Source organism: Canis lupus, chromosome 15 (assembly GCF_048164855.1).
Source record: "Canis lupus baileyi chromosome 15, mCanLup2.hap1, whole genome shotgun sequence".
Taxonomy (NCBI): Eukaryota; Metazoa; Chordata; class Mammalia; order Carnivora; family Canidae; genus Canis; species Canis lupus.
The window spans coordinates 48,469,817-48,578,581 of record NC_132852.1 but is presented as its reverse complement, the minus strand read 5'-3'; the positions used below and the strand labels follow the sequence as shown (position 1 = coordinate 48,578,581).

At 50.3% G+C, this 108,765-nt stretch overlaps 3 protein-coding genes, 1 long non-coding RNA gene and 3 pseudogenes across 5 annotated transcripts; 4 read left to right on the top strand and 3 right to left on the bottom strand.

Annotated features, from left to right (window-relative positions):
• The first annotated feature begins 3,975 nt into the window (after positions 1–3,975).
• Positions 3,976–11,439, top strand: LOC140605145 (integrator complex subunit 4 pseudogene; annotated as a pseudogene).
• A 1,220-nt stretch (positions 11,440–12,659) lies between these two features.
• Positions 12,660–20,196, top strand: LOC140605150 (uncharacterized). 2 transcript variants are annotated; one of them, XR_012007881.1, is made up of 3 exons: positions 12,660–12,939; positions 14,655–14,675; positions 17,053–17,126. It is a non-coding gene; the product is annotated as an uncharacterized lncRNA (long non-coding RNA). The 2 variants fall into 2 exon arrangements; XR_012007880.1 differs by lacking the exons at positions 12,660–12,939; positions 17,053–17,126 and adding exons at positions 13,758–14,546; positions 18,028–20,196.
• Positions 20,197–26,452: 6,256 nt separating this feature from the next.
• On the bottom strand, positions 26,453–31,799 carry LOC140605148 (uncharacterized). The gene is made up of 6 exons (XM_072777244.1): positions 31,600–31,799; positions 31,078–31,194; positions 29,337–29,530; positions 28,693–28,749; positions 27,785–27,978; positions 26,453–27,551 (listed from the first exon to the last, which is right to left on the bottom strand). The coding sequence occupies exons 1-6, from the start codon at positions 31,729–31,731 to the stop codon at positions 27,181–27,183; spliced, it is 1,065 nt and encodes a 354-aa protein (XP_072633345.1). The 5' UTR covers positions 31,732–31,799; the 3' UTR covers positions 26,453–27,180.
• Positions 30,992–61,037, top strand: LOC140604518 (adenylate cyclase type 1-like). Its single transcript, XM_072775752.1, is given in 15 exon segments — positions 30,992–33,270; positions 33,682–33,809; positions 36,991–37,149; positions 37,523–37,664; positions 39,144–39,299; positions 46,709–46,897; positions 47,038–47,141; positions 48,962–49,061; positions 49,304–49,344; positions 50,734–50,863; positions 50,865–50,888; positions 51,749–51,815; positions 51,818–51,995; positions 52,231–52,364; positions 60,856–61,037. Coding segments are annotated over 15 exon segments (1,845 nt in total). The 5' UTR covers positions 30,992–33,147; the 3' UTR covers positions 61,026–61,037.
• On the top strand, positions 52,299–71,280 carry LOC140605144 (integrator complex subunit 4 pseudogene; annotated as a pseudogene).
• A 418-nt stretch (positions 71,281–71,698) lies between these two features.
• On the bottom strand, positions 71,699–74,909 carry LOC140604517 (sal-like protein 4; annotated as a pseudogene).
• A 9,143-nt stretch (positions 74,910–84,052) lies between these two features.
• On the bottom strand, positions 84,053–94,664 carry LOC140605149 (ral guanine nucleotide dissociation stimulator-like). The gene is made up of 5 exons (XM_072777245.1): positions 94,443–94,664; positions 89,781–89,803; positions 86,547–86,740; positions 85,893–85,952; positions 84,053–84,984 (listed from the first exon to the last, which is right to left on the bottom strand). Exons 2-5 carry the CDS (start codon positions 89,781–89,783, stop codon positions 84,633–84,635), a joined length of 609 nt encoding a protein of 202 aa, XP_072633346.1. The 5' UTR covers positions 89,784–89,803; positions 94,443–94,664; the 3' UTR covers positions 84,053–84,632.
• Positions 94,665–108,765: the final 14,101 nt, after the last annotated feature.

Genomic DNA, 108,765 nt, shown 5'->3' with positions numbered 1-108,765 from the left:
GACCGCTTTTGCCGTGTCCTAAAGATTTTGGACGGTTGGTTGTTATCTTCATTCTCATTGGTTTCCGTGAATCTTTCTAAGTCTTCTGTCATTTCCTGGTTGACCCTTTGAACTTTTATCAGGATGGTCGTTAACCTGCACGTGTTTGAAATCCTCCCAGACTTCTTCTTGTGGTTGAGTGGTTGAGTTCTAGTTTCAAAACATCGTGGTCCAAAAATATGCAGGGGTCGATCCCAGTCTTTTGGTATAGGTCACGACCTGATTTGTGGCCCAGGATGTGGTCTGTTCTGGAGAAGGTTCCGTGTGCACTTGAGAAGAATGTGAATTCAGTTGCATTTGGATGTAAAGTTCTGTAAATATCTGTGAGATCCTTGTGGTACACTGCATCCTTTCATGCGCTTGTTTCTTTGGAGATGTTGTGTCTGGAAGATCTATCCATTGTAGAAAGCGCCGTATTCGAGTCTCCAAGTCAAAGTGTCTTATTACTACCTAAGTATGTCTTAACTTTGGTTACTAATTACTTGATATCCTTGGCAGCTCCCACATTTGGGGCATAGATATCCATGATTGTTAGGTCGTCTTGTTGGACAGATCCTTTAAGTACGATCTAGTGACTCTTTCAGGTTTCCCACATGGAGTGTCATGTCCTCTGTGAAAGGTGAGAGTTTGACTTCTTGGCTGATCGGGATGCCTTTTCTCTCTGTTTCGGAATCTCACTACGAAAGCTGGGACCGCTACTACTGACACCCTGTCGTGTTCCTGACCGTAAGGTAAAAGCTCCAGGATTTTCCCAATGAAGAGGACGTTCCCCCTGGGTCTTTGGTAGATGGCTTTTATGATAATTGAGGTTTGTTCCCGGTATCCATGCCTGGCGGAAGGTTTTTATCATGAAAGGACGTTCCATTTCGTCAAATGCTTTTTCTGCGTCTATTGAGAGAATGCTCCGGCCCCTGTCCTTTCTTTCATTAATGTGGAGAGGGAAGGAGAGAAAGAGAGACACAGGCAGGGGGACACAGACAGGGAGGGAGAGATCGGGATGGGGGAGAGACAGCGAGGGAGAGACATAGAGATGGCGAGGGAGAGACCGAGACGAGGAGGGAGACCGAGGGAGGGATTGAAGGAGGGAAGGAGGGAAGGAGGGAGGGAGGGAGGGACAGACACGGAAGTAGAGTCCAAGAGACAGGGAGGGAGAGACAGAGACAGTGAGGGAGACCCCTAGAGACAGGGAGGGACACACCGAGAGACAGTGAGGAAGGTAGAGACAGTGAGACCCAGAGACGGGAAGGGAGACCGAGACACAGTGAGGGAGACACAGAGAATGGATGGAGAGAGAACGAGATAGGGAGGGAGAGACCGAAGGACAGGGAGTGAGAGACACGGAGGGAGACACAGAGAGACTGGCAGAGAGATAGAGATGGGGAGAGAGACAGAGACACACACTGGGGAGAGCCAGCGAGACAGGGAGCGAGACTCAGAGAGAGGGAGGGACAGAGCCAGACAGGGAGGAGAGACCAAGATGGGGTGGCGGGGAGAGACAGACACAGACACAGGAAAGAGAGTCAGAGAGACAGAGGGGATGGAGAGAGAGAGAGACCGTGAGGCAGAGACAGAAAGACAGGGAAACAGGTAGGGAGATGCGGGGAGACTGGGAGGGAGAGACCAAGACACAGAGAGGGAGACACAGAGACAAGGAGGGTGAGATCTAGACAGCGTGGGAGAGATAGGGAGGGAGACCCAGAGATAGGGAGGGAGAGACATAAAGGGAGGGACAAACCCAGAGACAGGGAGGGAGAGACCGAGAGACAAAGGGCTGCGCGGGGGAGGAGTGGTGGGACCTGTTCGCGGAGGGGGCTGGCGGTGTGGCCTCCTACGGGTCAGGTCTCCTCCGGGTGGCTCAGAGAGGATGCGAGGCCCCTCCACCGGGGCTCAGGGAGGGTGCCGAGCCCATCCGCGTACGCTCAGAGGGGTTTGGATGCAGGCACCGTCCAGCGTCAGGGCACGGCTTTGGGGCGGTGGCTTGAGGGCCTGGGTGTCTGGGCTCAAGCAGCGCCCCCAAGGCCCTTGGCTCTTCCTCCTCCCCGCTGCTCCCCTTTCCCCCTCCACCCCTGACCCCCTTCCCCCTCCCCCCTTCAGCCCCTTCCCCACTTCTCCCCTTCCCCCATTCTCAAGCTCCCCAGGCTCGCCAGGAGCACGCCCGCCCCGCCCCCCCCTTGGTCCCTATCAGGTGAGTATGGCAATTTCTGAAACTTTTGAATTTTGAAAGCATTCCCCTTTCTCCACATCCTCTCCAACATATGTTGTGTCCTGTCTGGTTCTTGTTCCCCATTCTCACCGGTGTGAGGTGGTATCTCATTGTGCTTTTGCTCTGTATTTCCCTGCCGGCCGGCGATGCAGAGCATCGTCTCGTGTGCTTGTTGGCCACGTCTGTGTCTTCCTGTGTGACGTTTCTGTTCATGTCTTTTGCCCATTTCAGGGTGGCACTCTTGGTTTCTTTGCTGTTGAGTTGAATAAGTTCTTTAGAGATCTTGGATAACTGGCCCTTTATCGGACGGGTCATTTGCACATATCTTCTTCCATTCTGGAGGTTTGTCTTTTAGTTTTCTTGAGCGTTTCTTTTGCTCTGTGGAAGCTTCTCATATTGACGAAGTCCCAGTGATTCGTTTTGGCTCTGTTTCCCTGGCCTTCATGGATGTATCTTGCAAGAAGTTGCTGTGGCCCACTTCAAGGAGGGTGTTGTTGCCTGTGTTCTCCCCTAGGAGTTTGATGGAATCTTGTCTCCCATTTAGATCTTTCATCCATTTTGAGTTTCTCTTTGTGTCCGGTGGTGTGAGAGAATGGTCCTGTTTCATTCCTCTGCGTGTGGCTGTCCAACGTGCCCAGCAGCCTTTAGTGAAGAGACTGTCTTTTTTTCAGCGGATGGTCTTTCCTGCTTGGTCGAATGTACGGTCTTGACGGTTGAGTTGAGGGTCCACTTCTGGATTTGTCTCTTCTGTCCCATTGATCTGTGTGTCTGTTTTTGTGCCAGTACCACACCGTCTTGATGAGCACAGCTTTGTAGCACGACCTGAAGTCCGGCATTGTGATGCCGCCAGCTGTGGTTTTCTTTTCTCATATTGCCCTGGGCATTCGGGGTCTTTTCTGATGATTCCACACGAATCTTCCGATGATTTGTTCCAGCTCTCTGAAGAGAGCCCGTGGTATTTCTGATGATAGGGATCGCGTTCGATGTGTAAATTGCCCTGGGTCACGTGGACATTTTCCCAAATATATATGAATTCTTCCAATCCAGGAGCACAGAATGGTTTTCCATCTCTTTGTGTCTTCCTCAATTTCTTTCAGACGTGTTCCGTGGTTTGTCGGGTAGAGATCCTTTATCTCTCTGGTTAGGTGTATTGCTAGGTATCTCATGCTTTTGGGTGCAATTGTCACTGGGACCGACTCCTTCATTTCTCTTTCTTCAGTCTCATCGTTGGCGTATAGAGAGGCCAGTGATTTCTGGGCATTGATTGGGTATCCTGCCACGCTGCCAAATTTGCTGTATGATTTCTGGCAATCTTGGGGTGGAGTCTTTTGGGTTTTCCAGGTACTCTATCATGTCATTGGAAGAGGGAGAGTTTGACTACTTCTTTGCCGATGTGAATGCCTTTTATTTCTTTCTGTCGCTTGATTGCTGAGGCCATGCCGTGGGTTTTCCTTTCCATCGATGGCTCTGGAGATGCTGGGGAACGTTCCCTCTTTGCCTGTACTCTGAAGCATTTGGATCAGGAATGGATGCCGTATTTTGTCAAATGCTTTCTCTGCATCTGTTGAGAGGATCTTCTGGTTCTTGTTTTTTCTCTTGCAGATCTGATCAGTCACACGGAGTGTTTGCCGAGTGTTGAACCAGTCTTGCGTCCCGGGGATAAATGCCACCTGGTCACGGCGAGTAACTTTTCAATGTACCATTGGATGCTATTCACTCGTATCTTGTTGAGAACGTTTGCATCCGTGTTCATCGGGGACATCGGTCTATAACACTCCTTTTTGGTGGGGTGGGGTCTTTGTCTGCTTCTGGACTTCAGGTGATGCTGGCCTCATAGAACGAGTTTGGAAGTATTCCATCTCCAGAAGCTTCAGGTGGCCTCACTGTAGTCTTTGTGGCGGGCTCTTGTTTTGGTTCAGGATGTAGCTCAGTGGCCAGAGACGTTCGCTCCACTGAGGCAGGTGGCTGCTCCGGCATGTGCGGGAACCCGATAGCATGCACCTGGGCGTGCTCTTCCTCCAGGGTGACCTTGGGTACAGGTAGCTCTTGCATGTCGGAACAGTGAGTCAGAGGTGTTACCACCACGTGCATTGGTTTGGTCTCAGCAGCTGGCTTCTCGGCTCGAGCCGTGACCAGCTCGATCACCTCTGGCTCTGAAGTTTTAGCAGTCCCCAAGGTAGGAGCTGGGGCCGGTTGTTGAGGTGGTTCAGGATACTGCACAGGGGCAGACACTAGTTGCTCCCCTGAGCTGGGTGGCCGCTCCGGCATGTGGCGGACCCTGATAGCATGCGCCGGGACATGATGTCCACAAGGGTGGCCAAGATTGCAGGTGGGTCCTCCTTGTCGGGAGAGTGAATCAGAGGCGTGACCACCTGGTGCATTGGCTTGGCCTCAGCAGCTCCATCTGCGCTCTGGCCAAGCACTCAGCACCGACAAACCTGCCCAGCTCGATCACCGCAGGCCCAGAAGCTTCATCAGGCCCCACCTATGGAGCTGGGGTGGGCTGCTGCCGTGGTTCATGATGTTGCTCAGGGGCCGAAGCTGGTTGCTGCACTGAGGCAGGTGACTCCTTTGGCATGGCATGCCGGGGACATTGATAGTGGGTGCCCGGGGGAGCTCTTCTTGCAGGGTGGCCAAGTGTGCAGGTGGCTCCTCCAGGTCGGGACAGTGAATCAGACGTGTGACTGCCCTGTAAATTGGCTTGGCCTCAGCAGCTGGCGTCTCGGCTCGGGCCAAGGACTCAGCACCAACTGCCATGCCCGGCTCGAACTGCTCAGGCCCATAAGCTTCAGCTCGCCCCAGTGTAGTAGCTCTGGCGGGCTCTTGATTTCATTTAGGATGTTGCTCAGTGCCCGAAGTCGGTTGCTCCACTGAGGCAGGTGGCTGCTCCGTCATGTGGGGGATCCCGATAGCATGCCCCTTGGCGTGCTCTTCTTCCAGGGTGGCCGTGGGTACAGGTACTTTTTCACATTTGAAATACCTTATTGCCTATTTGCTTATGTTAAAAAAATAACTGTGTCCAAGACTTAAAGATTCTTATTTACTGATGCATTTAAATCTTTCTCATAATGATCTACGGCATTTAATGTAGTAGGGAAATTGTTCATATCGGTGCCTCCGGCAGCTTTTCCTTCTGTACTTGTGGTGTTCCTGTTTCTATCATTCGGATATCTTTTGAAAAACAAAGACATTCTTTAGAAGCCTGAAGATTTACCTGGTGTTTTTTTTTTTTTTTTTTAGTGTCATACATTTCCATTTATTGGACCTACTGAATACATCAGTTAAATGTTTGCTTATTTTACATAAAGGGCCCGTTTTCTTTTTCTTGAATTTTTAATTTTTTATTGGAGTTCAGTTTGTCCACATATAGCGCAACACCCAGTGCTCATCCCGCCAAGAGCCCCCCTCATTGCCCATCACCCAGTCACCCCACCCCCTCCACCCACTTCCCCTTCCACTACCCCTTGTTTGTTTCCCAGAGTTAGGTGTCTCCTGTTTTGTCACCCTCACTGATACTTTCACTCATTTTCTCTGCTTTGCCTTTATTCCCTTTACTAATTTTTATATCTCCCAAATGAATGAGACCATATAATGTCTGTCCTTTTCCGATTGACTGTTTTCACTCAGCATAATAGCCGCGACAGCTGCACCCCAATGTTTCTAGCAGCAATGTCCACAATAGGCAAACTGTGGAAGGAGTCTTGGTCTCCATCGAAAGATGATGGATCAAGAAGCTGTGGTGTGGCGGGCAGTCATGGCGGCTCACCTAAAGAAACGAGTGTGCGAGGAATTCACTAAGGTGGTCCAGCAACAACAGGAGGATATTGCAACCAAGAAACTGTGATTGACAAAACCAAGTAAATCTGCAGCACTCCACGTAGATCGCTGTAAAGCTCCCTCCCCAGCGGATGCTTTGCAGTATCTACTCCAGTTTGCCAGAAAGCCTTTTGAAGCAGAAAGTGAGGAAGGAGTAGTCAGGATTCTCTTGGAACATTGTTACAAGGAGAGTGATCCATCTGTGAGACTGAAAATTGCCTCATTGTTGGGTTTATTATCAAAGACTGCAGGGTTTTCACCAGACTGCATTATGGATGATGCCATTAACATCCTGCAGAATGAAAAGTTTCATCACGTCCTTGCTCAACTGTTGGACACCTTGCTTGCAATTGGCACCAAACTCCCAGAGAATCAAGCTATCCACATGGGATTAGTTGATGTAGCCTGCAAGCACCTCACAGATACATCTCCTGGTGTAAGAAATAAGTGCCTGCAATTACTTGGCAATCTTGGCTCTTTGGAGACAAGTGTCACAAAAGATGGAGAAGGCCTAGCTCTCAGAGATGTCCAGAAGATTATAGGGGATTACTTCAGTGACCAAGACCCATGTGTCAGAAGAGCGGCTATAAAAGCCATGTTGCAGCTTCATGAAAGAGGACTGAAATTACACCAAGCAATTTATAATCAGGCCTCTAAAATGTTGTCGGATGACTGTGAACAAGTGCGCGGTGCTGCAGTCCAACTTACCTGGGCTATCAGTCAGCTCTATCCTGAAAGCACTGTCCCCATTCCTTCTTCTAATGAAGAAATTCGCTTAGTTGATGATGCATTTGGAGCAATTTGTCCCATGGTCAGTGATGGCTCCTGGGTGGTTCGAGTTCAGGCTGCAAAGCTATTGGGCTCGATGGAACAAGTCAGTTTTCACTTCTTGGAGCAGACGCTCGACAAGAAGCTCATGTCAGATCTCAGGAGAAAACGCACTACACATGATCGTGCCGAGGAACTTTACAGGTCAGGAGAGTTAACCAGTGGCTGAATGTGGGGAGGTGATGCTCCCAAAGAAGAAATAGATACAGGAGCTGTGAACTTGATGGAGTCAGGAGCTTGTGGAGCCTTTGTTCCTGGATTGGAAGATGAGATGTATGAGGTCCGCATTGCTACTTTGGAGGCTCTCTGCATGCTGGCCCAATCTTCACCTTCTTTTGTGGAGAAGTGCCGCCCTGATTTCCTGGTGGACATGTTTAATGATGAAATTGAGGAAGTACGTCTGCAGTCCATACACAGCATGAGAAAAATTTCTAAAAACATCACCCTCCGAGAGGATCAGCTTGGCAGTGTCCTGGCTGTGTTAGAGGATCGTCCAGAGATATTCGAGAGGCTGGCTCTTCACGAACTTTTATGCTGTACTAATGTTTCGACTAAAGAAGGGATTCATCTCGCACTGGCGGAGCTGCTGAAAAATTTAACCAAGTACTCTACTGATAGGGACTCTATATGGAAGTGCTTGAAGTTTCTGGGAAGTCGGCATCCAACCCTGGTGCTTCCCTTGGTGCCAGAGCGCCTGAGCACCCATCCATTTTTTGACCCAGCTGAACCAGACATGGATGACCCAGCTTACATTGCAGTTTTGGTTCTTATTTTTAATGCTGCTACAACCTGTCCCACAATGCCAGCACTATTCTCAGATCATACCTTCAGGCATTATGCCTACCTCCGAGACAGTCTTTCTCATCTTGTTCCTGCCTTAAGGTTACCAGGTAGAGAACTAGTGTCATCGGCCGTTTCTCCCGGTATTGCGCCCCATGAAGACCCGTCCCATCAGTTCCTGCAGCAGAGCCCTGAAAGGGTGTACAGTCTCCAGAGCACCGGGACCCTCAGGGAACCCAGAAGCTGCTGGAGTTCACCATCCGGGATCTGCAAAGACTTAGAGAACTTCAGTCTGAACTAGCAGGAGTTGCTGACTTCTCGGCTACCTATCTTTGGTGTCAGCTTCTTCTCATCAAGGCCTTGCAAGGAAAGCTGTGGAATGTGGCTGCCCCTTTATATTTGAAGCAGAGTGACTTGGCCTCCGCAGCAGCAAAACAGATCATGGAAGAGACCTACAAAATGGAGTTCATGTACAGTGGTGTGGAGGAGAAACAGGTGGTGATTATACATCCCATGAGGCTGCAGGCCAAAGCCTTGCAACTTACAGTAACAGCACGGACTACTCGAGGAGTTGACCCCTTATTTGGGATGTGTGAAAACTTTTTACAGGAAGTGGACTTTTTTCAGAGGTGTTTTATTGCTGATTTGCCCCCACCTACAGGACAGCTTTGTGGACAAACTTCTTGACCTTATGCCCCGACTCATGACATCCAAGCCTGTGGAAGTGGTCAAAATTCGACAGACCATGCTGAGGCAGAGTACCTCCTTGCACCTCCCCCTTCCAGAGCAGATCCACATACTTCAGCCATCATTGAGCCAGCAGGCGAGTCAGGCAACCCTTTGCGGTTTACGTCTGGATTGGTTGTGGCCCTGGATGTCGATGCGACCCTGGAACATGTGCAGGACCCTGAGAGTGCTGTGAAGGTCCAGGTCTTCTATCCAGATGGCCAGGCTCAGATGATTCATCCTAAGCCGGCAGACTTGAGGAATCCTGGCCCACCCAGGGCGCCACCGGCTTATCACTCAGGTGTACCTCTCCCATACTGCCTGGATAGAACCATGCCAGGTGGAAGTGAGGCTGCTACTGGCCTACAACTCCAATTCCCGCATTTCAAAATCCCCCTGGATTGAAGGTGGCGACGTGTTCCCCCAGGTGGAAACCAGCATGGAGGGCACCGTTCCCTTCAGCAAGTCTGTGAACGTTTACATAATGCCCAAACCCGCAAGGTGCTGAGTCACAGCATTGTGTAGAGCTGAAGCTGAGAAAGACCTTCTTAGGTAGCAGAGTGAGCCCGAAGCCTAGAGCACTTCACCTGGAGCCGGCGTATGGGCATGAGCACCATCACCCTTCTCGTCTCATCTGGAATCATACACAAAATAAATTAATTTGCATTAAAAAATCAAAAACCTTCAAGTCCACACCTCTTCCTTCCCTGACTCCCCCTACCACCTCTATAAAGTTGATAAAACAACAACAACAACAACAACAGAAGAAGGTGTGGTCTTACAGCTTACAATGGAATATTAGTCAGCCATTAGAAACGACAAACGCCGTGAAAGGAGAGTGACGTTTGGTTGTACTTGTTGGGTTCATGTTGTCGTACGTTTGTGTGCAGCCATTCAGCAGTGCTCGGTATGTACCAGATCATCTACTAAGGAGGGTCTTTTACTCAAAACCAGGAAAGAGGAGAGAGAAAGAACTAGTTTCGAGAGCTTTTTGATTGGGAAAAAGCATTCCAAAAATCACGATTTTCATTATACAGTAAGGGAGTAGCTTCCTTTCTGTGTTCATTCTCGTGAGGATTAACGATAGAGGGTGTCCTGTGAAATGAAGACCACTTTGTATTCCAATTTACTTCCTGGAATTTCTTAATTGTTTCCGTTTTTGAGTTTTAGCTGACATTCAAAAACTGAAAAACTTCTGGCTCATAACTTTGTTGCATTTCTAGGTCCCTGCAGCAAGAAAAGGAAATCGTCCTTAGGACTAGAAGTCTAAGTGAGTCCTAAAGTATTGGAAGAAAATTCTAAAATATACATTGAGGTTCTACCAGGAAAAGATTGAGTTTAAACAAAAGAGCCTGAGCTAATTCTTCCAGAAGGTTTGTTACCTTGAATTCAGAGCCCTTTTACGAGTATATTAGAAAAATAAGTAGTCCCACAGTGTCAGTCGATTCATGTATTAATGAGATGAGAGCTAACATTAATGAAACTAACTCTAAAGTAGTTGACTGCCAAGCTGATTGTTAAATTGGTTATTATGGAAACAGGAGAACCAACTCACACACTTAGAAATGAGGTCCCAGACTGGAAGCACTGGGAAATGTAGCTGCTCATAATCTAAGTTAAATAATTCCTTGACAATCTGAGTAGATCTATATCAACGTGGCTGTCTTATATGTAATGTAGGGTGTTTAGTAGGAAATTATCGAATGGACTTCATGATTCCCTAGAGCTTATTTTTGAGAGGTGCTAGTGAATCAGGAGGGGAAAAAATGAATGCTCAAAAAAGTCCTATTTCCATCTTACACATTTGGGGAAACTGTAAGAATATGTCCAAAGAATCTTGGTCTTCAATAGTTTTATATACAGTAATAACTAACACCATAAAATAGCACTTATTTAGATAGAATTGATGGTAGACATGGCAGTACTACATCCTTTTTTACAATGTCTGAGCGTTTGTAGTACTTCAGACCTTTCCATCAGGCATCAACATTAAATATTGAATACCTCTAGAGAGTGTGAAAATAATTTTGTCTTTGGAAGTAGTTAACGTGAAGTTTTTCCGTGTGTCCCATTGGACTTTTCTAGTGATGATCCTCCTAGGATGCTTTATCAGTAGGTGTCTGGATTTTATGGACTAAAAAACTGATATTTTTTTTTACAGTTGAAATCTGTAAATCATCTTTATACTTAATTTTCTATGTCCTTTCATAGCAAAAAGTAAGCAAAATATGCCAAGACAAACCTTGAGCATAACCGTTGAGGAACAAGAACTGTCGGAGATCTATGTGTGTGTATCTGTAGGTACATCCATGCATACATGGCAAGATTTAACAGAAATCATAATCCCGACATCATCTGTGGTTAATGTCACAGCTCTTTTCTGTCGTCAGCCTCTGTTTTTCTCTTTGGGCGTTCGTTGAAAAATACTCGGCCTCATGTCTTTAGCTCTGAGCCTTTAACTGTAATCCTTGAATTCTTAATTTCAGTTCAGAAACCCTAGTCTTAGAACTCATGAGTCTCCAGATTTCCATGACTGTCACCAAAAGTTGAAAATCCTATAGGTTTGCCCGTTTTTTTCTTTTTTAAACTAAAGACTTCAAAGAAAGAAAAGAAAAAAAAAAATGCTTCTTTCTGTCTTGACAAACATGAGGAAGAAACTGCAATCAGGAATACAGGTGGAAGCAACTCCTTCCGTAGCCTCCCCTTGTACCTTTAAAAGAGCTTTGTCATGTGGTTAATGATGGAGAAAGTTGACAACATGCATTGTATATGTCTGCTGTCCGCAGAGTGTATTGTGTGACCGTATTTTTTTCCCAGTCATTGAAAGGATTCTCCCAGTGTGATACTCTTAATTTAAAAAGTGTTTTTTTTCTCCTTTAAAATAGTCATCATTTGGAACTGGAGGGTATGACGCTGAGTGAAGTACGTCATTCGGAGAAGGACAAACATTGTAATGTCTCATTCATTTGGGGCATATAAAAATAGTGAAAAGGAAGAAAGGGGAAAGGAGAAAAAATGAGCGGGAAATATCAGAAAGGGAGACAGAACGTGAGAGACTCCTTACTCTGGAAAACGAACAAGGGGTGGAAGAAAAGGAGATGGGGTGGGGGTGTGGGGTGACTGGGTGACGAGCATTGAGCGGGGGGCACTTGATGGGATGAGCGCTGGGTGTTATGCTATATGTTGGCAAACTGAACTCCAATAAAAAAAATCATCATTATTTTATGACATTTATAAAATGCAGTAAATATAAGGAAACCATCCTGAGAGGCAGGATGCCTCTCTCATTTGGCCATCTTTTTAACATGTTCTACTTATTTTCCTCCCTTATTATTTAAGGCTTTTTTGTATGTATGCACTGACTTTTTTTATCAGCTATAGTTTTGAGGCATAAGCTCTTCAATTTATAGGTGCTGTATCTTTTATAGTCATAAGTTCATTGGTTTCTAGAAAATCACATTTGCTTCCATGTATCCATTAGAGTGCAACAATACTGAACTCCTATGGGATTTTTCACTGATGAAAGTTGTTTTTATACTTACCTGTTGTATTGAAGCAGGTCTGAAGGCCAGGAAGAAAGCTGATTGGTGATCTGAATTGCAAAATGTTGAGAACTGACCAGGGGGTTGTCATGGTGCCTGATGACTCTTTGTGTGTGCGCGCGCCTAATGACTCTTAAGTACAAAGGAAGTAGAGGGGGAGGTAGGAGGGTAGCAGGACTTAACCTAGGAGAAGCTGATAGATAGATGTCAGGATTTTCGAGGAAGAGGAGCTGGGCAGGAAGGGATTCTAAGGAAGGAGTGTGAGGAGGAGAACCCATCCAGGCTGCAAGAGAGGAGTGGGGCGGTCCGTGGATAGAGGAGGTGCCATCGGTTCCCATCCCCGCTACTGGGGAGGGGAAGCTGGCTCCCGAGTAGGAAGGCACAATGGAGTCGGTCGCCCCCGTGTCCAACAGGAAAGAGATGGGCTTCCCCGCTCCCTGGAGCAGGACCCTGGGCTTGGCCTGGGTTAGGGGGTGTCCGAGTCTGGGCCCCGTCAGTCATCGTCCAGTCCGAGTAGTTGAAAGGCTGGACTTCCCGGCTCAGGGTTTCCTCCGTGTGGAGGCGCCGAGGATCCCCCGAGTCCCGGGCAGGCGGATTTCCAGGGGCCCATCGTTGGACATTGAGGGCATTGCCGCGTTGGCTCCTTGGGATTGGGACATCGACGGGCTCATTGTCCCTCGGTGCCGCATCTGAAGCAGGCCCCAGGCGGGGTTCGGTCGGTTCCCCCTTTCTGCGGGCTCGCGGAGCCCGCCGGCCGCAGGGCTGCCACCGAGGCTTGGGTCTGGAGTTGGACCTTCTGCTGGAGCCTGGCCTGCCTCTGAAGTTCAGCCACTTCCTCTCGGGTGTTAAGGACTTTAAATGCCATTTTCACCAGGTGGGGCATGGGAGTTTGAGGACCCTCCTCGGTCTTCTTTAGTTTTCTGCGGATATCGGAGGAGGACTGATACACCACTGCCGTGGTAATCCACGTTAGCGCATCTGTAACGACCAGTAGGGGGGATCAAGGTGAGACTGTGGAACAGTCTGCTTGGGTAAAACATGACTCATGATGCTGGGAGTGGCATGCACACGAAGATTTTCTTACCCTTTAAGTTTCGTGGCAGAAGTCTCTCTTTTTATTCGGGTCTGATTCATAAAACACAAACCAGTACGTAAATTTATCATGAGAAACTTTCCATGAAATGGTATAAGGAAAGAGGTCTTACAGGTGTTTCTTCCGCAAGTTCTGAAGTTCTGCGTTTTCAAGTGTGACCTTTGGTGGTTGATTTTTCTTCTGTTTTCCTTATGAGGAGAACATTTTTGAAGGAGACTGCATGATTCAGAGCTGTTTTATGAAAGTTCCTTAAGAACGACAAAATGAAAAGAAGGACACCATTTCCTGTAGCTTCCCTCTGAGGGACACAACCCCTCTGTCTCTGGCTTGTGCCGCTTCCACGGCGCACTCCTGCAAGGATGGGAGCTTGCTGTCTTGTCGCTGGTCTGGGGTGGGATTAGGGATGACCCACGGGTGAAGGTGACAGCGGGAAAGCTCCCGTAAGGTCTGGTTTTAATCTGCTTCTGAGTTCAACTGTGGAGTCGTGCCGGAACCCAGGTTTTGTTCTCAGCTTTGTTCTAGGGGTTCACTAGCTCATGACAGAGTTCAGGAACTGGTTGAGTAGTAAGGAAGCCGTCTCTGTTGGAAGAAAAGCGTCTTTATGATCTCCTATCTATGGGCTCATTTTCTAACTTAGGAAGCACCGTCAGGGAGTCTTGTGGGCTCTCAACCTTAATTCCGTTTTCATCTAAGAACGACTTTTGCTCTGAAGAGCAGAAGAATGACAGGACGTTTGGAATTTCTGTTTAGATTTACATAGTGTTGCTGCTTTAAAAGCAATTTTTAGTCCTTTACTCGGCCTAATGGTTTTCTTTCATATGGAAATGAATTAAAATCTAGGAATGCAGTTGACATCCAATCATAATGATCATTTGTTAATTAATTCAGTCTATAACACTTGGATCCCTAGGAATTTAGCTGTGGTTTTATGAGTTTTCCCGTATGATTGCCCACAAATGTTTATGTTGACTAAAATTGTAAGTGGTTTAAACTGTTCAAACAAATTACTTAGCAGTTAAACCTCCAGCAAAATTGTAATTCATTTTAAATTTAGCACAGAGGTTTGATGCTCTTTCTGAGCAAAACAACGGGACATAACGGTGAAATACGGAAATTCGGTATTTTGCCTGAACTGTTTCCGACAGGACAAAAACATTCCCAGCACTGGACGTAGCAAAGCCTTCCACTAATGTGAATTAATTTTGTAGCGAAGGATCACTTGGGAGGATTCCTGCTTTTGAGTTTTATCCAGGTTTCATTCTTGAAGCACCCTTTCCATAAATTTGTGTTTTATTCCTAATTTGTCGTACTTCACCTTTTGATATTTAAACAACTCACATGCAGCTAACGGAAGTCATGATAGTATTCGCTTCTCTATCAGGTTATCTCCTGCGATGTTGAGAATTGCAAAGCCAGAGCACATTACAAAGAGTCAGTTGGACTTTGATACCAAAATTGCATTTACGAGGTTCACACTCCTTTGTATTTCACCAGATAGAGACAGCAACAGTGTTCTCAGGTAATGTGTGCTTCAGCCTCCGTGCCAGAATTTATAGTGTCTGGATTTTAATATGTAGTGTTGATCTGTTAACCAAAGTTGTTTAGTTTTGTTTTGTTTTGTCCACAGAGGCATGGACACCTGCCCCTGGTGAGTCTTTACGCTGAGTATACATACTCAGTTGTCGGTATGTATGTATGTATGTCACTTTGAGGTTCTCTCTCGCCAGTGTTACCATTCTTGACAAAAAAAAGTCTTTGTGTTTGATGTCCTTTCTCGTTTGTTAGCCAGGGTCTACCAAAACCATTACTTTTTGATGACACTTCAGTTTTGGCCCAGAATGTCACAGTCTGTATTGAATCCGTCATTTCATCGATCCCTCGTGGCTTTTAATTAACTTTAGCAGCATTCGCAGATTTTCTTGCACTAAGGGGAGTCAGAGGAATCAGTCTTTCTCTACATTTTTTAAGTCATTCCATAAAAATATTCCTGTGACGTAACCTGAACTCAAAACGCATTTTGTCAAAAGGGAGAATTAATCCAGTTTGATGAGCAAGTTTTGAATTCGATATCCTTTGTTTGATACTTGGTCCCGATGCTACATCCCGTCTTTATGTTGTAGTTTTGTGTTCCCGTGCTGGTTTTGCATACGTCCTTGCTCAGAGGTCTGGGGATTAGACTGCATTCTATCCCTGTTTTATGTCAGCTGGTATTTTCATTATTTTCATCTTGCCTGCTTTCAGATTTTCCCCTCCTTCCCCAACTTTTCCAATTGTTGAGGTCTTTTGTCTTTTTTTCTTGCCTGCTTTCTGGGAGTTTTGTTTAGGGGAAATGAACCTCTTGCTTCTTACAATTTATGTTTTCCTAGCCATTACTTAATTTTTTTAGGAAGATGAGCAGTTCAAAAAAAAAAAAAAAAAAAACAACATGAATATATGTTTTTGTTACTGTGATAGGGGAACATCTTTATCATTTCTTGTCGAAAGCATTCTTCAACCCCGAGCATTTTACATACTAAAATGAATCTGTTGCCTATACGGAATGGAAGCCTAGCGTAGCAGTAAATGTTTCCCTCACAAATTCAGTTTTTTATTGATTGCTAGCCATTTTGATTTCATTTATTAATGACTTTGTCACTGATCAGAAAACTCTGAGGTAGTATTTCTGTTTACTACTTCGGGAAAAGACTAATTAGGACCATTATTTGTAACTCCAACACAGCTTGTTGATTTTCAAGTTCATCGTACCAGAATATGCGCATGCGTGTGTGTTTGCAATCGTATTGATGTTTCAGTGTCTTCCTAAAAATTTACAATGTCTGTAGATAGCTATTTCAACATTTTGTGAGGTCTTATTTTTCTTTGTTCTTTTATTAAAATAACAGCAAGTAAATAGCCCATACTTTTGGTTATGTCCTATAAGAATTTCTGCTTGGAATACTTGGAAAGAATAATGCTAGTGTTATATGAATTTTGTCTTAATCATCAATTATCAACTATTTTTTAAACTATTTTTATCTTGAGTATGATAAATGATCATGTAGTCAAAGACTGTGTAGTTTAAACATATACTGTTCTTCGGTCGATAGTTTATGAGATTCATTTCATAGAACTGTCTTTATGTTTCCATTTTGTGCTCAGTGTCCTTTTGTAGAAATCCAGATTGACTACTTTACACTGTGCATATATTTAGAGCATCACAAATGTGGGCCATCAAAATGATAATTTCATGGTATCGGTGAAACTCTGGATAGAATTTTCTGTCCTATCATCTGTCAGAGCTTTAATTTGTTAACTTTATATTTCCTAAGTGTACTCAGTTATATCCTGACCCGGAAAGGTCGTTGAATATATGACACCTATAAGTACATACCTATCGAAAGTGTAATTAAGATGCACTTTGCCATTTTGACCAAAATGTCATAACAGCAGAGGCACGCCTAAGTCTCTTAGTGGGTTTGTGCTTGATGTATTGAGAGCAGTGTGGTCGAGAGTAACCCACTACTGGTCCCTGAGCCTCCCATGAAAACACATTCTGTACCAGAAGGTGGAGTACCTTTCACTTCTTCTTGACACCTCTTATTTTTTTTAAGATTTTTATTTATTTATCCATAGAGAGACACACACACACACACACACACACACACACACACACACACACACACAGAGGCAGAGACACAGGCAGAGGGAGAAGCAGGCTCCATGCAGAGAGCCCGACCTGGGACTCGATCCAGGATCTCCAGGATCACACCCTGGGCTGCAGGCGGCGCTAAAATGCTGTGCCACCGGGGCTGCCCTCGCTACCTCTTATATGGTGCTACTCACTGCAGAAATGACAGAATGAGCATGGGACTACTCTGTAGGCACAGTGAACATTTCCCAAAGTCTTCAAAGTGCACAGTCCCTTCAGGGTAGTAGACTAGCTGTGTTGTGTTACCTTGGGCCTGTATGTGTCAGTCGGCGGTAAATGACCGAGATCATGTGGTTTTCATCAATATTAACACTTACTGGGGCACCGTTTCTAAAAGGTCAGGAATGACGGAGCGAAACATTTTCCCGAGAATGCTTTATAAGACGCCTTGAAAACATGAAGCAATTTAACCCACTTGATAGAAAGTCTGTGGCTGCTGAGGTAAGGCTGCATGTCCAGAGCGCAGGGCATTGGCAGGAACACGGAGCAGTGGGGCCGCAGTGTGCACAAGCCCCTTTCGGGGCTGGGGGGCTGGGGTGCCGGGGGCCGGGGGGCCGGGGCCGGCTGAGGATGCGGCTCGGCCTGCATCGCACACCTTCCATCGTGGTCCTCCTTTCTCTTTTGTGGAGAACACTTCTTTGCACACTCGAGTTATTCGTCAGTCATCACACATGTGTAGACTGGTCTAGCGATTTTCTGGTAGGAGCTTGTTTTCATATTTAGGCCCTCGGTTTTTATTGAGTCACCATCAGCAGTGATTCGAAAAAATCCTCTCCGTATTTGCAGGGTTGGAGATTTGTTTGAAACCTGACCATCCAATAAGTCGTTCTCTGCATGCCGTGTGACAAATGTGTAGCGTTACCAGCAAAGATCATATTAATTCCTTTAATTAACATGTGACTCGAGAAGTCTCAGATTAATCAGCACATGACTCGTGGTTATTCGTACCCTCGTGGGAGTTTTTTGCCACCAAATGCAAATACCAGGCTAAAAATACTGCTTTGTTTGTACATGGAGCGACTATTCATCGCAATAGTCCTGTACATCTAAGAGAACAGAAAGTAATTAAAATGTTGATCACTATAGTAAATCTCCGCAACGGCCGCTTGTTTGTATTTCATATGTGCTCACGTTTCTGAGAAGTTAGCTCTTGCACAACCACCTACCATGATTATCTGATATCCTCCAGAAGGTTAGCTGGGTGGTTTCCTATGTTACTTAGGAAAAACTTTCTTTTCGCAATTGACAATGTCAGCATCAATTTAAAGTGTAACACTAAGCACGTGCTTGCTCTCTGAATATCGCCCTCCAGCCACCCTGCCGAGGATCTGGCCGTGACACTTTGAGGAGATCATCGATCCTCACTGTTCACGGCACTTTGCCTGCACACCCGGGCTGCCGGGGCACCTCTGGATCCAGCTGCCGTTGTTTCTGTGACCCAAGGTGCGCTGACCGTAGCAATTTACATTATGTGTGCAAATTAAAAGTTACCTTGCAACAGCAGTTTACTTTAAAAAATGACCTCGTTTTCCCCCATGTTAAAGTTCTGTTATGTTATAGGAGTTGCATTTTTGTATGATGCAAGGATCTTTTTGTAGGACATAGTCACCCGCCATGATGAGGATAGGTTTCTTTTTTCTTTTCATTTGGGCTTAGGTCGGAATCTCCATAAGGAAAATTATCTTATCTTTCATCATCTTGTGCTCTATCGGAATATATATATGTGCTATTTGATTGCATGTTTTCAATTTAATTACATTTTTTTTACCAGATTTAAGTCTAAAATAATTGAACTTGTCATATATTGCTGAAAATCTTTTTCTTTCTGCTCCTAAATTCTCCACTTGAACTGTCACAGTGGTCTGATTTATCCTGTCCTGTTTATAGTTGTAGTGATAGAGAGAAATACCTACTTAACATTTTCAATGCAAATTGTTTTAGTTGCAGACTGCAACATGAGCATACTGTTAAATCTAGCATTATCCGAGTTTTGGATACCATTAGTATCTTTTGTTTTCCTCACAACTTTTTATGTCTGCGATGAGGGAAGGAAAATAGAAAACTTCCAATCATTAACATTTTATGATCCTCTAGGATAGAGACCTGACTTTGGCTGTTCAACCAAAGTTTTGCTGTTCGGGTTTGAACAGTATCAATTGGGAAATGGCCACCCCATTAAAGAGTGTTCCCCCCAGTATTGGTAGAGACAAAGTAAAGTCAGATACACGCTGTATCTGTCATTTTTGTTGCAACTTACTATTGTTCTTCAGTTTCTGATTGTTCATTATTTTAAGGCACATGTGAGCCTTGTGCAAGTACATTGAAGTGTCGTGCTCTTTTGGTGAGAAAATCTTTTGTATTTATCAGAGAGCACATGGATACATACGGTATATAAGATTTTTCTGTTTCTGACGCACTTTTTTTTCTTCCCCTAGAGATGTAGAGCTTTGGGGATCATGAACAGTTTTCATCCTGATTTGTAATGATCTGTTTGTCCGTAGATAGGAAAATGTTATGAAATAATACTAAATATTCCTAAGTAAGATTATACCTTGTAGAGATCAAAGCCCAACATGCATGCAGTTAGATTTTGGTCATCTTCCGGAGCAGTGAGTATGCGTGGTGTACGGTGGCCATAAGCACATGTATTCCGTGTCGGCTGTCTCTTACCTCGGTCTACTTATGTTTTCAGTAGCATGGCTAATGTTCATTATAAAATCTTGATCTTATCCGTGAAAGTCTGTAGTAAATGTATACTTTCAAGTGTTTGACAGCGGCACGATCCGCCAGGCTGGAAAGCTCATTTGACTAATAGGTCGTTGGCCTACTCTTAATTCAGCCTTTTGTCCATCCAGCTGCCTGACCTTGTGTGCATTCCTTTAAATCTCTGTGTCTCATCTGTGCACGCGTGGGATTCCGGGGGAGCTGGAGCTGGGGTCGCAGCCCCGAGTTCCCTGTGTTCCACAGCAGCTGTACTTGCTTGAACAAACCTCCTTGACTCTCCGAGCCTGGTTTCGTGCTCTGAACCCTTGATGTGATCAGATGCAGACTGTCGTGAGGATCAATTGAGGCAATAAATGGAAAGCCCTGTGAGGGGCTTGTGGCGAGGAAAGCTCTGTGTAGGCTTATTAATCTCTAGTACCTGACTTTGAACAACACCATTACTTCCTGATGAAGTACTTCATCAGTACTTCCTAATGGCCGACCTGATGCAGCATCGGCCAAGTTATTTAACCTCTTAAGCTCCATTCACTCAACTACAAATATGGAGAATTACTCTTTCTTCCAGAATTCTTATAAGGAGTGAACTACATGAGGTTAAGTACGTAACATATCACAGCAGAGTGACATCAGGTCTTCCTGTCCTGTCACTGGGTATCACCTCTGCCTCGTGCATTTTCATCTAGTGAAAGCTTCCTGAGGCCCAGCCTCATTTTAAGTTCTGGGGGAGAGTGATGAGCAAGACAGGGACTCTGTATTTCTGGAGCTGACTTCCTTGTGGGGTCTCAGGAAATAGAGGAGTGAGCCAATCAGAAATTTCAGAAAGCAGTGGGTAGTGTGGAGGAATGATGTTGGGTGACAGGCAAGGAAGTGACGAGGGGTAGGGGGAGTCATGGCAGAGGTTAGTGGTTGCAGATAGATCTGTTGCAGAAGGCAGCCCCAGAGCGTTTTGTAAAGACTTTTCTTTGAGATAGGGGTTGAAATGGCAGGGGTCCGGAGCACCCTGGGTGATGGAGGACCCCAGAGCTGTGTGGGGCCCCGCCTGGCCCCTCTCCCGCAGCCCTGTGGCTGCTTCTGCAGCAGAGCTCCTCTTCGCTGGGGACCCGCCGGTCTGGGGTCTCCTGTCCCGGGCCCCCCTGACCACCGGACAGCTGACAGGTGGCCCCCGGGACTCCTATGCCTTTGAGCTCGAGCACGAGCTCCTGCTTGGCAGCCCCTCCGTGGCACCTGCCAACCCAGACCCTCTGCGGGCCAGGCACATGGTGGAGGGCTCCTAGGCCCCTGCTACGGGCTGCCAGGAGACCCCACACAGGCCATGCGATGGCCTCGACCTGGGCAGCTTCGCAACCACCTGCCCTGCAGGAGAGCCTGTCCCAGACCGCCAGCCTCCCCACCGCTATACCCACACCAGGACCCCTCCTCGGGGAGAAGAACCTGGGCTGTTGGGGATCGGTCGGCAAAAGACGCCAGGGGCCTACCCCCTGACCTGCAGAGCGTCTGCCGGTACCAAGCCTGTGCCACATGGATGGCAGAGGCAGGGAGGCCCCACTGGAGCAGCATGCGGGGGGGGGGGGGGTCGGGGAGGTCCAACACCAGCCTCAGGGTCATGCCTTCCTCTGTCGCCCTCACACCATGTTTGCATCAAAACGTCCCCGAGTGCATCCGGCTCTGGCTAAACAGCGTGGGAAGCAGCATGACGGAGAAGGCGGGAGGCCCGGCCTGGTTTCGTCCTCCATGCTAGCCAGACAGGAGACCACCCAGCCGGGACAGCCCCGCCAGGCTGCTGTACCTGCCGACCTGGTAGGGTGACACTCACCACGTGCCTCCCAGCGTGGGCTCCAGTGTCCATGCGCCTGGTCCCCTCTGGGCAAGGGGAACACACAAGGCCATACCCAGGTCCGGGCTCAGCAGCAGAGGGCAGGCCAGGGCAGCTGTCAGGCTGCACGCAAGCTGACCTCTGGAGGCCATCCAGCCCTCAAGAATCACATCCAGGAAAGGAACTAGGCGGGGTAAGGGGAGGTGTGCGGGGGGTGGGGGTGATGGGGTGCCGGGCACTGATGGGGGCACTTGATGGGGTGAGCACTGGGTGTTATTCTATACGTTGGCAAATTGAACACCAATAAAAAGTCAATTACAAAGGAAAAAAAAAGGAACTGACACATGTTTCCTAACTGATGGGAATGCTAAATCCCAGTTAGATATTAGCAAAAATTAGAGATATAACATTTTTCCCATCGATGTTCCAAGAAAAAAAAAAAAAAAGAATCACACCCAGGGAGAGCACCAGGGGCTTGATCAGACTGCTGAGCAGGGAGCGGCGCGTGAAATGACGGTGTTACCCCCCCACACCCACCGAGGCTGGGACAGGTGCCAGCGGGAGGCCCACGGGAGCGCCGCCTGCCTGTGGGGCAGACCCGGGTGGCTGTGGGTCTGTCCTCAGGTGGGCAGTCCTGGGCTCACTCCTCTCCACACCGCAACTGCCGCCTCCCAGACATTCCTTTCTACGTAGAACATGGATACTGTTCTCCCTCCCACACGTTTTGGGGCAAACTGTTGAAAGATGGGGCCTCTCCTCCCTGGCAGATAATCTCTGGTCCTGGGCACTTGTGCGCTAATGCCACCACGCATCCTCCATTGACTCGAGAAGCGTCGCCAGAGCCTGCCCAGAAGCACGGTCCCCGGGACTGGAGTGTGGCCGACGTGCTGTGCCCGGGAGGGTGCAGGCAGATGGGTGAGCCCAGCACCGCAGGGCGAGACTCGCTCCACGGGGTGCCGGCGGGGGGGGGGCGGTGTCCTCTGGCTGAAGCTTCGGGATCCTGTGCTCACTTCAGCTTTTCAGAACCTGCTGGAGACCCATGTCAGCTCTGCAACGAAAATCCTTTTTTCTTGAAAGCTCATCAGATTTCTGAAAACCACAGGTTAGAGCAGACACAGTTCAGAAGACACTGAGGAACCCCTACGGTGGCATCTGCTTTGTCCGTGAGCCAGGGACCTCGTGGCTGGAGTTCCGGAAACGCACACACGCAGAGAAGAGTCTCAGAAGCAAGTGACACACACAGACGCCGAAGTGCTTAAATACAGATTTATTGCAAACCGACACTGGAGAGGGGGCTTCGCGGGCGGGCACCCTGGTCTCCGCGGACCTCGGCTGACGGAGCTCAGTGGCCAATCTGCGGTGGCCGGTCTGGAGAGACAAAACACGCAGGCTGCACCGGCTCCAGGGCCCAGGCCAGCAGCAATGGGCAGAGGACACCCACGAGGACGGCCCGCCATCGGCCGCATGGCCCCGTGCCCCAGCCCGCCACTCTGACGCTGGTGAGCCGCTGCCACGGCAGGCGGGGTGGGCCGAAACGCAACACTGAAAACGACGTCAGATAGAGAAGACGACAGACCATGGAGTCCATGGCTCTCCAGTCTCCCGAGTAGCTGGGGTACGGTGCACGTCCCACGTCGTCACACCAGAGACCCCGACGAGACCATCGAGGCCAGTTCTCACGCACGTGCGTGCCATAAGAACCCTGGGATGTGGGACAGGTGTGCAAATTCTGGGGACCTTGAGGATGGGCCTCAGCAGCTCCAGCAACAGGCTGCGGCCCAACTATGGGGGCAGAGCTCTGCGCCCCCTTGGCGACGCTCCTCCCAGCCATCTGGTGTCTGCAGCTCCTTCGAAGGCACGAGAGCCACCCGATGCTTCCCAGGGGCTGCTTCGGACATACTCAGGAATCCCCACGCGTTTCTGGCCACCGGGAGCCACAAACCTGCCCCCACACGACGGACGAGTCAGCTCCCGCCTACTCAAGCCGTTTGAAGGGGGCCGTTTCTGGAGGAACCATCACCTAGAAAGGAGTCCTCCGCAGCCCCCAGGACAGCCCCGGAGGGAAGGTCCCAGGAAACCTGCCAGCTGACAGCCCCACAGAGCAGCGGGCACGCGGCCTGCGGGCCTGGGGTAGCTCAGGCCCCACGGGCAGAGCAGAGGCAGGAGCAAAGACCGCGGCTGTGTCTCCCGAGGACACCCGGTGGGCTCCCCGAAAGGACCAGGCCCCACAGACGATGTGGGAGGACAGTTCCTGCTGCGTCTGTGGCCTACTCGGGAAGGTGTCCCCACATCCGGCAGCGCCGACCAAGAGCCCCAGTCTGGTCTCCCCGACGGGGCTGAGCAGCCGGCGGACGCACACACACCAAGAGAGCGCAAGCATGAGTGTGCAAGAGAGATGAAGGCGAGGGCCCCCCGCGCCCCCCTCGGCAGCAGCCGGCCCATTACCCGCTCCCCGGGCCCAGCACGAGGAAAGGAAGCAGAGCCCACGCAGCAGCAGCAGGAGGAGAGCGGGTGGCCGGCGTCTCGCTCGCCCCACGCTGCTCCCGACAGGGTGGAGACGCAGGGCCGGGCGCCGCGGGTTCACCCTTCTTTTTAAAACGATTTTTTTTTATTGGAGTTCGGTTTGCCGTCATGTAGCATAACACCCAGCGCTCATCCCACCAAGTGCCCCCCTCAGTTCCAATCACCCAGTCACCCCAACCCCCCACCCACTTCCCCTTCCACTACCCCTTGTTCTTTTCCCAGAGTTAGGTGTCTCTCACGTTTTGTCACCCTCACTGATATTTTCACTCATTGTCTCTCCTTTCCCTTTATTCCCTGTCACTAATTTTTATATTCCCCAAAAGAATGAGACCATATAATGTTTGGCCTTCTCACATTGACTTATTTCACTCAACATAATACCCTCTAGGTCCCTCCACGTCGAAGCAAATAGGGGGTATTTGTCATTTCTCTTGGCTGAGGAATACTCCATTACATAGGTAGAACACATCTTTATGCATTCGTCTGTCCATGGGCACCGAGGCTCCTTCCACAGTGTGGCTATTGTGGACATTGCCGCTATAATCATTGGGGTGCAGGGGTCCCGGCATTTCACTGCATCCGTATCTTTGGGGTAAATCCCCAGCAGTGGGATTGCTGGCTCTCCCCGCAGCTCTATTTTGAACTCTTTGAGGATGCTCCACACAGTTTTCCAGAGTGGCTGCCCCAGTTCACATTCCCACCAACAGTGCAGGAGGGTCCCCCTTTCTCCACATCGTCTCCAACATTTGTTGTTTCCTGTCTTCTTAACGTTCACCATTCTCACTGGTGTGAGGTGGTATCTCATTGTGGTTTTGCGTTGTGTTTCCCTGATGGCCAGTGATGCGGAGCATTGTCTCATGTGCTTGGTGGCCACGTCTGTGTCTTCCTCTGTGGCATTTCTGTTCATGTCTTTTGCCCATTTCATGATTGGATTGTTGGTTTCTTTGCTGTAGAGTTGAATGAGTTCTCTAGAGATCTTGGACACTGGCCCTTTATCTGACGGGTCATTTACAAATATGTTCTCCCATTCTGTGGGTTGTCTTTTAGTTTTGTTGAGCGTTTCTTTTGCTGTCCGGAAGCTCCTCATCTTGATGAAGTCCCAGTGATTCATTTTTGCTTTTGTTTCTCTGGCCTTCACGGATGTATCTTGCAAGAAGTTACTGTGGCCAAGTTCAAGAAGGGTGTTGCCTGTGTTCTCCTCTAGGATTTTGATGGCTTCTTGTCTCACATTTAGATCTTTCATCCATTTTGAGTTTCTCTTTGTGTGCGGTGGTGTGAGAGAATGGTCCAGTTTCATTCCTCTGCGTGTGGCTGTCCAACGTGCCCAGCAGCCTTTAGTGAAGAGACTGTCTTTGTTCCAGTGGATGGTGTTTCTTGCTTTCTCGAATATTAGTTGACCATAGAGTTGAGGGTCCACTTCTGGATTCTCTGTTCTGTTCCGTTGATCTGTGTGTCTGTTTTTGTGCCAGTACCACACTGTCTTGATGAGCACAGCTTTGTCGCACAGCTTGACATCCAGCATTGTGATGCTCCGGCTCTGGTTTTCTTTTTTCATATTCCCCTGCTACTTGGGGTCTTTTCTGATTCCACACTAATCTTCAGATGATTTGTTCCAACTCTCTGAAGAAAGTCCATGGTATTTCGATAGGGATTGCCTTCCATGTGTAAATTGCCCTGGGTCACGTGGACGTTTTCCCAATATATGAATTCTTCCAATCCAGGAGCACAGAATAGTTTTCCATCTCTCTGTGTCTTCCTCAGTTTCTTTCAGACGTGTTCTGTAGTTTTTCGGGTAGGGATCCTTTACCGCTCTGGTTAGGTGTATTCCTAGGTATCTCATGCTTTTGGGTGCAATTGTCAATGGGACCGACTGCTTCATTTCTCTTTCTTCAGTCTCATTGTTAGTGTATCGAAATGCCACTGATTTCTGGGCATTGATTTGGTATCCTGCCACGCCGCCGAATTTCCCGTATGAGTTCTAGCAATCTTGGGGTGGAGTCTTTTGGTTTTCTAGGTACAGTATCATGTCATCGGCGAAGAGGGAGAGTTTGATCTCTTCTTTGTCAATTTGAATGCCTTTTATTTCTTTTTGCTGCCTGATTGCTGAAGCTAGGACTTGTAGTAGTATGTTGAGTAGCCGTGGTGGGAGTGTACGTCCCTGTCGTGTTCCTGATCTTAGGGGAGAGGCTCCCAGTGTTTCCCCATCGGGAATGATATTTGCTATGGTCTTTTCGTAGATGGCTTTGAAGATGCTGAGGAATGTTCCGTCTATCACTACAGTCTCAAGAGTTTTGATCAGGAATGGATGCTGTATTTTGTCAAATGCTTTCTCTGCATCTATTGAGAGGATCATCTGGTTCTTGTTTTTTCTCTTGTTGATGTGATCCATCCCGTTGACTGCTTTACGAGTGTTGAACAAGCCTTGCATCCCGGGAATCCATCCCACTTGGTCATGGCGAGTAATCTTCTTTATGTACTGTTGGGTCCTGTTGGCTCATATCTTGTTGAGAATGTTTGCATCCGTGTTCATCGGGGATATGGGACTATAATTTTCTCCTTTTTGGTGGGGTCTTTGTCTGGTTTTGGAATTAAGGTGATGCTGGCCTCATAGAACGAGCTTGGAAGTATGAATGGACCTAAAGCACCACGATGTATAGTTTAAAAGCATCAGAGTCAATTTTGTACAAGGTTAACTTATCCTTTATTACAAATAAAATTCATGAAGCAATTATGAAAAACACAAAATACAGAAACAGCACAACGAAAGGGGAGGGGAAGGCTTCAACTGTGCTGCAGCCTTCACGAACTGCTGCTCGGGGGCCGAGGCTGGTGGCTCCACTGAGGCAGGTGGCAGCTCTGGCCCTTCGATGACCTCGAGAGCTAGCGCTGGGACCTGCTCCTCCTTCTGGGGTGGCCAAGAAGCAGGTGGCTCCTCCAGGTCGGGGAAGTGAATCTGAGGTATGACCACCAGATACCTTGGCTTGACCTCAGCAGCCGGCATCTCGGCTGAGGCCTAGCTCTCAGCACCAGCAGCCGGGACCGGCTCGATCACCTCAGGCCCAGGAGCTTCAGCAGGCCCCACAGTCGGCCTCGGGTGGGCTCTTGCTGCGGTGGTTCCTGGTGTTGCTCGGGGTCCGAAGCTGGTTGCTCCCCTGAGTGAGGCGGCTGCTCCGGCACATCGATGACCTCGATAACCGGTGGTGGGGCCCGTTCGGCCTCCAGCGCTCCCAAGGGTGCAGGTGGTTCTTCCGGGTCAGGACAGGGATGGAGAGGTCTGACCATCACGTGTCTTACCTTGTAAGCGGCAGCTGGCATCAGGGCTGGGGCCGAGCCCTCAGCTTCAGCAGCCGGGACCAGCTCCATCCCCTGAGACCCTGAAGGTGTAGCAGGCCCCACAGTTGGGGCTCAGGCGGGCTCTTGCGGTGGTTCAGGGTGTTGCTCGGTGTCCGAAGCCGGTTGCTCCCCTGAGTGAGGCGGCTGCTCCGGCCCATCGATGACCTCGATAACCGGTGGTGGGGCCCGTTCGGCCTCCAGCGCTCCCAAGGTTACAGGTGGTTCTTCCGGGTCAGGACAGGGATGGAGAGGTCTGACCATCACGTGTCTTACCTTGTAAGCGGCAGCTGGCATCAGGGCTTGGGCCGATCCCTCAGCTGCATCGGCCAGGACCAGCTCCATCCCCTGAGACCCTGAAGGTGGAGCAGGCCCCAGAGTCGGGGCTCGGGCGCGCTCTTGGGGTGGTTCATGGTGTTTCTCGGGGTCTGAAGACACAGTATCATCTCCAGGAAGACAAAGTATCATCACCAGGATGGACTTTCCACGTCCCTCTCAAATCAAGGACCCTCTTCCCACCGCTCAACGTGTGTGAGTGCAAGAGCCCTGGGAGGTCTCCCCAGACTGCAGCCCGTGGGGATGGGGTGTGAGCCTACCCAGTGCTCCTGGCCCAGCAGCACGGAGGCTTGATCTGTGTGGCCCACCCTGTCCCCAACTCGGCCACCCTAGTTCTCCTCACCTCCACCCTCAAACTCCGCTTGATGGAGGTTTATGAAACGCCAAAGGTAGCGCTCGACACGACAGTCGAGCACTGAGCCTGGCACGTACTGCCCTGTGAATTTCAGCAGCTTTGTCAGGGCAGGAAATTCTGGGGGATCGTGGAAGTCCTCCTCATAGTAGTCCAGCCAGATGGTCAAGAAGGAGGACATGGCGCTGAGGAGGGACAGGTGGGCAGAGGCGTCAGAAGACAGGGCTCCCTCACACAGAGGTGTCCCGGGGAAGCCCTGCAGGAACCGGGGCCCTCGGCCTCCCGCCCGGGGCTGTCGGAGGCCAGTGCTGTTCCTTGTCCACCTGCCACCTGGCGGTCCTGCCTGCCACAGGCCTGCTCACTGAGGAGGGGCTGGCATGAAGCCTCTGTGCGTGGGAGCCCATGACCAGCGGTGTGACCATCACTGTCTTTCCCAGGGAACCTCCCTCCCATGGGTCTGCCCTGCCTCCCTCACGAGGGGCCCCCAGGGGGTGTCCTTCCACTGACTCTAATCTCCCACGGGGCTGGGGCCGTCTGGTCCGTGAGCACTCACTGGGTCTCCGGAGCACCTGCCGTGCACCCGGGTCCAGGTGCCACCAGATTGGTGAGGGTGATGCTCCCCACACCCTCTGCTCTGCGTCCCAGGTGTGGGGCAGACAGGGTTGGTGGGGATGGGCATGGAGGAGGTCTCCCTTTGGGGTCCCAGTGCTCTCCCACAAAGCCCGCACCCCACCCACGGCTCTCCTTTGCTCTTTTCCTAAAGGGGCCTCAGACCTTTGCCCTGTCACAGGAATTGCAGACGTGTGGGGTGAGGGGTCCAGCAGCCCCTCCAACCCACAGTCCCCTCGCGACCCTCCTGGAGAGGGAAGGCTCCCCTGCATGAGCCAGGGCTCACTCACATTTCCCACTGGTCCAGGATTCCTTCCTTCTTGCAAGTATGTATGATGTATCGATATCTAGAGGAGGGCGGGGGGCATCACATGAATCGTCCTGTGGACCCAACCTCTCCTCATAGCTGCTGTCACCCTCTGAACCCCAACTAGTCCAGAACCCTGGGGGGCCATTAGCTCTGTGCATTGGGCCACGGGCAGCTCCTGGAGAAGGACCTGCACCTGCTGGCGCTTCCTGAATGATTGAGGAATGAAAGGGCTCTGGCCAGGCCCATGGCCAATATCCAAGTGGGCCTGGGTGCCCAGGGGTCCCCGGGGACCCCTACCCCGAATGCCCCAGGATACAGACCCCAGATGGACTCAAAACTCCCTTTCCATGGCAAAACAGGTCAGCTCAAGACCCTGGTGACGGTGGGGAGGCGGAACAGGCTTCGTCATGGGGAGAGAACGACGACTGCTGAGCACAATCACAGCCCCTCTAGCCGACCTGCCACAGGCCAGGCCCCAGGGGCTGCCCTGCAGGACCCGACTAGGCCCTGCGTGACTCTACTCCAGTCAGAGGAGCAGCCCCAAGGGCCGGGAAGTTCAGCCACTTTCCCCAAGACTCCCAACCAGTAGGTGGCCCATCCCCTGTGGAGGGTCAGGGTGCTCACTTTGCAAACAGCAGGTCCAGCACCTCTTCAGGGGTGCCATATTCCTCCAAAACATTTAGAAATTCAAATAGGAACAGATTGTCCAAGCGCAGCAAGGCAGGCACCAGTTCTTCTACCTGCTGCTCCAGCAGCTCCCTCCGGCTGGGGGTGGTTGGGCAGATCCGATTCTTTCTCAGGGCTGAGGCCCTTTCAGCCTGAGGTGGGACAGAGGAGACGTACGTGCAGCCTGCACTGTAGCCTCCAGACCACCTGGGATTTGGAGCGCAGACCAAAGCCCGAGCTCTCAGTGGCTGCGGGGGACGGGGTGGGTGGTGGTGGCAGGAGTGCCCACAGCAGGAACACGGGGCTTGACGCCTGCGGCTCAGTCACTAGGCATCTGACTCTGGGTTGTGGCTCAGGTCATGGTTTCAGCATCCTGATCCCACCCCTGGCAGGCTCTGCGCTTGGGGCAGAGTGTGCTTGAGGAGCCTGTGTCTCCCTCTTCCGCTCCCTGCTTCTCTGCCTGTCTCTTAAACAAACTATCCAATAAAGAAATAATCTTAGAGGATAAATTTTCAAAAAAATTTGGATCAATACAAGGATCTCAAGTGGGAGGGGTCAGTCTCCCAGGGCCGCTTGTCAGCTGAGTTTTGACAGCACCTCCCTGCATTAACGGCTTCACCCCTTGAATTTGACCACACGTCCCTGTCTCGAGGTGCCCACACGGAGACCTTTCCTTGGGTGGAGGTCCCAGGGCGTGAGGGCTGCAGGATGTTCAGCGCCACCCTGTGATTTGGCAACAGAAGGGAATCGCATCGAAGTCCTGCATCAGTGAAGGGCTCAGTGGCTGTTGGGACCAACTGGTCTCTGACATGTTGTGCAGCACAGGAGGCCCCTGTGCCTGACCCCGGGGGGACGGGGGGCAGGGATGCGCTCCTTCAAAACCTAACTGCAGAGCGATAGACATAGTACAGTGAGCCCCGTGTCCCTTTGGGGAAAAGTCTCCCAACTCACAAGGACCATGCTCAAGCCTTGGAGAAGGTGGGGAAGGACGTCAGGCCAGTGGGGCCTCCTGGGAGCACCAGTTAGGAGAAAGCAGAGCACAGTGGAAACTACTGGAGACCACGTGCGATGAGACACGTGTCTCTTTTTCAAAAGTTTTTATGGGCAGCCCGGGTGGCTCAGTGGTTTAGCACTGCCTTCAGCCCAGGGCGTGATCCTGGGGACCCAGGATCCAGTCCCACATCAGACTCCCTGCGTGGAGCCTGCTTCTCCCTCTGCTTGTGTCTCTGCTTGTCTCTCTCGGTTTCTCGTGAATAAATAAATAAAATCTTTAAAAAGATTTAATTATAAAAAAGTTGTTATTTATTCATGAGACACAGAGAGAGAGAGAGAGAGAGAGAGGCAGACACACAGAGGTAGAAGCAGTCCCCATGCAGACAGCCCGAGGCAGAACTCGATCCCAGGTCTCCAGGATCAGGGCCTGGGCACAAGGCAGACGCTAAACCCTGGGCGAACAGGCATCCCCTGAAGGCTCTATTCTGATATTCCTACAAATCTGTGCACAGGGACTCTGCATGCATCTGGCCCAGGCAGGGGCAGGGTCATGGGGGTAAGTTTGGGGAGGAGGAGAATCCAGACTCCTGAAGGAACAGAAGTCTAGGGGGGAGCCCGGGGGAGCACAGGCTGGCTTCTGGGGCCCAGGGCCCTTCCTGCTGCATCGGGGCCCTGGGTGTCGGGTGGCCCCAGCCCCTGCACTCACCTTGAACCCTTGCAGGCCTCCGTTAGCTGTTTTGGGCTGCTTCCTGATCACCACCGGGGTGTGGGGGATGTCCTTTTCTTCCCGCCTCCGCCGCCACCCATTGTCCCATGTGGAGCTCTGTAAAGACAGTGTGTGGCAGCCAGGCAGGAGGCCTCAGCGCCCGGTCTGGCCGCTTTGGTCTGGCCGCTTCGGCCAGGCCGCACACCCAGCTGACTCCATTGCAGACCCACCAAGCACAGCCGGCTCACACCTCCCCCAAGGTAGAGCAAAGGGATGCGGCTGCAGGGCCTTGGGTTAACTCTGGGGCGGGTAAGAGGCGCCTTGGTAATCCTGTTTCCACCCTGCCCACCGTGACATCAGGGTGACCCTGAAGGGATCACCGGGGAACCTGCTGCCCTGCAATGTCCTCCAGCCTGGATGCGACCTGCCCACACATCCCTGTTTCCCTGAAGAGGAGGGGATGGGGCTACCCAGGATGGCTGGCACAGGTGGCCTGGCCTGGCCTGGCCTGCTTTGTATTACCCTACGGCGCCTCCTGAAAAACTCCCTGAGGCGTTGGGTTTGACGGTGGCACCAACGTCTCCAGCGTTCGAAGCAGCCGCATCCCTGGGGTTCCTGGCGTGGCTCGAAACTGGGAAAACCGGAAGGGAACATCTTTCAGTAGCAAAAGTCTCCTGAAAGTGAGCCTGAGGTGGGGCTGCACTAGAATGTGGGGGCCCCGGGCAGGGGTTCCAAGTTCTGTTGGCCTCTGTTGTGAAAGAAGTGACCTCACTGCCTGGGACCCCCTCCCTGAGTCCACTCCTGGAGGAAGCTTCAGGAGCAGCGCTCGGGGCTGCCAATGCGCCCCCCCCGTCCCCCAAGGCAATGGCCTGTGTGCACACAGTGACACAACCGCACCCCTCTCCACAGGCCCCAGGGAAGGACTGTGTGCAGCCAGGGCCCCAGCCTGGAAACACACCTGGGTTCAGACACAACTTTCCATTCTTCCCAGGTTTCCACCCCGGAGAAGCCGTTGTGCCCGTCGGGGATGGTCTGCCTCTTGCCTGTGGCATAGGGATTATCCTAGCAGGTGCTTCCTCCAGACGTCCCCAGGCCACTGTGGCATCATATCTATGACATTGGAGGCGGGTGTCCCAAGCAGGAAATACCTCCCACCACATGTTCTTCCTTGGTGTGTCCATGCGTCCAGGCCCACAAGGTCCCTGTGTGCACACACGTGGGCACCGGTACCCTCATTCTGGAGGCCCAGAAGATGACAGTGCCACCGGGGCAGGGATGGGCCATAGCTTCCCACGATCCTAGGCTCCTGAATCCAAGGCAAACCCTACAGTAGGTGTGGGAGTCTTGGCCTAGAAGGTGTGAGGCCGTCCTTATCCTGAAACCCTGCAGCCCTGGGCTGATCGCTGGGAGGACATCCTGACGCCCAGGACACGGGCGAGGCTTGGCAGTGGCCCCTGGTGCCATCCCTGGGCCCCAGGCCTGGGGACAGGGGACGTTGGGAGAGGGCTCCCTGTCCTTGTCCTTCCTGGGCGTCCTGGCCTGAATTCTCAGGTCAACGTGTAGCACCAGAGAAAAGCCGGAGGGGTCGGTCCTTCTGGGCAGACGGAGGGCAGCATGAGCAGAAGCCGGGGGATGTGCTCTCAGAGGGGGCTGCAGACGCCCGTGGGCCCAGGGCGCCCGCGTCACTCCCCGTGTGAACACAGCCACGCTTCTCACTGCTTGTGTTCATTCTGGAAAAGGTCATCGTTTTTCGTGAAGTTTGCGACTTCCGTTAACGTGTAGCGGGCTTGCTGTCCCCTCTGGGAGAACGCCTGAATGCGTTTTGGAGAGCGTCTCCCTCGTATCTCGTGGTCACACCCGTGGACCTGAGCCACTGGCGGGAAGGAGTCTTGTGAGGCCGTCTGCTATTTTAGGGATGCAGAGGGGAGCTTTACAGAAGTGTCCGAGGATGATCACAGGCGAGAGCAGCGGGTCAGCATGTGACAGGTGCTAGTGAGTCTGCCCCCGGGCGACGGCGAGGTGGGCGCTGACACTCTTCCTGTTGCAAAGTGCCAGAGTGGCAGTTCTGAGATGACCCTGGGTGGCGAGGTCAGGGTGCAGACCCTGGTGCGCCCCTTGCGGCTCGGGTCCCGGCGGGTGACTCTTCACAGACAGCGCCCACACATCCCGTGGAGGCCAGCCACGAGGACTCAGGTGTGCGCACATGCCCTTCGGGGGCCGGTGTCGGGGGTGTGTGGCACGATGCACAGGGGCCAGCAGGTGACGGTCTGAGGGGGTGGTCAGGAGGGAAGCTGGAAGAGAGAGCTGGCTCCAGGCTGGGGCTGTGTGGGTGTGCCAGCTGGGCCGCGGGGCGGGCAGGGTGGGTCCCTGCGTGGGAACCGGCCTGAGTGCAGGTGTAGGGCCGGGTGGGTGCCCCAGGGTGACCCTAACCACAGCCCTGGGGGCCGCTCACCTTCCTGAGGCTGCCCTGGCCTCCGAGGGGGTCCCTTGCCTGTCGTGCTGCACGCTCTGTGGTCTCTGGCACCTGGTGGTGAAAGTGCAGGTGCCCAGGCCCCGGGCGGGTCACTAACCTGGGATTTGTCCTGTCCCCCCCCCCCCCCCCAGGAGAACCACTGTCACCGCATCAAGATCCTCGGCGACTGTTATTACTGCGTGTCCGGCGTCACCCAGCCCAAGACCGACCATGCCCACTGCTGCGTGGAGATGGGCCTGGACATGATCGATACCATCACGTGAGCGCCCCGTGGCGACCGTCCCCGTGGCGTCCGCCCCCGCGTTGTCCCGTCCACTCTGCCGAGAGCCAGGCCGCATGGTGAGGCGCGTGTGCCTCTGGGACCCCCTCCTCTGCATTTGGCTGGGACGGCATTTTTTCATCTCTGGCCGTCCCGGGCATTGTCGGGATGGCATTAGTGGGGCGGGAGGAAATACGCTTTGTCGCGTAGCCAGGCCGGGCATCCAGGGAGTCAGCCGGGTTCCGCTGAAGGAACTGCATGTGCTCGGCCTTGCGCGCCTTGGCGTCCAGGTGCCCCGTGCCGAGGGGCCTTGGAGGGAACAGGTGCGCGTCGCCTGGACACCGCGGGCCGGCCGTGTCCACTTCTCAGCCAGCCTGTCTCGTCCCGTCAGGCAGCGGGATGAAGAGTTAGGGACCCTCGGTCGGGGTAGGGACGGCGTGGGGCCGGGAGGCCGCGCCGGTGGCTGGAGCACCCCCGTGCCCACGTCTCAGCAGCTCAGAGGGGTGGGTGCAGCCCCGCAGGACGGGCTTAATTCCCAGGGACCGCTGTCAGCATCCACACTCGGAGCTGAGAAGAGGCAGCAGCAGCGTCGTCTGGGGAACAAGAAAGGGGAGAGAGAGATGCAAACGAGAAGGCTCCGAAGTGTGGACGGGTTTGGAGGTGGGGCGACCAGGAGCCAGGCAGCGCCCTCAGGGACAGGGGTGGGGGCCCTGAGGGCAGTGGGTCCCTTTGCCAGTGGTGGCGGGTCTGCACCCGCGCCAGGGTTGGGCCGGGAGAGACCCCGGTGAGGCCAGCGTGCATCCAGACACTGGAGCCCCTGCCCTCGAGGGGGCGCTGCACTGGGGCAGGCAGGCAGGGCCGGGCAGGTAGCACAGGTGCGTCTCCCGGAGGGTTCGGAGGCTCCCCCTCGCGACGGCGTCCTCTCGTGTCCCCGGCCACGTCCCAGCCATCAGAGCGCTGGGCACCACGTGCCACGAATACGCCTGCGGTTCACATCGCGTCCTTTGTCAGCATGTGACGTCCGCCCCGTCGCGCGTCACCCCTCGTGTCACAGCCCGTGCTGTCTTGTGTGTCGTCGCGTGGGGCTCACGCCCAGCAGCTCTCACGTCGCGGCCACATCAGTGTGGAGCACAGCCTGGGTCACGTCGTGTGTCGTTCTGGGACCTCCTGGGCCAAAGTGAGGTTGTGCAGGGGGAGGTGTGGGGAGGCAGGTGTCCACTCCCCCGTCAGCCGGTCACGGGTGCGTCCCCGGCAGGTCCTGGCCAGGGTGCCACCGACGGCTCGTGCCGTTGATGTCCCTGAGGGGGGTGACGCCGGCCGCCCCTGCTGGGGGCCTCCTGGGGGGACCTGGTGCCCCCGTCGCCCCCAGGTCTCCTTGGGTGGAGAGGCGCCCAGAGGCGTGCTTGGGTCGCCTGGCTGCTCACGCGGGCTCTGGGCCTGCCCTGGTGCGCCCCACCTTCGCCGCACTTGGGCGGCCTCGGAGGGATTTCTGTGACCGTCTCCTGGCTGCCCCAACCCGGAGTTCTGCACCTCCCCTCGGGCGTGGCTGCTGCTGTGCCGTGTGGAGAGGTGGATCGGCCACCTGTCTGCCCCCTGCTCCGTTCCCTCGGGGCGGTGGGGGCCCCTTGGCAGTGTCTCCTGTCCGCTGAGGCTGAGCTCCAGGCTCCCCGACCCTGTCGGCCCTGAGAACCGACCTTGGCCTCGGAGGCCGCCCACCCCGGGGCCAGTGGGCATCTTCCCTGGCCTCCAGGGGCTGCCGTCTGCGTCGGCTCCAGATCCCCAGAAGCTTCCATGGTCTCCTGGGAATCCAGGGCCCGGTCTCTGTCTCCAGAGACTGGGAGCGTGTCCTGGGCGCCGTCCCGGCTTGGACGGGGGCGAGGGCCACCAGAGCCACAGCTCGGAGCCGGCCTCCTGCCCACGATGAGCCCCACTTCCCTTTTCTGGGGGCCCCAGCGCAGGGCGCTGCCTGTGTGCGTCCGCCGCACGGTGGGCCTCACGCAGTGACGGGCTCTTGGGGGGCCACTCCTGGCCTGCCGGTGGCCTCCCTCACCTGCCGCACCGCCCCCTTCTGACACAGAAACGTACGGAAGCCTGTGTATTTGTGTTTAGCCTGGAACTCTGGAAACGTGAAACTTGCCCGAGAAGAAGCGAGGAGCAGTGGTCAGGGCGGGTGTCTGGCCTCTGGCCGGGCTGTGTGCTGCTGTGTGTTGGGCCCAGGGCCCTGGGAGGACGGCGGCTTCCTTCTGAGCAGGGCCTGTCAGTCTTCTCCCTCGGAGCCCCAAGGGCGCAGCACCCCAAGGCCCCGCCGCAGCCTGGATGGCTAGAGTGAGCTGTGGGCGACCGGCAGGAAGGTGGTGCTTGCAGACGCCCCTCGCCAGGCCGCGGAGTCGATAGGTATAGAGGATACACCCGTTCAGACTCCCAAGTAACCCGTGCTGACACGCGGACTTCTGGACGTGCACCGGGCGGGGACCCCAGACCCGACGCGAAACACTGTGGTTCTGGGGGCTGGGCCCTCATTGGGCTCAAGGGGTGGTGATGGGCGCCCGGCCACGGAAGGCTGGGCCAGGGGGACGCGGTCCTCACGGCTGGGGGAGTGGGTTCCTGCAAGGGCAACCGGCACCCAAAGGCCTTGGCGAATGGCCCTGGGGGATGGGGGTGAGGGCCTGGGAGGGCTCCCTGGAGGCTACGTCTCAGCTGGGCCAAGTTGTACTAGGAAGAAGGTGGGCGCACATGAATCAACCGCAGTTTTGAAGCAGGAGGGAGGTTGGTCTCTGAGCTCACGGGCCACCTGCTGTGCTGGGCGGGTGGTGGTCTGCCCCAGGTTGGGCGCTGGTGAGATTGGCTCCAGGGTGGCGGCCTGGTGGCCCTGCATGTCTGTGGTTTCCCTTGTGGCAGACTTGCTAACCACGGGGCCACCGTGTCCTGGGCCATGGCTCGGCCTCCTGGTGTGGTTGGGCTTGCCGCTCATGCGGAAGGCCCGTTGGACACACCTGCTGTGGGGGCCACCTGTGGACAGACCAGGGCACAGAGGGGCTGAGCACCTGGCTCAGCGCATCCTCTGGCACCTGACTGTGGCCGTGCATCCCACAGGGCGGGGACCCCATGCTCCCGCCTGTCCGGGCTCCCCTGATGCGTGTACACGAGGGCCCAGCTCATGTCCGTGACCTGTTTCTTGCAGGTCGGTGGCCGAGGCCACTGAGGTGGACCTGAACGTGCGTGTGGGGCTGCACACCGGCAGGGTCCTCTGCGGGGTCCTCGGCCTGCGCAAATGGCAGTACGACGTGTGGTCCAACGACGTGACCCTGGCCAACGTCATGGAGGTCGCCGGCCTGCCCAGGTGAGTGGAGGGGAGGCGATGCGCTCTGGGCCAAAGGACTGGTGCAGGTGCTTCTCGGAGCCACCTGGGAGGGGCCTGCGGGGGGCCCCCAGGACCCCCAGCCTCTGCAGGAGCCGCAGTGGGTGGAGAGGAGGTCCGAGGCTCAGACCACCTGGTGCTGTCGCTTCTCTCTGCTCGTCCCCTGCGCTCACCTAAGGAAGGGGGGCCCCGTGGCCTCACTGTCCGGAGGGCACACCAGCTTTCTCCCGGCACTGCGTGTCCAAGTGCCTTGGCTGCCCCTGACACGGGGAGCCTGAGTCCTGGACGCGCCTGCAGGGAGGGCTGCCTGCCCCCGCCTGCAGGCCCTGGGCATGGTGGGGCTGCTGTGTTGCAGGAAGGTCCACATCACGAGGACGACGCTGGCGTGTTTGAACGGTGACTACGAGGTGGAGGAGGGTCACGGGCACGAGAGGAACAGCTTCCTGAAAGCTCACAACATTGAAACGTTCTTCATCGTGCTGTCTCACCGGCGGAAGGTAGGCTCTGAGAGGGGGACGGGGCCCCCACTCGCCTGGTCCTGGTCCTGGGCCAGGCCTTCTGGGTGGACGAACTCCTGGACCCCCAGGCGGAGCCTGGGGTCCTCTTGGGGGCGGGGCCACCCTGCAACTGCCCCCCCCCCCCCACTGACCTTCCTGGGCCTCTACTCCTCTCTAGCATGTCACGTCAGTGGTGGGGCTGCTGAGGGCTGAGGGTGCCGTGCACGTGGGAGGGCCTGTGACCCGCATAGAGGGCCATCAAGGGCTGTGTGCCCAAGGAAACGGATTTGAGTGTGATTAAGGGGGCCTAGTTCTTCCAGGGCTCAGGCGAGGGTTTCAGCGCACAGAGGAAGGTCTCAGGGCACAGACGGGGAGCGCAGGGCACAGGTGGGGTTCGCAAGGCACAGGCAGGAGGCATGGGGCACAGGCGAGGGGTGGGGGACACAGGCGAGGGGCAGGGGGCACAGAAGGGGGGGCCATGGGACATATGTGAGGGATGCGGGTTACAGGTGAGGGGCAGGGGGCACGGGTGGTGGATGCAGGGCACGGGCGGGGTTCGCGGGGCACAGGCGGGGGGCACAGGCGAGGGGCTGGGGGCACAGGCAGGAGGTGCGGGACACAGTTTGGGGTCGGGGGACACAGGCGGGTGATGTGGGTCACAGGAGGGGGGCGAGGGGCACAGAAGTGGGGGCACAGAAGGGGAGGCCACGGGGCACAAGTGGGGTCCTTGGGCACAGGACGGGGTCTCAGCGCACAGGCAGGGGTCGCGGGGCACAATGAGGGGCGGGGTCGCAGGCGAGGGATGGGGGTACAGGAGAGTAGTGGGGGGCACAGGTGAGGGGCCGGGGGCACAGAAGGTGGGGCCATGGGGCACAGGCAGGGTCTGGGGGCACAGGTGGGGGTTGTGGCGCACAGGCAGGGTTGGGGGGCACCAGCGGCCCTGGTGCTCCTTCAGGACATAAGCAGGTCGGCTGCGAGACAGAGCTTGAAGCTTCTCCGTCCTGCGTGTCCGTGGTTTGGGGCTGTGCAGGCCCTGTGACCTGGGGCCCACGGCCGAGGGGCTCCCTGAGCTCACTCCTGAAGCAGGGGCAGCCCTCGCGGGCCTGGAGGAGGGCCGGGCGAGGGGTCGCCCAGGACCCCAGCACAGCAGCAGTCACCCAGGCAGGTGGGGCCTGCGGGGCAGGACCCCGGGGGTCTCTGGCGCTGGTCCTCGGCCGGCTGCCGCCCCGCCAGCCAGCGACGTCCAGGCCTCCGGGTCCCTCCCTGGCCGGGCCCCAAGCCCCCCACTGCTGCAGGCCCCGCTCCGGGGCCTCGCTCTGGGTCCAGAGGCCCCGGGAGGAGCCGAGAGCCGTGTGCCGTGGAGCCGGCCCGCCGGTCCCGCTCGCCTGTTTGGCGTCTGTGTCCCCGTGAGGTCGTGCCCGGCCCGGGGGGCAGCTCGGGGCTGCTCACGGGCCGTCCCCAGACCACCTCTCTGCACAGATACTCCCAGGGCTCATCCTGTCCGACATCAAGGCAGCCAAGAGGATGAAATTCAAGACCGTGTGCTACCTGCTGGTTCAGCTCACACAGTGCCGGAAGATGTTCAAGGCGGAGATCCCGTTCTCCAACGACATGACGTGTGAGGATGACGACAAGGTAGGAGGGCCGCCCGCGCCGTCCTTTGTGCTTCCTGACCGTGTGGATGCTGTCCGGGGCTGGGTGGCTTTCGTTTCCCTGTGAAAATCTTCCTATTCTCTTGCATTTTTTTTTTTCCATTTGGCATTCCCCGTGCTTCTTGGTAAATTCGTGCTCAGACCCTCGCTGCCGTCTGCAGGTTCACGGTCCTCAGATGCTCTGTCGTGAGGTCTGGAGCCCCGGCCACGGCCTGTGAGCCCCGGCCGCCGTCCCACAGACCCGCCCTCGGCCCCCTCCTGTCCGTGGCCTCCTGCCACGCACCTGCTTGCCTCTCCTCCGTGGCTAGATCATGGAGTCTGTCCGCGGAAAGCGGCCTCCCGTGGGGTCCCCACCTCATGACCTGGCTCCCGGGAGTTTCTGGTTTTCCCCTTGGGTTGGTCAGAGGCATCCTTGGGTTTTCTCCTCTTCTGCTGGGTTGGGGGATGGTGCCGCCCCTTGCGGGTCCCAGCATCTGCTTCTACCACATGGGCCTCCTGTCTGGGGGTGTGGGCGGAGACCCCAGCCCCTCCAGGGGCGACCCCGGTCCTCCGTGGGGGCAGGAGAAGCCTGGCGCGCCGCCCCCTCCCCTGCTGTGTCCTTGCGTCCTGGGCCCCCTAGCCCAGCGTGGCTCTGTCCATGACTGATTTCCGTTTCCCGACACCATGCCATCTGTCCCCTGCCATCCTGGGTTTTGTGCAGTTACGAGGAATTCCATCCCTGCAGTTTTGGGGGCTTTTCATTCAGGAAGAAACCAGATTCTGCTGGCGGGCACTCCCAGGGGTTTATGGCCTCTAAGGGTTTTTGTGGATTTGGCTCTGAGCTCACGTTTGTGAGAATTTTGCTGGGATGTGAATTCCATCAACACTGAGTTCCCGTCCCGTCCCCCCGCCCCGCCCCGCCGGTACCCAGGGGCTTCATGTGTGTGGCCGGTGGGTTTGGACATCCCAGGCGGGCAGGCATATGCAAGAGTGTTCCTGAGAGCGGGCCCTGTCGGTGCAAAGCCACGTCTGAGAGCGTGGTCCTCACCGTCCTCCCCACGGGGGGCAGGGTCTCCCCATGTCGGTGTTTACTGGTGGGGTTTTGGGGGGAAGCTTCCTGCCCATCTCGCTCAGGCCCTGCGTGGCTGCAGTTAAGATGACGGGCTCTGCGAGCACTGGGTGCATCTGCCACCTGCCCGGCCTGGGTTCCCAGGTCCTGAGGGTCCCTGGCGGCTTCCCTTTCTTACCACGTTCTTGTGCATCTGTAAGTGTGCCTGCGTGAGTGTCCATGCGTGTGCATGGCCGTGTGTGCACGAGAACGCATGCCTGTGCAAGTGCGCGCTGGCCCTTCCCTCCCTACCTGTCGTCTGATGTCGCTGCTGGATTCCTGCCCCTCCTGGGAGCACAGGGCCGTGTCCCTGAATCCTGGCCCAGCCCCTGACCCCTGAACCTCTGCAGTGAGGGATGCCTCCCAGGTGGGGCCGTGTGCACCTGCCGACTCTGGTCCTTTGTCTGTTTGCCAGGGACAGCGTGTCCTGGCCTCCCACCTTGGGGGTTGCCCCCGGGGTGGAGACGGGGAGTGACAAGGCCGGTGGTTCCGAAGGGCGGGGGTACAGGCACCGAGGCCGGGCCAGGATGCCAGTTGGGCAGCTGGGGAGGTGGCTGTCGGGTGACCCTTCCGGGCAGGCCCTTCTGCCCATGGGCACTGTCCCCCTGCCACCCAGGGCCCGTGTCCCCGTTGAGATGGGGTCTCTCACTGGCCCTGTGTCCCGGTCGTCCATGTCCATGCCTGAGTCCTGGCAGGCGCCCTCATGTGGGGCCGAGCCTTGGCGCTCTCGGTTTCTGGACCAATGGTTATAGCTATGACTTTGGCACCTCTTTTCCCCCGTGTATTATTATTATTATTATTATCATTATTATTATTACTACTACTACTACTACTAATATTATTAGGTTTATTTGTTTATTCATGAGAAACACAATGAGAGAGAGAGACAGAGACACAGGCAGAGGGAGAAGCAGGCTCCCTGCAGGAGCCCGATGCAGGACTCATTCCCGGGACCCTGGGGTCTCACCCTCAGCTGAAGGCAGACGCTCAACCGCTGAGCTTCCCAAATGCACGTCACACGTGTGTGCGCTCAGGGCCGCTGTGAGTCAGCCTGGGCATCGTGCTGTTGTACAAACCCACGGTCGTGGGGGCTTGACCAGGAGAGAGGTTAGCTTTCTTACGCTTAAAGTGAACCCAGAGAGCAGGCAGGTGGGGGCCCACGTGGCAGCTTCATGATCATCTTGAGCCAGACCCGTGACCCTGTTCCGGCCTGCCTGCCTGCCTGCCGTCATCGCCACGTGGCCCCGCAGGGATGCTGGGGCTCTGGTCATTGCGTCCTCGTTTCAGCTGGCGGGAAGGACGCAGAACAGGCAAGTCCATGTCGGCCCCCAAGCGGGCTCTTCTGCCCGCACAGCCCCGTTCCCCCCACGTCCCTGCAAGACCCAGGTGAGCAGAGCGGGTCCGGGTCACCTCTCCTGCCCGGGGTCAGTCGGCCCAGCCCAGCCTCCCGACTTCCCGCAAGGGCCTCTTGCTCCTGGCGGCTCTGCCTCACCTGGGTCTCTGCGTGGATTCCGATGCTTCCCGCTGGCAGCACGCCGTGCCCCCCCTCGTTGTGGGTCGCAGACCGGGAAGCTGGAGCAGAGAGGTTAGGGGCGCCCTCGGGGCTGCACGGCTGGCCCGCACCCAGGGCTCTGCACCCAGGCCTCGAGCCTGCCCTCCGGCAGGTCAAGAAACAGGCTCAGGCGGCCAGAGTCTGCACCAAAATGGGCACGTTTCCTTGTGACCTTGGCTCTGACTTGTTTTCCGAGGAAACACGATTGTTGTGGAAAGTCCAGGGAAGAACGACAAAGAGGGAAAGCGTGGCCTCACTGCGGGGCAGGGGAGCGGGGAGCGGGGTGGGGGCGCGGCGGAGATCCTGCCCTCGGAGGAGCTGGGCCCGGGAGGAGCCCGGACGTGCTGCTGGTCGCATGGGAGCAACCTGCCCAGCAGGGGTCGTGGGTGACGGCTCTGTCCCAACCCGTCCCACGTTCTCGCCAAGTTCCGGAGGGGGGCGGTGATGCACCACCCTGGCCACACGCATGTGCAGTGGCGCCACGCAGTGTGCACACTGGGGCCCCCGGCGGGCTCCCCGAGGTCGCAGCTCCCCAGGACAGGTGCACCCGAGCTAGTGACGGGCACCGCTGGGTGGTGCGTGTGGCTGTGCCCCGGGTCGTCCTGGCGGCCACACTCGGGGCCCGGAACGTTCCCTCACGCCACGATCCCCCTTCTGCTGTGCCACATGCCCCCCTCCCCAGCCCCCGGCGCCCCCCACGGACGGCTCTCCGTGCTGACCTCTGCACTGAGGACATGGTGGACGCAGACCCCGGGATGCGCCCCGTGACCTGGCTCCTCCTCACGGGACGGAGCCCCGGGTCCCCCGTCCCCCGTGGCCGGCTGGCATTCCGTGGGGCGGGCGGGCCACCGTTTGCGGGACCCGTTGAAGGACGTTTAGCTTGTTCCCGACCGTGACTGTTAAAAATAAAACCGCAACATTCGTTCGCGTTCTCTTTCGTGGGGACGTAAATGCTTATTATCTGGGACAGATGCCCAGCTGTGCCGCGGATGGGTCTTGTTTTTGGTTTTTGTTTTTTTTTTAAGAAACCGCCAAACTGTTTCCGGAAAGACCGTCCGGTACCACGTTCCCGGCAGCCACGTGTGCGAGACGCAGCTTCTCTGCGTCCAGCCAGCTTTGTGCGGTCTCTGTTTTTAGAAAATGTTGGCTGTTCTAACACATGTGTAGTGACTGCGTTTATTGGCATCTGCCGGGTGGCTCGTCATGCCAGCCACCTTTTCAAGTGCTTGTTTTCTGTCCATATATTTTCTCTTCTTTGTTGGCAAAATGTCTGTCTGCTTTGTAATTGGAGTGGGTTTTTTTGTTTTTTTGTTTTTTTGTTTTTGGTACTGTTGACTTTTCGGAGTTCTCGATGAATCCTGGATCTGATTCTACTGTCACACGTGTGGCTTGTCTTTCCGTCCTGTTCACAGTGTCTTTCCCAGGACAGAGGTTTCAAATTTCAAAGATGTCCGATTTACTGATATTTTTTCCTTTCTGGACTGTGTTTCTGGTGTTCTAAGAATTTTCTATGTAGCCCAAACCATAAAGATTATCATGTTTCTTGTAAAAGTTTATACTTCTATGCTTTCTGGTTAAACTTATGGTGCATTTTGAGTTAATCTCTTATGTATACATATATTTTATCACATTTTTAAATTTAAGTTAGATTTGCCAACATATAGCATAACACCCAGTGCTCATCCCGTCAAGTGCCCCCCTCAGTGCCCGTCACCCAGTCACCCCCACCCCCCGCCCACCTCCCTTTCTTCCACCCCTTGTTCGTTTCCCAGAGTTAGGGGTCGCTTGTGGTTTGTCTCCCTCTCTGATTTTTCCCACTCATTTTCTCTCCTTTCCCCTTTATTCCCTTTTAATATTTCTTATATTCCCCATATAAGTGAAACCATATTTCTCCGAGTACTTACTTCACTCAGCATAATACCCTCCGGTTCCATCCACGCTGAAGCAAATGGTGGGTATCTGTCTTTTCTAATGGCTGTGGAATATTCCATTGTATACAGAGACCACATCTTCTTTATCCATCAACTTTCGATGGACACTGAGGCTCCTTCCACAATTCGGCTCTTGTGGACATTGCTGCTAGAAACCTCGGGGTGCAGGTGTCCCGGCGTTTCCCTGCATCTGTATCTTTGGGGTAAATCCCCAGCAGGGCAATTGCTGGGTCGTAGGGCAGGTCTATTTTTAACTCTTTGTGGAACCTCCACACAGTTTCCCAGAGTGGCTGCACCAGTTCACATTCCCACCAACAGTGCAGGAGGATCCCCCTTTCTCCACATCCTCTCCAACATTTGTGGTTTCCTGTCTGGCCAGTGTTCCCCATTCTCACTGGTGTAAGGTGGGATCTCGTGGTTTTGATCTGTATTTCCCTGATGGAAATACAGTGATGCAGAGCATTTTCTCATGTGCTTGTCGGCCACGTCTATGTCTTCCTCTGTGAGATTTCTGTTCATGTCTTTTGCCCATTTCAGGATTGGATTGTTTGTTTCTTGGGTGTTGAGTTTGATAAGTTCTTTTTATAACATGTGAGGTTTAGGTTGAGATTTCCTTTTTTGCACAGGGACGACCAGTTGGTCCAGCACCCTTTGTTGACAAGACTATCCTCTTCCATTGAATTACTTTTGCATTTAGTCAAAAATCATTGACCATACTGGTGTGAGGCTGTTTCTGGACTCTCTATCCTGTAGATCTCTGTGTCTCTCCTGTCACCAGCGCTGTACTGCTCCGACCACGGTAGCTACACAATCAGTCTTAACCTTGGGTTGAGTGATTTTGAGAAAAATGAGCTATTCTCATCCCCTTCCCTTTCCATTTATATTTAAGATAAGTCTGTATCGATGAAAAAATTCCTGTTAGGATTTTGATAAGAATTACATTAAACCCATGCACCGCGGGGCACCTGGATGGCTCATTGGTTGAGCATCTGTCTTCGGCTTAGGGCCTGACCCGGGGTTCTGGGATCGAGTCCCACACTGGGCTCCCTGCATGGAGCCTGCTTTTCCTTCTGCCTGGGTCTCTGCCTCTTTCTCTGTCTCTCATGAATAAGCAAATAAAATCTTTTTTTTTTAAGAACCTGTGCACATCAATATGAGGAGAATCGACAGCTTTACTGTGTCATGTCTTCTTATCGATGAGCACGTGTGTCCCTCTGTTCATTGAAATCTTTGATCTCTTTCATCAGTATCATATAGTCTTCAGCATACAAGTTGTGTACGTGTTAGATTTGTAGCTAGTACTTCGTTTTTCTCCATGAGTACATATGGCACTGAATTTTAACTTTGGTCTTCACATGCTGATTATTAGTTTAAGAAATACACTTATTTTTAGAGAGAGCCCATGAGAGTGCACAAGCAGGGGGAGGAACAGAGGGAGAAGGAGAAGCTCAAGCAGATTACCTGCTGAGCAGGGGGCCCAATGTGAGGCTTCATCCCAGGACCCCGAGATCATGCCCAGAGCTGAAACCAAGACTCAGACGCCCAACTGACTGAGCCACCCAGGTGCCCCAAGAAATACCTTTTTTATGTTCATCTTGTATCCAGTGACCTTATGGAATTCATTTGTTCTAGAGTTGTTTCCTCTCCTACATAGAATTTTCTACGTACACCACTGTGGCATCTGCAAAGGGCCAGTTTTCTGATGTTCTTTTTTTCTTTTTCTTGCCCTATTGCAATGGCTGGGGTTGCTGAAAGCACTCCATCTTTCACCAGCGAGTTCGATAGTAGCTGTCAGTATTCTGTAGATCTTCATCAAGTTGGAGAACCTCCCCTCCCTCCCTAGTTTTCTGATCTTGTTTATCAAGAATGGGTGTTGAATTTTGTCAGATTCAACTGTCAAATTTTTCTGTGTCAATTGACACAACCATGGGATTTTTTCTGTGGTGTATTGCATCGATGTGCAGATGTGTAAAAGGATCTGCATCTCTATTCATGGTCATGGTGCATGCTTCTGTTCTTAGGCTCCCGAATTCTATTTGCTGTTTTGTTAAGGATTGTAGCATCGGTATTGAAAGAGATGGCCTGTAGTGTTCCTTTTTTTGTCTTGTCTCAGTCTGACTTTGGTATCAGGATGATTCCGAGTTTATAAAGTGAGTTGGAAGGTGTTCCCTTTTCTGTTTTCTGGAAGAGATGATACAGAACTGGTGTTAATTCTTATTTAAATGTTAAGTAAAATTCTCCAGTGAAGCCACCTGGAGCTGGAGATTCATTTTTCGGGAACTTTACAGTTATGAGTTGAATTTCTTTAGTAAATTACAGGGCTAATCTCATAATCTTTCATGTTAAGTGAGTTGTGGTAGCGTGTGTGTTGCGAGTCGTTCATTGATCTGAGTGGTCAAATTAAGATGTGTAATTGTTCACAGTATTTCCTTATTACCTTTTTGACGTCAGCAGAGTCTATAGTAGAATTGTTTCATCCCCAGGTTTGTTAGTCTCTCTTTGTTTTTTTCTTTGTCATGCCTGCTGGAGATCTGTCAACTTTATTGATATTTTTCAAGAACCAACTTCTGTTTTCTTGCTCTGTGCTGGGTTCCGCCCACATCCACACGGAGTGCCACATGAACGTCGCATGCCCGTATTTGCAGACGCAGGCGTCTCAGGGCCAATGATGCGCTCAGTCACCTGGGATCTCAGGTGGTGGAGGCACGACCGCATCTCGGCCCCGCACCTGCCCCCCCAGACAGCAGGCTGAGGGAGTGGAAGAGCTTTTTCTTCAATGAGCGGACGATTTGACATTTACTTTTTTCCCTCCATGGCGGCAGCGGAGGGCCTTGAGAACCGCATCGGAGAAACTCAGAAACCGCTCCTCGTTCTCTGCAAACGTCGTCTACACCACGCCGGGCATGCACAGGTCCATCGGCCGCCTCCTGGAAGCGCGCCAGATGGAGCTGGAGATGGCAGACCTGGACTTCTTCACCCTGAAGTACAAGCAGGCTGAGCGCGAGCACAAGGTAGGTGGCAGGGGCCCCGGGAGCCACTCCCCCCACCTGTCTCCAGGCGGCGTGATCCCCAGGTCTCGGGTGCCCCTGCGGGGACCTTGCGTGTGTCCTGGCAGCTGCAGCCACTGATGGGCGGTCTCCGTGTCTCCCAGTACCACCAGCTCCAGGACGAATATTTCACCAGTGCCGTTGTGCTGGCGCTCATCCTCACCGCCCTGTTCGGCCTCGTCTACCTTCTCATCATCCCGCAGGAAGTGTGACGGGCCTGGCCGTCGGGGCAGGAGGGCGCCGGAGGTCCTTCCTCGTCTGCTCGTTGCCCCCGTGGTCCCTGGCACCGGGACCGCACGAGCCACAGCCCGTTGTCCCCTGGTTGCAGTCAGCCGTCAGGCAGGCCCTGGTGGCACATGTGTGGGACGCTCATGCTCAGGTTCTCGTGTGTCATTTACACAGTTCTAAGACACAAGATATTTTCAGCGCCTTTCCATCCGCCCAACGTGTACCCTTGACTTCAGGATAGATTTCGAGGGACGTTGATTTCTAGGTGCGCGTCATCTTCAGATATGTTAAAGTGAGAAATAGTGGCCTCTGGAAAGGAAGAGAAACGTAGTAATTTAGTAATAATCAGTTACCCAAAGTCAAAGTGAGTTTGGCAGTGTTTGTTTTCAGGAGGAAAGTCCACTTTCCTTCCAGAGAGGCCAGTTTCTTATCTTAGACCCCCTGGTGGAGTGGCTCTCCTTTGGTTTCCAGAGTTTCCAGAAAGCACAGGAAGCTGCTCCGTCCCCAGATGCTATCAACAGGGCGACCACCTGATGGCCCCGTGTGGGGATCAAGCTTTTCCTAGAAAATCTGCTCCCCCATGACTTGGCCCAGGAGGGCAGTGCCCAGCGGCAGGTCCTCCATGAGGGAGGACCTCTCCATGGGCCCCGCTGGTTAGGAGTTGGGGGGAAGACATAAAGGGACTTGGTGGAGAGGTTGGGGGTTGGAATCGCGGGCACTTGTCGGGCACAGCTTGCTTGGCCCCAGCCCGCGGTTTTAGGGGCTTTTCAGGAAGAAGCCAGATTCTGCTGGCGGGCACTCCCAGGGGTTTATGGCCTCTAAGGGTTTTTGTGGATTTGACCGTGAGCTCACGTTTGTGACGAGTTTGCTGGGATGTGAATTCCATCAACACTGACTCCGCGCACCCCCCATACCCGGGGGCTTCACGTGTGTGGCCGGTGGGTTTGGACATCCCAGGCGGGCAGGCATTTGCACAGGTGTTCCTGGGAGTGGGTCCCGTCGGTGCAAAGCCAGGTCTGAGAGCGTGGTCCTCACCGTCCCCCCCACGGGGGGCAGGGTCTCCCCATGTCGGTGTTTACTGGTGGGGTTTTGGGGGGAAGCTTCCTGCCCATCTCGCTCAGGCCCTGCGTGGCTGCAGTTAAGATGACGGGCTCTGCGAGCACTGGGTGCATCTGCCACCTGCCCGGCCTGGGTTCCCAGGTCCTGAGGGCCCCTGGCGGCTTCCCTTTCTTACCACGTTCTTGTGCATCTGTAAGTGTGCCTGCGTGAGTGTCCATGCGTGTGCATGGCCGTGTGTGCACGAGAACGCATGCCTGTGCAAGTGCGCGCTGGCCCTTCCCTCCCTACCTGTCGTCTGATGTCGCTGCTGGATTCCTGCCCCTCCTGGGAGCACAGGGCCGTGTCCCTGAATCCTGGCCCAGCCCCTGACCCCTGAACCTCTGCAGTGAGGGATGCCTCCCAGGTGGGGCCGTGTGCACCTGCCGACTCTGGTCCTTTGTCTGTTTGCCGGGGACAGTGTGTCCTGGCCTCCCACCTTGGAGGTTGCCCCTGGTGTGAAGACGGGGAGTGACAAGGCCGGTGGTTCCGAAGGGCGGGGGTACAGGCACCGAGGCCGGGCCAGAATGCCAGCTGGGGAGCTGGGGAGGTGGCTGTCGGGTGACCCTGCCGGGCAGGCCCTTCTGCCACAGGTCCGCGACCCTGAGCAGGGCCCGCGAGGAGGATGACAGGTTGCGTGAGGCCACAGCGCCCTGTGGTTCCTGCGGGCCCGCGTCCTAGCCCTGGCGTGCTCTCTGCACCCAGCGAGGCGGTGTGCCCGGCCCTGGGCGCTCCGCTGTGCTCAGTAGCCCCGAGGCCTGGGTCCCAAGACACCGGATCCCTGGATGTCACCGTGCGCTGTGGAGTGAGTGCGGGGGAGCCGGCACCCGGGCAGCCGAGGGAGTGGAACCGGGCTGCACGGAGTGTGGACGGTGTGACAGGCGCTCAGCGGGCGCCCCGGGTCGGAGGTGACTGAGGCCAGCCCCCGGTGGCTCGCCTGCTCTCTCGTTTCTACGGAGCGTCGTGTGGCGCTGGCACATGGGCGGTGGGAGCAGAGCTGTCCTGCGTGAGTGCTTCCAGGAATCGTAAGTCCCTGCCCATCCATAGGACATGCGGGAGCGGCTAGCGCCCGCTGCATATGACCTTCAGTGAGTAGAGCTCGGAGGGAGGGCCAGACCGGGGGAGCCACGGGGGCAGATTGTGTCCCCCGTTCAGCATCGTCGTAGGAAGGCGCCACCGCTTGGCCGACTGGTTGCCAAATGGGAACGGCGCATCCACCCCCCAGGCCGCCCCTGCCTCTGAGCCCGGCCTGCACACTCCAGGCCGCCTCCCGCTTCAGCCTCCCTGCACTCCGGGCACAGCTTGCTGAGCGTCGGCCGGTGGCCCTCCAGTCACCAGAGGCCACCAGAGGCAAGACCTGGGCAGTGCTCCCAGGGGCTCCTGATGTCCACAGCGGGAGGAGCCCCCCTTACCCTGTGTTTGCTGAGCGAATGCGTGAGCTGCGTGTGCCTTGTCGGCCGGGCGAGAGTCCGTGGGCACATCTCCGTCCCGGCCAGGGGCAGACACGAGATTGGACAGGGAGGGAGGTGGCCAGCGCCAGGTGTGAGCAGTCGGGGCTGGCACCGCTGCAGGGGGCTCCTCTCCCTGAGATCTGGGGGCCCAGCGTGTCTGCATGGCGCGGCAGGGTCGGACTCAGGAATCCCGAACCGAATCTGGAACCAAGGCTGCGCCGTGGGAGCCGCGTAGGACGCGGAAGGCCAGCTGGTGGGGACAGGAGGGTCGGGACTCCCCCAGGGGAGGGCCGCGGAGGGGGCCGGCCCTGGCCTGCTGCGGGTCTGGTCAGCGTCTCGTGCAGGGTCCCTGCGGTCTTTATTTTAGTTTTTGTTTTGAATTTCACGAGCGTGAATCAAAAAAGAATTTTGCGCTTTTATCCACGAACTCACATGTTGACTATTGCAAACTGTATTTAAGCTGCCTTCTTTCTTTTAAAAAGATTTTATTTATTTGGGAGAGAGCAAGAAAGTACAATTTCAGGGACAGGCAGAGGGAGAGGGAGAAGCAGACTCCTTCCCGAGCCGGGAGCCCGACGTGGGACTCGGTCCCAGGACCATGAGATCATGACCTGAGCTGCCCAGGTTCCCCCAAACAGATTTAAAATAAAATTTCTAGTAACAAAAACAGCGTAAAACCTATGTGAATAACATAAAACTTAAAGTACCTAAAAAAGACACAAGTACGTGTAAATCCTTGTTATTTCATATAATAAATAACAATATATAAAGTCAAAAAATACATAACGTAGTTAAGGATTTAATGCAATAAAAATGTCAAATTAATCCGTTCATTCCAGGCCAGAGTCACAGCGTGGGGCACACGGTGGCAGGTGTGGTGGTTTTTCACTGAAAGACAGTAGATTTTGTTTCAATTTTGGCAGCGTCGACCTGGGAGAGGAAGCCTGGGCACAGCTGAGATGTGTGGAGGGGGGGCCTGGGTGGGGAGCCAGCGGCACCAGGGCGCGCGGCCCATTCTGTGCTGTGACCGTTCCTGCGACCCGAACCGACTCTAAGGAACGCCTGTGTTCACAGTAATATGTTTTATTGTCCAGTGTTCTCCAGGAGCCTGACCATCCAGATCCGCACCGACTTGTGTATTTTCATAGTGTCCTGATCTGCTCCGTGGCCAAGGATGTGTGGTGAGCATGTCCGCAGGCGGCAGGGTGTAGCGGGGGGAGCCCCGTGAGGTGTGCGGGGCTGAGGGGGGCTGTCTCCGGGTGAAGGGACACCCAGCCCCTCCCCAGTGCGCACTAGAAGCTGGGGCAGGAGTCAGGGCAGGGGTGGGGCGCTGAGTACCAGGAGGGAGGCAGGGCCGCAGTGACAGTAGGGGGGCCGAGAGGGCACGGGCGGTCTGGGGGGGCGAGGGGGTCTCTTGCTTCTCCCAGCCTACACTGGGAGGAGCCTGGAGGGCACAGCAAGGGGGGGCGGGCGGCACCTGGGGGCATCCCCTCCTTCCCACAGGAAGCTGTAGCAGCGGGTGGGCGGTGCAGGTGGGGCTGAGGGCAGCTGGTCCTGAGCCCCCGTCTCCCTGCCCCCCTGCCCCTGGCTCCTCCTCCCCTGCCCCTCCACCCCTACTCTTCTGCCCGTGACCCCTCTGTCCCTGCCCCCTCCACTCCTGCCCCTGCTGCCTCCACTCCCCACCATCCCCTCCACCCCTACCTCTTCTTGACCCTGTGTCCCCTCTGCCCCTGCCTCCTCCACCCGTGCCTCTTCCACCCCCTCCTCCTCTACCCCCACCGCCCCATTGGCCTCTGCTCCCTCTGCTCCTCTGCCCCCTCCAACCCCTGCCTCCTCTGCCCCCACCGCCCCCTCTTCCTCTGTTCCTCTACCCCCGTCTCCTCCACCCCTGCCTCCTCTTCCCCCTCCACTCCCTCCGCCCCTCCTCCCCTGCCCCCTCTGTCCCTGCCTCCTCTGGCCCTGCTTTCTCTGCTCCTACTCCCCCTAACCCCCGCCCCCTCCCCCTCTGCCCCTGCCCCCTCCACCCCTCCGCCCCCTCCAGGTGGGCTGTCTGCCCTGGGCCTGGAGCTCCAGCCCTAACAGGACCCTGGGGGTCCTGACGCCCGGCGGCCTGTGCCCGCTGCGCCCTGCGCGTCTGTGCCCCACGCCCTGCTCTGCAGCCTGGTGGACACGCTCCCACTGGCCATCTTCCTGCGAGTGTCCTCCCTGCCCAAAACGATCCTGCTCCTCATGCTCACCGCGTCCTACATCCTGGTCCTGGAGCTCAGCGGCTACACCTGGGCCTCGGGGTAGGTGCGCTGCTGCCGGCCCCCTGGAGACACGCGTCGGGCGCTGCCTGCTTCCACGGCTTATCCGTGTGTCCATTTGGGCCCAGGGCCAGCGAGGCCTCGGTTCGGGTGGGAGGTGCTGCAGCCAGGCCGGTGGCAGGTGCTGCCGACTGGCCTGCCCCGGGGGCACGTGGACGGGTCTTGGGCCCTCGTTACTGAAGAGGTTTCTCTCCTCACCATCCCCCACCTCCCCCAGGGGCAACGCGGTGTCCGGGCTCAGCTTCGAGCCCATCATGGCCATCCTGCTGTTCTCGTGCACGCTGGCCTTGCACGCCCGGCAGGTGGACGTCAAGCTGCGGCTGGACTACCTCTGGACGGCACAGGCAAGAGGCGCTCCGTGTGCTCCACGGAGGGAGGGGTGCGGCAGAGGAGCCCCTGGGGAGGGGCCGTGGGGGTAGAGGGGCTAGTAGTGCTGAGGCAGGACGGGGACCAGGGGAAGCTGAGCACAGCCCCATGAGCCGTGCCTGACAGGCACAGGGGTTTGGTGACATCCTGAGCAGTGAGCTCCCCATCCCCAGAGGCGTCCGGCAGTAGGGCTGCCGCGCAGAGTGGCTCAGCCTTTGCTGCACTGCACGGGACAGTGGGTATCCCCAGGGTCATGGGAGTGTCCAGAAAACACTGACTCTTGCACCGCCCACCCAAGTTAGTAGGTGTGCGGGTGCAGGTATGCGAGCTGTCGGTCCGAGCCCGGGGAGGGAGGGGATGACTACCGGAGGCGTGGGCTGTGCACCTGCCAGGTGACCAGCACACTGGTGCTCGTCTGGGCCAGCGGGGCATGCGCGAGGGGCCCCCCTCGTCCCCTGCTGTGTCCCTCGCCTCTGGATGGGGAGGCCTTCCGGCCTGCTGGACAAGTCGACCCGTGCCACTTGCAGACGTCTGGACCCTGGGTGCAGGGCCTCCCTTGGCTTCCCCGGCTAGAAGTGGGCAGGGGGCACGCCCTAGAAGAGAGACGGTGGATGCGAGCTCTCAGGAGCTTTCTAATCCTGATGTATTACGCAGCCGCTCTCTAGCATCCGAGGCATTTAATTGTGTCCGGTCTTCATGGCAGCCCTGCCCAGGGCATGGGCCTGCAGGTGGGGAGCAGGGCAGCGATGTGACGTGCTCAGGCCCGGGTGGCTGGTACATGGCCCAGCGGGGAAGAGCCAGGGTCTGAGTGGTGTCCGGAGTAGGGGGGCAGTCGCCTCATCCTGGGAGCCCCGTGTCCAGCCTGGGCCCCCCCTGGGGACCAGGATGCAGGTAGAGCCAGTGTTTGATGCCAGACAGGTGGAGCCCAGAGGATTGGGGGGTGAGGTTGCCCTCGCCGAAGAAGACCATGGGCTGCAGAGACCAGCACGGACACCTGGAAGTGATGTTTGGTGGCCGTGTGGGCGCCCTGTGGCCTGGTCCGGGTGACACATAACCTTCCAGCCTGGGTGAGGATACAGTGACTAGTTCCCCACCAGGACGGGCTTGGCGGCGGGCCTGGCGCGCAGTGAGCTCTCGGTGCGGCTGGGCGGCCTCCGGACGCCAACTTGTTCATCTCTTGGGACACTCCACCTGCAGGAGCCAGTCTGATATTTCTTCTCTGGTTTTGTTAACCTGGGAAAGGCAGGTCCCAGCTACGGATGTCCGGGCAGGATGCGTGTCGGGACCATGAAGGGTGATCCCGTTCCTCCGGGTAGACAGAGGAGGGAAGACCCGTGTGCGTGCGCGTGTGCGTACCCGAGTACATAGGGGGTCTGCACACACGTCTGTATGCCGGGGAACAACAGCCTAATTATTCTTTTCTGCGTAACACCTGCACTGAGGTTAAAACCACTCTCCACGCTTCATTCCTGTAAAGTATGCGGTTCGGTGGTTTCCAGTGTATTTACAGACTTGGGCCGCCGTCGCCATGGTCAGTGTTAGAGCATCTTCACGTTCCCAGAGGGTCCTGTCCCCAGCAGCGGTCACTCCCTACGTCTGCCGCCCCATCCCCGTGGATGCGTGTTTCTGCTCATTGCCCATCCCACGTCTACTCTGGGCAGCCCACGCCCCCGAGCCCTGGGGAGACCCCTGATCTGAGGGGCTCGCTGCCCGGTGCCGTCTTCACTGTACACCTGGATTCTGGGTTTTGGGTGGGCAGAGGCCCTGGAATGCTGAGCCCTCTGGACCCCTGTCCATGGGGCTGGGACGCCCTGGGGAGGCGGGTGTACAGTGCTGGCTTGAGTCTCCCTGCAGACCGGGGTACGCCCCCGATGCTGGCTCTGTCCCACAAGGGACTTGAGCTGCCACCGTCATCCCACGTGAGGGCCCGACCACAGCCCGGATTGGGTGGGTCAGGGGTAGGACCGTCGGCTCACCTGAGATGGGCGGGTCTAGGGCCACTGCAGGCGCCCCGAGGCAGGCCACCAGACGAGACTCACGGCCTTCAGCCAAGGGACCTGGCCAAGGCCAAGGGACCTGGCCGGCCCTCCTTGACTATGCCGGGAGGGGCCCAGCCGCGTTCTCCCCGGGCCTGCTGAGGCTCCGCCCTGGCCAAGCCCAGAGGTCTCAGGTCGGAGCCGGTGCCAGACAGACGGCCGCATACATGGGTTCCCAGAAGGGAGACCCAACCACTGCTGTTTGCCACGGCCTCACCAGGTGACAGAGCACAGCGTCTCTCGTGGGCTGTGCCAGGGGACTCAGGGGACCCTTGTCTGGCTGTGGCTGGCTGTCCAGGGGCACCGGGCTGGCTGGTCCCTAGAGGTGCCCACCCCGCGGTCAGCTGGCCCGTCTGGTTTCAGGTCTTTAGTTGTGATTAGCTACTCAGCTTGAGGAGAGCAGTCAGGGTGCGCTGGAGAGCCGGGTTGGCCTGGCGTGTGCGCATCTGGCTTCCAGCTTGTTCACCAGGCACCTGCCGTGCGGCCAGCGCTACAGACAGAGGCTGCGGTGCCCCGTCTGGGTTGGCAGGCGCTCTTCTCGGTGTCCCTTTAGATGGTGTAAGCCCAGTGTTTGGGCCTGCCCTGGGGTTCCCCACTGACAACACCCCGGGCCCCCACCTCTCGGTGAGTTTTCCGGGGAGCTCAGTGGCAGGGAGACCCTCCGCATGTCACTGGGAAGGGGTGCCTACATGCGACACACTGACATATTTTCCCAAGGACGTGTAACGGGAAAGGCCACCTCACCTTCCTGTAAACCCAGCAAAACAAGGACATTTCTCGACTTTGCCCGCTTGCCGTGTGGGTCCGTAAGCCTGTCACGCAGACATCACAGTGTCTCACGCCGTTGTGGAACGGTCAGGCCAGGCCTGGGGGTTAATTATTTTCAGACCCGGGTGGTCCCAGGAGCCTGCATGCTTGAGCTTCCTCCTCGTCTGTGGCCACCACAATGCCCGTGTGCCAGAGCCGCGTTTCCTTTGGATTCCCCAGACAATCGGGATGCGACCTTAGTCTGGATGATAGTAGGGCAACTTGTTCCTGCACAGGGAATGCCTGTCTCGGGAGGGTGATTCCTGCCGGTGGTGGCGCCGTATTGGCAGCACTCGGAGGGAAGGTGGCCCGGCGTGGGCTTGCCTGTCATGCGGGAACGGTTCTGTGTGTTGTTGGATTCGCTTTGCCAAAACGTGGTAAGGGGATGTGCGTCGGCGCTCATGAATAATGTAGTTCTCTCATTGTCTTTTATTTATTTGTTTGTTTGTTTGTTTATTTATTTATTTTTGTAAGTTTATTTTCTGTTGCTGTTCAGTTGCCAACATATGGGTTGTTCTCTCATTTTCTAGGCCAGACAAGGCTTTGAGGTCAGAGCGAAGCAGGCCTCACCAGTAGGGACCTGTTCCTTCCTTTGCGGGTTTCTGGAAGAGTTCGTAGAATTGGTACCATTTCTTCCTCAGACGTTTTGGGAAGTGAAGCCCTTCGGCTTGGATTTGTATGTCTGTCTTTAGAGTAGGAAGGTTTTAACTAAAATGAGCTTCTCTAAAGATAAAGGGCCATAAGGCTTTCCTTGTTTTTTTCTTTTTTGAGGTAGCTTTGGGAATTTATGTCATTCCCTGAACGTTGTTCATTCGATTATCACAAACTTGTTTTTCCTATTCCCTTCTTACCCACTTTACCATTTGTAGGATTTGTGGTGACATCCCCTCTCTCCTGATGTAGGATTGTGTAGACTCTTTTTTTGTTTTGTTTTGATCAATGTGACTAGAAGTTGATACATTTTATTGATCTTAAGAAATAGGTTTTGGTCTTATTGATCTTTCTCTGTTATTTTGAGTTTCCAATTTCATTGAATTCTACTCTGATCTTTATTTTCTTCTGATAACTTTGGGGTTAATTGACTCATGTTCTCTAGTTTCTCAGGATGATTTGTACTTTCTCTAACTCAGGGGTTTTATTATACATTTTCCTCCAAGTGCTGCTTAATTCACAAATTTTGACATTAAATGTCATTTCATTTTCCTTTGGCTCAAAGATCTTTGTTGCTGTTGTTGTTGTTGTTGTTATTCTTCTTCTTCTTCTTCTTCTTCTTCTTCTTCTTCTTCTTCTTCTTCTTCCTTCTTTCTTCTTTCTTCTTTCTTCTTTCTTCTTTCTTCTTTCTTCTTTCTTCTTCCCAAGAGTTTTGAAGACATACATTCTTTTGTTGAAGATTTCCCAGGGATCTTTCTGTTACTGACTTCTCCTTGGTTATACTGTGGTCAGAGATTATGCCTTGAATTCTTTTACATTTCTTGAGAAAGAGGGGCACGTGGGTGGCTCGGTTAAGCTGCTGAACTGATCCTTGAGAATTCTGACATCCCTGTTCCATTTTGTGGCTGTTGGATGGTGTTGGTTTTTTAAATTTATTTTCATTTTTTAATTTTTAATTTTTTTCGATGGTGTGTTTCATGAATGCCAATGAGGCCACCGTGGCCGAGGATGCTCATAGGTCTTCTATGCCCTAATGGACTTTATGCCCAGATATTCTACCAATTTTTGAGAGAATGATGTTGAAATCTCCCGTTGTACCCGTAGACAGAATTTTGTGCAGTTCTACCAATTTTTCCTTCATGTATTTTGGCAATTCGTTATTAGGTGCATAATAAATGTTTAGGATGAGGATGTCCTCTTGGTAAGTTGAAATCTTTGTCCCCTTTATCACTATGGAAAGAGCTGCTTTTCCTAGGTAATGTGCTTGGCTCTGCAGTATACTTTACATGATATTATATACGTAATCCTGCTCTCTTTATATATTTTTTCCATCATTTTACTTTTAACTTATTTATATCTTTTTACTTAAGGTTAGTTTCTCAGAAGCAAAACACAATTGGACCAAATACAATTGGACCTTGCCTTTTTATCCAACTTATAAATCTCTGCTTTTTAAATTGAGCTATTCAGACCATTTATAATTAATATGATTATTGATGCATTGGATTTTAATCTTTTATCTTGCTGTCTCCTATTTGTCATGTCTGCCCATCTGTTCTTTGCGGTGTTCTCCCTCTTTTTCTGCCTGCTTTGGATTAAATATTTTTGTTATTCTATTATAATATAAAACAGTATTTAATGTTCCAATTATAATTAGTATTAATTACTTTATTAATAGTAGTAATTCATTTGTCTCTCTTGCTCTCCCTCTTTTTTTTCCCTTCCTCTTTTTATTAGGTGCATTCTTTGTTGTATTATTTCTTTTAGGTTTCAAGTTTTTATATAAATTCGATGGTTAACATATAGCCATTATTACTTTCAAGGGTAGTATTTAGTGATCCATCACTTACACATAATGCTCAGTGCTCATCACAGGTGCCCTCCTTAATACCCACTCCCTCTCTCCCCTCGCCTCAGCAACCCTCAGCGTGTTCTCTGTAGCTAAGAATCTGTTTCCTGGTTTGCGTCTCTCTCATTTCTCTCCCTGCATTCATCTGTTTCATTTCTTACATTCCATACATGAGTGAAATTATATGGTGTTTGTCTTTCTCTGACTGACTTATTTCACTGAGCATAATACGCTCTAGCTCCAACCAGGATGTTGCAAATGGCAAGATTTCATTCTTTTTGGATGGCCCAGTAGTATTCCATTGTATATATAGACCACATCTTTTTTGTTTTTGTTTTTACGTTTGCTTTTATTAAAATTCGATTTTCCACCATATAGTATAACATCCAGTGGTCTTCCAACCAAGTGCCCTCCTCAGTCACCCAGTTACCCCATCCCCCCACCCACCTCCCCTTCTGCAACCCTTTGTTTCTTTCCCAGAGTTAGGAGTCTCTCACGGTTTGTCTCCCTCTCTAATTTTTCTCGCTCAGTTCCCCTCCTTTTCCTTAGAATCCCTTTCACTATTTCTTATATTCCACATATGGGTGAAACCATATGATGATTGTCCTTCTGCAGTTGACTTTTTCACTCCTCATAATACCTTCCAGTTCCATCCACATCGAAGCACATGGTGGGTATTTGTCCTTTCTGATGGCGGAGTAATATTCCATCGTATACATAGACCGCATCTTTACCCATTCGTCTGTTGAAGGACATCTCGGCTCCTTCCACAGTGTGGCTATTGTGGACATTGCTGCTAGAAACATCGGGGTGCAGGTGTCCCAGCGTTTCACAGCATCTGTATCTTTGGGGTAAATCCCCAGCAGTGCATTTGCTGGGCCGTAGGGTAGCTCTATTTTTAACTTCTTGGGGAGCCTCCACACAGTTTTCCAGTGTGGCTACACCAGTTCACGTTCCCACCAACAGTGCAGGAGGGTCCCCCTCTCTCTACATCCTCTCCAACGTGTGTTGTTTCCTGTCTTGTTAATTTTCACCATTCTCACTGGGGTGAGACCACATCTTTATCCATGCACGTTGATCAACATTTAGGCTTTCTTGATAGTTTGGCTATTATTGATAATGCTGCTATAAACACGAGGGGGCATATACCCTTTCGAATCAGTATTTTTGTATCTTTTGGGTAAATACCTAGTAGTGCAATTGCTGGATCTTAGGGTAGTACTATTTTAACTCTTTGAGGAAACTCCATACTGTTTGCCAGAGTGGCTGTACCAGTTTTCATTCCCAGCAGCAATGCAAGAGGGTTCTCCTTTCTTTACCACTCACCGACACTTGTTGCTTCTTGTGTTGTTAATTTTGGCCATTCTGACAGGTGTGAGATGATGTCTCATCATGGTTTGATTTGTATTTCCCTGATGATGAGTGATGTTGAATATCTTTTCATGTGTCTGTTGGCCATCTGTGTGGCTTATTTGGAAAAATGTCTATTCGTGTCTTCTGCCTATTTCCTAGCTGGATTATTTGTTTTTTGGGTGTTGAGTTTGGTAAGTGCTCTATACATTTCGGATCCTAACCCTTTATCAGGTATGTCATTTGTAAACATCTTGTCCCATTCTGTAGGCTGCCTTTTAGTTTCATTGATTGTTTCCTTCATTGTGCAGATTTTTATCTTGATGAAGTCCCAATAGTTCACTTTTAGCTTTGTTTCCCTTTCCTCTGGAGACATGTCTAGGAAGAAATTACTATGGCCACTATCAGGGAGGTTACTGTTTGTCTTCGGGGACAAGTTTTTCTTTTGCTGTGCGGAAGCGGCTCATCTTGATGAAGTCCCAGCGGTCCATTTCGCTCTTGTTTCTCTGGCCTTCGTGGCTGATGTCATTTGCAAGAAGTTGCTGTGGCCCAGTTCAAGAAGGGTGTTGTTGCCTGTGTTCTCCCGGAGGGTTTTGATGGAATCTTGTCTCACATTTACATCCTTCATGCGTTTTGAGTTTATCCTTGTGTTTGGTGTGAGAGGAATGGTCCGGTTTCATTCTTCTGCATGTGGCTGTCCAGTGTTCCCAGCAGCCTTTATCGAACAGACTTTTTTTCCCCCGTGGATGGTCTTTCCTGCCTGGCCGAATCTTAGTTGCCCGTAGAGTTGAGGGTCCACTTCTGGATGCTCTCCCCTATTCCACTGATCCATGTGTCCGTTTTTGTGCCAGTACCACACCGTCTTGATGGTCACAGCTTTGTGGCACACCCTGAAATCGGGCATTGTGCTGCTCCCCCCCCCCCGCCCCGCAGTGGGTTTCTTGGCTACTATTCCCATGGCTGTTTGGGTTCTTTTCTGATTCCACACAAGTCTTCAGATGATTTGTTCCAGCTCTCTGAAGAGAGTCTGTGGTATTTCTGACAGATTTTGCACTAGATGTGTAAATTGCCCTGGGTCACGTTGACATTTTCCCCAATATTAATTCTTTCAACCCAGGAGCATGGAACCTTTTTCCATCTCTTTGTGTCTTCCTCAGTTTCTTTCAGACATGTGCTGCAGTGTTTCGGGTAGAGATCCTTTACCCCTTTGGTTAGGTTTCTTTCTAGGTAGCTCATGCTTTTTATGGGTGCTGCGGTTGTATAAATGGGATTGACCCCTTCCTTGATATCCCTTTCCTCAGACTCATTGTTCACGTACAGAAAGGCCACTGGTTTCTGGGCCCTGAGTTTGTATCCCGCCACACTGCCGAACTTGCTGTAGGAGTTCCAGCAATCTTGGGGTGGAGTCTTTTGGGTTTTCTAGGTACGGTATCATGTCATCGGCGAAGAGGGAGAGTTTGACTTTTCCTTTGTGGGTTTGAATGCCTTTTATTTCTTTTCGTTGCCTGATTGCTGAGGCCGTGACGTCTCATACTATGTTGAGAATAGCAGCGGTGAGAGTGGACATCCCCGTCTCGTGCCTGGTCTTCGGGGAAAGGCTCCCGGTGTTTCCCCATTGGGAATGATAATTTGCCAGGGGCTTGTCGTAGATGGCTTTGAAGATGCTGAGGAACTTTCCCTCTATCTCTATACTCTGAAGCATTTGGATCAGGAATGGATTTTGTCAAATGCTTTCTCTGCGTCTCTTGATAGGATCATCTGGTTCTTGTTTTTTCTCTTGCAGATCTGATCAGTCACACGGAGTGCTTGCCGAGTGTTGAACCGGCCTTGCGTCCCGGGGATAAATGCCACCTGGTCACGGTGAGTAACTTCTCAATGTACCGTTGGATCCTATTGGCTCGTATCTTGTTGAGGACGTTTGCATCCGTGTTCATCGGGGACATCGGAGTATAATTCTCCTTTTGGGTGGGGTGGTGGGGTGGAGTCTTTGTCTGCTTTTGGACATAATGTGATGCTGGCCTCCAAGAACGAGTTTGGAAGCATTCCATCTCTTGTCTATCTTTCGGAACCGCTTAAGTAGAAATAGGTATGGTTTCTTCTTTAAACGTTTGATAGCATTCCCCAGGGAAGCCATCCGGCCCTGGGCTTTTGTGTCTCGGGAGGTCTTTGATGATGACTGCTTCAGTTTCCTCCCTGGATATTGGCCTGTTCGGGTTTTCTGTGTCTTCCTGTTCCGGTTTTGGTAGTTTGTGGTTTTCCGGAAATGTGTCCCTTTCTTCTCGATTGCACAATTTACTGGTGTACAGCTCGTCAGGATGAGTTTTAAGATCGTTTGCATTTCCTTGGTGCTGGTGGTGATCTCTCGTTTCTCATTCATGATTTTATTAATTAGAGTCTTTTCTCTCTTCTTTTTATAAGGCTGGCTTAATGGTTTTTCTCTCTCTTATTGGTTCTTTCAAAGATCCACCTCCTGGTTTTGTGGATGTGTTTCCCCGGTTCTTCTGCTCTCCATTTCATTGAGTCCTGTTCGAATTTTTATTAACTGTTGTCTTCTGCTGGGTGAAGGTTTCATTTGCCGTTCCTTCTCCAGCTCCTTTAGGTGCAAGGTTAGCTTGTGTATTGGAGTTCTTTCCAGTGTTTGGATGGACGCTTGCATTGCGATGTATTTCCCCTATCTGGGACCGCTTTTGCCGTATCCCAAAGATTTGGAACAGGTTGGTTGTATCTTCATTCTCATTGGTTTTTGTGAATCTTTTTAATTCTTCTCTAATGTACTGGTTGACCCTTTCGTCTTTTAGCAGGATGGTCCTTAACCTGCACGTGTTTGAAATCCTTGCATACTTCTTCTTGTGGTTGAGTTCTAGTTTCAGAGCATTATGGTCTGAAAATACACAGGGGACAATCCCAGTCTTTTGGTATCGATCACGACCTGATTTGTGACCCAGTATGTGGTCTCTTCTGGACAAAGTTCCACATGCACTTGAGAAGAATGTGAATTCAGTTGCATTTGGAGGTAAAGTTCTGTAAACATTTGTGTGATCCATGTGGTACACTGCATCCTTTCATGCGCTTGTTTCTTTGGAGATGCTGTGCCTGGAAGATCTATCAATCCTAGAAAGCGCCGTGTTCGAGTCTCTAAGTAAAAGTGTCTTATTATCTAAGTATGTCTTAACTTTGCTTCGCAACTGATTGATATCCGTGGCAGCTCCCACATTCGGGGCATAGATATCCACGATTGTTAGGTGGTCTTGTTGGACAGATCCTTTAAGTACAATCTAGTGACTGTTTGAGGTTTTCCACGTAGAGTGTCATGTCCTCTGTGAAGAGTGAGAGTTTGACTTCTTGGCTGATCGGGATGCCTTTTCTCTCTGTTTCGGAATGTCACTGCGAAAGCTGGGACCCCTACTACTGTGCCGAATGACAGCGTTGAGGGTGGACACCCTGTCGTGTTCCTGACCTTAAGTTAAAAGCTCGAGGATTTTCCCAATGAAGAGGACTTTCCCTCTGGGCCTTTTGTAGATGGGTTTTATGAGAATTGAGGTTTGTTCCCAGTATCCGTACCGGGCGGAAGTTTTCATCACGAAATGATGGTCTATTTGGTCAAGTGCTTTTTCTGCATCTGTTGAGAGAATCCTATGGTTGTCACCCTTTATTTGATTGACATGGAGAGGGAAGGAGAGACAGAGAAGCGGAGGGACGGACAGACACAGGGAGGGGGACACAGACAGGGAGGGAGAGATCGGGGAGGGGAGGGAGAGAAGACAGCGAGATGGCGAGGGACAGACCGAGACAAGGAGGGAGACTGAGGGAGGGAGGGAGAGAGCCAGACACGGAAGGAGAGTCAGAGAGACACGGAGGGAGAGACAGAGACAGAGAGGGAGACACCGAGAGACAGTGAGGAAGAGACAGAGAGACAGGGAGGGAGACCGAGACACAGTGAGGGAGACACAGAGACAGGATGGAGAGAAGAGGAGACAGGGAGTGAGAGACCGGGAGACACGAAGGGAGACACACAGAGACTGGCGGAGAGATAGAGACGCAAAGAGAGACAGAGACACAGGGAGGGATAGCCGGCGAGACAGGGAGCGAGAATCAGAGAGAGGGAGGGAGAGAAGGAGACGGGGGGGGGGGGGGGGGTTGCGGGTACAGACCGAGATGGGGTGGCAGAGAGAGACAGACACAGACACAGGGAAGGAGAGTCAGAGAGACAGGGACAGAGAGAGAGAGACGGTGAGGGAGAGACAGAAAGACAGGGAGGGAGAGGCAGGGAATCAGGTAGGGAGACGCTGAGAGACTGGGAGGGAGAGACTGAGACACAGAGAGGGAGACACAGAGACAAGGAGGGTGAGATCTAGACAGCGTGGGAGAGACAGAGAGGGAGGGAGACCGAGAGACAGGGAGGGAGAGACAGAGAGACAGGGAGGGACAGACCCAGAGACAGGGAGGGAGAGACCGAGAGACAAAGGGCTGCGCGGGGGAGGAGTGGTGGGACCTGTTCGCGGAGGGGGCTGGCGGTGGGGCCTCCTACGGGTCAGGTCTCCTCCGGGCGGCTCAGAGAGGGTGCGAGGCCCCTCCACCGGGGCACAGGGAGGGTACTGAGCCCATCCGCTTACGCTCAGAGGGGTTTGGATGCAGACACCATCCAGCGTCAGGGCACGGCCTTGGGGCGGTGGCTTGAGGGCCTGGGCTGCTGGGCCCCAGGAGCCCCCCCAAGGCCCTGGCTCTTCCTCCACCCCCCGCCACCCTCCCCGCTCCCCGCTCTCAGGTCCTACCCTAAGTGCCCCAGCCTGGTCGGGAGCCTGCCCCCCGCCCTGGTCCCTATCAGGTGAGTACGGCTACCTCTGAAAGTTTTGTATTTTGAAAGCGTTCCCCTTTCTGCGCATCCTGTCCAACATTTGGTATTTCCTGTCTTGTTAATGTTCTCACCGCTGTGAGGTGGTTTCTCATTGTGGTTTTGATCTGTATTTCCCTGATGGCCAGTGATGCAGAGCATTGTCTCGCGTGCTTGTTGGCCATGTACGTCTAGGTCTTCCTCCGTGACTTTTCTGTTCGTGTCTTTTGCCCATTTTCAGATTGGATGGTTGGTCTCTTTGCTGTGGAGTTGCAGAGGTTCTTCAGCGATCTTGGATGCTGGCCCTTTATCTGACGGGGCATTTGCAAGTAGCTTCTCCCATTCTGGAGATTGTCTGTCGGTTTTGTTGAGTGTCTCTTTGGCTGTGCGGAAGCTTGTCATCCTGGTGAAGTCCCAATAGTTCATCTCTGCTTTTGTTTCTCTGGCCTTCATGGGTGTATCTTGCAAGAAGTTGCTGTGGCCAAGTTCAGGTAGGGCGTTGCCTGTGTTCTCCCCCAGGGTTTTGATGGAATCTCGTCCCACATTTACATCTTTCATCCATTCTGAGTTTATCTTTGTGTACAGTGTGAGACAGTGGTCCAGTTTCCCTCCTCTGCATGTGACTGTCCAGTATTCGCCTGGCATTTATGGAAGACACTTGTCTTTTTTCCAGTGGATGGTCTCTCCTGCTTGGTCGAATGTATGGTCTTGACCATCGACTTGATTCTGGATTCCTCTGGATTCCTCTTCTGTTCCATTGATGGATGTGTCTGTTTTTGTGCCTGTGCCCACTGTCTTGGTGAGCACAGCTTTGCAGCGCAACCTGAAATTCGGCATTGTGCTCCCCCCGCTGTGGTTTTCTTGGTATTATTCCCGTGGCCATTCGGGGTCCTTTCCGATTCCACAGAAATCTTCAGATGATCTGTTCCAGCTCTCTGAGGAGAGTCCGTGGTATTTTTGTTAGGGATTATGTTAATTGTGCAAATTGCCCTGGGTCACGTTGATGTTTTCCCAATATTCATTCTTCGTATCCATGAGCATGGAATAGTTTGCCATCTCTTTGTGTCTTGCTCAGTCTCTTTCAGACATGTTCTGTCGTTTTTCGGGTAGAGATCCTTTACCTCTTTGGTTAGGTTTATTCCTAGGTAGTGCATGCTTTTGGGTGCCATCGTAAATGGAGTTGACTCCTTAATTTCTCTTTCTTCAGTCTCATCGTTAGCGTCTAGAAAGGCCACTGATTTCTGGGCATTGATTTTGTAGCCTGCCACACTGCCGAATTTGCTGTATGAGTTCTAGCAGTCTTGGGGTGGAGTCTTTTGGGTTTTCTAGGTGTACAGTATCATGTCATCTGTGAAAAGGGAGAGTTTGACTTCTTCTAGGCCGATTTGAATGCCTTCTATTTCTTTTCGTTGCCTGATTCCTGAAGCTACGACGTCTAGTGTTATGTTGAATAGCAGTGGTGAGAGTGGACATCCCTGTCTCGTTCCTGATCTTTTTCGGGGAAAGGCTCCCAGCGTTTGCCCCTTGGGAATGATAATTTGCCAGGAGGTTGTCGTAGATGGCTTTGAAGATGCTGAGGAACGTTCCCTCTATCCCTATACTCTGAAGCATTTGGATCAGGAGAGGATGCCATATTTTGTCAAATGCTTTCTCTGCATCTATTGAGAGGATCATCTGGTTCTTGTTTTTTCTCTTGCAGATCTGATCAGTCACACGGGATGTTTGCCGAGTGTTGAACCAGCCTTGCGTCCCGGGGATAAATGCCACCTGGTCACGGTGAGTAACTTCTCAATGTACCGTTGGATCCTATTGGCTTGTATCTTGTTGAGATGTTTGCATCCATGTTCATCGGGGACATTGGTCTATAACTCTCCTTTTTGGTGGGGTGGGGTCTTTGTCTGCTTCTGGACTTCAGGTGATGCTGGCCTCATAGAACGAGTTTGGAAGTATTCCATCTCCAGAAGCTTCAGGTGGCCTCACTGTAGTCTCTGTGGCGGGCTCTTGTTTTGGTTCAGGATGTAGCTCAGTGGCCAGAGTTGTTCACTCCACTGAGGCAGGTGGCTGCTCGGGCATGTACGGGAACCCTATAGCATGCACCTGGGCGTGCTCTTCCTCCAGGGTGGCCATGGCTACAGGTAGCTCTTGCATGTCGGAACAGTGAGTCAGAGGTGTTACCACCACGTGCATTGGTTTGGTCTCAGCAGCTGGCTTCTCGGCTCGAGCCGTGACCAGCTTGATCACCTCTGGCTCTGAAGCTTTAGCAGGCCCCGAGGTAGGAGCTGGGGCCGGTTGTTGAGGTGGTTCAGGATATTGCACAGGGCAGACACTAGTTGCTGCACTGAGCTGGGTGGCCGCTCCGGCATGTGGCGGACCCTGATAGCATGCGCCGGGACATGATGTACCACAAGGGTGGCCAAGATTGCAGGTGGGTCCTCCTTGTCGGGAGAGTGAATCAGAGGTGTGACCACCTCGTGCATTGGCTTGGTCTCAGCAGCTGGCATCTGCGCTCTGGCCAAGCACTCAGCACTGACAGCCCTGCCCAGCTCGATCACCTCAGGCCCAGAAGCTTCATCAGACCCCACCTTCAGAGCTGGGGTGGGCTGCTGCCTTAGTTCATGGTGTTGCTCGGGGGCCGAAGCTGGTTGCTGCACTGAGGCAGGTGACTCCTTTGGCATGGCATGCCGGGGACATTGATAGTGGGTGCCCGGGGGAGCTCTTCTTGCAGGGTGGCCAAGTGTGCAGGTGGCTCCTCCAGGTCGGTGCAGTGAATCAGACGTGTGACTGCCATGTAAATTGGCTTGGCCTCAGCAGCTAGCATCTCGGCTCGGGCCAAGGACTCAGCACCAACTGCCATGCCCGGCTCGAACTGCTCAGGCCCATAAGCTTCAGCTCGCCCCAGTGTAGTAGCTCTGGCGGGCTCTTGATTTCATTTAGGATGTTGCTCAGTGCCCAAAGTCGTTTGCTCCACTGAGGCAGGTGGCTGCTCCGTCATGTGGGGGATCCCGATAGCATGCCCCTTGGCGTGCTCTTCCTCCAGGGTGGCCGTGGGTACAGGTACTTTTTCACATTTGAAATACCTTATTGCCTATTTGCTTATGTTAAAAAAATAACTGTGTCCAAGACTTAAAGATTCTTATTTACTGATGCATTTAAATCTTTCTCATAATGATCTACGGCATTTAATGTAGTAGGGAAATTGTTCATATCGGTGCCTCCGGCAGCTTTTCCTTCTGTACTTGTGGTGTTCCTGTTTCTATCATTCGGATATCTTTTGAAAAACAATGACATTCTTTAGAACCCTGAAGATTTACCTGGTGTTTTGTTTTTTTTTTTTTCAGTGTCATACATTTCCATTTATTGGACCTACTGAATACATCAGTTAAATATTTGCTTATTTTACATAAAGGGCCCGTTTTCTTTTTCTTGAATTTTTAATTTTTTATTGGAGTTCAGTTTGTCCACATATAGCGCAACACCCAGTGCTCATCCCGCCAAGAGCCCCCCTCATTGCCCATCACCCAGTCACCCCACCGCCCCCCCACTTCCCCTTCCACTACCCTTGTTTGTTTCCCAGAGTTAGGTGTCTCCTGTTTTGTCACCCTCACTGATACTTTCACTCATTTTCTCTGCTTTGCCTTTATTCCCTTTCACTAATTTTTATATTTCCCAAATGAATGAGACAATATAATGTCTGTCCCTTTCCGATTGACTGTTTTCACTCAGCATAATAGCCGGGACAGCTGCACCCCAATGTTTCTAGCAGCAATGTCCACAATAGGCAAACTGTGGAAGGAGCCTCGGTGTCCATCGAAATATGATGGATCAGGAAGCTGTGGTGTGGCGGGCAGTCATGGCGGCTCACCTAAAGAAACGAGTGTGCGAGGAATTCACTAAGGTGGTCCAGCAACAACAGGAGGAAATTGCAACCAAGAAACTGCAATTGACAAAACCAAGTAAATCTCAGCACTCCACGTAGATCGGTGTAAAGCTCCCTCCCCAGTGGATGCTTTGCAGTATCTACTCCAGTTTGCCAGAAAGCCTGTTGAAGCAGAAAGTGTGGAAGGAGTAGTCAGGATTCTCCTGGAACATTGTTACAAGGAGAATGATCCATCTGTGAGACTGAAAATTGCATCATTGTTGGGTTTATTATCAAAGCCTGCAGGGTTTTCACCAGAGTGCATTATGGATGATGCCATTAACATCCTGCAGAATGAAAAGTCTCATCAAGTCCTTGCTCAACTGTTGGACACCTTGCTTGCAATTGGCACCAAACTCCCAGAGAATCAAGCTATCCACATGGGATTAGTTGATGTAGCCTGCAAGCACCTCACTGATACGTCTCCTGGTGTAAGAAATAAGTGCCTGCAATTACTTGGCAATCTTGGCTCTTTGGAGACAAGTGTCACAAAAGATGGAGAAGGCCTAGCTGTCAGAGATGTCCAGAAGATTATAGGGGATTACTTCAGTGACCAAGACCCACGTGTCAGAAGAGCGGCTATAAAAGCCATGTTGCAGGCTTCATGAAAGAGGACTGAAATTACACCAAGCAATTTATAATCAGGCCTCTAAAATGTTGTCTGATGACTGTGAACAAGTGCGCAGTGCTGCAGTCCAACTTATCTGGGCTATCAGTCAGCTCTATCCTGAAAGCACTGTCCCCATTCCTTCTTCTAATGAAGAAATTCGCTTAGTTGATGATGCATTTGGAGCAATTTGTCCCATGGTCAGTGATGGCTCCTGGGTGGTTCGAGTTCAGGCTGCAAAGCTATTGGGCTCGATGGAACAAGTCAGTTTTCATATCTTGGAGCAGACGCTCAACAAAAAGCTCATGTCAGATCTCAGGAGAAAACGCACTACACGTGAAAGTGCCGAGGAACTTTACAGGTCAGAAGAGTTTTCCAGTGGCAGAAAGTGGGGAGGTGATGCTCCCAAAGAAGAAATAGATACAGGAGCTGTGAACTTGATGGAGTCAGGAGCTTGTGGAGCCTTTGTTCCTGGATTGGAAGATGAGATGTATGAGGTCCGCATTGCTGCTGTGGAGGCTCTCTGCATGCTGGCCCAATCTTCACCTTCTTTTGCGGAGAAGTGCCGCCCTGATTTCCCGGTGGACATGTTTAATGATGAAATTGAGGAAGTGCGTCTACAGTCCATACACAGCATGAGAAAAATTTCTAAAAACATCACTCTCCGAGAGGATCAGCTTGGCAGTGTCCTGGCTGTGTTAGAGGATTCGTCCAGAGATATTCGAGAGGCTGGCTCTTCACGAACTTTTATGCTGTACTAATGTTTCGACTAAAGAAGGGATTCATCTCGCACTGGCGGAGCTGCTGAAAAATTTAACCAAGTCCCCTACTGATAGGGACTCTATATGGAAGTGCTTGAAGTTTCTGGGAAGTCGGCATCCAACCCTGGTGCTTCCCTTGGTGCCAGAGCTCCTGAGCACCCATCCATTTTTTGACCCAGCTGAACCAGACATGGATGACCCAGCTTACATTGCAGTTTTGGTTCTTATTTTTAATGCTGCTACAACCTGTCCCACAATGCCAGCACTGTTCTCAGATCATACCTTCAGACATTATGCCTACCTCTGAGACAGTCTTTCTCATCTTGTTCCTGCCTTAAGGTTACCAGGTAGAAAACTAGTGTCATCGGCCGTTTCTCCCGGTATTGCGCCCCATGAGGACCCGTCCCATCAGTTCCTGCAGCAGAGCCCTGAAAGGGTGTACAGTCTTCAGAGCACCGGGCCCCTCAGGGAACCCAGAAGCTGCTGGAGTTCACCATCCGGGATCTGCAAAGACTTGGAGAACTTCAGTCTGAACTAGCAGGAGTTGCTGACTTCTCGGCTACCTATCTTCGGTGTCAGCTTCTTCTCATCAAGGCCTTGCAAGGAAAGCTGTGCAATGTGGCTGCCCCTTTATATTTGAAGCAGAGTGACTTGGCCTCCGCAGCAGCAAAACAGATCATGGAAGAGACCTACAAAATGGAGTTCATGTACAGTGGTGTGGAGAAGAAACAGGTGGTGATTATACATCCCATGAGGCTGCAGGCCAAAGCCTTGCAACTTACAGTAACAGCACGGACTACTCGAGGAGTTGACCCCTTATTTGGGATGTGTGAAAACTTTTTACAGGAAGTGGACTTTTTTCAGAGGTGTTTTATTGCTGATTTGCCCCCACCTACAGGACAGCTTTGTGGACAAACTTCTTGACCTTATGCCCCGACTCATGACATCCAAGCCTGTGGAAGTGGTCAAAATTCGACAGACCATGGTGAGGCAGAGTACCTCCTTGCACCTTCCCCTTCCAGAGCAGATCCACACACTTCAGCCACCATCATTGAGCCAGTAGGCGAGTCAGACAACCCTTTGCGGTTTACGTCTGGATTGGTTGTGGCCCTGGATGTCGATGTGACCCTGGAACATGTGCAGGACCCTGAGAGTGCTGTGAAGGTCCAGGTCTTCTATCCAGATGGCCAGGCTCAGATGATTCATCCTAAGCCGGCAGACTTGAGGAATCCTGGCCCAACCAGGGCGCCACCGGCTTATCACTCAGGTGTACCTCTCCCATACTGCCTGGACAGAACCATGCCCGGTGGAAGTGAGGCTGCTACCGGCCTACAACTCCAATTCCCGTATTACAAAATCCCCCTGGATTGAAGGTGGCAAAGTGTCCCCCCAGGTGGAAACCAGCATCGAGGGCACCATCCCATTCAGCAAGTCTGTGAACCTTTACATAATGCCCAAACCCGCAAGGCGCTGAGTCACAAGCATTGTGTAGAGCTGAAGCTGAGAAAGACCTTCTTAGGTAGCAGAGTGAGCCCGAAGCCTAGAGCACTTCACCTGGAGCCGGCGTATGGGCATGAGCACCATCACCCTTATCGTCTCATCTGGTATCAAACACAAAATAAATTATTTTGCATTAAAAAATCAAAAACCTTCAAGTCCACACCTCTTCCTTCCCTGACTCCCCCCACCACCTCTGTAAAGTTGAGAAAACAACAACAACAACAACAAAAGAAGCTGTGGTCTTACAGCTTACAATGGAATATTACTCAGCCATTAGAAACGACAAACGCCGTGAAAGTAGAGTGACGTTTGGTTCTACTTGTTGGGTTGATGTTGTTGTACGTGTGTGTGCAGCCAACCAGCAGTGCTTGGTATGTACCAGATCATCTACTAAGAAGGGTCTTTAACTCAAAACCAGGAAAGAGGAAAGAGAAAGAACTAGTTTCGAGACCTTTTTGATTTGGAAAAAGCATTCCAAAAATCACGATTTTCATTATACAGTAAGGGAGTAGCTTCCTTTCTGTGTTCATTCTCATGAGTATTAACGATAGAGGGAGTCCTGTGAAATGAAGACCACTTTGTATTCCAATTTACTTCCTGGAATTTCTTAATTGTTTCCTTTTTTGGGTTTTAACTGACATTCAAAAACTGAAAAACTTCTGGCTCATAACTTTGTTGCATTTCTAGGTCCCTGCAGCAACAAAAGGAAATCGTCCTATTAGGACTAGAAGTTTAAGTGAGTCCTAAAGTATTGGAAGAAAATTCTAAAATATACATTGAGGTTCTACAAGGAAAATGTTGAGTTTATTTTTTTTAATTTTTTATTTATTTATGATAGTCACAGAGAGAGAGAGAGGGAGAGAGAGGCAGAGACACAGGCAGAGGGAGAAGCAGGCTTCATGCACCGGGAGCGCAACGTGCGAATCGATCCCGGGTCTCCAGAATCACGCCCTGGGCCAAAGGCAGGCGCCAAACCGCTGTGCCACCCAGGGATCCCCAAGATTGAGTTTAAACAAAAGAGCCTGAGCTAATTCTTCCAGAAGGTTTGTTACCTTGAATTCAGAGCCCTTTTACGAGTATATAGAAAAATAAGTAGTCCCACAGTGTCAGTCGATTCATGTATTAATGAGATGAGAGCTAACATTAATGAAACTAACTCTAAAGTAGTTGACTGCCAAGCTGATTGTTAAATTGGTTATTATGGAAACAGGAGAACCAACTCACACACTTAGAAATGAGGTCCCAGACTGGAAGCACTGGGAAATGTAGCTGCTCATAATCTAAGTTAAATAATTCCTTGACAATCTGAGTAGATCTATATCAACGTGGCTGTCTTATATGTAATGTAGGGTGTTTAGTAGGAAATTATCGAATGGACTTCATGATTCCCTAGAGCTTATTTTTGAGAGGTGCTAGTGAATCAGGAGGGGAAAAAATGAATGCTCAAAAAAGTCCTATTTCCATCTTACACATTTGGGGAAACTGTAAGAATATGTCCAAAGAATCTTGGTCTTCAATAGTTTTATATACAGTAATAACTAACACCATAAAATAGCACTTATTTAGATAGAATTGATGGTAGACATGGCAGTACTACATCCTTTTTTACAATGTCTGAGCGTTTGTAGTACTTCAGACCTTTCCATCAGGCATCAACATTAAATATTGAATACCTCTAGAGAGTGTGAAAATAATTTTGTCTTTGGAAGTAGTTAACGTGAAGTTTTTCCGTGTGTCCCATTGGACTTTTCTAGTGATGATCCTCCTAGGATGCTTTATCAGTAGGTGTCTGGATTTTATGGACTAAAAAACTGATATTTTTTTTTACAGTTGAAATCTGTAAATCATCTTTATACTTAATTTTCTATGTCCTTTCATAGCAAAAAGTAAGCAAAATATGCCAAGACAAAGAATGATGGTCCCCCCACCAAACCTTGAGCATAACCGTTAAGGAACAAGAACTGTCGGAGATCTATGTGTGTGTATCTGTACGTACATCCATGCATACCTGGCAAAATTTAACAGAAATCACAATTCTGACATCATCTGTGGTTTATGTCACAGCTCTTCTCTGTCGTCAGCCTCTGTTTTTCTCTTTGGGCTTTCGTTGAAAAATACTCGGCCTCATGTCTTTCGCTCTGAGACTTTAACTGTAATCCTTGAATTCTTAATTTCAGTTCAGAAACCCTAGTCTTAGAACTCATGAGTCTTCAGATTTCCATGACTGTCACCAAAAGTTGAAAATCCTATAGGTTTGCCCTTTTTTTTTTTTAAACTAAAGACTTAAAAGAAAAAAAAAGCTTCTTTCTGTTTTGACAAATACGAGGAAGAAAGTGCAATCAGGAATACAGGTGGAAGCAACTCCTTCCGTAGCCTCCCCTTGTACCTTTAAAAGAGCTTTGTCATGTGGTTAATGATGGAGAAAGTTGACAACATGCATTGTATATGTCTGCTGTCCGCAGAGTGTATTGTGTGACCGAGCGTGGGGGATGCTGAGTGGGCGCTGGGAAGCAGCCCGAAGCGTCCTGGGGCCCCGCTCATCCAAGTCGATGCTCTGATGACATCATCGTGACAGGTGGCACCCGCGCTGCCGTGTTCACTGACCATCGCGGCCTCGGGACCTGGGAAGTCACAGGGGATCTGGGGCAGAGGCGTGTGGGGATTCTGGCCGCCCATGTGCATCTGGATGCGCTGCTGCAGCAGGGCCACGTTCGGGACCCTCTTCTGGCAGATGGGGCACGAGTGCCGCATCTCTATGGACGTGTTGGTCCGGGGAACCCCGAGGTGCATCTTCAGGTTGCCCTTGGTGGACAATGCCCGACCCCAGATCTTGCACTGGAATGGCCTCTCCCCGGTGTGGGGCCGTAATGCCTCTCCAGGGAGCTTTGGCAGCTCAAGACCCGGTGGCAAATGAGACATTCGTTGGGGTCGGTGGTGGCCTTGTCAATGTTCCCCACCAGCTGCTGTAATTTCAGGGTCTCCGACCCGGCTCGGGGGTCCCACTCCCTTGGAAACCACCAACCCTCGGGGAAGTGTGGCTTGCTCCCACCCCCCCAGACAGTAGGGACCCGTCCTCACTTTCTGGGGAAGTCCCGGGCTGCAGGTCATTGGGCAGCGGGCCGCCCAGGAGGTCCTTGGGGTTAGTCCCTGAAGAGAGATTCTGAGGTAGCCCTAGACCGGGGGTCCCTGTTACAAGGACAGGTTTGCTGTCTAAAGAGAGACTCGATTCATCTACGGGGATGGCTACAGAGAGTGCATAGGGAATGCCATGGCCTGCCGACGTTTTGTCGTGGAACTTGGGAAAGAGCTGGGGGTGGGCCTCCCCTGGGGATGTCCATGCAAGTGCACTTGAGGTTGCCCTGGGTGGTGAACCGGCGGCCACAGACAGAGCCCACGAAGGGTCTCTCTCCGGTATGGGAGCGGAGGTGGATCTGCAGGGAGCTATGGGCCCCCAAAGCCCTGCTACAGTACTTAGGCTTGTGCTTGCAGAGGACGGCCTGTCTGGGTTTGGACTGCCCCAGGGACACGTTCGGCGGCTTCCCCTTCCCTTTCCTGGACGGGTCTAACGCCTCGGTGGAGGAAGGGCTCTGGAGGAGCACAGAGCCCTGGGCCTGAGGTAGCAAAGCACGGGGAAGGCGCGACCTGGCGTTGGCAGCACCCTCGTCCGTCGGGCTCCAGGGCAAGGGCGCAGCCCGAGGAGCTGCGGGGAAGGGGTGTTCGCGTGAGGCAGCTGGGCTGGTGTCGGGCGACCGGAGACAGGCCCTGGCTGCCGACTTGCTGGTCGCAGAAAGCTGCGGGTCCCTGCTCGGCCCAGGGTCTGGAGGGGGTCACCCCCGAGTGGAGGGCGCGCAGGCCCACGTGCTCCCCGGCGGCGGAGGCCTCGGGAGCGGGATGTGCTGCAGCTGCGGCTGCTGCGGACGCAGGATCTGCTCCGGCCCGGGGGCTGCTGGCGCCGGGCGCTGCGCCGCTCACCCGCACCCTGTGCCCCGCGGGGCTCGCAATGACCAGGTGGCGGCTGCTTTGCCTTTGGGTAGTAGCTTCCGTCCTGGGGCGCGCTCGGCAGACGGTCTCAGCCTTCAGGTCCACGACACACTCGCCCCGGCTTGTCCTTGAGCGCCCCGGCCGCCGCCCCCTCCCTGGGACCCTCCGCACCCCCTGGGCCGGCGGCGGCGGCTGAGCGCGCCCGGGGACTCTGCCCAGCCCGGCCCCTGCCATGGGTCATGTGCGCACAGCTGGGGCAGTGCGATTTGTCTCGTGTCCTAGGAACCCCGAGAAGCTGGAGAGCTCTGCACAGCATTTCTCACAGCTGCGAGTCTCCTCCCGACGAGTCCTGTGTGCAGTCCTTCGGTCCCGGGGGTGTCACTGGGCCCCGTCCTCCTACGAGTTGACGCGCTGGGGTTCCACCTGCCTGCGCCTCGAGGCGGTGCGAGCATCGGGCAGCCGGGAGGGCCTCGGTTATTTGCCCACTCCGCCACAAATTCCTGGAGTTCTTTGCTCATATTTTAATAAACAAAACAGGGTAATGGGGAAGGGAGGGAAAATAAAATAAGAAATCAGAGAGGGAGAAAAAAACATAAGCGATTCTTAACTCTAGGAAACAAACTGAATCTGCTGGAGGGGAGGTGGGTGGGGGGATGGGGTAACTGGGTGATGGGCGTCAAGGAGGGCTGGTGATGTAATGAGCATTGGGTGTTACATGCACCTGATGAATCACTGATCTCTACCCCTGAAATTCATAATATGCTATATGTTAATTAATTGAATTTAAATAAAATTATAAAGAAGAAAGCAAGCAACATGAGATCCAGAATGAGCTGCTGCATGCATGTTTAAGTGACTGATTAGTGAGTAGTGGGTCTACCTTCAATGTCATACATTCAAGTTCATGAGCTGAAGTAAGGATCATTTTTTACCTTGGAATTTAGGAGCTTTTTACAACCATGTGAATAGATATTCTAGACGTTTAGAAAATTTAATTTGGTTCTGGGAATTTACATGGTTTGTCTGAGTTTACTTCACCCCAATGAAAATAATGCATACTCTGTAAACATACTGTACCTTCTCTAGATTCTCTTCTTTGAACCCTACTGCCTCAACCTCTAGTATTAACGCTCTTTGGGGCCTACTTAGAGCCTAAACTCCACCAGAATAATATTGTCTTTATGAGGTCCTTTTGAGGATTAAGAGATAGATTACAGGAAGCAATTCTATGACAAAATCAAAGTATATGTATAAATCAAAAGCATATTCATGCAAATGGATCACAATGCTTTTTCAACTAATCACTGTGGTGTGACATTTTGAACAATATGAAGTAAGTTAATAAAGCTCTCGAGTGAAAGAAACATCTTGATATTTTATAAAGCTGCATGCTTATTATAAAGCTGACCCTTTGGTTATTACAAACAACAGCAAGTATCTATCTTTGACAATATGTTGATGAACACAAAACTTGAACAAGATGTATACATATGTTTTCCAAATTTGAAATTAAACAAAAGGAAAAAAATAAATTGAAAAAGTATGAATGCTCAGGTGAGACCTACTAGTATCACCTTTGAAAAGGAATGTACAATTAAAATAGGTGAATAGGGCAGCCCTGGTGGCTCAGTAGTTTAGCGCTGCCTTCAGCCCAGGGCATGATCCTGGAGACCCAGGATTGAGTCCCACATTGGGTTCCCTGAATGGAGGTTGCTTCTCCCTCTGCCTGTGTCTCTGACCCCCATTTCTCTCCCTCTCTGTCTCTCTGTCTCTCATAAATAAAATCTTTAACAATAAAATAAAATAAATGAAATGAAATGAAATAAAATATGTTGAATGATGTCACCTAAAATGCTAGTGTAAGTAACTCTGACACACCATCCCTTCATGAAGGCAATGATCAAGCTGACAAAAACTATTGGAATCGACTTTTTCTGACTTCTAAAAAACACAAAACCTGGGGAAGGGCTTAAAAGAAAAAAAGAAAAAGGTACTGAATTTCAGTAAAACAGTCTTTATGAGATTTTAACTTAACCACCTACCATGCCACACTCCCCAGCTCTGTGGTCACCATGAGGACAGTGGTCTACTTTCCTGGGACAGTGTGCTCATGCCAGCAAGACTGATTATTCTCAGAGAATTGTGGTTGTGTATTCTGACCTCCTTGGGGACTCCAAGAAGCACTGACTCAGGGTCTTTCATTTGTTTGAGGCAGTTTCAAACTGCCTCAGAGCTTTTAGGAGCTCCTGGGTGACACTGCCAAGAGCATGTCAGTGAACATACTAGCCACACCTGTCTGGGCAAGGGGCCAACCAGAGAGGCCAGAGGCAGGCAGACCGAAACACCTGGGAAGGAAGATGCTGGGGATTATCAAGGGACGAAGGACACCGAAAATCTGCTGTGTGCCAGGCAATCCAAGGGCCATGCTGATGCCCGTGGCTGGACATATTCTTAGAAAACCCTTGAGAGGACCACATGAGTTTGCCTTCAGCACCAGGGCAACAGCAAGGGAAGGGAAGACAGAGTTAACTCCCTGCCTGCGCCCTGTGGGGCAGAGCGCAGCGCAGGGGCGTCTGCAGTGACTAGCAGAGTGCTTCGTGGTGGCTTGGCTCCCGGCATTTAAGGGGCTCTCTCTCAAATCACACGGTGACCGCTAGGCTAACAGAAGAGACTTCAGGGCACTCATAACAAAGACCCTTTACAAAAAGTTGAGAAAAACATTAAACAAGTAACACCATCCACACAAGTTGTAAACAAACAAATAAAACCCAGAAAAGGCAGAAGAGTGCCGTTTGCAAAATTACCACGCTGTGATATTCAAAATGTCAATATTCAACAACAGAGGATGGCAGTCACTCAAAGAAAGGAAGTACCGTTCATGGGAGTGGGCAGAGATTGGTAATGAAACTGAGGACCATGCTCCTAAGGAAGTGGCTTTAAAAGAACTATTTCAGTGATGCTTAAGAAATGAAACCTGGGGGTGGGGAGCGCCTAGGTGGCTCAGTTGGTAAATTGACTCTTGATTTTGGCTCAGGTCATGAGATCGAGCCCTCCATGGGCTCCATGCTTAGTGTGGAGCCTGCTTAAGATTCTCTCTTCCTCTTTTCCTTCTCTCCCTCCTAAAAAATGAAACCAGAAAGGATTCAATTTTACCAAATCAAGAGTTTCAATACATCGTGATAGATTTTAAAATGGAGTTAAAAATTCTGGAGTTGAAAAGTACAATAGTTGAAATGAAAAAAATCTATATAAGAAGAGGGTTCTAGCATTGGATTTGATCAAGAGGAAAACTAATCCATGAACATAAAGACAAATCATTTGAAATGATCAGTCAAGGTTTATGGATGAGCCAAAGATGATCTTTGCATAGCAGACCTCTGTTTATTTTTTCACAGCAGGCAGAGACCTTGAACTCAAAAAACCACTGTTACCAACCTCAAATTTTTACACACTGAATTGATTTAAACATAGCCCAGATTGGTAGAGGTTAAGCCATTTATAGCTTAGCCATATCTTCTGTGCATATCCTGTGAATCACCACCTGAATCTACTAACAGTAGATAAGATAAATCATGAATATTAGTGTCTCTAAGATCCTGTCATCCATTCATAATTCCCTGGCTCAGAGACTCCATATCCCGATGCGAGACATCATCTCCCTAAGTAAGCCCTTCTTCAATCCCTCTCCTCTGGGGAGTTTCTTTTCTATCCTAGCTTTCTGGGTGGTGGCCCTATACTGTTGCCACTGAAAGATATCCTGTGAGGGACCTCTCCATTCAATTAAGCTGTGAGCGTGCCATCCAAATAAGTCTCGTGTGATTATATAATTATACATTATCAGCCCTATGCTGAAGTCCCTTGATCTCAGTACAACTGCCCAACACACATCCATGGGTCAGTGGAGATAATCCTACCAGAACGGGGCCTCCTCTGAGAAGGGGAGTGTGTGCATAAATCTTAGGGGTCCTAGCACTAGCAGAGGCCCCAGGACTGGCCCCTTCCTTCCTGGAGACACCCTGTGCGATTCCTGGCTGAGCCACCAGATGGGTCTCTAATAAAGTGGTTTCCCAGAATTACAGTTCAATACAACTAGAGCTTGGGAGTAGGACAGGTATTGCCTTAGTCAGACAATAGAATTGTTTGATCATCATCCTCACACATGACTGGACAGAGTGTTTCTACCCTAACTGTACCATAGAATCATTGGAGGAGATTTTTTTTAAATGATGTATCAGTTTCAACCAGGGATGTGCTCATTTACTTGGTCTCTAGCCCATGGTTTTAGGATTTTGCTAGTTTGGCAAGAGTACAGGTCAGCTCAGGACTCCTTGGAGTATTTCCCCTTGATGTTTAAGTTCAGTACTGGTTTTGGTTGAGGGAAAACACTTCCAAGGCTTGGGGCCGCAGCACGGGAATCCCTAGGGAAATCGCCTCTGTGAGAATGTGTATTTCACTCGGGGAAAGAACTTTGCACTAATTATTTAAACAAAACAAAACAGCTTAAGTGATGCCTGATAGGGCTCCAGTAGGATAAATACCTAAACCTATTTTCTGGTCTGTGGGGGTGGGGTGGTGAACAGCCATGGTGCTATCTGAGGTGACTGGAGGATGCATAACTCAGGAATTACCTTAATAATAATATATAGACTGTGGTCACAAAATAAACTCTTTCTCCTACTCTTAGCTCAATTCAGAAGTTTGGAGGCAAAATGCAAAGAGATTTCTGGAGACTGAGAGAGAAAAGCTGCCTCTCTGGCACCGGGTTGCTTCCAGTAGCAGAGACCTAGGCTGAGGGCCACCAGAAATCTTTACTGGGTATCTTTGATAGTGCCTGTCTGACCCCGTATGACCAGGGCCATGACCTTCTGAGAAACCTGGCAAGTGGGGCTGAAGGTCACCATTGTGCCTCCGCCAGGGCCTTAAGGCAGACAGACCATGGTGATGGGAAGTTGGACTAAGTGGAGCTGAGTTGTATGGAAGGGGCCTTTGGAGAAAGGGGAGACTCAGAGTCCTGATGAGTCTCTAACCCACATGCCCGGAAGTACAGACTGGGATCTACAAAGAGAACACTAGAATACCAACATTTAGCTTCTTTAGCAAGAGGTTTTATTTTTCAAATATTTTTCGGTGTTGATCTATAGTAAAAGTTAAAACTTCTTTAAAAAATTTTACTTTTAATATTACCAGATCATTTCACATTCCTATATTTTTGCCACATTTTTTCAAAAACTAAAGGATCAAAGGTTATCCTCTGCATAAGTGCTAAAAAGTGCTTTATTTTTTTAAAAGTTTTATTTCTAAGTAATCCCCACACCCAAGGTGGGGCTCGAAGCCACAACCCTGAGACAAAGAATCGCATGCACCACCACCGGAGCCAGCCAGGCACCCCAACAGTTAGATCTTACTTATTTTTAATTAATTTATTTTTTGTCGGAGTTCAATTTGCCAACTATAGCATAACACCCAGTGCTCAACCCATCAAGTGCCCCCCTCAGTGCCCGTCACCCAGTCATCCTGTCACCGCCCGCCTACCTCCCTTTTCACCACCCCTTGTTCGTTTCCCAGAGTTAGGAGTCTCTCATGTTCTGTCTCCCTCTCTGATATTTCCCACTCATTTTCTCTTTCCCCTTTATTTCCTTTCACTATCTTTTATATTCCCCAAATGAATGAGACCATATAATGTTTGTCCTTCTCTGATTGACTCACTTCACTCAGCATCATACCCTCCAGTTCCATCCACGTCGAAGCAAATGGTGGTTAATTGTCATTTCTAATGGCTGAGGAATATTCCATTGTTTTTTTTTTTTTAAGATTTTATTTATTTATTCATGATAGTCACACAGAGAGAGACAAAGAGGCAGAGACACAGGCAGAGGGAGAAGCAGGCTCGATGCACCGGGAGCCCGACATGGGATTCGATCCTGGGTCTCCAGGATGGCGCCCCGGGCCAAAGGCAGGCGCCAAACTGCTGCGCCACCCAGGGATCCCAGAATATTCCATTGTATGCAGAGACCACATCTTTATCCATTCATCTTTCGGTGGACACCGAGGCTCCTTTCACAGTTTGGATCTTGTGGACATTGCTGCTAGAAACATCGGGGTGCAGGTGTCCCGGGGTTTCCCTGCATCTGTATCTTTGGGGTAAATCCCCAACAGGGCAATTACTGGGTCATAGGGCAGATCCATTGTTAAATCTTTGAGGACCCTCCACACAGTTTCCCAGAGTGGCTGCACCAGGCCACATTCCCACCAACAGTGCAGGAGGGTTCCCCTTTCTGCACATCCTGTCCAACATTTGTTGTTTCCTGTCTGGCCAATGTTGCCCATTCTCACCGCTGTGAGGTGGGATCTCGTTGTGGTTTTGATCTGTATTTCCCTGATGGAAATACAGTGATGCGGAGCATTTTCTCATGGGCTTGTTGGCCACGTCTACGTCTTGCTCTGTGCCATTTCGGTTCGTGTCTTTTGCCCATTTCCAGATTGGATTGTTGGTTTCTCTGCTGTTGAGTTGAATAGGTTCTTTAGAGATCTTGGATGCTGTCCCTTTATCCGACGGGTCATTTGCACAAAGGTTCTCCCATTCTGGAGATTGTCTGTTGGTTTTGTTGAGTGTCTCTTTGGCTGTGCGGAAGCTTCTCATCCTGGTGAAGTCCCAATAGTTCATCTCTGCTTTTGTTTCTCTTGCCTTCATGGGTGTATCTTGCAAGAAGTTGCTGTGGCCAAGTTCAGGAAGGGCATTGCCTGTGTTCTCCCCCAGGGTTTTGATGGAATCTCGTCTCACATTTACATCTTTCATCCATTCTGAGTTTATCTTTGTGTACAGTGTGAGACAGTGGTCCAGTTTCCCTCCTCCGCATGTGGCTGTCCAGTATTCCCCTGACATTTATGGAAGAGACTTGTCTTTTTTCCAGTGGATGGTCTCTCCTGCTTGGTCAAATATATGGTCTTGACCATCGAGTTGAGGGTCCACTTCTGGATTCCTCTTCTGTTCCATTGATGGATGTGTCTGTAGTTCTGCCTGTACCACACTGTCTTGGTGAGCACAGCTTGGCAGCGCAACCTGAAATCCGGCATTGTGCTGCCCCCCGCTCTGGTTTTCTTGGCTACTATTCCCGTGGCCATTCGGGGTCCTTTCTGATTCCACACAAATCTTCAGATGATCTGTTCCAGCTCTCTGAGGAGAGTCCGTGGTATTTTTGATAGGGATTGCATTCATTGTGTAAATTGCCCTGGGTCACATTGACATTTTCCCAATATTCATTCTTCGGATCCATGAGCATGGAATATTTTTCCATCTCTTTGTGTCTTCCTCAGTCTCTTTCAGACATGTTCTGTCGTTTTTCGGGTAGAGATCCTTTACCTCTTTGGTTAGGTTTATTCCTAGGTAGTGCATGCTTTTGGGTGCCATCGTAAATGGGGTTGACTCCTTAATTTCTCTTTCTTCAGTCTCATCGTTAGCGTCTAGAAAGGCCACTGATTTCTGGGCATTGATTTTGTACCCTGCCACACTGCCGAATTTGCTGTATGAGTTCTAGCAGTCTTGGGGTGGAGTCTTTTGGGTTTTCTAGGTGTACGGTATCATGTCATCTGCAAAGAAGGAGAGTTTGACTTCTTCTAGGCCAATTTGAATGCCTTCTATTTCTTTTTGTTGCCTGATTCCTGAAGCTACGACGTCTAGTGTTATGTTGAATAGCAGTGGTGAGAGTGGACATCCCTGTCTCGTTCCTGATCTTCTTCTCCTGATCTTCTTCGGGGAAAGTCTCCCAGCGTTTGCCCCTTGGGAATGATAATTTGCTGTGGGCTTTTCGTAGATGGCTTTGAAGATGCTGAGGAACATTCCCTCTATCCCTATACTCTGAAGCATTTGGATCCAGGAGTGGATGCCGTATTTTGTCAAATGCTTTCTCTGCGTATCTTGAGAGGATCATCTGGTTCTTGTTTTTTCTCTTGCAGATCTGATCAGTCACACGGAGTGTTTGCCGAGTGTTGAACCAGCCTTGCGTCCCGGGGATAAAGGCCACCTGGTCACAGTGAGTAACTTCTCAATGTACCGTTGGATCCTATTGGCTCGTATCTTGTTGAGATGTTTGCATCCGTGTTCATCGGGGACATTGGTCTATAATTCTCCTTTTTGATGGGGTCTTTGTCCGGTTTTGGACTTAAGGTGATGCTGGCCTCATAGAAAGAGTTTGGAAGTATTCCATCTCTTTCTGTCTTTCAGAACAGCTTTAGTAGAATAGGTACGGTTTCTTCTTTCAACGTTTGATAGCATTCCCCTGGGAAGCCATCTGGCCCTGGACTTTTGTGTCTTGGGAGGTTTCTGATGATGACTGTTTCAATTTCCTCCCGGGTTATCGGCCTGTTCCGGTTTTCTATTTCTTTCTGTTCCAGTTTTGGTAGTTTGTGGTTTTCCAGAAATGTGTCCATTTCTTCTAGATTGCCTAATTTATTGGCGTATAGCTGCTCATAATAAGTTTTTAAAATCGCTTGTATTTCCTTAGTGCTGGTGGTGATCTCTCTTTTCTCATTCATGATTTTATTGAGTCCTTTATGCTTTTTTCTAGAGTCACCAGTAGCTTTATAATAGTGCTTCTGTATTGGCTTTCTGACATTGAATTGTAATCCAGATTTTGTAACTCTGTGGGAGAGAGGACTGTTTCTGATTCTTTCTTTTGAGGTGAATTGTTCCTTCTAGTCATTTTGCTCAGTGTGGAGTGGACAAAAACAAGTTATACTGGAAAAAGGAGCAAAAGAGAAAAAAAAGAAGAAATAAAAAAGAATAAAAAAAGGGGGTTGGGAAACAACAGAAACAAACAGAAAAGAAAAAACAAGGGGGAGTATCCTCTGATTCTATATACTGTAAATCCCTCAACTTCCCCTAGAAGTTTCCAGTGCTGCTTGGTCAATAACTTGGTTTCCCCTGTCCTTCCAGCTGGTCTTCTGGGGTAGGGGCCTGCTGTGCTGATTCTCAGGTGTGTGCTGCTGGGGGAGCTGCCCCGCCCCCTGCCAGGTGCCTGGCTCAGTGGGTGCTGTTTATCCAGTGAGGCCCCTGCCCAGTCCCAGGCACAGGGTGACACGAGGAGGAACAGCCACACTGGTGGCGGCCAGCTGTTCAGCCCTGGAGTCAGCTCCCGCAGTAACTACCGCAGCTTCCAGGCCACAGGGGCCTGGATGCTCTGGGGGTGGGGGGGCGCCGATCCGCCCAGCTCGGGGCCGCCCAGTGGTAGGAGCGTCCTTGCTTTCCTGTACCCTCCTGGCCTCTGCCTGTCCTGGGGGGAGCGCCGATCTTGGGCTGTGTCCCCCAGTGCCCTGGGCTCCGGGGCCTGTGACACTATGAATGGACCTAAAGTACCACGATGTATAATTTAAAAGCATCAGAGTAAATTTTCTGCCGTTAACTTATCTTTTATTACAAATAAAATTCATAAGCCATTATAGAGGTTAAAGAAAAACAAAATATGGAAACAGCACAATGACGGGGAGGGAAGCCTCCATTGGGCTGCAGCCATCACGAGCCCCGCGGTAGGAGCTGGGGTGGCTCCTGAGGTGGTTCAGGGGGTTGTTCAGGGGTCGAAGCCAGTTGCTCCAGAGGCAGGTGGCGGCCCTGGCACTTTGGGGACCCTGACTGCAGGCGCCAGGGCCTACTCCTCCACCGGGTGGCCAAGGGTGCAGGTGGCTCCTCATCAGGGTGGGGAATCATAGGTGCCAAAACCATGTGCATTGACTTGGACTCAGTAGCCAGCATCTCAGCTTGGGCCAAGCCCTCACCTCCAGCAGCCGGGACCGGCTCGGTCACCTCAGGCCCTGAAGGTGCCACAGGCCCCACAGTCGGAGCTGGGGTGGGCTCCTGAGGTGGGTTAGGGTGTTGCTCTGGGGCCAAAGCTGTAGCCCCAAGAAGACAAAGTATCATCACCAGGACGGACTTTCCACGTCCCTCCCAAATCAAGGACACTCTTCCCACTGCTCAACGTGTGTGAGTACAAGAGCCCTGGGAGGTCTCCCCAGACTGAAGCCCGTGGGAATGGGGTGTGAGCCTACCCACTGCTCCCGGCCCAGCTGCATGGAGGTTGGGTCTGTGTGGCCCACCCTGTCCCAAGCTTGGCCACCCCCAGTCCTCCTCATCCTCATCGTCTAATTCCACGAGCTCCAGGTAGCTGAATCGTTCCAGGTAACGCTGGGCTCGGTTTTCCAGGTCTGAGCCTGGCCTGTTGAGCCCCATGAATGCCAGAAGTTTCCTCAGGAAGAGAAATTCTGGTGGCTGATGAAAATCCTCCTGATAGTACTCCAGCCAGATGTCCAGGATGCAGGAGATGGCCCTGGGGAGGGACAGGTGGGCAGAGGCGTCAGAAGACAGGGCTCCCTCACACCAAGGTGTCCCGGGGAAGCCCTGCAGGAATGGGGCCCCAGGCCTTCCGCTCAGGGCTGTCGGAGGCCAGTGCTGCTCCTTGTCCACCTGCCACCTGGTGGTCCTGCCTGCCACAGGCCTGCTCACTGAGGAGGGGCTGGCACGAAGCCTCTGTGCATGGGAGCCCATGACTAGTGGTGTGACCATCACTGTCTTCCCTGGGGAAGCATGACTCCCTCCTCAGCCTGGCTCCCTGCCCACTTGCCCCTTGAATCCACTGGCAGGCATCCGGGGAAGGGGGGTGTCTGGCCTGTCATTGCCCTCACTGCACACACTGTCGCTCTGGGAATGTCCGAGTGGGGAGGGTTTGGGCTCTGTGTCTTGCCAGGCCTTGCCAGGAGCTGCCCGGTACTGCCGCCTTCCCTCCTGTGGCTCAGCGCTGCCTCACTCACGAGGGGCCCCCAGGGGTTGTCCTTCCACTGACTCTAATCTCCCAAAGGGCAGGGGCCGTCTGGTCCGTGAGCACTCACTGGCTCTCCTGAACACCTGCTGTGCACCTGGGTCCAGGTGCCACCAGCTTGGTGAGTGCGATGCTCCCCACACCCTCTGCTCTGGGTCCCAGGAGGGGGGTAGACAGAGGGCTTTGAAAGGGGCAGGCATGGAGAAGGACTTCATTAGGGCTCCCAGTGCTCTCCCACAAAGCCCGCACCCCATCCACAGCTCTCTTTTCCTCTTTTCTCAAAGGACCCATTAGACCTTTACCCTGTCACAGGAATTGCAGATGTGTGGGGTGAGGGTCCAGCAGCCCCTCCAGGCCACAGCCCCCTCGCTGCCCTCTTGGAGAGGAAGGCCCTCCTGCATGAGCCAGAGCTCACTCACACTTTGCACTGCTCCACGGATCCCACGATGTCATCATTCAGATATTTGTTGCATCCATATCTAGAGGAGGGCAGGGGGGCATCACATGAAAGTTCCTGTGGACCCGACCTCTCCTCATAGCTGCTGTCACCCTCTGACCCTTGACTAGCCTGGAGCCCTGGGGGGCCATCCGCTCTGTGCGTGGGGCCACAGGCAGCCCCTGGAGAAGCGCCTGCACCTGCTGGGTCCTCCTGAATGCTTGAGGAATGAAAGGGCTCCGGCCAGGCCCATGGCCGACATCCGAGTGGGCCAGGGTGCCCCGGTGTCCCCGGGGTCCCCTACTCCGGTTGCCCCAGGACACAGACCCCAGATGGACTCTCAAACCTCCCTTTCCATGGGAAAACAGGCCAGCTCAAACCCTGGTGATGGTGGGGACGCGGCACAGGCTTCGTCATGGGGAGAGAACGATGACTGCTGAGCACAATCACAGCCCCTCTAGCCGACCTGCCACAGGCCAGGCCCCGGGGACTGCCCTACAGGACCCCACTAGGCCCCGTGTGACTCTGCTCCAGTCGGAGGAGCAGCCCCAGGGGCCGGGAAGTTCAGGAACATTCCCAAGACTCCCAACCAGTAGGTGGCCCATCCCCCTGGGCTGTGGAGGGTCAGGGTGCTCACTTTGCAAACAGCAGGTCCAGGATCTCTTCGGTGGTGCCAAATTCAGGATACGTTTCCATAAATTGAACAATGGAAAGGTCGTCCAAGCACAGCAAGGCGGGCACCAGTTCTTCTACCTGCTGCTCCAGCAGCTCCCTCCGGCTAGGGGTGGTCGGGAAGATCCGATTCCTTCTCAGGGCTGAGGCCCTTTCAGCCTGAGGTGGGACAGAGGGGACGTGCAGCCTGCACTGTAGCCTCCAGACCACCTGGCAGTTGGAGCGCAGACCAAAGCCCGAGCTCTCAGTGGCTACGGGGGGCGGGGGGTGGGGGGGCAGGAGTGCCCACAGCAGGAACACGGGGCTTGACGCCTGCGGCTCAGTCACTAGGCATCTGACTCTGGGTTGTGGCTCAGGTCATGGTCTCAGCATCCTGAGATCCCGCCCCTGGCAGGCTCTGCGCTTGGGGCAGAGTGTGCTTGAGGAGCCTGTGTCTCCCTCTTCTGCTCCCTGCTTCTCTGCCTGTCTCTTAAACAGACAAACTATCCAATAAAGAAATGATCTTAGAGGATAAATTTTCAAAAAAATTTGGATCAATACAAGGACCTAGTGGGAAAGATTAGTGTCCCAGGGCCGCTTGTCAGCTGAGTTTTGGCAGCACCTCCCTGCATTAATGGCTTCACCCCATGTCAATCCCCAAATCTTAAAACTTCTCTGTCATATTTTTAAAAATATTTTATTTATTTATTCATGAGAGACACACACAGAGAGAGGCAAAGACACAGGGAGAGGGAGAAGCAGGCTCCACACAGGGAGCCCGATGTGGGACTCGATCCCGGGACCCAGGGATCACGACCTGAGCCAAAGGCAGTGGCTCAACTGCTCAGCCACCCAGGCATCCTATCTGCCATATTTTTTAAAGTAAAATTATTAGAGAAGGGATGAGCTTGGATATAGGGCAGACAAAGCTGTACAAAATAAAAGAGAACTTTTGAAAATACACCAAGGTAAGTTCTTCTCACATCCAACTAAATGTTTTGATATTTTACATGTCTCCTCCCACTACATCTTTATAAAAGCAAGCAACATTGATAATCCTTCATCTCAATTGTAAATTGACTCCCCGTCGAAGCATTTTCAAAAAATACAAGAACTTTCATAGTGGTGACATAGAATATCAAATGTCAAGTTGAATTTGAACACTATGTGCCTCATAAGTGGAACTTCACAACAATATTCTAGGCTTGATTATTTATTAAGAGAACTTAGGATCCCATATAAGGCTAATGTTCTGGTCATTGCCCTACAAGTCATCACTACACTAATGTCCCTTTTTGCTCCAAAGTACATTTCAATGTGTGTGTGTGTGTGTGCATGCATATGTGTGAATGTATGTTAATATATAATTTTAAAAATCCAGTCAACCCTTAATTTACTCTTCATGATGATGTTAAAATGAAAGGAATGTGGTCTGTTCTTGACTCTTTCAATGTGTTGCTATTTCATAGTTCCTAACACATTAATTGTACTGAAATGAGCTTCCCACATTACTTAAGAGGGCGAATATTTGGATCCAGATTACCTTAAAAATTTGCAAAATTTATAAAGGATATATAAAGCTTGTTAAAATAATTTGTAAATTATTATATTTCATAAAAATACAAATTCCAAAATAATAAAATAGGCTTGAAACTAGAAAATAGTAAAGAAACTTTTGTCTGCCTTGATACTTATAGTTAGAGAACATCAAGCCTGATATTGCTAGGACTAGTAAACAGCTGGATCACCCAGCTGACTATTCCCTTTGAAAGGTTATCCTGACTTTGGAATGGCATGAGTCAGACTCTAAAGGAGAAGTGGTTCTGAGGACGTTCAGATATGAGCACCAAGAAGGTAATGAGCCTGGAAATCCTCTGATACACAGAAAAGTAATAAGAATTGGGGAAATTTTTAAATGAAAAAATTATGTGTATCCAACCTGAAACTATTTAAAAAGCTACCATCTAAAGAAAATTTATAAAGAGCCTCATTCAGTTTATGAAACAAAAATAGAAATGATGGCAGGGATTTTATGAGAAAGCACATTCTAATCAATCTAAGAAATAACATTCTAACAGCAATATTTTATTTTTGGAGTTAGTAGTTTATTATCCCCCAAATCAGATGAAGTTAGTGGAGTTGGCTTTCAGTGAATTTGTGCTCTTGGTGAGATGCTGGACTCAGAGAAGTATTGAGGTTCCTTCCATTTCTAGGGCTTCTTTTTTAAGTACTGATACCACAAAAAGTGTTAATGAATTTCCATAATTCTCTCTAACTTTCAAATAAAGAACATATCAGGCTACATGATACCTACTTACCATTAATATTTTATATGTGTATCTTATTTTTTTTATTAAGATTACAGACCAGAATGTCATCTATCTCTATGTATGGAGATATAAAGATACATTCATATACTATATCTATCTATAGACCAGTATATGTCATCTATCTCTATCTATAGATAGATATGGTATGCAGCTATATCTATATCTACATATCTATATCTCCATACATAGAGATAGATGACATATTCTTTTTTTTTTTTTTAGATGGCATATTCCAGTCTATATCCTTAATGCCAGAAAAGCAGGATTAATTTATTCAGATAATTTTTTTGACTTTGGCAGACAATAAAGAATGACCTTAAAAAACATTAAATAAAAAAAAAATTAAATATCTCAAAAAATATAATAGAGAAAAATAAAAATGGCTCATTATTCCACTTCCCAGAGATAACCACTATTAATATGTTGGTTCATATTCTTTTCCCTCTTTCTGTTGATACAGACTAGTCAAAATATATTAGTGTCTTTTCACACACATGGAACAATACTATTAATACTAAAACTTTATGTTTTTCAAAGTATTTCTTGCCTCTACTTCCACATAGATTGATCTTCTTCTTTTGAGTGACTCTGTTGTATTCTATTCAATGAACCTAAGTTTATTTAACCGATATCCCAGTTGAATAAGGGGCTTGTTTTGAGACCTTAACTATTATAAATGATGCTGCATAATATTTATAACAATATTATCTTCATTACAAAGACTAATAAACATCTCTCAAGTACTTATGAGGTGCCAAACACTTTCTTACACACTTTATAGACATCATTTCATTTAATTCTCAAAGGACAGTGAAATCTAGACATGCTATGTAACTTGCCTAAGCTCACATATCTAGAAAGTAATGCCATTAGAAACGACAAACACTCACCATTTGCTTCGACGTGGATGGACCTGGAGGGTATTATGCTGAGTGAAATAAGTCAGTCAGTGAAGGACAAACATTATATGGTCTCATTCATTTGGGGAATATAAAAAAATGGTGAAAGGGAATAAAGGGGAAAGGAGAGAAAATGAGTGGGAAATATCAGAGAGGGAGACAGAACATGAGAGACTCCTAACTCTGGAAAGGAACAAGGGAAAGTGGAAGGGGAGGTGGGTAGGGGGGATGGGGTGATGGGCACTGAGGGGGGCACTTGATGGGAGGAGCACCTGGTGTCATACTATATGTTGGCAAATCAAACTCCATTAAAATATATATATATATTTAAAAAAAGAAAGTAATGAAGTGGTAATTGCAACTCAGGTCTGTCTGATTCTAGAGCTAAAGCTCAACACTCACTCAGCAAATATTTCTGTGCATACATTTTTGTATGACTTGTGTTAGTACACACATGGTACATTTATAAACATAGTATCGCTGAGTCAAAGGTTATGCAATATTTGAACTTCAAGATGTATTTTCAAATTAATTTTCAAAAAGTTTTACCAATTAGCACTCATTATTGCAGAAAATCAGAGCACTACTTTCTCCATACTCTTGCCAGCATTGTGTAGTATTTATCTTCCCCCCCATATGATAGACAAAATGATTAGTGTTATTAGTGTTGTTTCAATTTTCATTTCTTTAATAATTTACTGTTTTAGTAATAAAATGTATATATTTAAATATCATTCTTGTCATCAGCTGTTGCATTATACCTCATATGCCCATCATCTCTGTTTTGGAGAAGTGGCATAAAATTCTCAAGAAAGTTTTTTTTTTTGTGCGTTTGTGTGTGTGTGTGTGTGTGTGTGTGTGTGTGTGCATGCAGTACATTATTCATTCTCTGTATCACCACATATATCCAAATTCCTTGTTTTTTGTTTTTTTTGTTTTTTGTTTTTCTGTTCTTTGGAATTTGTTTCTGGGTTAAGCACAGTCAGTTGCCATGCTGCCAGCAAGTTGCCATTATTCAATTCAACAATCAGTTAAGGTTTCTTTTTTTTTTTTAAGAATTTTATTTATTCATGAGAGACACACAGAGAGAGAGAGAGAGAGAGAGAGGCAGAGACACAGGCAGAGAGAGAAGCAGGCTCCCTCAGGGAGCCCAACCCGGAACTTGATCCCGGGACTCAATCCCGGGACCCCAGGATCACTCCCTGGTCCAAAGGCAGCCGCCCAACCGCTGAGCCACCCAGGGATCCCTCAGTTAAGGTTTCAGGACTTGGGCAAGGTAACTGACTAGAGAGTAGGAACACACCATTTAAAGTTGCTTTTTTTCTCATAAAAATGATGGCAGTTATGGAAAGAGAGAAGAAAAACTTTTTGAAAACTAACGTGATATGAATTAATACATGTATACACACATGCATATGTACATGTTCTTTTAAAAGAGCGAAGAGTTCAAGGGAAAAATAACATTAAAAGAAGAGCTGTTCAAAAATTTTCTTAAATTTTAAAAGTCCTTCAGAAAATAAAAAGTGATTAAAGAATTTGAGGTCAAGAATTCTTAGAAATTAAGAAATCAACTCACCATTTACATTTCTTTTTTTTAAATAGATTTTCTTGAACAAATCTTTATTCACTTGCTGTGTGCCCTTTTTTTATAATAAATTTATTTTTTATTGGTGTTCAATTTACCAACATACAGACCATTTACATTTCTTTTAGAGTCCCTCTATAGGAGCACCTGAGTGGCTCATGGATGACCATCTGCTTTTGGCTCAGGTCATGATCCTGTGATCCCAGGGCCTGGGATTGAGTTCTGGATGGGCCTCCCCATAGGGAGCCTGCTTCTCCCTCTGCCTGTGTCTCTGCCTCTCTGTGTCTCATGAATAAATAAACGAAGTCTTTAAAAAAATAAAATAAATAAATTCCCTCTATACACTCCAGCAAGTGTATATCACATTGCAGAAAAATGCACCAGAGTCCAAATGCTACCAAGTCTAGGAAGCAGTCAGGGTTAACATTTATTCCAAGTGGAAAAACATGGCACTCAGCTACATCTAATGGCATGAAGATCAACTAAGGCACACAAAAGTACTTGTTTTTTGTAATATATTCAAAGGTACAGCCATTTGCTTTGCTTAGCATTCTCAAGACGATAGTTTTGTCAATGGTGATAAGAGTAAGTATGATTATGTTATAGAATTATCATCAATAAAAACAAAAGTGTCATAAATGGTATCCTTAAACTTGGAACCAATTAGCAGCACCTATAATCATTCTCCTTAATTATTCTCATTTTCTTAGAGGAGAAGAGAGGAGAACTTAATGTGTATCAGGTTAAGTGTTTCCTCCCTAAAGTTAAATACTTTTTTCTATAATAATCTCTAATGAATGCATGTTTGATATTTTATACTTCTTTTCTTTTGCATGAGCAGACCTACTGACGTTTTCCACCTTGTTCAAGCAAAAATGAAAAAGAATGCTAAGTAATTACAATGTGAAACTAGCCTATTTCTTTTTCTGAGTGTTACTTGGAAGAATGCATCTTGCTACAAAGCCAGTATTTTTTCTTCAATTAATATAAATAAGAAATGGGACAGATTAAGGGATTGGGTATGTGATTTATCTCTGGTCTGTAATTTGTTTAAAAAGCAACTCCTATTTCTTTTCTAACCTGTTCATTTCTCTCCTCTATGCAGCTTAAAAAAAAAAAAAAAAGGAGAGAGACCACCTACATCCACACAGTATCATGTCCCCAAAGCCAAACTTTAAAAAAAAAAGGAAGCATCAGTAAAATATTTATTTAACTTTTCTGCTCTAACAGGCAAATGTAACACAAAAGGCAACAAAATCTACATTATGATTTCATGATTATTAATTTGAATATGAATGGAAATGCCCGATTCCAAAGCTGGTTTGAACTGCAAAAGTAATATACTGTGCTGTAAGTCATTTTTTTTCCTAATTATATGGTGAAATCATTAAAAAATAATGATTAAGTTCACTCAAAATGACATTGTAAAGCTTGTAGAAATATAAAAGCAGAATCTTTACATATATGTGCATGTGTGTGTATATATATATTTCACTTTTAATTTTTTTTTTAATTATAGTCACAGAGAGAGAGAGAGAGGCAGAGACATAGGCAGAGGGAGAAGCAGGCTCCATGCACTGGGAGCCCGATGTGGGATTCGATCCCGGGTCTCCAGGATCGCGCCCTGGGCCAAAGGCAGGCGCCAAACCTCTGCCCCACCCAGGGATCCCTATAGATTTCATTTTTTATCATAGTTCATACCGCAAAAATTTTAAGGAGATTGACTTTTATCTTAGAATTCCTATTGATAAGGAGGATAACTACCTAAAAACAAACTGACCAATCTATCAATGGAATACTACATATTAATTTCATTATTGGTTATGTACATTGTATTATGAACATGTTTTTTCAATTGCAGAAATGTCTCCTTTACAATGAGCATTGTTTATTTGAAAAGAGAGGGATCCCGGCCTCAGGTCCCTCCCGACCCCCCAGGCTCCTTGGCCCACGCGCCCTCCCCCCCCCACCACCCCCAGCATCCCGGGCCCCTGCCCGCCCCCGCGGCCCCCACCGGCCTCAGGTCCCTCCCGACCCCCCAGGCTCCTTGGCCCACGCCCCCCCCCCCCCCACCCCCAGCATCCCGGGCCCTTGCCCGCCCCCCGCGGCCCCGCCCGGCCTCAGGTCCCGCCCGACCCCCCAGGCTCCTTGGCCCACGCCCCCCCCCCCCCGACCCCCAGCATCCCGGGCCCTTGCCCGCCCCCCGCGGCCCCGCCCGGCCTCAGGTCCCTCCCGACCCCCCAGGCTCCTTGGCCCACGCCCCCCCCCCGACCCCCAGCATCCCGGGCCCCTGCCCGCCCCCCGCGGCCCCCACCGGCCTCAGGTCCCTCCCGACCCCCCAGGCTCCTTGGCCCACGTACCCCCCCACCCCCAGCATCCCGGGCCCCTGCCCGCCCCCCGCGGCCCCCACCGGCCTCAGGTCCCTCCCGACCCCCCAGGCTCCTTGGCCCACGTACCCCCCCACCCCCAGCATCCCGGGCCCTTGCCCGCCCCCCGCGGCCCCGCCCGGCCTCAGGTCCCGCCCGACCCCCCAGGCTCCTTGGCCCACGCCCCCCCCTCCCGACCCCCCAGGCTCCTTGGCCCACGCCCCACCCCCACCCCCAGCATCCCGGGCCCTTGCCCGCCCCCCGCGGCCCCGCCCGGCCTCAGGTCCCGCCCGACCCCCCAGGCTCCTTGGCCCACACCCCCCCCCCCCGACCCCCAGCATCCCGGGCCCCTGCCCGCCCCCCGCGGCCCCGCCCGGCCTCAGGTCCCTCCCGACCCCCCAGGCTCCTTGGCCCACACCCCCCCCCCCCGACCCCCAGCATCCCGGGCCCCTGCCCGCCCCCCGCGGCCCCGCCCGGCCTCAGGTCCCTCCCGACCCCCCAGGCTCCTTGGCCCACGCCCCCCTCCCCCCCCCAGCATCCCGGGCCCCTGCCCGCCCCCCGCGGCCCCCACCGGCCTCAGGTCCCGCCCGACCCCCAGCCTCCCCCGCCGACCCCCGCCCCCTGCGGACCACCCCGCCGGCCTCAGGTCGCGCCCCCCGCGGGCCGCCCTCAGCCCCCATCGCGCAGTGGGGCGCTGCTTACCGCAGGCCGAGTGCGGGTCAGAGCCCTGCCCCAGGGGGAGCCGCCGGTGGGTCCCGGTCCAGGCCGCGGCTTCCCCAACGGCCCCCGCCCGGGTCCCCCCAGACTGATGCGCCTCTGCCCCCCGCGCCTCCTTCCGTTGAGGCCGTTGGAGCCCGGAGCGCGCGGCCGCGGGGGGCCTGGCCTGGGCGGGGCGGCGGGGCGGGAGCCCGGGGCGCGCTGCTGCTTGGCCACTTTGGGCTCTAACCTCGCTCCTCCCCTGGGCTGTGGGGTTTTTTGATTACAGGAAACTAGAGGACTGTAGGGAAGTGCCGCCTTGAGCGGGCTGAAGCGACTGCTGTCACTACTACATTCTCTTCTAGGTGTGACAGCGCCTTGGATCTAGAGACAAGCTTCTTGTTCTCCAGGAGCACCCCTGCAATGTGCATTTTCGGGTCATATCCGCATATAAATGCCTGTTTTTAACTACTTCATGCACAGGTTCTTAGCAGAGAGTCATGTTTTAGTTCTAGGATTATGCTTATTTCTTTCTTTAGGGTTGCTTTTGTAATGAATCAGCACTTACATACACCTCTACTAGGCAATCATGGAGTTGGCACCCCAAAGAAAGGTAATTTTCGGTCATTTTTAAAAATGTAACAAACACAATTATATTTGCATTTTAGGCCTCGTTTAATGATGTGACCTCTAGAATGCTTATCACATCAGTTCATCGTGTTTTTTATTTTATTTATTTACTCATGATAGACACAGAGAGAGAGAGAGAGAGAGAGGCAGAGACGCAGGCAGAGGGAGAAGCAGGCTCCCTGCAGGGAGCCGGTCGCGGGACCCTATCCGGGTCTCCAGGATCAGGCCCTGGGCTGAAGGTGGCGCTAAACCACTGAGCCCCCGGAGCTGCCCGGTTCATCAGGTTTTGCGTCTGTGGTGCTCCGTCCTTGAATAGGACATTTCATACCACTCTTCCACAAACATTTAATGTCCTTTGAATTCTGAAAATTCTGTTCTAAAAATATTTGCAACAATTTGAAGGACTTTGAATTTGTGAAATTGTGAAATAAAGTTGAAACAGTAGAAAAGTTTATTCGGAGGGGATTGACCTCTGCACATGTGTTTGAGTTAAAATAATGATGTAAAAGTAAACTTTGTGTATTTCTTCCTGTACTTTAAACAGTATTTTCAGATTCTCAGTGTAGAATTAAACATTGCTGATACTAAAAAAGAAATACATCTTGTGTCTTCCCCCAAGTAATACTATGGTTGCCGAGTCGTGAGAAATAACACCACAGTGATTATGTCCTCAACTGCCAGGCTTTTTCTTTTTTTTTCTCTGTCCTGCTACCGTGTCATAATTAGCTTCACCACATGGACTGAATTCTATTAGCTGAGCAGAGACAGAGCAATGTCAGCTCTCAGGTGAGTATGGCTACTTCCAAACTTTTTGAATCTGCAAAATGTACAACTCAGAGCTAGTGAAAATTCCTCTCTCTTTCTTTCAATGACAGAGGATATTTACCCCCGGATCCTCTGGGATGGTATCTGAAACTCTGTAGACACTCCTGGAAACTTTAGGATTTTAGTACTTTTTTAAGTTGTCAGTAATGATGCAGTTTGTTGTACAAGTCTGCAGCTTAGGACCTCCAAGGACCTCTTCCTTATTTACAAATGTTTCATTGCCTTTTTTAAAAATGTAAAATGCTCTTACCAATATTTTCTGTGTTTACAAGCAGTTTAGCTTGACTCTTCTATCGCAGGCCTAGTCTTTTCTTTAGCACGTTAGTTTGGGCGTGACTATTTGTCAAAGTACTGAGCGTTATGTATGCCTACTCCTTATATTTTGATGTCTGGTCTTCTCTTTGCAGCATTATATTTAATTTGAGCCAAACTCTATGTATTTAACATATCCTGAACGCATTATTCCTCAAATTCAACAAATTCTTTATCACTTAAATTCTAATTTGGAACTTGTCAAAGTTTTGTTTCATGAGTCTATAAGGAGTGGAAGCAAAACATTTGTAATGCTGTGTTTTTGTTGCTTTCACATGCATGATCTCAGTAATCACTTTGAGTTGTTATTAGCAGTGCAGCATTATTCCAGGTTTTTAGATCTAAGGACTGAGATTGAGGAATGTGTAGTAACTTACTCAGTGTTTTTTTTTTTTAATAAAAACTTAGTGTTTTTAATTAATGAATATTAGAATTGTTATTTTTCTGACTCTAATCCCATTGTCCTTTCTTGTACTAATTATCTCCCCTTGAGAATTTTTACATATAGGTACTTCGTATATTTTGTTCCCCAAATAAATTTTGAATGAAAACAGATCAGATGATTACTGAAAAGAAAATCCTTCCCCTCCTATGTAACTAGTATATGTTTTGAACTCAAATGTATCATTTTGCTTTTTATTTAGGAATTTTTTTAATGTATATATATTTTTTATTTATTTATGATACAGAGAGAGAGAGAGAGAGAGAGAGAGGCAGAGACACAGGCAGAGGGAGAAGCAGGCTCCATGCACCGGGAGCCCGACGTGGGACTCGATCCCAGGTCTCCAGGATCGCGCCCTGGGCCAAAGGCAGGCGCCAAACCGCTGCGCCACCCAGGGAACCCTTATTTAGGAATTTAAAAAGGTTAAATAAGTTTTCACATCATTTCGTACAATGAATCATTCATTACCTGATACATATTTTTATTCTCCAAGGACTTAAATACAGTAGACACCTCTTGTGTATTATGACAGGAGGGGGAAGAGCCCACATGTACTGTTTGGTTCCCATGACCTTTTCTGTATCCTCCAGGGACACTTGCTGGTGTCCGCTCATTTCCTCCCTTGACACGTAGAGGGAGGCCACACTGAGGCAAGAGAAACATGGCATGTCTTTCTACCCTTTGAGAGGTGCTAAGCTTTTTCTCTGGCATTAATCCGGTTTTGCTTCTACATCAGGAAAGGAACCTCAAGAGGGAAAATACACCATCTTCTGGGTCTTGACCCCCATGTAGTCCAGGCTGTTGAGTTCCTCTCAACTGAGCATCTTCCATTGAATTGTTATTTCAAAGACCTCTGTGTTTCAGAAGCCTTCTAGTTTAGGACACCTGTTTCTGGGGCGCTCCCTCTCTCTGCACAAAAATACCAAGTCAGAAGGCCCAGAGCCCCGCAGCAGTGTCCTCTCCCAGTAGACCTGCTTAGCTGGGGAGAGTCACAGTCAAGTAGCAAAGCCAGCGCCAAAGGGCTCCCATTCCACTCTCCTTCCTACCTCGGAGAGGGAATTGAGACCTTTTCATGGTATCTGGAAACAAAGGAACTCTTTATCAGCAGGTTGAACCTTCCCTTTGGGCACAACTGTTCTTTAAATTAAGGTAAACATTGTTTTTTTTTTTTTTTTTTTTTTACCTATTTAAAACATTAATGCCTCGGCTCTAATTTTGTCAGCTTGCTGTATTTTAATTTCTCCAGGACAAAATAATCGGTTTACTTTTTTAGATTTTCAATCTGATTCTCCCCCTTATGCATTGCATATTATAACAAATAGTAATAGAACTTAGCCAAATAGGCTGTGACAATTAATTTTTTTTATTGGAGTTCAAATTGCCAACATGTAGCATAACACCCAGTGCTCATCCCGCCAAGTGCCCCCCTCAGTGCCCATCACCCAATCACCCCAACCCCCCACCCATCTCCCCTTCCACTACCCCTTGTTCATTTCCCAGACCTAGGTGTCTCATGTTTTGTGACAATTAAATTAATAATTCATTTTGGTTGCAAGTGTTTAGGCCTTGTGCTTTGACTGATATATGCAAAAATGATAATTTATTACAAATAAATTCATATACTTGCACTATAGTTTGATGAACCAGTAAATTTTGTCTGCATGACTGTCATTAGAAAGTTAGATCATTTCAAATATATATGTTTGACTTCATGAACACCTGAAATGACGGCTCGCGTAAGAACATGTTTTTGTTTTTTGTCCCTAAATTTGTATGAACTTACTTTAAGGTACTAAGTACACTCCTGTATTTCTGAAGTCTTGTACACTTAAATATAAAGAACTAAATATAACCACATTCAATTCACATTCCAAAATAATAGACTCCAATTAATTTGCAAGTTCATTCTAAAGTCTTTCTTATTTTCAAGGAGTAATTCTGTTTGTAATATAGTAAGCCAAAGTATCTTTATGACTGAGTTTGCTCATAGGAATTGAGCAAATGAGCCTCTGCACAATGACCACCGCTGAAACAGCCCTGCTAAGTTTTTCTCGCGTGGGAGTCAGGTGCATATTCTAATAGAAGGAGATGGCATTCCTGGTTCCCTGGGTGGAGGTCAGCTGGGCTCTGAGTGACTGTAAATAGCAGGAGGGGAAAAGGCTCACTGGAAATTCGAGTTTGTGGTGTCCAGGGGTCAGCAAAGTTATCTGCCCTGACAGCATCTCAGGGGAGCTTTAACGCCCCAACCACCTTTTCCACTAGAAGATTTTAAATTGGATCCACGTGTCAGAGAGTCTAAGACCTAAATAATTTCAGAACATGGGAAATGTACCTGTTTCTTTCAAGTTGTTAATTAATGAATACCTCGATAAAAACCTTAGTATTTCCTTAGTGAAGAATTTGGGAGGCATCAACTCAGGTTGTTAAACTCAGAGAGTGTGTGGTGGTTGACATGGGGAGTCTTGAGGCCCCAGGGTGAGCCCAGGATTGGTCAGGGCTTTTGTTCAGGTGAATGGGTTTTCCCTAGGCCTGTTTCAGATCCCTGAGCTCTTTTCATGGATGCTGGCTCTATCTCCTTTTTACCAGACACTTGGGATTTGTGATTCGTCATCTTCCTTTTCATAGTATCTTTGATCTTAATGATAAGTAAAATCTTGCCCCCCCCCCCCATTTTTATCCATACCAGGTGTTACCTAGGCCCACTGCGCAATAGAAGTACTGGCAGCTCTGCTACCTGGTTCTGGTTTGCTGTAAACCATTAGGCCCAGACGACCAGACGTGATACCCTATAGGGTTTCAGGGTCTTGCTTGTCTCCTTTCCTTTCTCTCCTTTTTCAGAAATGCTTGTATTGCAATGTTAAAATTTTATGAAAGCATCATTGTTCCCTGCTTTTCGGTTTAGATGGAAACATAACTCTTTTTCTGAAAACATGAAAGTATCCCAAACCTAAACATTCCTAGAAAAAAGCATACCAATGTGCACATGCAGTTGTCTTTGCAAGTTTGCTAACAGTAATTTGGGTTGATTTGAAACTTCACTGACATTTATTTATTGAAAGATTTTGTTAATCAGAGGGAGAGAGTATACCAGGGAGGAGGGGCAGAGAGAGAGGGAGAGGGAGAAGCAGGCTCCCCGCTGAGCAGGGAGCTCAAAGTGGGGCTGGATCCCAGGACCCTGGGATCATGACCTGAGCTGAAGGGAGACACTTCACCGACTGAGCCACCCAGGCACCCCAAAACCTTAGGTTACCTTTAAATGAGAGGATAATACAGTTTATAAATATTCTGAATTACATTTATCTAAAGAGATTCAAAAATTTCCTATCAGAAGAGTATGAGCTTAACTCCTGGAATTGTCACTTGATTGTCCATTTGAAAGAACTGTGTTCCTTTGGCTAAGTTGTCATCATTACTTTCATTTTCTGTATTAAAAGATCATCATCAGGGTGTCTGGGGGGCTCACTGGATTAAGCCTCAGACTCTTGCTTTCTGCTCTTGATCTCAGGGTCTTGAGTTCAAGCCCCACATTGGGCTCCATGCTGGATGCTGGACATGGAGTCTACTTAAAAAAAAAAAAAAAAGGTTCGTCATCTTCCTCAGTGTTTATTCCTTATGAATGTCTGTAGGGTAAATACCGTTTTCTGTTCTACCACTGAAATGGGTACCTTATTCTCGTGGATGCATTGAGATATTTTCCTCTTGTTGAGTGACCATCGTGTGATGTCTGTGGAGTGTTCTTGGTAAAACTTGTTGGTCACTTTATTCCTGCTGGCCTCAGGCTCACTGTCACCATGACTCGCCCACTGCTTATTGGTCTTCCCCTCTCATTTCTTCTCTTACCCCAATGGTTAGCAGTATTTTTTCCCTTTCTACCTTTTTTTTTTTTTAATGATGGCCCATTTTAAGAAAAATAGTGCTTATAGGCTCTTTTTTGTTGTAAAAAAAAATATATTTATACCAGAAATAACTCTCGAGCCAAAATGGAGGAAAACATATGCTTATGTTTACACCTCGGCTTGCTTATGTTAAGGAGTGAGAGGTTGTCCTATGTTTTTTTTTTTTTATTATTTATGATAGGCACACAGTGAGAGAGAGAGAGAGAGAGGCAGAGACATAGGCAGAGGGAGAAGCAGGCTCCATGCACCGGGAGCCTGACGTGGGATTCAAACCCAGGTCTCCAGGATCGCGCCTTGGGCCAAAGGCAGGCGCTAAACCGCTGCGCCACCCAGGGATCCCAGGTTGGCCTATGTTATTGCCTCAGTGTTGCATGAGCTCAGGACTCTGTTTCTTCTGTCTTTTCCCATTTCTCCATCTGCAGACAGTATCCAGGGTAGAATAGAATTAATATCTTGTGATCATTTGCCACGGTTTAGTTGTGAACAAGTAGGACCGAACAGACATATAGCCCTGCTAAACGATCACTTCTATGTGGAAAAATAGAAGTCACATCAATTCATCTAAAACCAAGGTTATTTATTATTTCTAGAAAATTTCCTTTTATATGTTACTGATTTAAACTAACAACTTATTAAGGTGCCTATAGAGATAAGTATATATCTTCCACGAAAGCTATCTTGTCAGTGTCTAGGAAATAGTTCCCAATTAAGTGGGTAATTTCAGTGTTCTTTGGTTGCTTCCTGACAAGTGTTTTCTTGCTGAAATGGGTGTTTTCTAACTGCGACTTGATGAACGTTCCTGGTGGAAGTGAACAGAGGTGTCAGTGGTCCAGAAGGTCGGGTTCTCAGATCCTCATGTGTTGGCTGAAGTTTCCACCTTACTTTCTTGGCAAGGGATTTGGACCTCGTTAGAGTTCATTCTCGGGGCTCATCCGCAAGGGGATGGAAATCCCTCTCTCCGGGTCCCGCCTGCCTCTGGCTCCGCAGCCTCCCTGGAGCAGTGGCGGCCCTGCTCCTCCTGCGGCCCAGTGCTCAGGAGCTGCGAGGGGCTCCGGCCTCTGGGCCTCTGGGCCTCTGGGCCTCTGGGCTGCGGTTGCCCTGCAGGCCTGAGCGCACGTTCCTTGCCTTCCCTTCCTCGTGTGCTTCCGCTCCCCCTGGCCTTAGCACCGCGCAGGAGAGCCCCTTGCCCTCCCTGCCTTGCTTTTGTTCTCTTTTTGTTTTCTTTTTTTTAATAATAAATTTATTTTTTATTGCTTTTGTTTTCTAAGGCAGAATGGACTTCCCAGTGTTTGTGGTAATGACGTGCACTTAAGGATGTTTAAAGAAGTGGCCTTATAAAATGCATATTTGTATTATTAAGATAGTGCTCAGGTTGCCGCTCCAGAAAATAGGTCAGATCTTCCTGTGAGATCCAGGGGCCGGTTTCTCCCTGGTCTTTTTTTTTTTTTTTTTTTTTTTTTAATTTTTATTTATTTATGATAGGCACACAGTGAGAGAGAGAGAGAGAGGCAGAGACACAGGCAGAGGGAGAAGCAGGCTCCATGCACCGGTAGCCCGACGTGGGATTCGATCCTGCATCTCCAGAATCACGCCCTGGGCCAAAGGCAGGCACTAAACCGCTGCGCCACCCAGGGATCCCTCTCCCTGGTCTTAATTCCAGGAAAGGTTGTGCTTTTCTGAAACAAGTTGTCAGTTTGGTCTTAAGTACCAGCACATCCTCTATCTAAGTGAGTTTTCCTCTTTCTGTTTACTGCTGTGTGTTATTTTCTTTTTGAAAATAATCTTAATTTCCTTATGGCTATTTGTTAATTTTATCCATTCTAGAGAAAGCCTTTGTGCAGTACCGAGTATGCTAGAACTGTCATCCAAATAATGATATATTTTTCTAGACTGAAGAGATCTAGATGTATTATTGTGTTTCATATCTTTAATACTTGACTGGCTTTAAACAAAATAAATAGCTGTTCATGCATGACTGATAGGGTTTTAGTTTTTGTCACCCAGTGAAATAGGCTTGGGGATTAGCCATAGGTCATCATCAGTTTAAAGAGAGGAAAATGCACTTGTTTTAATATCTGTGTGATCGAGATACCAAGCTACATTTTCCTCTCTAGCAGAGATGTGTCACACGAGGTTGTAGCTGTGTTCAGTGTAGTGTGGATGGATGCAAAATGGAGGGAAACGTTCCAGTCTGAAGCATTGTCATCTTTTCTCCTAATGAGCCTAAAATTCTAACAAACAATGCACTTTTGGTTTTTTTGTATTGTTTTTTTTTTTTCAGCAGGTATATATATGCTTTCATTTTATTCATATGATAGTTTACCCAGTACAGCTCTAGGCTCCAACACCTTAAAAAATAACTCTCCTTTCCATACAAATATCACATCAAAATTCAGGTCCAGATTAATTTCACACACATTAACCTCCAACAGTTAAGCAACGATTTCCTCTGAGATACTTGCTACTCTCATTTCACAATGGATTTGGTTCATATAAATTGATGAAGACAACAGAAAAGAAAGAAAAGAAAAGAAATGAAATGAAAAGTGTTTTTCTGGACTTAGGTGATTTTGCTTTGGTTGTTAGTAAAACCTAAATGCATTTGTTAAGTTTGTGGTGTCTTGGGAAGACCAGAGACAATCCAGTTACACATTCTTTTTTTATTTTTTTGTATCACTTTTATTGTTTTCAGTTGTTTGATACTGTTTATTACATGGTTCAGATATTTGACTGCTCTGGTTGAAAATGCCTAAATCTTCTGAAGCTTTTTGAGGACATTAATTCTCTTCTTACTTCTGCCTGTCTACCGCTGAGCCCAGCACAGTGTCTTCCATGTGGCGGTTTCAGATATCTGGTCGACTGATTTTTTTTTTTTTTTTTTAATAAACTGACACCAAGAGGTTATAAGCTGTAACTTTATAATTTGTAGGACAAAAGCTCTGGACTTTGAAGGGAAGCCGTGATCACTGCTCGGTCCCTGCCCACCCCAAACTCTTAGGCCCCAGATGCAGCCACTCTGGACCCTTTGAGATGCTTGTCTGTTCTCCGCGTCCTTGTATCTGAAGAATGAGTATCTGCTGCAACTTCTTGGTTTCCAGGCTCGGGTGCTGTCCGCGTTCCTGCGTGGAAGGGACAGATTGGCGCCCCCTCGCATGCCTCCCCACGCACAAACTCACGCCTCCTCCCACCCGCGGTGCAGACACGGCTCTGCCGCAGAATCAGACCGATGGCCAGTGAGGGTGTTTCCTAACACGTAAGCACCAGGTGCAGCTCGGAAACCTAGGAGGCTCACTTGCCATTTCCAGGCTCGCACAAGTTTTCATTTCTGGAAATTATGGTTCGTGAGGCAGGATGAGGCCTAATCAACATGGTCCGCGTGTGACTCTGGCTTAACAGTCCGGGTGTCGGTGGCCAACAGACCCCTCGCAGTCTGGAAAGCCAGCCGTGTGAGTCAGGGAGAAACAGAACCAACTGGAGGTAAGTGTGTAAGTAGATCTACTTTAGGGAGTTGGCTCACACGATGGTGGAGACTTGGTGACTCCAAAATCTGCGGGGGGAAGGCCGGCAGCTGGAGGCCCAGGAAGAGCAGACTTCTCCCTTGCTCGGGGGAGTCAGCCTTTGTTCTAGGCAGGCCTTCACCTGATTGGACGAGGCCCACCCACATTATGGAGGGTGATTTGCTTTACTCAAAATTGCCTGATTTAAATTTTTTTAAATTTTTATTTATTTATGATAGTCACACAGAGAGAAAGAGAGAGAGGCAGAGACATAGGCAGAGGGAGAAGCAGGCTCCATGCACCGGGAGCCCGACTTGGGATTCGATCCCAGGTCTCCAGGATCGCGCCCTGGGCCAAAGGCAGGCACTAAACCGCTGCGCCACCCAGGGATCCCGCCTGATTTAAATGTTAATCTCATCCAAAGCCACCCTCAGAGGAACAGCCAGAAAAGTGTTTGACCGGCTCTCTGAGACCACACTCCAGGCGACCTGACACATCAGATTAACCATCACACCATCAGAAATTCATCCTTGAGTGGAAAAATCTCCTCTTCATACACTCAATACACAGCAGCTGTTGTGGCGAACACTGTCGGTCTCGCACGCATCTCTCCTGCTCCGCGGACAGACAAGCCCCTTTCCCAAGACAAGGTCTTGGGAAATTCTTCACCCCTCTCCTGCTTGCTCTCTGGCTGGTGGAACTCCTGTCTTTTTCTTTCTTTCTTGGTTTGCTTCCTCAGTTTTGGTGGTTTGCTGAGACGTATTTTGAAAATATTGTCTTTCCATCTGTGGCTTGTCTTTTTATTCTTTATAAGAGCAGAAGTTGTACATTTTCATGAAGATTAATTTATCATTTTTTCGTGTTTATGGATCATATTTATGTTGCATCAGAGAAATCTTAGTCCAACATAAATAAAAAGACATTTTCTTATATTTTCTTGTGGAAGTGTGATGTTTCAGGCTGTACATTTAGGACCGTGGTTAACTTTATGTTTGTATATGATGCAATTTATCAATTTCTTTCTTTCTTTCTTTCTATCTTTCTTTCTTTCTTTCTTTCTTTCTTTCTTTCTTTCTTTCTTTCTTTCTTCTTTCTTTCCTTTTCCTTCTTTTCTTTCTTCTTCTCGTTCCTTTTTTGGTATTTATCTATCTCTAGCTGTTTCACCACAGATTTGCTGAAAAGACTTTTCTTTCTCTGCTCCCTTTTATTTCTTTTTCCTGTCTTACTGAAGTGGCTGGAACCGCATAAGAATGTCACACAGAACAGTGAAAAGTGGAGGCCTTGTCCTGTCACTGATCTCAGAGGGAAAGTGTCTACTGCTCTTCTGTCAATGTGATGTTACCTATGGTGTTTTTGTACACGACTTTAATCAGTTTGAAAAAGTTCCCTTCTGTTTTTAATTTGCTGGGGATGGATGCTGCTTTTTCTGCATTGAGATGACATGTGCGTTTTCCTTTCTGCCTATTAATATGGTGGATTATACTAGTTGTTAATTTAATTTGATTATTTAAAAAAGATTTTGTTTACTTATTCATGAAAGACACACACACACAGAGGCAGAGGCATAGGCAGAGGGAGAAGCAGGCTTCCTGCAGGGACCCCGATGCAGGACTCGATCCTGGGACCCTGGGATCATGACCTGAGCTGAAGGCAGATGCTCAACCACTGAGCTACCCAGGTGTCCCCAATAGTTTAATTTTAAACCAACCTTGCATTGAACCTCAGTTGGTTGTGATTTATCTTTTTAAATATTGTTAGCTTCAATTTATTAACACTATGTTGAGAATGTTTACACCCATGCTTGTGAAAATATTATATTTTATTTTATTTTATTTTATTTTGGGGGAATGTCTTTGGTTTTGGTAGCAGAGACTTCTGGCCACTTATGGGCAGGCCCTCGTCCACTTCTCTGCACAGTTTGTCTAGAATTGGTTTGATTTCTTTTTCTTTTTTTTTTCTTGATTTTATTTATTTATTTGAGTGAGTGAGAGAGAGCGAGAGCGAGTGCACGCATGAGTGGGGGGAGGGGCAGAGGCAGAAGGAGAAGCGGACTCCCCGCTGAGCAGGGAGCCCAACATGAGGGTTGAATCCAGGACCCTGAGATCATGACCTGAGCTGACGGCAGTTGCATCACCGACTGAGGTACCCAGGTGCCCCATTTTATTTCTTAAATATTTGGTGGATTCCCCCAGTGGAGCTCCCTGGGCCTGGAATTTTATCTGTCCCTTGGTTTTTACTACAAATTCAATTTTGTTAACAGACATAAGGCTGTTTGTCTTCTTTTCTTGAGTGAGCTTCGGTAGTTTGTCATCCAAGGACCTTGCCCACTTTGTCTTAGTTGTCAGAATTATTGGCATGCGTCTGTCCACAATAGTCCCTTATTATGCTCTTAATATCTATATCACCTGAAGGGCTGCCACTTCTCACTCCTGCTGTTCGTGACTTTTTTGTTCTCTTGGTTTTCCTGGTCAATCTAGCCAAAGACTTATTCATTACATCAATTTTCTGAAGGAACCAGCTTTCTGTTTCATTGATTCTTGCTGTTGTTTTGCTTTTTTTTTTTTTCATGGATTTCCATTCTCATCCGTATGATTTTTTTTTCCTTCTCGTACTATGTTGATTTTTATTCCCCCCCCCCCCCCAGTTTCCTAAGATGGAAGATGGAAGTTGGAATTGTTGGTTTTAAACAAACTTTTCTAGGGTAGGTGCTAAGTGATATGTGTTTCCCTCCAGATGCTGCTCCAGCGGCAGCCTGCACGTGTTGATACAGTGCATTTCATTGTCACTCAGTTCAAAACCCTTTCTAATTTCTTCTTAAAGTTTCTTCTTTGTTCAATGTCTTATTTGAAAACATTTTATTTAGTTACTAAACATTCACAGATTTTCAAGACATGTTTCTAGTATTGATTTACAACCTAATTTCATTTCGTGATTGGAGAACATATCTTTATGACTAAAATCCTTCACAATTTGTTAAGATTTGTTTCATGGCCCGGACTATGGATTATCTTGACAAATATTCCATTTGCACTTGGAAAGAATGTATGTTCTGCTGCTGCCAAGTATCATGTTCTTCTGGAATGTCCCTCAGGTCAGGTCCTCGGTGTTGTAACTGATGGGCTGTCTACATCCGCCATCAATTTACTGAGAGGGATGTTGAAATCCGTGACTCTACTGTTTCTACCTCCTTGTCTTTATCATGTTTGCTTCATGTATCCTGAAGCTCTGTTAGGTACATAAGCACTTAGGACTTTTGTCATGTCCTCTTGATGATCGGACATCTATTTCTTCAGGACATAGTTCTGTGTCTCCCCTCTAACAGTCTGGGTCTGAAATCAACCTTGTCAGACATTAACCTGCGACTACTTGCTTTTGATTAGTATGGAATATCTTTTTGCATCCTTTACATTTAACTTATTTGTGTCTTTGCATTTCAAGTCACTTTCTCGGGGCGCCTGGGTGGCTCAGTAGGTTGGGTGTCTGCCTTTGGCTTGGGCCATGGTCTTGGAGTCCTGAGATAGAGTCCCGAGTCAGGTTCCCTGCTCAGCTTCTCCTTCTACCTCCGCTGCTCTGCCTGCTTGTCCTCTCACTCTCTCTCTCAAATAAATAAATAAAACCTTAAAAGAAATAAAGTCATTTTTCTGGTGGCTATTATGTGCTGGGGCTGTGGTTTTTCATTGGATCTGACAATCTCTAACTTTTAAGTGGGTTTTGGACCATTTATACTGACTGTGATTATGGACATGGTTGAGTCTAATTCTATCCACTTGCTACTTGTTTTCTACTGTCCCGTTTGTTTGTTCTCTTTTTCTTGTTTCTCTACTTTCTCTTGGATTCATTGACCATTTCTTTTTAATAATTCCATATCATTTATGTTGCTACATTATTGGCTATTTTTTTATTGTGATACTTTAGTGGTTTATTTAGTTTTTTAGAGTTTATGATATAAATCTTTAATTGACCTGCCTTTGAGCAAGATCGTGCCCCTTCCCATATAGTAAATGCAACTTACACTATGCTCCTACTTCTTCCTTTCTGTTCTTTGTGCTATTATTGTAACGTATTTTACTTTTACATATGTTATACATTCCACAATATAGTTTTGTCATTATTGCTCTAAACATTCAGCTATCTTTTATAAAGGTTAATTCATTTTTAAGTCTTCATAATTTCCCATCTACTTATCATTTCTGATGCTCTGCATTCCTTTACGTTGGTCCAGATTTCCATCTGGTGTAATTTTTCTTCTGTTTGCTGGAGGTAAGTTCTTCTGGCTATAGTATGGATGGAAAATATTTTATTTTACTTTCATTTTTTGAAAGATATTCTTTTTGGGTAAAGAATTCTAGGTTTACAGTTATTTTTCTTCAAATGGTAAAGAAATTTCTTCATTGTCTTCAACGAGAAGTCTTCATAAGAAGTTAGCACTCGCCCTTACCTTCATCCTTCTCCGTGTAGTTGTCTTATTTCTCTGCTGCTTTTAAGATTTTCTCTTTGTTCGTGGTTTTGGGCAAAATGGTACGACATGTAGTTTTTGTCATGATTCTTGTGATTGGGGTTCAATGAGCCCCTTTAATATATGGGATTATACTTTTGTAATATAAGTTTTAGGAAAGTGGGTCTGGATGGCTATGGGAGGACTGGGTTTGGGAAGGCTGCTCTGGATAGTTCTGGAGGGACTTTGAGAAGGTTGGCTCTGGGTGGCTGTCTCAGATGGCGCCATGGCT

Coding starts and splice junctions, on each gene's coding strand:
- LOC140605148 (XM_072777244.1), bottom strand. CDS start 31,731: ATGTTCCCTTCCGGTTTTCCCAGTTTCGAGCCACGCCAGGAACCCCAG. Junction 29,531..31,077: donor GAGGCCTGCAAGGGTTCAAG/GTGAGTGCAGGG, acceptor GTCCCACCTCAG/GCTGAAAGGGCCTCAGCCCT. Junction 27,552..27,784: donor AGCGGAGTTTGAGGGTGGAG/GTGAGGAGAACT, acceptor GTCTTCCTGGAG/ATGATACTGTGTCTTCAGAC.
- LOC140605149 (XM_072777245.1), bottom strand. Junction 85,953..86,546: donor CTGGACCTGCTGTTTGCAAA/GTGAGCACCCTG, acceptor GCCCTCCTCTAG/ATATGGATGCAACAAATATC. Junction 84,985..85,892: donor TCCGTGGAGCAGTGCAAAGT/GTGAGTGAGCTC, acceptor GTCCCTCCCCAG/GGCCATCTCCTGCATCCTGG.